The 144,179-nt window shown below is 38.3% G+C and overlaps 2 protein-coding genes across 4 annotated transcripts; one reads left to right on the forward strand and one right to left on the reverse strand.

Annotated features, from left to right (window-relative positions):
- Positions 1–10,422: 10,422 nt before the first annotated feature.
- IDH1 (isocitrate dehydrogenase (NADP(+)) 1) lies at positions 10,423–22,521 on the reverse strand (the record flags this gene model as incomplete). The annotated part of the gene is made up of 8 exons (XM_084245197.1): positions 22,337–22,521; positions 19,481–19,772; positions 17,572–17,677; positions 16,083–16,260; positions 15,044–15,195; positions 12,653–12,793; positions 11,800–11,962; positions 10,423–10,513 (listed from the first exon to the last, which is right to left on the reverse strand). Exons 1-8 carry the CDS (start codon positions 22,456–22,458, stop codon positions 10,423–10,425), a joined length of 1,245 nt encoding a protein of 414 aa, XP_084101323.1. The 5' UTR covers positions 22,459–22,521.
- Positions 22,522–35,538: 13,017 nt separating this feature from the next.
- Positions 35,539–113,948, forward strand: PIKFYVE (phosphoinositide kinase, FYVE-type zinc finger containing; the record flags this gene model as incomplete). 3 transcript variants are annotated; one of them, XM_084252185.1, is made up of 41 exons in its annotated part: positions 35,539–35,710; positions 38,043–38,195; positions 38,461–38,493; positions 41,117–41,235; positions 42,012–42,183; positions 47,358–47,565; positions 49,914–50,003; positions 54,906–55,044; positions 56,462–56,619; positions 57,802–57,913; positions 58,866–59,013; positions 66,296–66,355; positions 67,941–68,070; positions 68,465–68,645; positions 69,639–69,713; positions 71,785–71,892; positions 77,047–77,187; positions 77,815–77,941; positions 78,186–79,342; positions 80,926–81,026; positions 82,173–82,244; positions 83,103–83,274; positions 83,547–83,725; positions 85,553–85,666; positions 93,425–93,533; positions 93,638–93,792; positions 95,037–95,127; positions 97,594–97,654; positions 98,484–98,621; positions 99,455–99,575; positions 100,859–100,954; positions 105,117–105,200; positions 106,070–106,173; positions 106,487–106,651; positions 108,123–108,182; positions 108,985–109,161; positions 110,274–110,377; positions 110,988–111,116; positions 112,332–112,593; positions 113,332–113,406; positions 113,833–113,948. In XM_084252185.1, the coding sequence occupies 41 exons, from the start codon at positions 35,539–35,541 to the stop codon at positions 113,946–113,948; spliced, it is 6,168 nt and encodes a 2,055-aa protein (XP_084108311.1). The 3 variants fall into 3 exon arrangements, with proteins under 3 accessions (XP_084108311.1, XP_084108310.1, XP_084108312.1); XM_084252184.1 differs by lacking the exon at positions 38,461–38,493 and adding an exon at positions 59,543–59,710; XM_084252186.1 differs by lacking the exons at positions 38,461–38,493; positions 41,117–41,235; positions 42,012–42,183; ... (28 more) ...; positions 113,332–113,406; positions 113,833–113,948 and adding an exon at positions 59,543–59,721 and having other exon boundaries at positions 38,043–38,188; positions 47,354–47,565.
- Between the last annotated feature and the right edge of the window lie 30,231 nt (positions 113,949–144,179).

Here is a 144,179-nt window from a genome sequence, read left to right on the forward strand (position 1 = left end):
TACTTTTTGGGGCAAGGAGGCCTTTTTCTAAATCACACAAAAATCTCCTTATGTCTAGCATCGCCTGAGGCTGCATTTATGTGACGACTGCCCACATCCAGATCATTGCTTGGCATGTCTTTCTTTTTACCTCTTGTTCCATTGGTTAAGTCCTGTTTGCCAAAGTCCAGCTCAGGAAACTCACCCTTTGGGTTTTTTCCAGTGAAAAATTGACATCTGTGGAGTCATTTTAAAATGGAGCCAGGGAGGGAGCCATTACAGAAAAGATGCATTTGAAAGAGATTTTGATGAGGCAGAAAGGAATTGTTTTAAGAAAACTTCAAGCCAACCCGTTGTTTGAAAATTGTTGATTATGGGCTTTTAGCTGGAGAACAGAATCAGTTTTCTCTTCATCCTTGCTAGAGAATCAGTAACCAATTATGTGTAGCCAGGAACAGTTTTAGCGTGTGAACACTAATCAACTCTTTAACCATTTACTGCACCTTCTTTTCCTCTCTGGGAACCTCCCAAATTTCTCCCTCCTGAGGATATACTCTGGGTTTTCTGCTTCAGTCTCTATACCCCCAAATTGCAATTCTTTGATCCCAAATAAGTGTGCTTTGCAGCTCTTATCTGTCCTCTCAGGAGGCTTGTTGTTGGACCCCCCGCTATGATGCAGCAAGTGTGTCCAGGCCACATGGAAAGGTCCTGTGTGGATGAGTGCCCCACCTGGGGTCCCAGCCAGCAGACATGAGTGAGAAACATTCAAGACAACTCCAGTCACAGCCACTATCTGACTGCAGCTGCTTCGGGGCCCCCCAAGGGAGAATCGCTAGGTGAGAACTGCCTCTCCCAACCAAGTCAACCTCTGGAACGAACCATGAGCAATATTTATTGTTTTAAGCAGTAAATTTTGGGATAATTTATTCTGCAACAAAAGATGACCAGAACACCATCAATGTGACCTGGGTGCCTTTGTGCCTCTATTTATGAAATGAGGAAAATAATAGAACCACACGGTTATTGCAAGCATGAAATGAGTATTAATCAAACTTCTAGGAGGTTAATAAATGTTGGCTGCAGTTATTGGATCTAAATGATAACAATGCTCTACTGTGTATCTAAATGATAACAAAAGGACAAGCAAGCTAAAGAGGATGATAGCCCAGTTAACTCTGGGTCAATTCCAAAATGACATTAAATGTCTTGACCCTCTTATCCTCAGTGAAGACTGAAAGCCAATCACAAGAACTTGGCAATAGAGTGACTTCTATCTTAAGCACATCCTCAGATGACCTCTATCCTCAGGTTTGTCTGTGGAGTAAATGTACGTTCTAAATATAAATTATGGTTCCATTTAGTATCCTCTACCTCTCAGCTCTAGAGGGGGTAACTTTTTCTTTTATGTGGTCTTCAGAGCTTAAAGTATTTGTGGGTGCTAATCTGTTTTTGCAAGTCAAAGGATACTCTTTTATGGAAAATGCTACTTGAAGATACTTGAGCTATTTAGAAGCTCATTCTATAATACACAGCATTAGAAAAGGCTTTACTTCTCTCTTTTTCCAATCTGGGCACAGAGTGAGCTAAATCAAAGTATCTTGAAGACCTCCACTGCCCTTTTTAGTACACCACTAATTAAAAAAATTCTATAATTCCCACCGTACTTGTATATCCTTATTACATAGTTATTGTCAGTGTCCCCAGTGAGACCAGCAGACAACCATTGGAAGAAAGGCTTAGCAGAAGTTTAGACAGAGTTGATTAGAAGGATCTGGGGTCCTGAGACCACCCCCAGGGAGTTGGGGTTTCTCTCAAGGGATAGAAACCAAGAGGGACATTTTACCCCCAGCTGCCTGGCAGGGCAAGGATGCGCAGATGCCACGGGAGTCCTCAGAGAGCATTTGGAAAAATACTTAGAACTTTAGACCTTGGAAAATGCCAAATCATTAACCCATAAGTTCTGCTTCTTGCCCTGATCTCTATGTTTTTTTGGAGGTTCCTTTGAAATCTGGATTCACTGGCTAATTCAACTTTGTAATAATTAATCCCTAGGCAGAAAAAAAAAAAAAACAAAAGAGAAAATTGATGTGTAGGGTAGGGGGAGGTCGAGAGGGAGGTTGGGAAGAGTGGAGGTGAAGATGCACGCGTGCAAACACACACACACACACAGAGACACTCGGATGATGGAACAGTGTCAGCATCATTTTGGACTCTATCTGAAAACACTGTATCACAGCTGTGATAGTTTATTCCTGACATATCTGTGATTAATGAACTATATCATTAAGGTTTCCACATCCAAAGTAGCTATAACGCAAATATGCATTTTATCCAGGGGATACTGGGGAACTGTTACAGAGTTACGTGAGAAGTAGGACAAATATCCTGATATTGCAGACCCCTAAAGCATGAGGTGGTGAGACAAGGAGAATGTCAAGGTTGTGACTGGAAGACTGGTCAACATGGGCTGGAAGACTGGCCCGTGTCCAGTCCAAGATGTCCTTTCTTGTGTCAGCAAAGCTAAGCCTGAGAAACAGGCAAGATTAGAAAGGGAGTAGAATATACCTGATAACGCAGAACCTTGGCGTTGAATGTGTGTCTGGACAAGGCTAAATACTAAGAAAATGATTTATTGTCTAATAACTAGCATACATGGGGAGGGTTGCTGTTTGTATCACTAAAAATGAGCTGCACTGGGCATTCAGGACGCTTGAGCACGGAATGAGAGGCCTTGCGCATGTCCCCTGGGTCCCACTTCTCTTAAACTCTATTTTGTATCTGTCATTTCTTTGTTCCTCAGTTCTTTCTGATTCCTCTCTCAACCTTGCTCACAGGAGCTGGACTCTGGCATCCCAGGACCTAAAGAATCAAGAACTGCTGACTCACAAATGACCGTGTTTTATAAGGGGCCACAGCTGGCCCTGCCACTCTTCTGACCCCACCAGAGGGAGTTCCAGAAGGAATGACAAGACACCAAACCCAGGTTACTATTTGAAGGTGTCTGGGGGTTCAGAAGTGGAAGGCAGTAAGGAAGCTAAAAACAACTGGTTGGATAGTGGATCTCAGAGAAAGTCTCCTACAAATAAAAAATCTACCCAGGAGGGGGCATAAAATGTACAATACACCTTAAATTGTACCCATTTGTGATTACAGTTAATCATTCTTATCCTCTTTTTAAAATGGCTGATATTAGGTAATCAGACTGTTGTGTAAATATACTTGCTGTTTCTGGTAGCTTTTGCCTCTCTTCCTTTCCTGGTTGTCAACTCTTAGCATTCATTAGAGTTACCTTGAAGTTTGCTAACCTGGCGGTCCCTGGGACTCTACCTTCAGAGTCTGATTCTGTAGAACAGTCCAGGAATCTGCATTTGAGTGTCTAACTGAGTGTTCTGCCCATTTGCTCACATTTTGCTGCATGGCGGCCTTGATTCATATTTTTAGAAACATTTTATCTAGGTGTACTGAGAAAATTCTTGCTTTTTCTCTATCCTGTTACTTACTAGCTGAGCCTAGGCAAGTCACGTTTATTCTCTGGGCCTTGGTTTCCTCCTCTGCAAAATACAGTGGCAATTGTGCTGGGGATTAAATGAAATGTATGTATAGGATCACATGCACAAATGTGAACTCTGTCAACCTCTAGTGAGAAACTGAATACTTACTACAATGCTTCTGCAAGAAATTGTGTTTCAGTGCCAAACAAATGATTTCTTCAAACTTTGGAAACATGGCCTATTTGCAAGCTTGTAACTTGAACCTGGATAAAGTTATGTCATGTACAAAAAAATTTAGTCATTTCCTCCAGAAAACAACTTACTATCTGATGCCACACACTATGAGCTGAATTGGCAAGTCATTAATTTTGCATATAACTGTCTATACACTGCTTTTCCATAGTTCTAATTTACATGGTATATTTCCACTTTTATATCCCAGTTACTCAATCATGTGTCTCGAATCTGTCACCCTCCCACATCTCAGTATTCTATAAGGATTCATTCTTCTCTCTTCTTTGTATTTCTTTCCCAGTCTGCCCTATCACTACAGAATGTTATTAGCTGATTTTCCATAAGGTTAATACACATCAGAATGACAAAACCATGTTTAAGAAGATTATGCCAATTGAGACTAAAACTTGAAAAGTTGAGTAAACCAAACTGGATCTTCCACGAGCAATCGATGTAATGATAAATAAATAAATAATAAGTGGATTTATATTTGCTTGACAAAAGTTGCCTGTATAATATATATATATGTGGACCCTAAGTGCCAATTCAGAATTCTATATAATCTTGCCAGGCCACTCTATTTTTTGATCTTGGGGGAAGGATCAAGACTGATTTACCACAGTGAGGCCATGGCCTAGGCCAGTGTCTGGCACAGTAGGCCCTCAAAAATAAATTGTTGAATGTATGTACAGGTTTGGATTTCAGTAAGAGTTGAATTTCTCACAGATCTTTTTTTTTTTTAAAGATTTATTTATTTATGTATACAAGAGCTGGGGAACAGGCCAGAGATGTGGGGTGTGTGTATGTGTGTGTGTGTGTGTGTGTGTGTGTGTGTGTGTGTGTGAGAGAGAGGGAGGATTCACCAGAGACAGAGTGGGGAACAGAACAGGCAGTATGACCAAAGTACACTGCTGAGGGGAGCAGCGGGCGAGTCAGGAGAGGTGTGCTGTGCGGAGTGGGTTACTCCCTGGCTGGCTGGGGATTGAACTCATGCTGCAGTGGCTGTGGATAGCTTCATGGTGCTGTGCTTAACCCCTTGCGCCACCAGGGAGGCCCAGAATTTCTCTTAGATCTTGATTCAGTTGTTTATGTAATGCCTTTTATTTTGTTCTCTTATATTTTTACTGCCTTTCTTCAAATGATTCCTACTCATAGATGGTAGTGTATCAGTCCACAAGATGGGGATGAGATAAACCTCACATAGAGGAGAAACATTTATTTAAAAATCTTACTGCAGGGCCTCCCCTGGTGGCGCAGCGGTTGAGCGCTGTGCTGTGAGGCTGCCCACAGCCTCTGCAGCGCCAGTTCGTTCCCCGGCCGCCGGCGAGGGTCCCACCAAAAAAAAAAAAATCTTACTGCAACTTGTGCATGGCTGACTGGTGTGCCACAGCCCAGGCCCTCATTGACCAGACAAAGCCATTTCACTTTAGCAGCCTTTGTTGGACCCTGTGGACACTATTTTGGACACTTTGTGGACACTATTGGGGTGAGACAACTGGCCACTGTGGCCTTAGAAACTCTTTCCCCAATCTCCTGTTTGTTAAATAAACCCCGCTGCTGTTGGGCCCTGAATGCATTTGTGAGAACCCACAGCCAGTGGCCTATCCCTTAGCACTGTTTGAAGTACTATTTTAGGTACTGTTTTATTAGCATGCCTTTAAAAGTGTGATTGTCAAGAGTTGCCAGTGTCTCTCTCAGTCTTAATGCCTAACCCTTTCTCTAATAATTAGCTTCTCCTTTGATTTCCTATGACACTGACTTTCCCAGTATTTGAGATCGATCCTTCTTTGTACTTTCTGGCCCTTCTTTGTCTTTCTCTGATTCTTCTTCCTGCTTCTTTTTTTTTTTTTTTTTTAAAAAATGATTTACTTATGCATACAAGAACTGGAGTACAGGCCAGAGGTGTGGGGGGTGAGAAGATTCACCAGAGACAGAGTGGGGAACAGAACAGGCAGATGGACTGAAATAAACTGAGGGGAGCAGTGGGCGAGTCAGGAGAGGTCTGCTGTGCCATGTGGGTCACCTCCCTGGCCAGGGATTGAACTTGTGCTGCAGTGGCTGCGGATTGCTTCAGAGGCTGCATCTTAACCCCTAGCGCCACCAGGGAAGTCCCTTCCTGCTTCTTAACTGTGGCCAAATCAGTGACCATTTATTGTTCTTGCCTTTTTTTCTTCTTAGAGCATCTTTATTTTTAAGGCTACAACTACTGTCTACATCTCTGGCCCTAATTTCAATTCTTTGCCTTCAGATGCTGCTTGGAACTCTCCCATTGGGTTTTTTGCCTGTCTCAGATTCACTGTACCTATAATTGAACTCATCTTTGGCTTGGAACCAACAATCTTCTAGGGACTTGTCTATTTTTGACAGTGGTCCCTTAAGTGATTCAGTCATTCAGAATCAAGAAAAGAACGATTTTTAAGATAAATTTTTTTCATTCAGTTTTTAAGATTATCATTGAAATCTGACTATTGAGTGGATAATGTGACTTAATATATTTTAATTCCAAGACATATAAAGCAGTTATTTCCACTATAAAAAAATGTACTGAATGTTCTATCAGTTAATCCTAAAAACCAAGTTGGTAATGAAATCAAACAAAATAAATAGAACAGCCCTTAACTGTATTTCTTCCAAATGTTTACTATAAACTAAGTATAATAAATAATGTTTACATAGCAGATAATAGATGTTTATATAAACTAAGTATAATAGATACACATATGTGATAAATTACATAAATTTATAATAAATTATGAAGACTTTTTAGAGATTGGTAGAAGTACAAACTTTTAATGCAAAAGAAAAAGGAAGGTTAGGAAAAAATGTTTGGGTGATAGCAGTAACATGCTGGTTATTTCCTTGGGTCACACCCATTATTGTTGCAAAGATCCTTGTAATAAGAAAGGAGGTTCAAAGGTGACCAAACTCTCTTCAGAAATCATTCCAACCCTAGACCACTTAAGAGTACCTGGCAAATTTTCCCCCCAGGACTTTGAATATATCATCCCACTGTTTTCTGGATCCCATAGCTTATAATGAGAAATCAACTGTTTACTTTTATTGAGGAGTCTGTGGACATACTGAGTAGCCCCTCTCTTGTTCTCAAGTTTTCTCAGCATTGGCAGATTTTTTTTTAATGAAGTATGATAACACCTATTCTAAGGTCAGGTTACCTCAGAGTTAGAGCGAGGCTTTTTCTTTTTAATCTAAGATTTTTAACCCTATGTTTATAGCAAAGAAAACACAAGGTGTTAGCTACATAAAAAATAAATCCATTGACATGATTCCTGCTATATTACTATTTATAGGCAAAATAGTGGCCTGATATACTTCAAGAGTGACAGGTAGGGCCTCCCCGGTGGCACAGCGGGTTGAGCACCGCACTGTGAAGCTGTCTACAGGCTCTGCAGTGCGGGTTCAATCCCTGCCGGCCTGCAAGAATCCCACATGGCGCGGCAGACCTCTCCTGTCGTGCCTGCTGCATCTGCCTGTTCTGCTCTCTGCTCTGCCTCTGGTGAATCCTCTCACCCTCCTGCGCCTCTGGCCTGTACCCTAGCTCTTGTATAAAAATAAATAAATCTTTAAAAAAAAGTGACGGGTAATCTATATAATTAAAAAAAATTTGCAAAATATTTTAGGTGAAAAGGCTCGTCTTCTTGATTCTGATGTGTCATCTGCTCATGTGTCCTTGTTATGGGAAGCTTCAAAGATGTAGCCTAGAATCCAAATGGGTAATTGCACATATAAAGCAAGTGATAAGGTTCAAATACCACTATTGTATACAAAGCCATAATGAGCTTATTGCTGGAGATTTTGAGAAAGATTTGTTTGAACCACTTCCCAAAATGGAGAATTGGAATAGGAATAATTGTTGAGTAGGAAAATTCCATCCTTTTGTGTCTATCAAGTGCCCCTGCTTCCTTAGTCTTAGTCCCCCACCTTAGTCTTTCAATTACTCGTAAATTGTTTAGGAGATATAAGTACGTGTGTGTGTATGAAAGAATAAGAGAATGTATAAGTGTACCAAAGTAAACTGGCAAAGATTCTGGGATTTCCTTGTACTATTCTTTGCATTTTTTTGTAAGTTTGAAATATTGTCAAAATTAATTAGCATGTCGGGGCCTGCCCGGTGGCGCAGCGGTTGAGCGCTGGGTTGCGAAGCTGCCGGCGGCCTCTGCGGTGCCGGTTTGATCCCCGGCTGCTCCCCGGCCACTGGAGGAAGGTCCCACATGGCACGCAGACCTCTCCTGGCGCCCGCTGCTCCCCTCAGCAGTGTACTTCGCTCCTTCTGCCTGCTCTGCTCCCCGCTCTGGCTCTGGTGAATTCTCTCACCCTCCCGTGCTTCTGACTGTACCCAGTGCATGTATAAACAAAACAAACAAACAAATAAATAAATAAAGCATGCCTCTATAAAAAAAAAAAATTAATTAGCATATCACAATGTCTGCAAGACACCTCTTTCAGAGTCTGAGATACCATTTAAATTCAGTTGATCAAGTTTCTTGTTTAAGAGAAATTAGGAGTTTGAATGATACATTTTCCAAAATATTAAAAATAAAAAACTATGAAATAAAATCTCTACTAGGATAAAAGTACAAAATTTATACAAAGTCTTCCTTAATATTTTTTGTTACCTTCTAATCTTAACAGGAAGAGACAAGATCCTTAATTTGGAAGAAATTTTATTGTATTAATATTCAAATGGAGAAAGGAAATCACTTGTTAGGCCATGTCTTGGGAGGATTTTATATTATCAGGCAAGAATACAGGGGAGCTGTGATTCTCATTAAGATTATATTTGAAATGTTTTCAGTTAAAGAGTCCACCTAAGAAACTACTTATATTTTAGAGATTTTCAGTCCGAAGTTCTCATGTTCTCTGTCCCTGAATCCTGCTGCTTTCATTGTTGTGCTAAACAGCAGGCATTTTCCAGGTCAACAATTCTGATCCTGATGTTGTTAAACAGAATAAACCATTAGCCTCTGGATGGATTGGTCAGCATCTGTTGATCTGCTGATTATTTTAGAACATTAACTGGTTCATGGTTTTGTCGCCATGAATGCTCATATGATCAACTCCCAGGATGCCTGTGAGTGCAGGAAGGGCTACTTAAGATGCTTCAATTCTACACCATCCTTTTGTTCCACGTGATGCTTTCTTCTTTCATTCAAAATTAAAAATGTGCAGGCACAGCACAGTAGAAAGAGTCCTAGCTCACTATAAGGACTCCTGGGTGCGACGCTAAAATGGCCATCAACGTACTCTGAAACTTGATTAAAGCTCTGCTTGATGCTTCAAATTCAGTCCCCTTTAGTGATAACTCTGGGGCGCAGACCAACTTTTTGCCAGACGTGAAGTCAGAAAGTTGGAACCCTCCCCCCACATCTCCTGGGGCCCATCAATCCCCAATTTTCTTTTCTCAGGGTCGCTCCTGATCTCCCCATTCCCTGTGCCATTGTCTCAGAGTTCAGATCTTCATCATTTCCCACCTGAAGCTGAATATCTTTCTAACTGGTCTTCCTTCATTTGTCCACACCACTCCCTCTTCCCTGACTACCATTTACTCTTTACAAAAGCTGCCAAGAGACTATTTTTTAAATAAAGATATGATCCTATTTCTCCCTTCTAAAGTTTTCACTAACTCCCTATCACCTTCCACAATCCCTAAATTCTTCAGCAGTCTTTAGCACATAATAGTCATAATATTCCATGGCTACCCCTTTTGTTTTGTCTTTGGTCCTCTCTCTTGTACTATAGGATCCACATCTGCCTGTTTACTTACTCAATGAAGGCAGAGACTTCTAAAAATCAAATTCCTATGGCTAAGTCCTGGGATAGCACCTGACAACAAAAGGACGCTTGGTAAATAAAAACACAGGGGAAGAGTCATTAGTACTTAATTTTAATCGACAGTTAGATGAGAACAGTTCTAGTGTTTTAAATCAACTTCTGAAAAAAATCACATTTATATAAAAGAAATAAACTGGGCCAGCAAAAGTCCATAAAAGGTATAGCTATATTATTGCACTTGGGTGAAATATTCTGCCTAGGGTAGCACAATACTTAGGCCACACCTGTCCAGGAGGAGAAGACAAACACAGAGGACATCCCCGATGCCCTGGAGATTGATTCTGGATTCTAAATACTTCAGTGGCCTCAAAAATATGTAACATTTTCAAAACATTCAAGGAGAGCTCTTTACAAAATGACTGCTGTGTCTTCAATGTGTTTCAGTTACACCCACACTCTTCATTTCAAATCATGTACAAGTTCAAGGGGTAGCTCTACCTCACATCAAGGGACATCTGCTGCCAAAACCACCCAGCATCCTGGCCAGGGAGGTGGTAGAGGGAGGGGGTCTCTGCTTTCCACATAGTTAGGGAGCAATCTTGTGACTCTAGTTAAACCTTTCAAGCACTCTTCATTTTGGTCATTTGTATCAGAACATGAGAAAAAGTGACAGTGAGTATGAATGAGCACTAAAGTAACTCCTAGGCTACTAATAGAAAATAAAAATTTAAAAACTTGCTGCCACTTTCAAGTAGGTGGCATAACTATGTATAAGAAAAAGGCTGTAAACTTATAGAAAAGATAAACTCTGGTTTCCAAACAAATTACAAAGTTGGTTTTGCTTTATCCTTGAGTGTTATAGAGAAAAATGTAAACCAGTGAGCCGAGTTACCAGAAAACATATATCCTCCTTAGCTGAGGAATGATCTTAAAGTTTGGCCTGAGCTAGTTTTATTTTCAAGTTTTCTCCGAGTTTGTCCATGAACTCAAATGTATTCAAGTAGTCAGAACGTTGCACACTAATGGGAAAGAAAAAAAGGAAAGAAGGAAATTGAGTTTGTCTCTGATCTGGTATCAAAGAGAGTCATAATCCTAGAAATGCTACTTACCTTTGATTAATGTTAACAAGCTACAAATTTACGGTAAGTGGCTGACCTGGGTTCCAGGCAGGTTCCGCTGCAGTGGCAGCGGCCTGGCCACAGATACATTCATGCAGGTTTCTCATCATGAAGCTCTGAGGGTGAAACTATCACAGAGCTTCAGTTCAGACCAATATCTGGGAGCTGGAAACCACCCCACTTCTTATTCCTCATTCTTACAAAAACAAACGTCACTACACTACAGTTATGCTTTACCCACATTCCCACACACTGTCACAGGTGCTTACGAAAAAGTTAATGCTCTCAGCTCTATCAATGTCTTAAGGAAAAACAAAAGACAATGGATTGGCTAACATGATACTGCTGACAGGTGTCTATTCATATAGGCTACAAAGATTCCACACTGCTAAAAAGATTGCAAACACTATATAGCTTCATGCTGAAAGTTTAAGCTAAGACAGATGTAATGATGGGGTATATCTCTACTATGGTGATGTACCAGATCTCTGAGGACACACGAATGGGACATGAGATTGGTGTTCAACTTTAGCAGTGTTTCTTGAGGTGAGTCACTGTAACCAACTCTGACTTTGAGGGAGGAGTCTTGATTAGCAGCTAATTCAGCTGGATATGGGTTGCCATGTTCTCAGAAAACTGGTCAATTCCCGTACCCTACATACCTAACAGCTGGTTACAGATACTTAAGGGACAGACTGTGCCCAACAGGACATCTGATCCTGGTGCTGCTTACTTTTCCTATCTGTAAACTGCAGAAAATAAAGGGATGGAAAAATACAGGGAACCCTTTGTTTCTGTCTACAATTTTCTAATTAAACGGAACCCTGTCACCCATGACTGTCAACTAGATCAGGGGTCAGCAAACTGTAGCTTGGGCCACAGGCCCAATCTAGGCAGCAGCTGGTTGTGACATAGAGTTTGACTGGAAAGCAGCCACATCCTTTCACTTCTCTGTCACCTTTGACTGCTTTCCTGCCACAGAGACAAAGTTAAATAGTGGCGTGTTTCAGAGGATCTTATGTTCTATCAAATTTAAAATGTTTCTCATTAACAATTTACAAAGAGTGTTTACTGACCCCTGAACTAGATGAGTAATCATTTGGGTATTTTCAAAAAGCACTGATATATTTTGAGACTAAGCAACGATAAGTAATCTGACCAGAGAGTTCGGGGCATCTTAGACTTACTTGGGTAAACCTTTAATACAAGCAGCCAAGTCCTTGGTCATGAAGCCAGCTTCGATGGTCTCAACACAGACATCTTCCAAAGCCTTTGCAAATATGCCAAGCTCTTTATTATTATCAAGTTGAGCTCTGTGAGCTAACCCTCTTGTCCAGGCAAAAATGGAAGCTAAAAAGAAAAAAAAAGAAGCACTCTTCAATCGTACCAGTTAGAAAGATTCCTAAAACAAGTCACAGTTTCTAGACATAGAAGTTTTTTGTTTAGGTAACTGACTTCATTAGATGCTGTCCACACGGGACAAGACTTTTTGGAAAATTATAAATATTTAACCAAATAGAGACTAAAAAAAAAAAAAAATCTGCATTTTTGTGGAGGAAATATTTTGGGTTTCTTTAGTTTTAAGAAAGCACATTTTCACAGTGTAGCACTAGAAACTGAAGCTTAAGGCATTTGCTAATTTGGAAAAGGTCACAGTCTCTTCTACCTCTTGTCTATATTGGTCTCTTTCCAAGTTGCAATCTCTTTTTAAAGTGCTGTCCTTGAATCCTGGTTAGAAGGCTCTATCTCTGTGGCTTTTTGATTCTTAGCCAGATGTGACATTTTACTGCACTAGACGAAAAGAAACATGCTTGCAACAGCATTCTTCTCAGTAATTTATATTCTCCCACAAAATGGAAAAGCATATATCATGTATATTTCAGGAAGCATATTAAAGCAGCTCTTATCAGTAGAATGTTATCAGCTGGGTAATAATTTTACACACAAAGCATTAAATGGCAGAGGAAGGTGCCTGAGGCCTCTGCAGAGCAGCACTGACCAGTCAGTTAGAAGTCAGTGCAGCAGTAAACCCCTTCTTACCAATGGGATTGGTGGATGTCTCCTGCCCTTTCTGGTACATGCGGTAGTGACGTGTCACGGTCCCATGGGCAGCTTCTGCTTCTACTGTCTTGCCATCTGGACAAATCAGCACGCTGGTCATCATGCCAAGGGAGCCATAACCTACACGAGACACATGAGAGCAGGAAGTATTTGGTTCCACTACACGCAGAGCACTGGGTCTCAGAGAAGAGAGCAAAGGACTGAACCTTCTTGGTGAACACAACAAACAGGAGCACCTGCAGTTATCACTACATCTGCCTTTCAGAAAGCAGCGATTCCCCCTTCTGATCTCAGGCACAGTCTGCACAGGCTGCACTTTTTCCTCATTATGTCACTTGATCCGTGAGGAGGGCTCAGAGTCCAACCACCTGAACTACACCCTAGCTGTGTCACTGCTTAGCTTCTGTGGCCCAGCTTCCTTACTCATAAAATGGGCACAATGAAAGCACCTACTTCATTGGTGGATGTGAGAATTAGATTAATATGCACATATTCATGAACATACGTGAAAAGCATATATACTCCTATTCCTTAGTATATTACTATTCTTATGGGCAGATGTTCTGCTGCTGCAGAAAAGAGATCAATGGGATTTGTCTCTTGTCATCCAGCTGCACACACTCACCGTACTGGGAAGAAAAGACTGGTTAAAACAGGACGGGATGGACCCAACAACATACCTCTTGCCTTCCTTACCCTCTTTAATGGCCCCCATAAAACAACTCTATTCTGTGGTTTCCTATTCAGAGAACCACATGACAACTTTTACATCCATCTCATTGATTTTTCTTTTATTTATTCTTCTATACTGAATTGAAAGAACACTTTTCTCTGTTTTGCTACCTCCCAATAATAGCTGTGGAATTAATAATGCAACTTTATATTAGTCTGCTATGCTATTTTTCTTTTTTTGGTCTGAGAGTAAAGAAATAAACATTATTTGTTTTACTCATCTTTAAGTCCAAGTATAAAATTTCTGTGTGAGATTACTAGCTCCTTTCATCTCATTGTGCTAGAGAACTTTGGGACCACACCTAGGGTGAGTTTGTCTATTAATATTGAGACACTAGTTAGCAGCACTGTCAAAATAGAGGACAAAAATGAAGTATTTGTGTTGAGTCCAAAGCAGTTTATGCCTCTAGGGAAGGAAGGTAAGGACTGATCTCCTGCCTTTTAACCTGTTAAGTGGCTTTGAGGTGACATTTATCCACAGCCTGGCCCAGAGAGAGTCTTGGTTCCAGGCATCTTATGCACTGTTGGACACCACACTTATGCGCTATTTCACAGTCATTCGTACCTCCATAACTTGAAATTTACATTTGTTCTCTCCAGACTCTTCTTATTGCCATGAGGACTAGTAGAAACACTGGCATGATTTGGGTCACTTTCCAAGAACTCCGATGACAAGGAGGAGTTTTCACTACCCACCAGAAGTTATCACAAAGCAATACTCCTTCCTCTACTGCACCCAGAACAGACAATTGTGCAGATACAGAGAAGCAGAGGAGGGGAAAGAGAGTTGTGCAACTACCTATGTTACATCAGGTGATCTTTAACCAGTGAATCTATGGGTGGAGGTTCAATCTAATAGAGTTGGAGATAGAGATAGATTAACATTCCATAAAAGAAGGGAAAAGCAGTGTTTCTTGAGAAAAAGCATCATAATTAAAGTCAATGCAAACAGTCATCAGGAGCAATTCAAGTTAATGACACTGAACTGGAAGGGCAACTTGGTGCTGAGGACACCAGGAATGGGAACATTTCTGTTGGTTTGGTCTTTACTCTGGCATGAAGTCCCTGGTTCCTGGAACTTTTGTGAACAGCCTTGGCCTCCATTCTTTTGTATTTACAGTTAAACATAGTATCAGAATAACTATCAAGACTGGGCAGATGGGGCATGATGCCCAGGTACCTTTTGCCATAAGAATGAGCTCCTGGAAAATCTTGATTACTAGACAACCCAATCCCCTCATTTTACCCCTCCTTTCCTGAGGACATGCATTTTTTTTTATATCCTCATCAGAGGAAAATATGGGAGTGGAGAGGAGGTGATTTTCAGATCATGCAGTTGGGCTATCTCTTGCAGACTTTAAAACTTCAAGTGGAGAAAAAGGTTGAGAGATAAACTCTTGCTAACATATAAACCCAATGAGTTATGTCCTGGGTGGCCTTGCATGAAGTCACCTCTCTGGACTGAGCCTAATTTCCTCCTGTGTCAGCTGAGAAGAGGGACCTCAGTGCCTTGTGATGCTGCAATTTCATGATTTTACAAAGAGCTATATAACCCCCTTCCCAAACTGGAGCACCACTGTGGCTCGCCCTGCCTGCCATGGGCCATGTGCACCGCTCCACGGTCCTTCAGTGCCTTACCTTGGGCCACGGAGTCCGACTGCACGTCGCCATCGTAGTTCTTACAGGCCCAAATGAAGCCTCCCTCTGATTTCATAGCTTGAGCCACCATGTCATCAATGAGCCGGTGCTCGTACCAGATGTTTTTGGCTTCAAACTTGGATTTGTACTGCCTAAGAAATAAGCGAATGAAAAAAGAAAACTAGTTTTGTTAGGGACTTTATCTGCTTCTCCAAAGGGGGTGAGAATGGAAATAGCATTTTTTACTAGATGTAGCACAAACTTGGGAATCTGACAGATAAGAGCTTGAATCTCTGCCCAATCATTTTCTAGTGGTGAAACCCTATCTGTAAGGGTGATTTAACCCATTTTGTAGAAGTGCTAGAAACAATTGAGACAGTAGAGTGTCCCACGTACTACTGTATAGTGTCAACTTACTGCTGATCAGATGTGTGAGAGTTTAACAATGTCAAAAGGGGGAAAAGACTACTGTATTGTGTGGTATTGGTAAAGAAACTAGGACAGCTTCTATACTTTTTATAGATGGGGAGTGGAAAGAGGAATTAAAATACCTGATAAAAATTACCTAAAATCTGTGTCCCAGATTGAACACTTACACCTAAAATGGAGTTACACCATTTTAAAAGTTAACACATGCTCACTGTCATGGAACCCAAAGTTATAACAAATGTTGACTGAAGTTCAAGTGCCTACACTAAAGCAGAGTTTTAAATCACACCCATGGGTTTAAGAGAGAAGGGACATGGATCCAATCAAAAGTCATATACTTCAAAAATTAGAACTCTCTGTCACTAACAGGAACCTTGATTCAAACAAACAATTCTGGCTCTGAAATAAATAAAAGTGGGATCCTCCTTGAGAACACATTTACTCTAAAAAAAATTCGAGTGATTTTGTTTCACTCTTGCTAAATCTCAGTATGCCTTCATCTTTAAAAAGCCAGCAACAATTTTCACTTAATGTGTCTCACACACGGGTAAGGAAATAAATTCTACACTTTAAATACTAGCTTACTTAAGAAAAAAAGAACTATAGTTACTTGTCATATATGTCTTGAAAGATATCTTTAAAACGTCCATCATATTTCTTCAGAATAGTGTTCTTGGTGCTCAAATACAATGGCCAACTCTTAGACAGAGCCATCTGGAAAGAACTGTGTGCAAAATCTTCAATTGACTTATCTTGATTGTACATCCCCATGGCAACACCACCACCATCTGGACAGCACCAATGACAGAAAAAGGAGAAAAGGCAAGTGGGGTTTAGCTGCAACAAGTCTATATCCACATGGCACCAAAACCCAACCCCAGCTCCCACATCTGAGCCCAGGTTTCCAAAAGATCCAGCCAATCTTTCCACCTGGAAAATCCCATGAGTTCCTGAGGCACAAAACAGGAGGCAAGTCAGCTCTAAATAAGGACATTCTTGCTTGTTTTGAAAGGGCCAGAGAAATGGAAAAACAGGGTCTGATGGGTCCTGAAGATAGTGCAACACCTAAAAGTACCAATATGACCAGAACTACACTGGAGTGAATCATTTTTAAACTGTCTTTTCATACTTTTAAAATTTCAGACATGTATTTTCTATCCTAAATGTGTATTCCATCCTCAGCTACTGTGAAAAATTTGCATTTTGGTTATTGAATGGAAATTCTTATAATTTTCTGGAGGATATGGAAAGTTCCTACTGCCATTAGTAGAAATAATTACATTACATGAAATCACTGGCATTTCATAACTCTATTAGTTGAATTCTGTTATTACTCAGAGTCAGATCTTGAATTCATGCCACGGCCCAGGGCCAATGTGAGCTTAGCCAGTGAATAAAGCTGAAACCGGCAGAACTAGATTTTATTAAAATGATGTGACATAGAAGAAGCAAAGAAAACAAAAGCCAGGTAAGTTTCAAGAGTTTGTTTGGGTCATTACTTTAAACAACTTCGGCAGAGAACAGAGGGTCCTCTGTTCTTTCAACAATGTTTGGGTGGGATTTGCCATAACAGGCCTTTGAAGCAGCAGGACAGTGGGAAAGAAAAGGCAAAGAACAAACATTACACTGTCACAAAATAAATACTCAGAAGGGCAGAAGAAAATGTCAGCAAATAGACAACACAAGCATTTCAAATACACACCTTACTAGAGCAAAAAGCAAGATTACAAGACAGGTGACTTGTAGCTATTAATGTTGAATTTATATGTCATATAATTATTTAATTTATATAATTCTGCACCACAGATTCCTGCCAACCTTCCCTCATGTTTTGAGAGAAGTATATAATTATCTACTTTTTTGGTCTATATTCATTGCCAGTGAAGTGTTCTGTCCCATTTGTGTTTTATCCATGCTATAGGGAGACATGAAAACCAACTATCTTCTTATGTTAGATTTTGGGTCCCTCAGAAATGTTGTAGATTCACGTCATACTTTTCGGCAATCACACAACTAATTTTAAAGTCATTAATAATGTTATTTAATTGACCTGTGGGGGAAAAAATCAAAGACGTAGCACACGATGGACTTATACATACCTTCAAAGTTATGTACTATGTATGTCTGTTTTGGGGATCCATCACTTGGTGTGTAGGTTATCTCCACTTTACCAGGCCCAGGAACAACAAAATCAGTTGCTCTGTACTGAGGTGGGGGGAGGGGAAAAACAATGAAACAAAGCTATCCTAGCAGGAATTATAAGGATGTAGAGAAGATCACAGAATATAGAGATGAAAGACACATAGACAAACAGGGCTGTGTGGTTTGATCTTCAAGATGGGAATGAAGAGATTGAGAGTTTCCAAAACTGGAAATTAAAAAATCAGTTTACTGGGTGTCTACCACGTACAGGACAGTATTATGAGCACTGATAGGGAGAAGCAGTAACATATCTTCCCTTAGGAAGTTTACAACCTGAAAAAGACATACATAAGTGAGAAGCAGCAATATAAAATCTTTCAACTGTAAAGGGAGCATAGGTTAAAAATGCTCTAGGATTCCAGGGAAAGAGTGACTTTGGAGGTCAAGAAGTCTTCGTATAGGGGGATGATAATATACTAGTTGCGGCATTGCAGATGATTATGAGAGAACTAAGGCTTTGTCTTTGTTATACGAGACACATGCTATAAGCAATTCACTTGCATCATCTCATTATCTCACTTGACTTTTAGGTAAATCTTAAAAGGGAGGGACTGTGATGTAGAGGAAATCATGCATCAATGTTAGAAGATCTGGGATCTGGTCCTTGGATCTTCAGGGTTCAGTGTCTTCTTGGTTATCATCACTATTAACTTCAGGCTCAGGATGCGTCAACATAAGCAATCGTTCGTTCTCAAACAGCTATGACAGGCTGATGACCTTGAAGATAGGGTCATCCAAGGACAGCCACTTATCCCATGGGCATGGGCTACTCTAGTGGAAATGTGTGCCTGGCCCACAACAGGGCATCTGTAAATCTTTGCTGCATTGTACTTCTTCAATGACTTAGATTAGAATGCTTTCAGAGTCAGGTACTAGTAAATGCCAGCCACATCATTTCTTTATATTTGTGTGAAGTAGTATTAATGACAGCTGGCAAGCATTGTCAGAGAATGGGAAGATTAAATATTCTATGCAGTACATATCTGACATATGAATTCCTTCACAATGGGTGGCAATTTATTCCCATATCTCAAGAGAAGAAAGAAGGCGGCAAAGCACCATAAATGCTTCTCAGTTACAATATGGAATTTTTTGTTTAGTTGCCAACTTGATGCTTAATTTGACAACGAGAGTATTTAGACAGAAACACAAAACTATACTTTTTAGTTTTTCAAGCAGAAAAGGAATGTTTTAAATGAACTACTTTCAACTATTGAGTCAATTTTTCTTTTTTTATGCATGAAGTTATGATGCTTAATATAATCTTTGGTGGTTCTCAGTGCTGTCTGCACACTAGGATCACCTGGGGAGATTTAAAATGCCTACATATCACGGAATTCAGATTCAATTAGTGTAGGAGGGAGTTAGGCAATGGAATTAAAACAAAGAAACATTTTTTTTTTTTAAAGCAAATCAAACACACACACACACACAAACCCATAATGTATCCTATTGTACAGCTGGGGCTGAGAACCACTGATTTGGCTGAATAAACCACCTGAAATTACCTACACAAAAAACAGCAATAGCAGCTGACTTACCCTAATAAGATGATGAAGGAAGAAAAAAATATGCCTGAAAAAATTCCTTGGTGTTTAGACAGGGGCTTATTTGTGAGCTTATCTATATTTACTTTTATCAAAATTTATGCAAATATACCGACATACAAACATGCATTTCTCCATTTTGCACCTTGCTTAATCAGAGTAGATACCAGAAGAAGAAAACCCATATAAATCAGATGTGCTGGGCAGCCAAGACAATGAAAAAGAATATGGCACATCAAATTTTGCCCACACAACTTACTTGGTCCCCATAAGCATGTCGGCCTATGATGATGGGTTTTACCCATCCGCTCACAAGCCGGGGGATATTTTTGCAGATAATGGCCTCCCTGAAGACAGTGCCACCCAGAATATTTCGGATGGTGCCATTTGGTGATTTCCACATTTGCTTCAATTTGAACTCCTCAACTCTCTTCTCATCGGGGGTGATGGTAGCACACTTGACACCAACGTTATACTTCTTGATAGCTTCTGCAGCATCCTTGGTGACCTGGTCATTGGTGGCATCACGATTCTCTATTCCTAAATCATAGCTGGAAGGGAAACATTGCAAGCATGACTCTCCAGGTGCAAGCTGATAGGTGACTGAGCGTGCTGCATTCTATCACCATGTATCATCCTGTGAATGGTGATGGCATGCAGAGCGTGCACTGCAAAAGTAAAAGCTCCATATGCCTAAATCTAGCCTTGGTGCACACTGGACAAGGAAGGTGGCTGCCAATTAAAAACTGCCGAAGAGAGGCTGCAGTGCCGTGGGAAGCTGTTGGGAAGGTCACTGAAAGGCAACCATTGTGCACTGCTCCTTTACTGATTCTTCATCACAGAGGCCTAACAGCACATGAACAACTCCCCTGCAAACTTCCTTCCATATAATTAGTGTAGAATGTAAGACTAAACACCAATATATTTTTCCCTTAGTAAATATTGTGCTCTAAAAATAAAGGGATCAGAGGATTTAAAGGACTTTGTATTTTGGCATTAAAGTGGTGGGAGTTATAGATGGGACAGACATGTTAGTTTGACAGTGCCAGAAATGCTAACGACTCCTCCATGAATGCTAGTTAGCCATCTGATGAATCTTTTCTTCATTCTTGGGCAAGTCTATTTGTCGTGGAATGAAGCCCACAGTTTACTTTAAGTAAAAAAGCAGGAAAAACAAACCAGTAATATACTACTTTGATTTGTTAAAAAGTTTTTCGCCATCAAAATCTGCTAAGCTATTAAGTCTCTACATTTACTTTTTATTCTTGTATATTCCTTTCTTTAGATATCCTAAATCAGGATGCAAATATAAGGATAGCAATCTTGATGATTTTCCAAATAAATAATTCCATACTGCTTCAACCTAGCTAATTCCTATCAATTAAATAAAGCCATTGACTCTCTTTTCTTCTGGCATAGGAAATGTTGAATACCGACAACTGCCCAATCCAATAAGCGGTGTGATCAACAATTTTCACTTCATAGGAATCAATTTTTATCAGAAGAACCTATCAGCAAAAGAGTGGATTTTTTACTTCTCTTTTTAACATTTCTAAGAAAATAGAACAGATAAATAGCTTGGGGTACTATCTGCAGGAACAAAACAAAGGACTCACTTTACATCCCTCAAAAACAATCAGTCATGTAATAACAACAATTTAAAGCTTGTTTGAGCCTCCAAACAGTCTTTGGGCTGTACCCAGTGCTTTTCCTTCTGGCCTGATGATTGTCCTTTAGAATTCCCTAGACTTGTAGGTGAAGGACTCCCAAAGCATCTCTGCTGCTATTAAACTGTCAAGAACTCCGTAAACTCATTATTGTCCTGTAGACAAATGACACAGGAGGATATTTGTAAAATGCACCTTTAACCCACCTGAATGATGTTCTGATGTTTTGTTTCCTATATGTCTGGTTAATCTCTGTAGGTATTTGCTTCTCATGGTTGCAATAGTTATTATTAATGGCTTCAGTTTAGAATAATTACAGAGTGTCTAATGAGACTATGTGAATTAAAAGTCTACACCCAAGCTAATGCTAAGTCCTCAGCACACAGCCTGACCAATAATTCTGGGTTAAGGCAAACACACTTAGAATTGCCAATAATTTGCCTGGAGTATGTTGTTCAACATTTTACCATGCCAGTCTTCAGCCACTTCACCCTTGCAAAAATCCTGTCCCTATCTAGTTCAAATATATAAAAAGCATGAGCAAATTTATGAAAAACACAGGACTGAAAGATGAAAGAATTCCATTGGAAGTTTGTATCTGTCTCCAAACACTTTAAATATGAGGCAATCGTTCAAGTCTCTAGGATAAAAATGGTTTAAAGGAACTTCTACTGAAACGTGGGCATTGGATTAAATAACTCTAAGGTTTTTTTCTGTTATGATTGGAGAAAAAAGGCAAAGGCAAGGAATGAAAAGGGGGTAAGGTCCATTGATTAGTTAAGCAGAGTGCTAGAAAGTAGACCTTGAAAAGACGAATTATGTTTATATATTTACTTCACTGATTTAATAGAGGATGTACCTCCACTATTTTCACTTTAACAAATGCTTTGTGTTACTCCTGGCTACTGATTTATCACATGAAAACCTTCACAGGAAACAGAGGCTTGGACAGAAGTGAGAATTACTTTGTTTTCATCATAATTCTCTTCTGAACAACAAAAAGTCCAGTTTTCCTAACAAAATTAAAATAGACCATTTATTTAGGCATCCCTCCACAAAAGCTCTATTCATAAAATACAGCAATGTCTATATAAAAATCCAGTGTAGGGCCTTCCCTAGTGGTGCAGCGGTTGAGTGCTGGGCTATGAAGCTGCTCGCAGCCTCTGCAGCACCGGTTCCATCTCCGGCTGCCAGCGAGGGTCCCACATGGTGCGACAGACCTCTCCTGCCTGGCCCGCTGCTCCCCTCAGCAGTGTATTTCGTCAGTCTGCCTGTTCTGTTCCCCGCTCTGGTGAATTCTCTTACTCTCCTGCGCTTCTGACTGTACCCAGTGCTTGTATAAATAAATAAATAAAATCTTAAAAAAAAAAAAAAATCCAGCGTATTACCCTAAAATCCGTTAAGACTATAATTTTTGATTTGGCTACTTGAAGGAGTAGTTCATTCACCTGTGCAGGTCCAATTCCACATAGGGGAAAATGAGTTTTTCCTTAATTAATTCCCAAATGATTCTTGTCATTTCATCTCCTTGCATCTCTACCACAGAACCACCACGGATTTTTTGAGACATTTTGACTTCAATAAACCTTTAAAAAGAAAAAAGATAAGACACAAGTTTTATTTCATTATAGTGTAAAAACAAAATACAAACTATTCTGTGAAATAATTCATGTAACATGACTACATAAAAAGCTAATCATAGGGCCTCCCCGGTGGCGCAGCGGTTGAGCGCTGGGTTGCGAAGCTGTTCGCGGCCTCTGCGGCGCCGGTTCCATCCCCGGCTGCTCCCCGGCCAACGGAGGAGGGTCCCGCATGGCGCGCAGACCTCTCCTGCCGCCCGCTGCTCCCCTCAGCAGTGTGCTTCGGTCCTTCTGCCTGTTCTGCAACCCACTCTGGCTCTGGTGAATTCTCTCACCCTCCCGCGCTTCTGACTGTACCCGGTGCATGTATAAACAAAACAAACAAACAAACAAATAAATAAATAAAACATGCCTCTATTAAAAAAAAAAATCTTAAAAAAAAAAAAAAGCTAATCATAACAATTACATTTACCATTAGAATTGAGCATGTTCTTTATATACAGCATTGTACATGCTTTGTATGTGGTTTCTGAGTCAGTGTTCATAAGTCTTGAAAAATGGAAATCATTTTTCCATTTCATTTGATTAAAAAGATAACTTTCTTAAGGCCATTCTGCTAAAGTATGGGGTTAAAATGTCCTTAATAACGTAATTACTATTCTTTTTTTTTTTTAAGTTTTATTTTATTTATATTTTTCATTTATTTATGCAAGCACTGGGTACAGTCAGAAGCGCGGGAGGGCGAGAGAATTCACCAGAGCCAGAGCGGGGGGCAGAGCAGGCAGAAGGACCGAAGTACACCGCTGAGGGGAGCAGCGGGCGGCAGGAGAGGTCTGCGCGCCATGTGGGAGCCTCGTCCAGCAGCCCGGGATCGAACCGGTGCTGCAGAGGCTGCAGGCAGTCTCACAACCCAGCGCTCAACCGCTGCGCCACCGGGGAGGCCCATAATTACTATTCTTGACTGCTGATCTGTCTCACAAAATGAGATATTTCTACAATATCATTTTATTTGAATACTTCTACTTAACTGGAAGAGAAACAGAATGACAAAAACTAGTATTTTTTTTCTTTGAAGAGGTTGTTTTGGTTAAAATAACTATCCGTAGGAGATTCAACAAGTTCTCATGACCCACGTTTAAGGGAACTTAAGGCTATGGTGAAAGATAAAGAAATCATGGTGAATTTCCTAGAGGCAATAATGTATATCGGGGATGTAAAGCTAAATACAAAAGTGATTTCTTAATTACAGAAATCTGTATATAAACGGGTCACTTTCCAAGACCCAAGCATGTCCCTGTCCTCTTCCTCAGTATCCCAATTCCTAGACTGTTCTTCTGGTTGTTGGTTTGGCAAAGAAAAGCTGTCAGTGGGTGGGACAGGTTGTCATTTTGAGGAGTGGTGTATAGGGCAGCAAACAGAAATCAGTCTGATTCCCAGAAAGGGGAGGGGTTTATCCTTTGGAAGAAGTGAAACTATGAGGCCGAAAGGAAACCCATGTTCTATGTTTGCTCCCTGAGAGGTAGAGGAGGCCCTGAGACTGCTAAAGTTTCCGTTCTCTCTAATGGAAACTTTTTCAGCAACACAACTACAAACTGCCTCCATTCCCTTAAATCATAGCTGAGGCCTGGAAAAGCTGAGGCTGAAAAAATTATTATGTAAGAATCCTGTAAACTATCCCTTTTGAAAAAATTTGAGCTACAGTAATTTGGCCTTGATATGAAAAAAATGATTAGTAAACTACGAACCTCACTCAGTTCCTTGTGACAAACCAGGATATATTCCTAATCCCCTAATTCTAGAATTTGGCATTAGGAAGTTCTCTAGACCATTACTGGGGAACCATCTGGAACTAAACTAGAAAGAAAGAAGTAAATAAACTGGTGTGAATGAGTCAATTACTTCCCATTCGTAATTTCAAATATAATTTACAGTACAGCTGAAAGCATATGACTCAGTTATGCAGATGCCACTGCCACATCTTATGTATTTAAAACAAATAAAGCAGCAGCAAACTTAACTTGGTCTCGAATACTACATTTCCGAGGCCCATATTCCTACATAGTGTTATGCAAGAATTATGACTTGGCTATTTTTTCTTGATAGCAAATATACTCAATTGGGGGTCACGTGCCATACTTGAAATTTCAATACTGAATGACTATATTTTTTTGGTTATTTCCTTCTCAGTTGGAGCAAACATATTACCTGCAGTAAGATAAATGAAATATTTCAGGTTTTCCTCACAACTTATCCATTAACATTTTACCACCTTTTAAACAAAACGAAGTTTCATTGACTACCCTTGCTAAGTTCTTCTAGATTTGAATTCTGTGGGATGGGCTTTCGGCCCCAGTGGATTCACTTCTGTAACTTTGTCCCTCTGATTTTCTGTTTCCACCCCAACCCTAACTTCAGAAAGAAGGACTTTTCCAACAGGGCCGTTCATTTAGTCTGAAATCAGCTGAATTCCAATTTCCTGACACACTCGTGCAATTCCAGAAAACAAATCTGGACTAAGAAAATGGAGCTGCTGATCCTAGTTAATTTTTATCAACCAAATTTTAAGCCACTTTTGTTGTTGTTGTTGTTAGTGAGTTCCCGAACTACAATAATTTCTGGGCAAAAAATTGTCTCCCGCCAGTAAGACAATGAACTGAAAGAAACAAGGCACCAGTTGCAAATTATTCTGAAAATATATCTGACCTACTCCCTTCCTCTAAGACTTCCAAGGCCAACTAAAAGCAGTATTGCCACATCAAAGAAAGAACAGAAAGGGAGAAATTGCTAATTCTCACTTTTGCAGAGAATCAACTTCTAATCACTCCAACTCTTCTTAATCTTGCAGACTCAGCTGAGTGCAGTTTATCGCCTAAAGACAAAACAAACAAGGAACAGAAAGATAACACATAAAACACCCTCAGGAGAATGCACATGTTTTTAAGACCGGCCAGACAGCCCGATTTATCTGGTTTAAAATACAGCGGTGAGCGTGCCCAGAGGGTCAAAGTGCAGTATTAGGTCCGAAGTCAAGTTCCAAATAAAGGTCACTGGAGCACAAATATCTCTGCTTGCACACACAGGAGGGTGCGTCTGTGGGCGCATCCCCAGTTGTTCGTCCGTTAGCTGGTCTTGGGGTTTGCACGCCCTTAGGTCGCAGTGACCAGCAGGCTGCTGGCCCGCAGCCGTCCTTGGGTTGCAAGAGGGCTGCAACCCAAGCTGGCCCCGTCCAGTCCTAATGCAAAACCTTATGCAAGACCTAATGCGGACCCTCCTTCCAGGTCTGCAGGCCCGCCCCATGATGTCGCATGCCGGGACCTTTAAACCCCGACTCCCACAGGCGGCAGGGGAACGCCTCCCCCAGAACTGGAGATCCGGACGGCGGAGAGATAGTGGGCGGAGGCGCTCCTCCACCGCCCGCCCCTCGCGCCGGCCACCCGGAGGCCGGGTCCACACCCTCAGGCCAGCCCCGAGGCCCGCCCCTGAGGGCCCCCCCGCCCCGGCGGCCGCGTCCCCCCTGCAGGCCGAGCTCGTGAGCTGCATTCGCCCAAGTCCTGGGCGTCCACCTTTCCCTGCCTCCAGCGCCCGCTGCCACAGGTCCCCGTCCCGTCCACGCAGGCCCGTCTGCTGCGAGCCCCGCAGCGCCCGCAGCTCCTCTCTCTGCGCGGACGGGGCTTCCAGGGCTCGCTGCCTGCAGCTCCCCCCGCCGGGGTCACCCCGCGAGTCCAGCGCGGGCCGTCCACCCCCATGCTCTGGCCCCCTCCTTTTGCCTTCCCACACCCCTCTTCCCAGACGCCCCAATAGAGCCCCTAAGTTCCCCTCTGCACACCCGAGACCGGGCGTCCCTCCTCTTCCCCAGCCCCGCCTCGCCCCCCTGAGGGCCCCCCTAAAAGCCAGGAGCCGGAGACGCCGTGTGGAGCCGCAGCTACCTGCAGGGGAAGGTGCGCCGGTGAAGACCCGCGCGCCGCAGCCGCACACACGCTCACGCTCAGGCTCCCCAGCGCCGTCGCCCGCAGCCGCAGCGGGGCCAGAGCGGTTGCAGCGGCTCTGACTACGCCGCTCCCGGAATCCAGGGGCCGGCGCGGGGCGGGGCCTCGCGGCCTCCCAGCTTTTGTCCCCTCCCGGGCCCAGCCCCCTCAGCCCACCTCCCAGGGCCCCGCCCCCGCCGCGCCGCCAATCGCTGCGCGCCAAGGTCTTCGAGGTGGGCGTGGTCGGGTTGAGGGGCGTGTCCCGAACCGGGGCGGAGTCCGTGCGCAGGGGCAGGAGGAAGGGGCTGGGCGCTGCCGGTCTCTGCCCCGGGTCCGCGGCGGAGGGACGCGGATGCCCCCTGCAGGCCGGGCCTGGGACACGCCCTGCGGGGGCGCCGGGGGCCTCGAAACAACCTGGGACCCTGCGGGATATAAGGTTCCAGGTCGCAGCAAAGGCAAACGGGAGTCGAACGCCCCGGACTCACCCCTCCAGGGCGTGCCCCGAATGTGGGGTAGACTGGGGCGCGCTTCCTGCGGGTGGACGAGGGCTCGGGGCGAGCGAGGCCGCCCCCCCCCGGACTGCCCCCTGCAGCTCCGAGCTCGGGGTGGCGGTGTCAGAACAGGCGAGCGGCAGTGAATAAATTCCACCACCTCTAATGACTAGGTTTTGAAAGCTTCTGTACCTTTCATTGCAATCACTGCTGCATTCTATAAATAAACACCATCGGCCCTTGCATTAAAAGATAAATATAATGAGGAAATAATTATCTGGGTTCCTGGGAAGCTGCACTTAAGAGATGGAGTCTTATAAAACAGCGATTTAAAAAGATAAGACACCTGCCGGATTTTTTTTTTTTTGTACATTCCTTGCTCTTGGTGCGGGGAACGGCGAGGATTTTCGTTTGTGATTTGTAGGATAGTGGCATGCTTTTATATTGCTGTTCAGGATTCACTGCCCCCAAATTTATTTTTAAAATTTATCCGTAGCTTCGGGTCGCTACAATTGCTTTTTAACGATAAAAGCAAGGTGCATGTTGGACTCTAGGGGGCACTAGTATTTTGCTGGAGAGACTTGTTGATTTTTTGAGGTGGAATAACGGAAAGTAGCAGTCACCTCTATTATTTCTGTAGAAATGATAATAGAGGTCCGTGAGCTTTTATTTTCTTCTGTAATCTGAGACTCAAAGTCAGCTGAGATGGTAAAATTGGGCTCACATTGCTTATTACTCCTTCCACTACTAGATGTAGTTATATTCATTCTTGTTCCAGTAAGGATTTAGGGCAGCCTATCATGATAAAAGATGTTAAATATAGGTGAGGAAAAAGAATAAATACAGTAAAATATACATACAGGACTAATATGCATTTAGCCACAAAATGTATTCCATCAAGTCCTCAAGACCACTAGAGATGGGCTACAAATCTGCCTGAAGGCTGATGTGGGAGAAAAGATGTTTATGGAAGTCTCAGTATCGAAAACAAGGTTTCCTGAGTCAGTAACATAGGCATACCCTTTTCATCAAAAAAAAAAAAAAAAAGGGGTATTCCTAGAATTGATGTACTATTACTGTTGAAGTGGCCCAATGCACCTAAGCCCTGCATTCCCCAGCCCTGGGAGTGCCTGGCTGGGCCTCCCAGATTGGACATAAAGTAAGCCTGCCAGATGAGCAAACTCTGCCCCCAGACGTCCTAACAACATTACAGAGGGCCCTACTTTGCACAGTGCCTTGGTCTGAACTCCACCTGGGAAGTCCTGAGCGAAGGGTGGAGCAGACTGACTAGTTTTGTAGGAGGCTTGAATAGGGACTTGGGCACTTGGGGTCCACAACTTCTCCTTTGAGCTGTGGACCGCAATTATCCCGGAGGCCAGACTGCACACTGTGGGAGGCTTGCACTGCACAATGCCCCCCAGTGGTGGGTGGTGGCAGGACTTGGTAAGATTTTGTGCCCTGAGTGCCACTGGCCCTGGATCCAGAGGCAGCAGACCTTGCTGCACCCTGCCAGATCCTGTAACAGCAATGGAATAGAACTGAGAACCCAGAAATAAACACACAGGTATATGGACAGTTAATCTACAACAAAGGAGCCAGTAGTATACAGTGGAGAAAGGAAAATCTCTTCAACAAATGGTGCTGGGAGAACTGACAGCCTCATGCAGAAAAATGAAACAACCACTCACACCACAGATAAAAATTAACTCAAAATGAATTAAAAATTTGGATGTAAGACCAGAAACAGGCCCTCCCTGGTGGCGCAGGCGGTTGAGTGCAGCCTGGTGAAGCTGTCCGCAGCCTCTGCAGCACGGGTTCCATCCCGGCCATCGCAGATATCGGCATGGCACCGCAGACCTCTCCTGCCTCGCCCGCTGCTCCCCTCAGCAGTGTATTTCAGTCAGTCTGCCTGTTCTGTTCCCTGCTCTGTCTCTGGTGAATACTCTCACCCTCCTGCACAAATGGCCTGTGACCAGCTCTTGTATGCATAAATAAATCTTAAAAAAAATAAATAAAATAAAAAGACCAGAAACCATAAAGTACATAGACAAAAACATAGGCAAAACATTAATGCCACGATCTTGACTTCAGGGATGTGTTTGGTGACCCAACACCAACTATAAGGAAAACAAAAGCAAAAATAAATGAAGGGTACGCCAGCAAGTTAAAAAGCTTTTATGCAGTGAAAGAAACTATCATTAAAAGGAAAAGAGACCATATTGAACACAAAACATAACATCTGACAAGAGGCTAATGTCTAAGATCTACAAAGAACTTATAATAACTCAACAAAAAGAAAGCAAAGAACACAATGAAAAAACTGCATTGAAGAGCTAAATCGACACTTCTCAAAAAAAAAAAAAAAAGACAATCAGCCAACAGACACATGAAAAAATGCTCAATATCACCTATCAGGGAAGTACAAACTATTACCACAATGAGATACCATCCCACTCTGGTGAGAATGGCCCATGTCAAAAACAAAGAAAACCCAGAAGCAACAAATGCTGATGAGAAAGTGGAGAAAAACGAACTCTCACATACTGTTGGTGGGAATGTAGACTGATTTAGTCCCTATAGGAAATAGTATGGAATTTCCTTGAAATATTAAAAGTAGATATACCACATGATCCAGCAATTCCACGCCCAGGTGTCTCTACTAAAGAATAAAAAATCACTAATTCAAAAGGAAATATGCACTCTTATGTTCATTGCAGCACCATTTACAATAGCCAAATTATGGAAACCAAATGCCCATGGACAGAACAGTGGATTAAGAAGATATGGTACATAGATGTGCCCTAAATCGTTAATGGAATACTACTCAGCTAAAAAAAAAAAAACAAAACAAACAAACAAACAAACAAAAAAACTCTTGCCATTTGTGACAACATGGATGGAATTAGAGTGAATAAGTGAATAAGTCAGAAGGAGAAAGACAAAATCTGGGTTCTTTCAATTATATATATAAAAAAAAACACCAAAAGGTACTGATAAAGCTAAATAAAAAGAAACTGTCAATATGACTACATAAGTTGTAAGTTATGCTGCTTGAGGGGGCAGGAAGCTGGGAATGGGAACAAAGGGAGGAGAGGGCTTAAGGGCGTTGGGTAAAGCACTCTGGGTACTTTGACCTACGGGTGGTTTGGTAACATACATCCCAGGAGTGATGTATGTGACTCTAGTCCCCTACATCATGTATAATTTTGTAAACAAATGTTACCTCAAATAGAGTCTTAAGATTTTTAGCATATCGCAGATGATCTTTTAAGACCATCTATGGAGTTTCTACATCCACTAGGGTTTTGGCTGAGCTATCCTGTTCCTATGATCTCCAGGTCTAATTTGTACTTTACAGTACTTTGTTGTAGGTTGATGAAACCATGTTGGGCTAATTACAGGCAGGAACATTTTGTGATTGCTTTTTTTTTTTTTTAAAAGGAAGAGCAGGTACTTGAGCAAGGTTTTAGGCTGAGGGGGAAGATAAGGAGCCAGAGGGAAGAGTCAATAGAAAAGGAGAGTTGAGGATCAGGCATAAGCATCCAGGGGAAACAGGGGAGGGTGGGCAGGGGCCTGGGAGGGTTGAGCTGTGAAGAAGAGGCTGCTTTCTCCCTAGTTGAGAGTAGGAGGGAGGTCAAGGGTAGATGTGGATGAAACGAAATGTTGCTCAGCACCTCTTCACTCAGGTAGATGAGCTCCCACAAGAATGACAGTGGGGAATGGTGTCTGCGCGGGAGCTGTGGTGAGGAATGGGAGAGAAACCGACTGAACTGGGTGGTGTCAGGGATTTGTACGGGTACCAACCTGCAGGAATTGCTATTCCACTGCAACTGCGGAAAGGACCAGCTCAAGAAGAACCATAGGGATTTCCTCAGAACGCTCGAGCAAAAGGGGATGCAGAATTTAATGAAGACAACGTGCAGAATTTAATTAAAAGAACATCTCACTTTAGGGTTTATCTCCTTCCAACTGCTCCTGTCAAGTCGCACAATTGCTGTGGGCAGGTCTTGACATATTTTCTTCAGTTAACAGCACCAGGCTCACAAGGGGGGGAACAGTTGATGGTTGATGCTCCAACCAGATGGGACTTGGTAACTCTATATGCATCAGTCTTTGCAACACAAAACGGAGATGAGAAGACTAGCTGTAGAGCTAACATCACTCCATCTGGGTGAGACACCGTGCAAATGCCTTAGTGTAATGTTTCACTTCATCTTCAAAAGATGATCTGTGAAGTGGGGACTATTAGCCCCATATTATTAACCTCATATTATAGGTGTCTGGGACCTTAATAAGTCAGTAACTGGTTTGAGGTCATTTGTCTGGTTATTGGTGGAGTCACCCGTCTGGGTAAGTCTTCACTCTTCTAGCAGGTGTTCCAGCTCCTGTCACTGCCAGTCCGTGAGAACGCTGAGCGCGGTAACAAATTCCGAGTGCCCACACCATCGAACACTTACGGTAACCGCTGTCCAGCCAGCACCCGCCCAGTGACCACGCACGCGTGATGCTCACGCGCGCAGTCGCTTTAGCTGCTTCAGGAAGATTGAGGCGGCCTCATCTCGGCCATATAGTCCAGGTCGACTCTATCTGGGCTGGACTCTTTCTGTCTGAGCATCTGATCCGAACGTCCGGGGGGCGGGGAGGGGAGGGCGGAGCCTCGCTCAGGAAAGTTGAGGATTGGAGGGGAGGATCAACAGGGGGCGGGGCCTTGGGGGGAAGCAAGAAGTCGTATCAACCATGTAAGCAGCTTTGCTTCCTGCCTCAACCGCCGGTGGCCCGAGCAGCCCGGTGCTGCGCTCCGAGGTCGGCTCCCTGCGCCTGCACCGGTGAAGCGGCGACTGGGCTGGACCCAGGCCGGCGGGGCCGGGCGGGAGGCGCAGGTAAAGGTGGGCGCCCGGTGCGCGGCGGACCAGGGCTCGGAGCGGGAAGAAGATCGGTTTGGGGAGCCCCGGCGCTGGAGCGGGGGGACGGCTGTGGAGAAGACGGGCGCCCGGACTTCACAACCGCGGCTGAAGGCCGGGCTGCGGCCGAGGCTGGCCAGGCAGGGCAGGGCACCTGTGCCCACGGTCAGCCGGCCCCCCGGAGCCCCCCGATTGCTCCCTGTGTGGCGAATGGGGAAGGGGTCGGGCGGAAGGTTCTGGGAGAGGTTTTGTGGGAAACCTTTGAAGTTCCCTTGCTTCTCTCTCGTGCCTGGTACCTGAACTTGTTTCGAAGTGCACAGTCCAGTTTCTGTTCCCTCCGAGGGATCAGGTCCCAAGCCTGAGCGTCAGAGGTGCACACGTAGGCTGGAAAAGAAAGTTCAGGAGCTGCAGAATCAGCACTGGCAGTGGCGTTTGAAATCTGCACACCCCCCCCTTTCAATTCTTGCTTCTGCTCTTGGTGACAATTGCATTTCTACCTGTGCTCCAAAGTTTCACGAAGAGGAGACCGGATTTCACAATTATTATCTTACATTTGCTTGGAAGGTGCCCAGCAAATAGGACGAGAGTGCAATGTGATGGATATTTTTAGGAATGAAGGGTCTTCTTCTGCCCAGTGTAGAGGTTATGATTCTTCAGGCCCTGAAGAAATAGGAGAAATGTTAGAATGTGTGGTTTTGTTAAATGATGTATCGAGCCATCCTGTTGTAAAATTAGTGATATGGCCGACTTGTGCAAAAGTCGTTTGGTATGTTGCGCCAGGTATTTATGATTTATTTGAACTTGAACTTCATTTTTGGCTCTCCAGATCTCCCACTCTATTAGGGTTCATGCAGAATATGTGATTGGTCTCTATTAGTTGGGTTTGGGTTTGTGACAGATTGGTCAGGTTAGTCCTTTCTGTGGAGTAGGACTCCTTCCCCATCTCCTCCCATTTTCTTCTTTCTGGGAAGCGCAACATGAATCATTGTGTTTTTCCTTTAGTGTATCTGTTGGCATGTCAATCAAAAATTGAACAAAAAAATCTTTGTTGATCGAAACATTTCTAGTATTCATCTATCCTGCATTATTAGTATGGTCTGCATATTTTTAAAAACGCTGTACTTAGAATTGATTGGACTTACTGGATTTTTTCATCTGCTTAATTTTTTTTTTTTTTTTTTTTTTAGTGGCAGATCAGGCTTGTTTTCTAAGTTTTAAAACCTGATTAGCTCTCTGACTGGCTTGGTCAACAAATTAATAGGCAGTGGGTTTATATACTGTGGCCTTCAAATGAGACAGTACTGGTGATAGATACATCAGAAGTCTTTGAATGAGTTGCTTACTATTTGATTACGTATTGGTTAGGAAAGAATTTTAGTTTATATGCTAGTTATCAAGCTGTCATAGATTATACGACAATTATTCGGCTACCAGAGAATGAATTGTAAGGTTGTGTTTTCAGGATCCTGATGTCATGTAATGTTTAAGATTATGTATTTTTATGGAAGCAAAATACATTGTGTATTTTTATGGAAGTAACATAATAATGTATAAATATCAGGTATGCACATTCAAAATCAACATCTAGGGCCTCCCTGGTGGCGCAAGAGCACAGCGCTGTGAAGCCTCTGCAGCGTGGGTTCGATCCCAGCTGGCCAGCAAGAATCCCACATGGCGCAGCAGACCTCTCCTGTCTTGCCGGCTGCTCCCCTCAGCAGTGTATTTCAGTCAGTCTGCCTGTTCTGCTCCCCTCTCTGTCTCTGGTGAATCCTCTCATACTCCTGCGCCTCTGGCCTGTACCCCGGTTCTCGTATAAAAATAAATAAATCTTAAAAAAAAATCAACATCTATATATATGTCAATTAAGTTCACCACTAAAGGTCCAATTCTGTCCTTTGCTATACAATTGGCCCCTTTTACCTGATTTACCCATCTCCTTCTCCCTTCCCTTCTGGTGAGTATTGGTCTTATAGTCTAAAATTTTATTTTTGTTTTATTCTGTGTGATTATATTTGTATTTCAGAGATTACTTTTGCTTGAGTTTTCATGGTAGTTTTTATCTTCTCACCTCCAAAGTCTAATAAAAGTTGTGTGTGTGTGACAGAAGTAAAAACTAAAATTCTTAAGGCAGATTGCTTACTGCTTCTGATGTTACTTGTGTCAAAGTAGAACAGGTTCTTTTCTGAGAACTGAAGATGGTTGATGCCATCACATGATGCTTTTCTCTTCAGTCTTTACTCTTTGCCCTCTTTTGGATTTACCACCTAATTTCCTAACCCTATATGCTGTGGTATTGAGGGGTGTCATGATATTTGAAACTTTAAACTTCTTGTTTAGCTTCCTCTGTAGGAAATGATAGAGACCTTCCTTCCTTCTCTGCTTCTACTTGCTCTTCCCCTACTTCTCTTTTTCCCTCCTCCTTTCTTCTCCCTCTTCTATTCCAAATAACATTATTTGCCAAAATTCTTTTCAAGTGAGTGGTTTCATTTTTGCTTTGCTTAATTTTCTATTAACCACTTAAATTTTTAATCAGATAACATCTTGTGAGGATAAAGAATTTAGGTAGGCTGAAATGGGAAGACTTGAAAAGGTACAAAGATAATCTTGATATAATGGAGAATTCTGGAGTGAAATTCAAGGTTTAGTTAGAACTCCACTACTGACTACTATGTGATCTTAAGAAAGTTCTGTTAGGTTCAATGAATGTTGATTTTTCTCAAAGGTAAAATAAGGCCAGCTCTGTGCACCTTTCAGGATTTTTGTAAGAATAATAATAAAATGAGATGGTAGATATGATTTTGAAAGTGAAAAGTATTTTATAAGAGTGTAATATCCTCTTTGTAAAGTGTCAATTGAATTATAAAAGACAGCATTTTAGTCACTGGAATTATGCATAGTTCATTATTCTTTTAGATGAAATATTAGTACAGCAGAAAATAGATATTAATGCTTTTCTATAACCTCCATCTGGTGATGTGGTTAGCCTTATTGCTTTGGTAAAATTATAATTTTTGGTTTTCTTTTTTAAAAATGTCCTTTAAGATCTCAATTTTAATGTATATGAATTTAGGTTAAGGGAGAAAAACCAGATTCTTGCACTTATGAGGAAAGATGGTGGGGGAGCAGCTTGTTGATTTAAGTAATTCTCATAGGTGATGAAACATTGAGGTAATTTTTGAGGCTATATAGAAATGTCATTAAAGGATGACTATTTCTTTTCCTTCTTGTAAAAATATTTTTTAAAACATAAAGTTGAAATAAGTGAAATAAAATTTTGAAGAATTTATGTTTGTGTAAAACCAGTTTTCCTCCATAACTAAAAAAAAAATCATTTTTTTCAAAAAAGATCTTAAAATGAGAAAGATATAGATGATATGAAAATGCTTATTTTTGCTTTTTCTTCACATTTTTGCCTTACCTCCAGATTTTTAATAATTTTGGTATTTTTTTGTAACTTGAATAAGTAACATAGAGAATTACTGCATAGTTATACGCAGGTAATTGAAACTCTTGTAATCTGTATCACAGTAATTGTAAGCCTTAATATGGAGTTTATATGAACTGGATTACTTTTTGGTTTTCATACATATGAATTTTTAGTTTTATTTTTAGATATTTGGATTCTGTTTGGAATTACTTTTTGGGACACCGAGAAACTATAATTTTGGCTTAATTTTTTCCTTTCCTTTTTTTTTTTTTTTAAGACTCATGAAATGGCCACAGATGATAAGACTTCCCCAACACTGGACTCTGCTAATGATTTGCCTCGATCTCCTACTAGTCCTTCTCATCTCACACACTTTAAGCCTTTGACTCCTGATCAGGACGAACCTCCTTTTAAATCAGCCTATAGTTCTTTTGTAAATCTCTTTCGATTTAACAAAGGTAAGACTTACTCTTAAAGATCAGAGAACCCACAATTTTGATTCTCTGAAATTCTTTTGTTCAACTTTCATGCCATGTCTCTGTAGGAAAGTAAAATATTAACAAAGAGATAGCTTCAATCATATATCACTAGAGTTTACTGCTTAAGAGAAAGCTAGAATTTTCACTGTAATCTTATTCATTATTGGTAATTAAAGATCTGAATTGAAAACTAAATGTTAAGTTTCCTTTTAAAAGGGAATTAGGGGCCTTCCTAGTGGTGCAAGGGCTTAAGTATTGCATTATGAAGCAATCCACAGCCTCTGCAGCATGAGTTTGATCCCCTGCTGCCAGGGAGCAACCCACATGGTGCAGCAGACCTTTCCTGGCTCGCCCACTGCTTCCCCCAGCAGTGTACTTTGGTCAATCTGCCTGTTCTGTTCCCTATTCTGTTTCTGGTGAATCCTCTCACCCCCTGCATTTCTGGTCTGTACCCAGCTCTTGTATGCGTAAATAAATAAATATTTATTTTATTTTATTTTTTAAGATTTATTTATTTATTTATACAAGAACTGGGGTATAGGCCAGATGCACGGGAGGGTGAGAGGATTCACCGGAGACCGAGAGGGGAACAGAAAGGCAGACTGACGAAATACACCGCTGAGGGGAGCAGTGGGCATGACAGGAGAGGTCTACGGTGCCATGTGGGACCCTCACTGGCCGGCCAGGATTCAACCGGCGCTGACAGCTCCCATCACCACCAGGGGAGGCCCTAAATACATCTTTAAAAAAAAAAAGGAATTAGCATTCTTTTTCCCTCTCCTTAGTGTTTCAATTTTATTAAGTTGGTGGTATGAACTTTTTTCTTTTAGGGGTTGATAGTCAAAAGATTTGAATTAAAGCAATAAAACTAAAAGGATGAGCACGTAGGAGAAAAGATTCATATTTTTAAAAAATGGAAAGCTACCAGTGGACTTGTTGACTTAAACCCATTAGATTAAGATGTACATGTAATGACATAAAATGGAAAGAGTGTTTAAATGAGTTCTTTTAAAGTAATCATTTTTTTTACCCTTTTACCTAAAAAAATATTTAAAAACATAATCTATATCTTTTGCATTTTATTTGGTCATATTATTCAAACTGCATTAGAAACTAACCTCTCTTGTTGAGGTTTATTTTAATATGTTAAGTTATAGGGTCTATCTTTTGCAGTGGATATCCCAGTAGATAATAAGTACTTAATAAACATTTGCTATATAAACTACTATCTTATGATAACTAAATATAATGTGGTATCCTGGATGGGCTATTAGTTTTAATTAACTTAGTAGAAAATTTAATAGCATTGACTGACTTTTATTAGTGGTCATGTTTAAAACTGTATAAAAACTCCTGTTGATTTTTTTAGGGCAGTGATTCATTTTCTTAAAGAAACTTATTGTTTTGAATAATTTTAGATTTATAGGAAAATTAGAAAAATAATACAGAGTTCTCATAGACTCCCACATCCACTTGCCCCTATTATTAACACCTTAAATTAGAATGGTACATATTTTGTAAATAGGAAACCATTATTGATACATTATTTTTTAGTATGTAATTTATTCATATTTCTTCAGGTTTTCACCTATTTTTTTTTTCTGTTCTAGGATACCACTTTATATTTAATGGTCATAGACAGAAGTTTATATAGCAAATGTTTGTTTAGCAAATGTTTATTGAGCACTTACTGTCGACTGGGATACTCACTGCAAGAGATTGACCCCATAACCAAAACAAATTAAAAAACTCTCCAATCTGGGCCTCCCCTGGTGGTGCAGCGGTTGAGTGCTGGGCTGCGAAGCTGCCCGCAGCCTCTGTAGCGCTGGTTCGATCCTCGGCCACCGGCGAGGGTCCCACATGGCGCGCAGACGTCTCCTGCTGCCCGCTGCTCCCCTCAGCAGTGTGCTTCAGTCCTTCTGCCTGTTCTGCTCCCCGCTCTGGTGAATTCTCTCACCCTCCTGCACTTCTGACTGTACCCAGTGCTTGTATAAATAAATAAATAAATCTTAAAAAAAAAAAAAACAACAAAACTCTCCATTCTGCCTTCATGTTAAGTTTACATTCTATTTCTTTTTATATGCTCAAGATATTTCTGATGAACAGTAAAGCAAACCGAATATCACATGTACCAAGGATGTGGTTATTGACCTGTAATTTTGCCACTTTCTTTGTATTTAAAAAAAACATTTTAAATTATGCATGCGATACATATATGCATGCTTTTCTGATAAATTTCATCTATTTCCTTCTCTTTGCTAAACTCTGAGTATTAGTATTTCAAACATTACCAAGCTTTCTTTTGCTGCAGAGAGAGCAGAAGGGGGCCAGGGAGAACAGCAGTCTGTGAGTGGAAGTTGGACCAGCCCGCAGCTCCCTTCACGGACACAGTCTGTGAGGTCGCCTATACCTTATAAAAAACAGCTTAATGAGGAACTCCAACGGCGATCTTCAGCAGTATTAGGTAAAAGAATGTTGTTGTTTCAGTCTTCTCTGTGTAGTAGATTTTTCCACAGTAATTGTGTTTCCCAGGTTGTTTATTAATTTAACTTTTATGCTATTTGTAATGGTTAAGTTACCCTTCAGAATTCAGCTGTTACCTTTAGGTAGTGAAAGAATGTGTGGATACCTAATAAAAATACTCAAACATTTCATGTTAAGCTTTACTTTAGGCCAGGCAGATACATCTTGACTATGTTTTGATTAATTACTTACTTGGGTTTCAACAGAGAGCAGTTTGCAACATCCCCAGGAGAACACAGGTTAGTTCCAGCTCTGTGAATGGATTCTGCTGCTATTCTTGCTATGGCTAGTGTAATGTCATGTGCATGCCCAGGTCTGGCTGAGCACTCTCAACTCCATTAGTGGGCTGCCAGTTGCTCTTTGCCTTCTGTCCTTGTTGAGATACAAACTGTCACCGTGGCTGGGTAAGCTGAGCTCCTCTTGCCTGTTTGTTCTCCATCCTGATTGACTACACAGCCATTCCCTTCATTTTCATGCTTTTTTTGATGAGTTAGACTGGGGATCAGTGCCTGAATTGAGAGATTAGAGAAAATGAGTTATTTTATGTTTTATTTATTACATTAATAAGCTCCGCAGTGCCTTGCCCATCTCGAGGTGATAGAAGGAAGGCAGTGAGCAGTGGCATCCTAGAGGGGAAGGGGTGCAGTACTGGAAATCAGGTGTTTCTCTTGAGCTTCAGGTCCCATTTGTCTGGTCAGTATTCCCCATGAGATCCTTAAGTGAAAAATAGACAGGCATGGGTGATGGTGGTTGGTAGAAGGATATTTCATTGCTACTTGGAACTTGACTTAACGGTCAGAAGGAGGAGGAGAAACTAAGCAGAAAAATTTCTCCTTGTGGACTAGAGCAGAGCTGGCTATATCTCCCCTGCAGGCCTCCTAGAGCAGTGAGCCTTAGCTGTTTAGAACAATCAGAAGGTAGGGAGAAGGAGAGAGAAGGTCTGTTTTTACTACAATGTGTGGAAGGACAAGACCATCCCCACTTTAGCCTTTAACCTTAATAAACACTTAGCTCTTGAACCTGACCTGTGGCAACACTCCTGTTCCTCTTGAGGGAGCTCTTCTGACTAGATCTTATGTTGAATTAAGCATAAGATTTTTCATTTGTAAAACTGAGTTGTTGAATCTTTTAGGGATTGTAAACTGTCACCCTGCCAAACCCATTTGCCTAGTATATGGATAAACTTGGAATTTCTATCACTAGAGGGAGCTTGTAATGTCTAGTTTGCTGCAGTGCCCACCATTCCTGTTGCCTTTTCTTTTTTTCAATCACATCCACGTGATTCTTTGATTCTAACTTAGCTCCTATGGACATTTGAGCTTCAGAAGCTTGAGACTATTTGACCCATCAATTTCTTTTTCTACTAAAAGGCAGTATAAATTTTACCATTTTACTAGCTCTGTGACCTTTGGAAAAATCCTTTAAATTGTCTAATATCCACTTTCAAAAAGCAGCTAAGGTTATTTACCTAAGGGTAGAGTGCTACACCAGATTTTCTCAAGTCTCTTCCATTTTCATCCAGGATCTGTGATTGTATTGTTCTAGAAAGTCTCACTCTTGCATTTCTAATGAATGGATCTGTTAGAATTCATGATCCTAAGTGACTAAATTTGGAGGGGTCACAATTAATTGTTGCTCATGCATGGCAATGTAGCCATTATGATCCTAACAGCTTTGTCTACCTCCTTCTTCAACTCATACATCAGGGGAGTTACTTTATGTTGTGAGACTCAAGAAAATTTAGTTCTTCTAGTACTTATGTTTTATTCTAGGAATATATATCAGATATCTGCTGAAATTAAGATTTTACTATTGATAGATAAAGTTTCCAGTTTTTTATCAAGTGCAGTTTAGGTAACTATTTCTGTGGCTATCTTGGGAAGTTCTTACTTAGTTTAGATATCAACCAGTCGTTTCTTTGTAACCCATTCTTTTCCATCTAACCAAAATAAAGAACACCTAAAACAAATCTAGCAAACAAGCAAATTGAGAGATATGTAGGTGGGGTGTTTTCTATCCTGCTTTGCCACAGAATATTAGGTAGTGAGTTTATTTAGGAATGTTTATCCTTTTATTAAGCCACCTATTGCTAAAGCCAGGAATAGGTAGAAACTTCAGTTGTAAAGTAAGGAAATTATATGACAGCTTTGGTGGGCACACCTCATTCTGGCCCCCAAAGTTGGAATGTGGGCTGGCTTCTGTATTGCTATTTTAAGTGTAAGTTTGGAACTGCAGGGGGTAGGGCTGGGAGGTGGGATTCTAGCTATTTTTGGCAATTTTAATCCCTTAGACATTGGGTGGAAGAAAGTCTCTGAAAAAATCACCATCCTGCATGTTCTGAAGTTTGTCAGACTCTGAGTTCTGGGCCGTTACATTCCGTTCTCATGATCTGCTTCACAGGACTTTATGTACATGGTCTGTAGACTGAACTTACTGTTCGACTCTAGAGACTGAGCTCCGTTAACTGACTGGGTTGCTTTTTCTACTAAATTTCTAGCAAGGACTTTTTATAGCTTGGGACCCAAAGGCCCAAAAAATCATGAATGACTTGGGACATTTCATCATCTCAGGCGTCAAAACTACTTATGGTCTCAGACAACACTTGTTCTTATGTAGCCCTTACATGCCAGTGAAGGAGTGTATTACATAGTAATAAGAAGCACTTTCTACAGTATCTATCTTCATAAAGACTGTTTTTAATCTTCATCTGTATCACTGACTGGGAGAACAAACGTATATGCTAATAGTAATTAGGCAACTTGTACCACATATATTCTTTGTGCATAGATAGATCCTGGAGACTATTAACATGGTTTATTAATTTGTCATTTATTTATTTGTTTATTTGTAAATCTGCCTCAGACACAAGAAGGAAAGCAGAACCTACTTTTGGAGGTCATGATCCTCGTACAGCTGTTCAGCTTCGAAGCCTCAGCACAGTGTTAAAACGTCTCAAGGAAATCATGGAGGGGAAAAGCCAGGTACTGTTTAGAGGGTTAGGAGATTACTTATTAAGTCTTTATATGGGGTTCATGCTGTACTCACTGGAAATGGCATCCTGCCCCTTGAACGAAAGTTCAATCAGTACTAACTCCAGCTAGGACCTTAATCGTTTTACAAGTATGTTCTTACTTTTAATTTGTCATTTCCCCTCCTTTATGGTTAGTACTTTTTGTTCTGTTTGAGAAGTGTTTATCGAGCCCATCAACCTTAAATATTCCCCCATGGTTTCAGGAAGAAGCTTTATTATTTGTGTGAAATATGGGGTCAAGCTTCAATTTTTTTTTTTTTTTTATAGATCTCTAGTTGGACCCAGCACCAGTAAATCTGGACATAAGTGTGTATGTGTGAAAGTGTGCTCGGGCCCTTTTCTAGTCCATAGTGTGAGCAGGCTCTCTCTCTCTCTCTCTCTCTCTCTCTCTCACTCTCTCTCTCTCTATATATATAGCTTATATATATATAGTATATATATATATATAGTATATATATAAGCTATATATATAGTTTTCTCTCTAATACACTGTCTAAAATTGTTGTATCTTTAGAATAGGTCTTGATGGCTGGTAATGTTAATCCTTTAACTTTGTTCTTCAAGATTTTCTTAGCTATTTTGACCCTTTTCATTCCCACATGAATTTTAGAAATAGTTTGTCACTTTCTGCAAAAGAAACCTAGGATTTTGATTAGCATTGCATTTGCCATTGCATCTTAGTAATCAGAATTTTCAAGAAGTCTTCACACATTTTTATTATTACAGGATAGTGACCTGAAGCAATATTGGATGCCAGATAGCCAGTGCAAAGAGTGCTATGACTGTAGTGAGAAATTTACCACCTTTAGGCGCAGACACCATTGTCGGCTGTGTGGGCAGATTTTCTGCAGTCGTTGCTGTAATCAAGAAATCCCTGGGAAATTTATGGGCTATACAGGTAAATGCATTTTATTGACAGCTTTACAATTTTACAGACTATAATTATAAAACAGTTATGATACTGGGCCTCCCCGGTGGCGCAGCGGTTGAGCGATGGGTTGCGAAGCTGCCCGCAGCCTCTGCGGCGCTGGTTCGATCCCCGGCTGCTCCCCGGCCACTGGAGGAGGGTCCCACATGGCACGCAGACCTCTCCTGCCGCCTGCTGCTCCCCTCAGCAGTGTACTTCGGTCCTTCTGCCTGCTCTGCTCCCCGCTCTAGCTCTGGTGAATTCTCTCACCCTCCCACGCTTCTAGTGCATGTATAAACAAAACAAACAAACAAACAAATAAATAAATTAAAAAAAAACATGCCTCTATAAAAAAAAAAAAAGTTATGATACTGGACCAATGTTAGTTTTCATTTTGGGCTTTACTTGTGAGACATGGGGACAGAAAGGTGAGGGAGCAACATCTTTGCTTTTAAGGACTTCAGAGTCAAGTAATAAAGTAAATGGGGAGGTTTATTAATAACTAGAGGAAAAGATGGCTTATCATACATGTTAGCAAAAAACCATAAGAGAATTAAAATTTACTAACAAGAAGGTTAGAATTGATTATCAGTTAATATTACTTAGTGAATTTGCATTTTATAAAACACTGTGCTTTGGTAGATTGCATCTTACTCATATTCTTCCATAAATTTTAGTAATGCAGATGTTTTAACTTATTCTTGAATCAGAAAAAACTAGTTGGTGTGTGGATTTATGCAGTAAATTGGAAATGGAAGGTGGAAAGAGGTTACCAAAAAGTCTTCTTATCTCTTTGATGTTATTTGTATTATCATGTGGGTCTTCCTCTTGGCTTTATTCTCTTTTTTTTTTCTTTTTCATTATAACTGTTACAGAGTTCAGATCCAGATTATCTATTACCTATATTATGCTTTATCTTTGTTTTTTTCCTACTTCTAATTCATTGTTCATACTCTAGTTAGTATTCTTTGTTAAATGATAATTTGACTTATCTGCATAAAGCAGATATATTCCCCTCCTGACCCCTTTTCAGAACTTCTATTACCTTTTTTTTTTTTAAAGATTTGTTTACTTATTTATACAAGAACTTGGTTACAGGCTAGATGTGCACGAGGGTGAGAGGATTCACCAGAGACAGAGCAGGGAACAGAACAGGCAGACTGTTGAAATACACTGCTGAGGGAAGTAGCAGGTGGGACAGGAGAGGTCTGCAGCACCATGTGGGACCCTTGCCGCTGGCGGAGATCGAACCGGCGCTGCAGAGGCTGCGGACAGCTTCAAAGCATGGCGCTCAACTGCCTGCGCCACCAGGGGAGGCCCAGAATTTCTATTACTCTTCAGATGAAATCCTGTCTTGTTAGTTTTAGCTTCCTAAGGCTGTCATAGCAAAATACTATGAACTAGTGGTTTAGAATAGCAAAAATTTATTGTCTCATACTTCTACAGGCCACAACTACCACAGTAGTCCTCACTGCACAGGTCAGGGAACTAATATTGGGATTCTGCCATTTCTTGAGTGTGTCTATTTCAGTGATTTTAGAAGTGGAAATAACAATAGAATGGCTTTGGGGACCCACTGAACCTTGGACTAAAACTCTACTGATAACTTGAACTCTGTAAGCCCCTACTCTGATTGATAGACCACAGTGACATTTTGGGTATTGGGTCTCCTGGAATTAGTGACAGTTCATGTCAACAATTCCCCAAAAGTTTGACTGTTTCCTTTTTCTAATGTCATCACCCTGGTGAACACCCTTTGGCAAAGGGTATTGTGAAGATTAACAGTATAAGTTTTTGGCAGTGTAATGGGGCTCTTCCTCAAGGAACTCAGCCTCCCCTTTGTTCAAGAAATTTTGGGTCTATTAATGATTCAAGTTGGAGAATTGATTGAGAGGTAAAGATTTTGTTTTGGAAGGCGGCTGTGCTCACCACTATACCACCAACACACACCGTGATTCTGTTTTGTAATAGACATTTTCCTCTTAGTCTAAAATTTAGTAGGTTGCCTATTTGTTACACTTCTGTGAACACCATGATCAATGTGCTAGGTCTGTATGAGTCAGACTCCTCTGATTACTGCTTTGCTTTGCTGTCTATTATGGCAACTGTGCCCCTCTTGTCATTGGTGATTAAGTTTCACCACTTTGTGCTTGCTAGGTTGCAATTATTTCCACTGCAGTGGCAGAAGTTCCTGTTGTAATTTCTGACTTATAGAGAAGAGTGACTACAAAGCTCTACAAGGATGCTGAGACATCCCTAACAAATTTGTTTCTCATTGTAGTGGTGAAAGATAGTCCCTCTAAATTCTCCCAGGCTGAGTGAGCAGGTCTTGCTTGGTAAATCTGCTTTTGTTGTTACAATCTCCCTAAGCCTTTTGGATCTCTTTCTTTATCATATACTAGGGCAACTCTGCATTTCAGCTTCATTAGTGTAGGCCACCTTGGGTCCATGTTTCAGCCAGCCAGTCAACTAGTTAGACTGCTAGAGCTTTTTTAAATCTCATGAGTTGCTGCATTAAATCCAGGAGCTCTGCTTAGTTGGTCTATATCAATAAATTCAGTTTTATTCAACTATATGTTCTTTTCACTGTAATCCCACAACCTTCCATTCCCACACATATTCCCTAGATTTCTAGTCTATATAAATTAAAAAAATTTATATTCCCTAGTCTATATAAATTTAAAAAAATCATGTAGTTTTTGGGAGTGTAGTACACCTCTTCATGGTTCATACTTTATGAATCTCTATTTAGGACCTACTGGGACTTGAGATTTATTAGAGGGCTGGCAATAAAGAGGGTAGTGGGAATGGGTCTTGGGAAGAATGAGCTGTGTCTTCCAAGGCAGCTAACTCAGGAGAGGCCGTTATGGATTTCTCAGACAAAGCAGAGTTTTGGGATAGGGTGGAATGGATATTTCTACTGGCAAAGAGACTCAGTAGAATTTTGGGATTCAGTAGCCCCAGCTTTCATCAGGCTCTTTTCATAAATCCTTGTTCCAGTATTCAGGATCCTGTTCCTTTCTAATCAGTGCCAGTCACTTGCAGGATAAAATTCTTGGTTTGATTTTCAGCAACTCAGCTCTTCAACTATAGGGGAAAATGGTTCTTGGAATCTATCATGCAGCTTTTTAATTTTATATGTGTCTTACCTCCAGTGGACCGAGTTCTCTGATGGCAGAGCTGTATCTCATCAGTTTGCACCCTTTCACGTAACATTGGCATGTGCTCAGTAGTCCAACTGATGAGGGTTCTTTATAGAATGAAAACTTTCCTGGGCTGGCACGCATGGCTCAGTCTTTTTATTGATCTGATCTACTCATCTTCTTTATAATAGCTGCCTGGTTAAGGAGATTTTCTTAAGTATAAGAAACAACTCAAGCTTTTGTTGTGGCAACTTAAAGATCTTTCTGCAGGAAGTAATTTCACGTCCTTACTGTCTTTCTACTTTGGCTAGCTGGTATTGGTATGTCCTAGCACTCTCATTGATCCTGGACTGGAGTTCCCTTTTTTTTGACTGGATTAGTTTTCTCTAGAGTTTGAATTGACTTCATCTGTTGATTTGTGCTGTGAGGAATGAGAGATGCAAAGAGCTATATGTAATTTTGCTTAAAATACATGCATAGTTTAATAAAATTGAATACTATTAATAGTATTCTTGATATGAAAAAAATAAAGTGTCATTTATTATACTTGGTAGTAATCATAATTAAAACATAGTATAGTTGAGTTTTAGAAGTCTGTTTCATGTTATTCAGTTTTCTAATGTTAATGGGTAAAAAAATTAAGGTAGAATTGTTAAATAGCTTTCACTAGTAATGTTTAGTTATCTTACCTCCTTTTTTGGTACACTTAAATGTTATTTATTTATTTATTTATTTTTTAATTAATAAATTTTATTTTTATATTCCCCATACAATTGCAATCCCCCCATTCTGACCCCAATCCCTCCCCTCCCACCGCCCACCCCCCAGTAAGTGTCTCTGGTTCATAGTTTTTTGTTGATTTTGATTTTCACTTTCTTATAGTTATTCATTTTCCTGGTCCCTTATTTACGTTTTCTAGGTTCCTGCTATGAGTGAGACCATCCGGTATTTTTCTTTTTCTTTTTGGCTTATTTCACTGAGCATGATCCCTTCCAGCGCCATCCATGTTGCTGCAAATTGCATGTGGTACACTTAAATGTTAATCAAAAATGGTAGAAAGTGCTACTCCAAAACAGGATAAATACAACATTTAAAAGTATTAAAAAACGTTATTATTTGTCCTTCCAAGATTATTTGATTTCCAGTCTATCTTTCACTAAGAATTTTTAATTCATCCATGTTATCTATCGTCTGTCAGCTCATTTTCTATGTTTGTTTTTAAAAACTGCCCTCTTGTGGCGGCCACTCTTCAGGGGACCAAAAATAGCATTTTTCTTCCATGTTTCCTATGGAAAATGTTTCTATTTGTTTTGGTTTCCTTATTAAAATTTTTCTTCTTGCACCTACTCTCTTAGATAGATCCCTTATTTCACTTTTAGAATCTTGAAAAATACTTTTTAATTTTTTTTAATTTAAAAAAAAATTTTTTTTTAATAGAGGCATGTTTTATTTATTTATTTGTTTGTTTGTTTTGTTTATACAAGCACTGGGTATAGTCAGAAGCGCGGGAGGGTGAGAGAATTCACCAGAGCCAGAGCGGGGAGCAGAGCAGGCAGAAGGACCGAAGTACACTGCTGAGGGGAGCAGCGGGCGGCAGGAGAGGTCTGCGCGCCATGTGGGACCCTCCTCTGGTGGCCGGGGAGCAGCCGGGGATCGAACCGGCCCTGCAGAGGCTGCGGTCAGCTTCGCAACCCAGCGCTCAATCGCTGCACCACCAGGGAGGCCCTGAAAAATACTCTTTTAAGCAGAAATTTCCCAGTATCATGAGTCCTATTTTCCTAACTCATAAATATTGGAAGTAATTTGGATGCCTAGGTGAATTTATTATAATGATATTCTTTAAGTATGTAACAGAAATAACAAAATTATTTCACATTTAAAAAACTGTCTTTTTTGGCAGTGTTTACTTGAAGATATTTCCTTGTTATTAGATTAACTCAACCTAATGATTGAAAGATGTTCTGTTAAGTAATCTATTACTATTACCTTTAATGTAGTTAATTTTTTCCCTCCTCCTTCTAGGTGACCTCCGAGCTTGTACATATTGCAGAAAAATAGCCTTAAGTTATGCTCATTCGACAGATAGTAATTCCATTGGGGAAGACTTGAATGCTCTTTCAGATTCTGCTTCCTCTGTGTCTGTACTTGATCCAAGTGAACCCCGAACACCTGTGGGGAGCAGAAAAGCCAGCCGCAACATTTTTTTAGAGGATGATTTTGCCTGGCAAAGGTACTGTTGCTTAAATATAATCTTACTTAAATTTGAGAAATATTGATAGTCTTGTGACCTTTGAGTGCTTTTAATTAACATTTACCCTCTTTCCATTGTTTCCTGCACATTGGTTATTTTTTCCTTTTCCTTGGTTTGTCTCCAGTAGGATCACCAAAGATCTTTATAGATTGTGGTGATATTGACTGATGAGAATGTTAACTCCAATAAAGGAAAGACTTTAGCTCTTTCTTTTTTTTTTTTATACTAGTTTTTTTTTTTTTTTAAAGATTTATTTATATATATAAGAACTGGGGTACAGGCCAGATTCGGGGGAGGGTGAGAGGATTCACCAGAGACAGAGTGGGGAACAGAACAGGCAGACTGATGAAATACACTGCTGAGGGGAGCAGTGGACCCGGCAGGAGAGGTCTATCGCGCCATGTGGGACCCTCGCTGGCTGGCCAGGATCGAACTGGTGCTGCAAAGGCTGTGGACAGCTTCACAGCGTGGCACTTAACTGCCTGTGCCACCCGAGGAGGCCCTTTAGCTCTTTCTTGCTCACTGTTATATTTCTGGCACCAGGATCTTATGAATATTTTTGAATAGGCAGGAAAAGTTATTGAGATTAATAATTTCTGATGTTATCTCCTTTGAGAAGCAGGCTGCTTCTAAGATTTTATGTATAAACAAATCTAGAATTTTTTCCTTCCTAAGGGGTTTCCGGTATGTCTAAATATGCCACACTGCCCACTAGTGGAGTATGTTACTATCTTTCTTGGAAGTTACTTGCAATTGTTTGAATTAGAATCCTAGGTTCCTCAGTTTCTGAATATTTTCTTTAGCTAAATGATTTTTTTATGAGTAATAGTGAATCTGGCTATGTCAAAGTGCTTAGAGTTTTAACTAACCTCTTCCTGGTTAAGTTGTTTCTCAGTTACCCCTTAAGGGAGTGAAGAGTTAGTATGGAACCAGTGAATTTAGACAGAAGTAAAAAATGAATGAATTGCCAGTAGATTAGACATATTATTACTCTTAAGGATGTAGTATGGAGTAGAAAAGAAAGTCACATATAGAGCTAGTGTTATTTATATAAAATTGAAAAATATACCAATTGAATATACTGTCTAGGGATACAAACATGGTAAACTTAATGAAGAGAATAATATAACAAAACGGTTTCATTGAGGGCAGGGCAAGAATGGATTTGGGTGGGGGAACACAGGCACATCAGAGTCACTGGTAATATTTTTCTTAAATTGCTTGCTGGGTTCATTGATGTATGTGGCATCTTCATTCTTTTTACCTTACGTATATTTTAAAGATCATTTCTACTTAAATAAAACAAAAAGTACAGATGACTCATGGACAAGATATGTTTGAACTGTTGGGATCCTCTTAACATACAGATTGTTTTTAACCCTTCTCCCTCCTCTTCCTTAGTCTACTCAAGGTGACGACAATGAGGACAAAAACCTTGATGCACCTAAGATTTTAATAACATTTTCTGTTCTCTAACTAATTATAATATGCATAACATACACATTATGTGTTGACTGTTTATGTTATTGATAAAGCTAGTCAACAGCGGCTGTTGTTAAGTAGTTAAGTTTTTTGGGGAGCCAGAAATTACATGCAGATTTTTGTCTCTTTGGGGAGGATCTGTGTTTTCCAAAGGTCAGCTGTGTACATTTTTGCTTACTTTACTACGCAGTGTCTTTTAGTTGTACCAGGCCCTGTTGTATGAGTTCAGAATTAGCAAGTATGATTTAATAAAACAAATGAGATTTGAAAGCTCCTTGAAGGAGATGTAGGTTAGATGTCAAAGGTAGAATAATATTAGGTTCTATGCTAATTGTTTAATATTTACTCTCTTCAAAAGTCATCATATTTCTGCTGTAGGCACTATTGTCTCCTTTTGACAGATAAGGATGCTGAAGTTCGAGAGATTAACTAATGTACCCTCAATCTCATAGTAGGAGGTAGCGCCTATGCTTGGGCCTGCCTCTGTGGTGCTGTTAGTGAATTATGGGAACTGATAATAAAATATTTGAACTTAAGATCCTTCCTTTCTCCCAGGTCACTGTAGCCTTGTATGTATGATTCGTGGATTTTTGTAAACCAACCATTAAACCAATTTTTTAATTTTATTGGCATTCTATATATTATTAGTTTTTTGCTATTTGATATACTTAAGACAAATACCATCCTGTTTCCACCTTAATTAAAGGAAGAAAACAAAAATGAACCACACTGTTGTTACTGCAGGGATAAATAGTTTACTCTTAAATGTTAAAAGTACTTCATTGAAATTGGATTTGCCTATTACTGTCCCAAATTATCTCAGTATTTTCCTGTTTTTTTTGTAGTTTGATTCATCCAGACTCCTCAAATACAGCTATTTCAACAAGACTTGTATCTGTTCAAGAGGATGCTGGAAAATCTCCTGCTCGGAATAGGTAAACTGTGAAATGAAAATACTGTATTCTGTGTCTGATTTCCTTTTCATAGTAATGAGAAGAGCAAACTGACAAAAGTGGATGGAATTGATTGTTATATACTTTATTTCTAAAAGCTAAACTGTTACTCCCTTTTTATTAGTTTTCTCTCACTTGCATTCTCTCAGTGGCTTTTTTCCAGTATATTCCATTGGCTTCAAACTTGTGAATCTTCAAAACTTTCTTCTAGTTTAGTAGATGACCACACTTTCTATTACAAGGTGAAGTGGAGATAACAGATGGGGACTTCTCAACTCTTATCATCACTTGCCAACTTGCTTGTATTTGGAGTTCATCTTTTTTCTCTTTTCCATTTCATAACCAGGGCTGATTTTCCATTTGCATTCTGCATCTAATCCCTTTCCATTTTTCTCTAGTCACCCAGTTGATATTTCATGTCTTCTACCTGTCTGTTAGCCTCTTACCATCAGTTTTAAACAAACTTGATTTTACCTTTATTAAAAATAAGCAAATAAAAACTCCTTATTTATGTTTTCACCTCTAGTTACCCATATCCTCAGTTATTTTCTTTTTGGCCAAATTCTTTGAGATAGTGGCCTATAATCATTGGATACTTCCTTCTTTTTTTCAACTTACTATCAATAGAATCTTGATAGCATTCATACCTCCCCAACAGAAGATGTTTTCCTTATTATCTAGTGGTGAATAGGTGGCTATATTCAGACATCTGAATCACCATGATTTAACATACTTTCAATTTATTTTTTCATTAAATAATTAATGTATCCACAAGCAAGATACTCAGAATATAGCAGTTAATCAAACAGACAAAAATTTAAAGCACAAAAAAGCTTAGGGAGTAGGAGTAGAGATTGGAGTTTGAAATAGTGTGGTCATTGAAAATTTTACTGAGAAAGTGACATTTAAGCAAAGATCTGAGGTTGTGAAGGAATGAGCCACATGGATATCATAGAGGTTACCCGCAAAACAGGAAAGAGCAAAACAAGCTTGACAAAAAGTAGCAAATTGTCCTCTACATCCAGAGTAGAGTGTTCTCACAATTAATTACAAGACCTTTGTCATTTGCCGTGATTGAAATGGGAAGTTATGGAGAGTTTTACTTGGTATTTTAAAGTTTTTGTACTGGCAGAAAAATTGAAAGAAAAGTGCGCTTACGTTTTACCCATTTGCTTTGTTACTATTTTTATAATACTGGTTTTTTGTTCTTAATCATTTGAGAGCTATAGATATCATCCTTTAGTGTTTTTCAAAAATAATAAATTTCATTTAATAGAGCATTTTTAAGTTCTCAGCAAAATTGACTGAAAAGTACAGAGTTCCTACATAGCCCCCACAACCAATAGTCTACACCATAGTGGTATATTTTTTACAATTGATGAACCTACACTAACAAATCATTATTACCCAAAGTCCATAGTATATATCAGGATGCACTCTTGGTGTTGTACAGTCTATGGGTTTGAATACGCAACGACATATTTACCATCGTAGTGCAGTATAGTTTCACTGTTTAAAAATCCTCTGTGTTCTGTTTCTTCATCTCTTCCTCTCTCTAACCCTTGGCAACTACTGATCTTTTTACTGTTTCCACTGTTCGGTCTTTTTCAGAATATCATATAGTTGGAGTCATATAGTTTCTTTAGATTCGTTTCTTCCACTTATAATATACACTTTAATTTTTCTTTGGCTTTCCACAACTTGATAACCTACTGCTTTTTAGAACTAAGTAATATTCCAGTGTCTGGATATAATTCAGTTTATCTACTCACCTACTGAAGGACATTTTTGATTGCTTCTAGATTTGGCTGTTATGAATACGTAAATATCTGTGTGCAGGTTTTCACATAGATATTTTCAGTTCATTTGGGTAAATACCAGGGATTGTATTTACTAGATCATATTGTTAAGAGTACTTTTTAGTTTTTTAAGCAATTGCCAAATTGTCTTCCAAAGCTGCATTTTGCATCCCCACCAAACAATGAATAAGAGTTCTATTGTTTCACTTCCCCCAAATGAATGGCAGTTCTGTTGTTACACATCCACGCCAGGATTTGATGATGTTGATACTCTGAATTTTGGCCATTCTGATAGCTGTTTAATGGTATCTCATTGTTTAAATTTCGATCAAATTCTTTATCAGAGGTATCTTTTGCAAATATTTTCTCCCAGTCTGGTCTGTAATTAGTCTTCTGATTCTCTTTATGTTATCTTTCTCTGAGCAGTTTTTAATTTTAGTGAAGTCCAACTTACACTTTCATGAATGGTTTATGGTCATGATTTGGTGTTATAACTAAAAAGTCACTGTCATACCTAAGATCATATCGATTTTCTCTTATGTCATCTGGGAATTTTATATTTTTATATTTTACATTTAGATCTGCTAAATAGACTGCAAGGGAGAAAAGGAGAAACAGGAGGGCCACTTAAAAAGCTGGTACATTAGTGCATGTATAAACAAAACAAACAAACAAACCAGCAAACAAATAAATAAAGCATGCCTCTATAAAAAAAAAAAAAAAAAAGCTGGTACATTAATCCAGACAAGAGAATAAACTTAGATCACAGAAAGAAAAATGTAGCAAATGAGGAAAATGGTCAAATTCTAGGCATATTTGGATTATAAAGCTAACAGGATTTGCTAAGCAATTGGATATCAGAGATGACTCAAAAGGATGGAACTGTTGCTGAGATGGGCAAAATGGGTTTTAGACATGTTGGATTTGAAATATCTTTCTAGACACTCAAGTGAGCTATCACATAGTTGCTAATATGAGTGAATTTGGGAGAGAGGTACAAGCAGGAGATGCAAAATTGGGTCATCAAGTGACTGGTATTTAAAGCCATGAACCTGGAAGGAGATCATCAAAAGAATGAATGTGAAAAGTGAGGAAATGAGGACGATGGTCCGGGGTGGGGAAGATGGAGAGGAACTAGAAAGACAACGGAGGAGAAACCAATGATAAGGGAGAAGAAAAACAGGAGAGTATGTTTCCTTAGTAGCCAATAGAAGAGAGATTTTCAATGCTGGGGAGTTATCCTGCTGATATTTCAAGTAAGAAGAAAAGGGATAACTGACCGTTGTATATAGCAATACTGGTAACCTTGATAAACAAGTTCAGTGAGTTGTTTGGGGTTCAAGAAAGAATGGAAGAAGAATTGGAGATAAGAGTTTTGCTATCAAGTGGAGGAGGGAAAAGACTCAGAGGATGTGGAGTCAAGAGATAATTTTTAAAAACATGTAACAAATTATGGTATTCCTGTTGTCATGAGATGCAGAGATAGCTTGCTAATTTACAGAAGATCTTGTTTTTGAATTAATGCTACTGAGAGTGATGTAAGTCTTTAGGAAATATATAACTTTTTTGTCCGTGACTGCTATCTTTCTAAATAAGATTTTAGTCAGCATTCTTACCCTAGCCAACTCATCTCAACATTTGCAACAAAATTGACTCATTTTCATTTATTCTTGTTACCACTCTTAGAATATATGCGGGGATAATTAGAATATTAGACAGGGAAGTAGAATGCATATGTAATGCACACATTGGAAAATAGATTTTAATTAGTTGAATAAGTAGTGTATACTTTTCATTAAAAGTATATGCCAAGAAATAAATATCTTATCATTTAAAAAATTTTGCTTATGGGGCCTCCCCTGGTGGCACAGCGGTTGAGTGCTGGGCTGTGAAGCTGCCCGCAGCCTCTGCAGCGCCTGTTCGATCCCTGGCCGCCAGCGAGGGTCCCACATGGCGCGCAGACCTCTCCTGCTGCCCGCTGCTCCCCTCAGCAGTGTACTTTGGTCCTTCTGCCTGTTCTGTTCCCCGCTCTGGCTCTGGTGAATTCTCTCACCCTCCCGCGCTTCTGACTGTACCCAGTGCATGTATAAATAAATAAATAAATAAATATTTAAAAAAAATAAATAAAAAAGTTTGCTTATGGACTATATTTATTTGATAGTAGTGGCTTCTTATTAAGAATGACTTTTTGCTAACCTTAAAAACCTGAAATAATGTTATTTTTAAAGCATCTATATCTTCATGCTGGAGAAATCATGGTTTTTCATTTGAGACCTGGCTTTGACTGGTAGCCCTGTTATTTTTTAGTTGAGTTACATAAATAAATCACTTAATCTGATTCTTGATTCATCTGTAAAATGAAAATGGAAGTACCTACTCCAAAGGTTACTATAAGGATTAGACAAGGATATAGCTCTAACAATAAAATGAATGAGTTATGTAGTGTTTAACATATAGTAGATGTTTTTGCCTTTTCACTGATTTTTTTTTTTTATTGAGCAAACTCAAAATATAATAATTGAGGATAATATTTTAAATAGGTCTAACAATAGAAGGAAATTATTTTTTGGAGGATAGTATGTTGCTTACTTGGATTTCTAAGTATTCACTGTTGTCACTACATCATAGATATTCAACTGTACAATTCATTCTTGGTTTATTGATTATGCAAAAACTATTTGGCTTAGGGATCATCGTTTGCTGCTCCTTATCTGCAAGATTGCTCCTGCATTTAGACTGATTTTTAATATTTGTAAATTTAACATTTTAACAAGAAGATTTTTATCTCTTATTTCCTTTGAAAAATTACTAATATGTGATTGTATTCCTGTGGCCTTCCCATAATGATGTTTCTTTAAACTTATTTTGAAATAATTTTAGAACTAAAGTAGAAGTTGCAAATACAGTGCAGAAACATGCTAGCTCCTCCCAGTGACACCTCATATATAACCATTATAACTACCTTTAAAATAATCCTTAACATTGGCAAGTAAGCATTTATTTAAACATAAATACTTATTGTACTTCTGTGTATTGATGAAATTTATGTCTGTGTTTTCACTTTTGTTTTTATTTTTATTTTCAGGTCAGCCAGCATTACTAACCTGTCACTGGATCGATCTGCTTCTCCTATGGTACCTTCATATGAGACATCTGTCAGTCCCCAAGCTAACCGAACATATGTTAGGACAGAGACTACTGAGGATGAACGCAAAATTCTTCTGGTACGAGTCTAGTGTCTTTGACCACATTGCTTGTTTTGAGCATGTGAAATATTTATTTCACTGAATTTTTTTTTTTTGTGGGACCCTCGCCGGCGGCCAGGGAATGAACCTGTGCTGCAGAAGAGGGTGCAGGCAGCCTCGCAGCCCAGCACTCAACTGCTGCACCACCAGGGGAGGCCCTCATTGAAATTTTTTTTTTTTTTTTAAAGATTTATTTATACAAGCACTGGGTACAGTCAGAAGCGCAGGAGGGTGAGAGAATTCACCAGAGCCAGAGCGGGGAACAGAATAGGCAGAGTGATGAAATACACTGCTGAGGGGAGCAGTGGGCAGCAGGAGAGGTCTGCGTGCCATGTGGAACCCTCGCTGGTGGCCAGGGATCGAACCAGTGCTGCAGAGGCTACGGGCAGCTTCACAGCCCAGCGCTCAACCTCTGCGCCACCAGGGGAGGCCCCCTCACTGAATTTTTAAAAAGGAAACATACAAATGAAATAGCCAGTCTATAATTAAAGAGAGGAAATAGCATAACTTTTTATTAGGTTCATTTGAAAGATCGTTCACACATTCAGTACTCATATATGGCATTAACATTTTCTTGGCCCCTTTCATCTGGCAAGATCAGAATATAACTGCTTACCAGAGAGCTTAACTTTTATTAGATCCTGTTTGCTATTTAAACTTTGAAACATGCTTTTCATACACATGTACTACTCTTCAGACATTTAATATTATATATTTATATGAAGTGGTAATCAGCTGTTTGTTGAATTTATCTGTGTGTAAAATACTATGTTCAATCCTAAGAGTGATTCAGTAAAATAGAAAACAATGACTTTTGTACTAAAGCTTACATTTTAAAAGGTAGAAGTACAGTCTGTGAGCAGGTCCTTAGTAGGACTTTGTACTAGACCTTGAAGAATGGAATGGATTTGAATAGGCAGTGAGAAAGCAAATCTTATTTTAAGGTGTGAAGAAGGGTATATAGGTGAGAATTATCATGACATTTTCCATGGACTGAAGCATTATTAAACCGGGAGAAGTTTAATTTGGAGTCTATGGCAATGAGATTGGAGAGTTATTTGGGACTACCTTGTGGAAGGTGTAGATTCAGTCTTCGTAAGCATGGAGTTAAACCTCCTGGTACTGAGCAACATTGGAACTTAGATATCTAATAGCAGACTCAATACTATGTCCCCAGTTACCTAAAAAAAGAATTATTTGAGATGGTTGGTTTTCAAGAGAAAAAGTTGTGTTTGGAATTCACTGTTCTACATGCACATACCATTTCTATAAAATTGTTTAACTCTGACAAATCTGAATTGAATTTCCTTTTATGAATCTGAAAATCACAGGAAAGAATCTGAGAAATATATGGCATCCTTTACAGGAGTAATTCTTGTTTGTAATGTGATTGCAGGACAGCGCTCAGTTAAAGGACCTGTGGAAAAAAATCTGCCATCACAGTAGTGGAATGGAGTTTCAGGATCACCGCTACTGGCTGAGAACACATCCCAACTGCATTGTGGGAAAGGAATTGGTCAACTGGTTAATCCGAAATGGACACATTGCTACAAGGTAATGTGATTGTATGGAAGACTTGTTGATGTTATTTTATTAATTAATGTTTAATGAATTCTATTTTGTCTGTGTATTTTTAATAGCTGTAATTATAAAAGGAACAAATTTTCTTTGTGAGTGGGTTGCTATTTGTTTTATGTATTTGGTGTTGGGGTGTGCTTATTTGACCTTCCTCCCAACTGGATTTTAATCAGTGGAATACAAATGTAGGGAGCCAAATGGGGTCACACTTTACCATATTTATTAAAAGCAGATGTGTGCAGTAATTGTCCAAATACAGCTCTCTAGTTAAGCAAGATTGGAGAATGTAGCTAGAGTGAATGCCACAGTGGATTCTCCTGTCACTGTCCTGTAATCTGACACTACAACCTGACTTGAGAATTGGGTCCGTAAGCTAGATCTGGAGTGCCTGGGCCTGCCTCATAAATCACTTGTTAAAATGAGACAGAGAATTCCTGTTACCTTGTAAGTTCACATGTCCCTTAGCTTTTCTCCTTGCTTAGATTAGCTATTACTCTTTCAGGGAGAATGAAAAACAGTTTTATACAGTGAAACCCTGGGTTCTAGTTTTGACTATACTCTGTCTCCTGTTAACTTTATAGTTTCAGTCAAGTTATTCAATCTCTTTGAGACTTGAACCTCCAAAGTTCAAGGAAAACATGGTTTTGTAAGGAAGCCAGGAAGATCAAATGAAATATTATGGACTAAAGTGCTTTATAAACTGTGAAATGCCATGTAAATGCAATATGTTAATAACTATTTCATATATATGTATATGCATTTTTATACCTATGTTTATAATACTTGCTATTGTCTTCCCATTAAGACTGTAAGCTCCTTGATGGTAGGAGCCATGCTAGTGTCAGCACTTATTCACTCCTCTAGTAAGTATAGGAGTATATATGCTTTGGATGCCTGATAAACCCTTGTTGTAAGTGAAGTTTTGGTTTTGTTAGGACTGCTTTATCAGTGGTTTTTCTTTTACCATAGTGCCAGGGAAAATCTTGAAATTTGACTTCAAGTCTTTCTTGTTTTATCCTTCCCCTATTCAAAAAAAAATTTTGACTTTCCAATTCTGTTTAGAGCAGAGTAGAAGATTCGGTTTGTGTCTTTTCTTGTACCTATAAAATTCTTCTGACTGATTTTTAAAAGTTTTCATTTTTGTTATTTTTGATTCAGGGCTCAAGCTATAGCAATTGGCCAAGCAATGGTTGATGGACGTTGGCTGGACTGTGTCAGTCATCACGACCAGCTGTTCAGGGATGAATATGCTCTGTACAGGCCCCTGCAGGTAGTTTCGCGTTGTCGTTAATGAGAATATGGCAAGGCTGCTGTGAAGTCTTTCTTCAGTAGTCTGAGTAAAATGTAATTGAGTTGCCCAAGGGTACACTTTTATATCATGTTATGCTTGCTGTTTGAGAAAAGTTAAAACGTGTTTAAATGGTAAATAGCAGATGAAAACTCTATCAGTATCAAACACTACTAAGTTGGTGTGGTTTTTCTTCAGCTTGATCTTGTTGTTTTGCCTGTCATTTAACTTTAATGGTATTCAGTTTTACTATGTTTGTGTTCTTACTCCTCAGAGGGAATATGCATAATAAAATGATTGTGATGTAATGTCATGTCATTATTGACATGAATTTTGACTCCTTAGCAGTATTAAATTGTATAATCAGTAGTAAAACACTGATTAGTCTGTTTTCTTTTTTATTTAGGGAAGTGGAAATTTTTTAAAGATAGAACTTTTAACAAAGAAATACTTTCACTTTTGGTTTATGATAATTTGATATAATGTTTAATAACACTTTGTGACCTAAAACTGGAAGCTCAATGGTTAGAAAGATTAATGACCCAAAAGATTGGTGTGGTGTTTTTGTTAAAATCTAACCGTTGTTTTCCAGGATGTGTTTTAGTGTTGGCACGGGGTTACAATATATTCTACATCATCTTCGCTCTCATGAATTAGGCATGAGAGTAAATTGAAACGCTGTGAAATCTGTTTATTGTATTTTGTTAATAATATGCGGCCTAAGCCTACTGATTAACAAAAATTATAATTTTAAGAGTAGAATTGTGAGCATGATGTTGCTTTACAGTGTAGTTTCTATTAATTTGCTTATTATGTAAATTTATCCAGTGATTAGCTATATGGAAATACCAGGTTCGAATTTATTTGTCATGTGGTAGCCTCAGGTTTGTTGCTGTTGGGGGCCAATTGCTTGGATCTTGTGTTATTCTTTCAGAGTACAGAATTTTCTGAGACTCCTTCTCCAGACAGTGACTCGGTGAACTCTGTGGAGGGACACTCTGAGCCATCTTGGTTTAAGGACATAAAGTTTGATGACAGCGACACAGAACAGATAGCTGAAGAAGGTGACGATAATTTGACTAGTGAGTTAACTTTCTAACATTTTAGTTTTTATGAATCTCTATGTATGATAAAATGAGTGTTTTGTTCATCTAGTTGAAACAATCACACTTTAAGATTTATGGCTCCAAGTAAAAGTAAACATCTGATAGCAATCCCTGCCCTAGATACAGTATTTTCTTAAGCCAACTTGTTAGGCTAATGGTGTTTGCAGATTTTGCTGTAGTCTCTAGTTTGCAGCAGCTTAAAAATAACTCTTGAGCTAATAATATCGCAGCATACAACTTTCTCACCTCTTCACTGTGATATCAGACTTCCTTTCTGCAGAACCTCCAATATATTTCTTCTTTTTAAAATTTCATTTTATGTTTAACTTGTTCAAACTTTTTAAGTCTACACAGAAGTACATGAAAATACTGTATCCATTTTGGTATTGCACATTGGGCTTGTATATTAAAAAAACATTTTTCTCCTTTCCTCCAATACCCCGATGAAACCCATTTTTACTCCCCTCCTCTCCCTGTATTTCTCCCCCCTCCCTCACACTAAAAGATTCTGCCAGTCCTAGCAAGCGCACGTCAGTCAGCAGTTTCCAGTCCACAGTGGACAGTGACTCAGCTGCTTCTATCAGCCTGAACGTGGAGCTGGACAACGTGAACTTCCATATCAAGAAGCCCTCCAAGTACCCACATGTGCCCCCTCACCCTGCCGACCAAAAAGGTAGGAGGTAGTCACCCTCTGAAATCCAGATACAGGCTGGAGAGCTGGGCACAGGGTCTCATGCCAGCCTGTCCTTCTGGCTTCCTCTGTCCCATATGGCCGAGGGGACTGGGTGTGGGTTTGTTGCACCCTTTCTCATTCTCCCACACCTCCTTGCCACACCTTTTTTTGGTTGGTTCTTTTTATTTCTTGTTTTCTCCCTTAGTACCACCCCACCCAGTTTTATGATTGCAGTCTTTAAACAGAACTACATCAGACTGCTCTTCCCTTGGCATAATGTGCAACTTCCAAGGTGGCGTTTCTTTGCTTTTATAACATGGATGTTCTGCTCTATTCATCTTTCTTTCTTCATTTAACATTTTAAAGCCTATTTGCTCATGCGGTTACCAAGTAGCATAGTATTTCACTAAACCTTTTGATGCTTGAACTAAATTGAGGCAAAATGTTCACACATTCCAAAACATCTTTCCACTGTGATTTAAAATGCTTATTTGTGTGTTTGCTGTATTTATCATAGTTTTCTGTAATAAACACAAAACATTCATTATTTTTAGGTATCTTATTTGCGGCTTAGCCTGCTGATTCAAAAATGATAATAGTCATATTCAAAGGACATTTGGTGGGCCTCCCCAGTGGTGCAGCGGTTGAGCGTAGGGTTGCGAAGCTGCCCGCGGCGTCTGCGGCGCTGGTTCGATTCCTGGCTGCTCCCCGGCCACCGGAGGAGGGTCCCACATGGCGCGCAGACCTCTCCTGCCACCCGCTGCTCCCCTCAGCAGTGTACTTGGGTCCTTCTGCCTGCTCTGCTCCCCATTTTGGTTCTGGTGAATTCTCTCACCCTCCTGTGCCTCTGACTGTACCCAGTGCATATATAAACAAAACAAACAAACAAACAAACAAACAAATAAAACATGCCTCTATATAAAAAAAAACTTTAAAAAAAACAAAAAACAAACAAACAAAGGACATTTGGTATAAAAGAAAAAGTAAGGCAAACCATTAATAAACCTAACATAGCAAAACATAAGAAGTAAAATGCTTTTTAAAAATTGATGATGAAATTTACTCTGCTGGATGTAATTGAAAACCAGTATAAATTTTGGCCCTAAAATGGCATAATGTAAAATAAAGAACATGTAAGTGAAAAATAACTCTGGGATTTTGATATGTTATAATCACTGAAAAATTATTATTACTAGAAAAATTAAATAATTCTGTGTTTTTACCTGGAGTTGAATTTTTAACATTTAGCTCTCTAAAGTTGAATTGTTCTCCTCACTCAAATGCTTACCCAATTATTTGTGACTCCCTATTTTGTGCCTAAAATATCAGAAAAGAGAAGCTTTTGAACTTAAACATCAATATTAAAAATAATTGGAAACATTCAAATTTCTACAGGTTTCATTAATTGGCAATGTTAGCTATTGCCATCAAGATATGCTAAAATGGCACTTGAAACTTACAGTAATTGGGCCTCCACGGTGGCACAGCGGTTGAGCGCTGGGTTGTGAAGCTGCCTGCAGCCTCTGCAGCACCGGTTCGATCCCCGGCTGCTCCCCGGCCACCGGAGGAGGGTCCCACATGGCGCGCAGACCTCTCCTGCCGACCACTGCTCCCCTCAGCAGTGTACTTCGGTCCTTCTGCCTGCTCTGCTCCCCGCTTTGGTTCTGGTGAATTCTCTCACCCTCCTGTGCCTCTGACTGTACCCAGTGCTTGTATAAATAAATAAATAAATATTAAAAATAAATAAATAAAAACTTACTTTTTAAAAAAAAAAAAGAAACTTACAGTAATAAAAAGATGTATCTTTCTTCAAAATGGAGTTTAGAGAGGGCATGGAAAGAGGAGACTTGACTAGCATGAATATAAGTAAAATACATGTGTATATGGAAATACTGAAAACTGAAATTGAAAAAAATGGTGGAGAACATTTGGGTAAGTGTGACAGGATGGTGAGGCAGACAGTACTTTGAGAATTAGCTGTAGACAGAGTCACATGGAGGGTTTGGATGATGCTTTTGTAATATAAGTGAGAGTTGTGGTTCAGAGGTGGAACTCATGGAGGGTGTCTGCTTTCTAGACACATTTGTTGGCAATTTCATTTTGCTGAAATTAAAGTGCTAAATAATTTTTGACTTGCCAATGATTTAACCTCTTGGAAAGTCAAGGGAATTCTGAAAATCATGAAGAAAGTGCCCTGTCATAGAATTCATAGTAACAAAAGGTGGACCAATTGAGCACGCGCAGATATTTACTTTAGGACATCTGACTTCATAGTGTTGTGAGAGGAATGTAATCAAGAATTTCAATAGTGGTATTTTTATAGTACAACCTCAAGTTGTATCTCTAAGGAAATTAAAAGGAAGCACCTGTAGTTGAAAAAACCATCAATACTACTGTGGACCTTCTCTGAACTTAACCCTTTAAAGAGAGTATCTAAAATTTGTGAAAGGTAGCCTTCATATGAGGGTGAAGTTCGGATTCCATTGAAGATTGAAGTAAATGCCAAAGATAGTTTGAAAAAGGTATCTTGAAATTGTGATGCAAAGAAAGGAAAATCAGTTATTGGAGAAAGTTGATGTCATATTAATTGAAACATTTTTCCCTGCTGTCAAGATAATCTTCTTAGGAAAACCCACTCATGGTTAAGAGGAAGGGCAAGTTCAAAAGAATGAAGAAATAGAGAATGCCTGGTTATATTAAAAAAAGTATGTTGCCAAGTACAGGCAAACAACATACCAGGTTACTGAGATAATTTGAAGCTATAATCATGCAACCATCGTTTATTATCTTTGAAGGACTATGGAGAATAAAGAGGGTCTAGATGATGTAGTGATTGACACATTAAATTCTTTTATTTTTTGATATGATAGTGGAAGTTGGCAAAATTGTAGAAGGATTTAATGAACAGTATGTACAGTGGTATTTAGAAAAGGAATTCTTGGTGGTGGGGGAGGTGAGGGTAGGGCAGGGGTACTAGTTAACTAAAGTAAGTTATTCCTAGACAACCTCATATCCATCTTTTATAGTGATGTGAGATTGGTAAATTGGAGCATATGTGAGATGATTCTGTCACCTTTGATGTTGATAAAGCATTAATGGTCTGTTAACAGCTCTGTTGACAAAGGACAATTTTGCACTTTACATCTGTTAAAGAAGTAGTTACAGGCAGTGGTCATATGTCTTAAAATCATAAGTTCTGAAGTCTCTATTACCTTTATATAAAAAATACACGTAAAAAGCTCAGTGTGTTTGGCAAATGTAAGAACACAGTAATGCCACTGTTAATATAACGTGGATTTGTAGTTTATTTTAATGGTTGTGTCAGATACTGAAAGTAACATCTTGATGTCATTAGGAAGGAGATACTTCTAGATTATGCTTTAAGGCTTTCTCTTTTTTTAGTTATGTATCAACAACTTTTGGTCAGCAGTCTTCCATGTTTTTCAAAAGATTCACAAATCATTACAATCTGGAAAAAATATCTGGTATGTTGGATAGCACAATTGGAATTTAAAAATCTTTATTTTCTTAAGCAATAGACAAACTAACAATATGGAATGTGACACAAACATAATGTAATAAGCCTTTAAAAGTTTACTACTAGGGCCTCCCTCGTGGCGCAGCAGTTGAGCGCTGGGTTGCAAAGCTGCCTGCAGCCTCTGCAGCGCCGGTTTGATCCCCGGCCGCCGGGCGAGGGTCCCATATGGCGCGCAGACCTCTCCTGCCTCCCGCTGCTCCCCTCAGCAGTGTACTTCAGTCCTTCTGCCTGTTCTGCATCCCGCTCTGGCTCTGGTGAATTCTCTCACCCTTCCACGCTTCTGACTGTACCCAGTGCTTGTATAAATAAATAAATAAAATCTTTAAAAAAAAAAAAAGTTTACTACTAATACTCTGGAGAAAGCCATTCTTACTAGCTCATGGTGTTGCCTTTTGGTATCTGAAAGAAATTACATTTATTTTGTATTTTACTGAAGGAAAAAGTGTTCAGTAGTTTGGAATAGTGAACTGTGTACTGGGAGTGTCCAGATGGCAAATGTCCATCTTTCAGTGTTATTGAGGATCGAGGCCTATTTTGTGTAAGAGGTTAGGTAGACTTGGTGACTTACTTGTTTAGGTAGATTTGGTGGTAGAGGTTAGGTAGAGGTTAGGTAGAAATTGGTGACTTACTTCCCTTTAATTCTGAATCTCAAATGAAAAACCTAGGTGTAGAATTCTTAAGAAAATAGAAATATAAGGAGTGTAAGGAAGCCTTTGGCCTACTCAGTAAGGGCAAAATAGAGGAGGTTCCAGCACTGGAAAGAAGGTAATTATAAGACTGACCTCTTAGGTCATTTGCAACCTTGAGAATCTCTAATTTGAGGGCTTTATAATTCCCTTAAGAAACATTTCTTGTATTCACAATTATTAATTTTTATCATTAAAAAATGATTCTTTTCCCATTTTTCTTGTGAAGTTGAAATGTAGTGAATTGTTTTTTCTGCTTTGTAGTAAGATGAATACTAATTATCAGAAATTAAAGATTGTCAGAATGATTTAGTAGTAAAGTGAAAGAATAAGAAACTTCTCTGTCCCTTGGTTTTTATTCTTCTTATATACAAATAAATGCAAGTAGGTTTTTTAAAATTTTTCCATTGAATTAAAGTTAATACTACTGTATTTTAAGGGATTATCCTATATCATCTGAGGAAATCTGGGGTATAAATTGGTTGATACATTATCTGTAATTAAAAAAATTGTTCGTATTTTTGTAATCTTATGCGAACCTCTCATTTCTAAAATTTGTAAGACTGCGATTGATAATCAAGCCTTTTTGATTAATTTTTCCTGTTGGTTGTGGAGAGTCGTACAGTGGGAATGTTTATTGCTATGTATACAAGCAGGATTGTGAGCCATTCTTGGAGAGTTAGCAGGAAGAACATGAAAATCATGACTTTCATAAGCCCTTAGACCTCACTTCACAATTTAGGAAAATGTGGGATATGGGTGCAAGTTAAACAGCACCATGAGGGGTCAATCCATCAAATCCAGAATGTGGGACATTCCGTAGGATATTTGTCCTGAGCTCTTTCAAAAATCAGTATCATGGAAAAGAAAAAAAATGAAAAGAGAGTGAAGAAAGTGCACTGTATGAGCCTTATTGGATGCAGGGTTGAAGAGAAAAAAACATTTATTAAAACATTTTGGCAACAGATAAATTTGAATGTAGACTGTAATTCAGAGATATTAAGACATTGTCACTTTCCTTAAGTCTGTAAAGGCCATCATGATCACAGAGAAGAGTGTCTTTATTTTTAAAAGATGCAGGTTGAAGTATTGGTGGTGAAGTGCTCTGATGCGTGTAACTTCAGATGGTCAGGGCAAAAGGTGAGCCTATGTATAGAAAGAGATCAGTTATGGCAAGTTGTTAACAGTTGATTAATCTAGATGTAGGTGGAGGATATACAGGTTTATATATATTTGACATTTTTTCATATAAAATGGAGCAGTCCAGCCCTTTGTGAATTTTGTATATGTAAATATGTTTAAGCTTTAGTTTGAAAAGTAAAACTTGTAAAGCAATAACTTAATGGACTGAACAGGCGTTAGCATTTTTCACTCCTATGATGAACGGGGGTTCACATTTTTCACTTCTGTGAAGGAGATATAAAAATATAACAGCTGTTTTTACTCAATTTTATTATATTTGACATATTTGATTTTTTAAAATCATTTTTTTCCTCTACTTGTTAGAAGGATGAGCATATTGGCTTATAGACATTGCCTTTTGAAGCCCATTTTTAATAACTGAGAGCTACTTGGAAAGAATTTTGTGGAGAATTATTACCCTGAAGACTTGAAATACACTGTGGTTTAATTTGCATGGTGGAAGGAACCCTATTTGAGCTATGCTTGGTTACAGATCTAGAGAAAATTTCATGGGGAAGTAAAGGCTAAGTCTCACTTGTAAGAAAAATATTCAGTATTCAAAAAGTTCTAAAAGAACACATTGAGAGTTGCCCAGCAATTTTGGCAACCATTTGCCTGTGTTTGGTTGGAATTTTTGAAAAACTGAAATTTTAGTTATGATACTAATAAAAAGGTATCAGTTATGTCTTTATTCCCTGTCAGCATCACTATTGATTTGTTTTCTAGCTTAATTCTGAAATTTAAAAAATACCATATATTGTGTTTGTCAGGTAGCCTCTATTTGTGAACTTTTTTGTTTATAAAGTCTTTGTTAAATAATACAGATATGAGAAAACTAGTGTAGCTTTTTAGGCTTGTCTTACAAATTATCGATCTTAATTTTCATAAAGTGGTTCAGATTTGAAAAGGGAAAAACAATTTTTTAGAGGTTGTCTGTCATTACTATTTCAAGGTTCTCTTGAATTATTAATTCAAGCCATAACTGTTTTTTTAGTATGAAATATGCAGAACCAGTGTAAAGATGCATTTTAACCTGAAGCTTTCTAGAATTGGCCCCACAGGGATGGGTTTAGTATGAGTAATACTTTGTGTGTGGGTGTGTTCTCTGTATAATTATGCTGGCATGTTGTAGTCATAGTCTCTCCTTCCTCCTCTCTCTGCTCTCTCCCTGGTATGCAGAATATTTGATGTCTGACAGTGGAGGACAACAACTCTCCATAAGTGATGCCTTCATCAAAGGTAATTTTATCAAATATGTACATGGGATGGTGTCTCTTTTGTTCATGGGGATATCTGTAAGGCCTAGCCCATTGATTGGTACAGAGTAGATAATGAAAATATGTTTGATTATTTTAGTGTCATAGAAAATATGTTTGATTATTTTTAGTTTGTACAATGACTTTGAGAATGATGAAACTAAAAATATAAACTTCAACTTGGTTTGAGAGATCTTTCACCTGAAAATTTATTGTTTAAAAGCTTATAAATAAAATTTGAATTTTTTTAGGCATAGTTTATACTTTCCATTACCATGAATATAATATAGAATATTACCATACATATCATTAAGGATTGTCAAACTCATCAAAAAAGTCCACAGGCAGATCTCATCCAGTTGAGCATACTGCTTCCCTTAAGGAGCTGGGTAGAGAAATGGCAAGCGATAGAGAACTTCCTCTGTTGATGACTTTTGTGGAGACAAAACAAAGTGTAAAATACAAACCTCCTCTTATCCCATTCCAATATAGTTTACGGTGGAGTAAAGACATACTTAATTGGTCCTTAACACACCACAGGTTATGCTGTAGATAATGGGAGGGTGTCAAGTGAAAGAGAGAAGGTAGGGCAAGGGAGGTACTAGGGAGGCCACTTGCAGCTGGCCTCATCACATACCAGCCTTTTCTAAATTTCCTCTGAGCATCTGGTTCAACTAGAAGTTTGTAACCAGCCGTACATAATTCAAATGTACAGTTTTTGCACCTCACCTTTCATGGACACATGCTGTATAGTGTGGTCTGCTGGACTTAAGTTTTCTTGTTTGGTTTGCTTTAAAAGGGGGGGGGGTTAGAGAGTTTGGAAAGCATTCCTCACCTCTTTTCTTTACATTTATTCAATTTATATTATTCAACAGCTTAATAAGCATCTTTTTTTGCAAAGAATCTAATATCTATTAATTTTTTATCTTGATTCTTAAGGATTTGTGAAATTTACACAATTTCACCTAAATTGTTACTTGTCAGTTCGGCATATTTCTTTATAGTTTATTTTTGGATTCAACTTGTAAAACTTTGCTAAAAAAGCCTTTATTGCAATATTGAGAAACAACCTAAACATTGTTTGGACAGCCTTTCTACACTATGCTGTGCTGTTTCAGACACATCAGAACTGAGCTTCTCTCCTTAAAATTTGGCACCTGCTTGATCACACATTGTTCTGCTAGCATTCAGATTCTGTTGAATGTAGTTTTCAATTTGTGATTTTTATGGGAAAAATTGACCCCCTTCCTTTTTTAATGTACTTGAATAAAGAACAGTGTAAAAATTTCATGTTATTTGTTTTCAGAAACTGTATTTATAATTACTGGTTTGAGAGCCCTACTTGCTTATGTAAATTTACTTTTCACAGATCTATCTCTGATTTTGACTCTCATGAATATGGATGATCGAACTCAGGCTTAATTTTATTTATGTATTTATACATATACTTTCCCTTTCATGCCAGTTGGCCAAGTTAAGACATTTAAAAAGAGAAATTGCGAATTTCTAAATCTGAGTAGATGATATGAACCACCACAGTGAAATGTAATTTCTTATTTTACACTTAGAATCCTTATTTAATCGTCGAGTAGAGGAAAAATCCAAAGAGCTTCCTTTCACACCTTTGGGCTGGCATCATAACAACCTGGAGCTGCTGAGGGAGGAGAATGGAGAGAAACAAGCCATGGAGAGGCTGCTGTAAGGCTTTTAAATTTTAGTTTTCCATTTTTAATAATTTCAACCACTTTAAAGGCATATGCACAGTTCTTTTTTCCTTATAAAGTCCTAAGATTACTTACGAATAAAATCTGTTCTGATGAAATTTTAGTGAGCAAGAATCCCCAAAGTGTGTTTGTCTGTCCCCATTGTAATTTAAGTGTAAACTTTTATTGAATTAAAGGGATCATCTTAATTGAAGATTTAATCACAGATTGCATTTATATGCAGAATCATGAAGGTGCAGCTACATTGAAAAAATAAAGTTGACCTAGCTGATTTATCTATGGACATAATATGCTTGTTTCATTTTCAATGTTCTTGTTTCTGGCAGTATTCACTATATATGGTCTTCTTTCTTGTGATATTTTTATAGTTCAGCGAATCATAATCACATGATGGCACTACTCCAACAGTTGCTCCATAGTGAGTCATTGTCACCATCTTGGAGGGACATCATTGTGTCACTAGTCTGCCAGGTCGTTCAGACGGTCCGGCCTGATGTCAAGAACCGTGATGATGACATGGATATCCGTCAGTTTGTCCACATCAAAAAAGTGAGCTCTGTGAACGTTTTCCTAATGCTAGGCAACTGGTGAGGTGGGCCTGGTTGTTATGTATCTCTTAATGGCAATTTTAAGAGGATCATTGCCTTGGGGAGTGGTAGGTGGGAGGAGGAAGTTTTTCTTGTCTGCTGTGTTTGTCAGCAGTGCACTTTAGTGGTCATGGAAGCCACTTGTGGAAAGTGAGTGGTGGTCAGAAGGGATGAGTTGCTTATAGGAGTTGAAACAAATAATTGCTTCTTTTTTACTTCTTCTCAACATATTATCTGTGAGAAGTCCTATTCCCACACCACACTGTCACTTTTTCTGAAGAAAAACGATGGGTAATTGCTTTATTTAGGCTGTAATGGGCTCCTCTGTGTATTTTTTTTGCCTATGATATTTAATTTTACAGTGACTTTAATTGACATATGGTACAAATTTGATTGGTCCAACTGGTTTTTAGAGTATCTCATAATATGTTAGAGAGTGAGAGGAGGAAAAATAGACAGTTGTGCTAGGATGCCATTAATTAATTATTGCTTGAAAGGAAGAACTACAGGGCCTCCCCGGTGGCACAGCGGTTGAGCGCTGGGTTGCGAAGCTGCCCACAGCCTCTGCAGCGCCGGTTCGATCCCCGGCTGCTCCCCGGCCACCGGAGGAGGGTCCCACATGGCACGCAGACCTCTCCTGCTGCCCGCTGCTCCCCTCAGCAGTGTATTTCGTCAGTCTGCCTGTTCTGTTCCCCGCTCTGGCTCTGGTGAATTCTCTCACCCCTCTGCGCTTCTGACTGTGCCCAGTGCTTGTATAAATAAATAAATCTTTAAAAATATAAAAAAAAAAAAGAAAGGAAGAACTATACCTTGAAACTTTCTGTGCTTATTTGATGACAGTATAGTTAAAATGAGAAATGGAAATGAGTAAGAGTATCTATCTGACTGGTTCATCTAAGGGTATCTAACTAAGACTATCATTGAATTTTTTTTGTTTCTTTCATTCTTTTATTAGATCCCAGGTGGGAAGAAGTTTGACTCTGTGGTTGTCAATGGATTTGTTTGTACCAAGAATATTGCCCATAAAAAGGTAATGTGATTCCGTTCAACAGTAATGTTCAATAAACTACGACAGAGCAAAGCTAACAAGCTGGGTAACCATAATCATGGACGAAAAGGAGAATGGCCATTGAGAAGCAATAGCAATGTCTGCAATAGGGGTGAAATTTTGGAGGTTCCTGGAAGGTCTTCCAGAGCTGCTGACCACTGGGACATGGGTAATGGGAGATCATTAGACAGAAGGAAGGGGGGAGGAGAATGGGTCAGACTTTCACACCAATTGAATAATGATACTGGTATCATTTGTCCCCTGACCCTGACACATCTCAGGAAGACAAGGCTTCTGTAACAGACTGGACTCATTCCATAGGCATACCATTTTAAAACTCTGTTCTTTCTTCCAGAGCTAAGCTGCAGAACTGTCACTAGTACTCTGTTATCTTTCTCACTATGTACCTCTACCTTCAGCCTTGAGGTCTCTTTCTAGCACTAGCACCATGAGTGAGGTGAAATAGGAAATTCCTTGATTGTAACATACAAGAGGGGGAATGGCAGGAGAAGAGGTTGGAGGAGGTAGGCAAGGGCTTTGTATCCCACCAAGGGTCTTGAACTGTATTCTGTAGTTCTCCGATTTTTCAAAGTATATATATCAGGATTCTTGTTAAAAGTGGAGTGTCCTAAAACTGCCTTCTTGATGTTCTCATTCAGTAGGCTTAGGAGAGTGAGAGAGTGGAGGTAGAGAGGGGAAATTTGGGATTCCTTTTAAAATAGACACTGTAGGTATTTCCACTGTCATTTGTATGTCCTTGCATTTCAAGCATCGATTGGCCTATATGATGCTGTTCTCAAACCTTGCTGAGCTTCAGAATCACTAAGGGAACTTATTCAAAATGAGATACCATATTCTACCTCTGGGGATACTTATTTGCTTACAGTGAGTGCTCTGACTGATTTCTAGCCTAAGTTGTCTAGTTGGATGAACTATAATCCCGTTTTAACTCTTTTCTAAGCAAAGACTAGTAATTTACTTTTTGTATTCATCGCGTGTCCTGAACATTGTTAGTAACTGTAGGCAAATGAAAGTATGCTTGGATTTGGTATTATTTCTTTGCAGTGACTCAAAGTTAGTGTCTTCATAGTCTTACTAAAATAGCACATTATATCCACTGAAGTAGTACTTTAAGCAAAATGAATTGTGCTCTTCTCCAGAATTAGAAATTGTATGTGGGCCTAGTGTAACTACATGCATGAATGACTGTCTGACCATATTTAGAGAGTCTTTAATTTATACTTGCTGAAAGCATCCTGAATGTAGTTTCCCAATTGGTGAGTCACTGTTTTCAGTGCCTTTTGCTAGTGTGGATTGTAGAAGCTTGGTCAGTCTGAAACCTCGAGTGCAGGACTAAGGCTGTTCTGTCTGTGCTTGCCTTGTGTGGTTAGGGTAGATTGTCTCTGCTTCTGGAGTTGCTTGCAGTCTTCTCTTGTAACTTCTTGTTCCCAATCTGCTTGCTAATATATGACTGCTTGGAAATTTATTCTATTAGAAATACATTCTTGAGGCATTTTACTTCTTTCCTCCCTCCTCTATCCTTCTTGAGTTGCAGAAAGATTAATTTGCTGATCTCTTGGAGTTTGTGAATACCCTGGTTTTTTTTTTTTTTTTTTGTTTTGTTTTTTACTTTTTAAAAGGATAGGTTTATTAGGAAAAGGAAAGGAGAAGATACCACTTGCATAGACACAGCAGGCACAGGGGCTGCCAAATAGCCCATCTTTAAATTCCTTCCCTTCCCCCAATCCAGAACTTAATTATCTCTTCTTGCAACTGCAGAAATAAAAAATAGTTAAGACTATACAGAATGAGATTAAAATAACATTAGAAATAAAGCCAATTTTTGAAGGATTTTGCATTGTTTTGAACTAATTTATTTGCTTTGAATATGTGAATACCATGAAATAATTAAATGAGAGTATAATATTAATATTAATAAAATGAAGTCATCCTTAATTTAAGAGGGATTATGAACAGTGTGAATTTAAAATTATGGTGAAAGGAAATCTCTAAATAGCAGACTTTAAAAGCTTTAACAAATTGTTTTTTATAGATGAATTCATGTATTAAAAATCCTAAAATCCTTCTGTTGAGGTGTTCCATTGAGTATCTCTACAGAGAAGAGACTAAATTTACTTGCATTGATCCGATTGTGCTTCAGGTAAGAACTTTTTGTTCGACCAGTAATTTAGAGGGATATTGTGTGCTGTGATGCTTGCAAACTCTTACTTATTACCACTCATTCCAGTTGATTTGACAGGCAGGGAAACGTGATTGCTTGTTTCATTTAAACAATTTCTCATAAGACATTTTTATGTGTTACACTTGAGAAGTTTACTATAACCTCATTTACTCCTTGTTTTAGTGTCCAAATGAACATTTGACATTTTGGGAATATATGGAAGAAAAGTGAAAATCCAATTCTTTTATCTCTTCCTACTTGTATACATTGATTTACTTCAAGAATTTCTCTAACTTGCCAGGTTCCCAGTGATAATATCTAGTTTTTAAGACAGTTTATTCTACTAAAACAAATGTTTCTAGAATAACAATTAGCTTATAGTTTATTTTTTAATTTTTAAAAAAGATTTATTCATTTATGCATGCAAAAACTGGGGTACAGGCCAGAGGTGTGTGTGTGGGGGCAAGAGGATTCACCAGAGACAGAGTGGGGAACAGAACAGGCAGATTGACTGCTGAGGGGAGCAGCGGGCAAGACAAGAGAGGTCTGCTGCGCCATGTGGGCTGCCTCCCCGGCCGGCCGGAGATTGAACTTGTGCTTGCAGGGACTGCAGATGGCTTCATAGGTTGCGTTTCAACCCCCTGTGCCACCAGGGAGCCCCTTAAAAATAGTTTAGTAGAAATAATGTCTGGTGGAAGTTGTGTTGGTTTCTATGTGGCTTTCCTTAAGAGGGTCTAAAATAGCTGCAGTAGGGGTGTAACCCTCAGCAGTCTAACTCAGCTGCTACTCATGCAGGAAACCTTTTGGCTCCTACGTAAAGGCATTAAAAGTCAGCGCCTGGCCCAAGAACTTTCTCCTAAGAGAGGCACACCCACAGCCTTGGATGTCCCTTAAGAGCCCCACTGCTCAGAGCTCAATTGCCAATTGTACTGTTGCTTTTGCACATTTTAGATTACCCTAGAGGCAGTCTCCAGCTGTGCTGAGTTGCCTGTCTGGGCTGTCCAAATTCTCTCTCAACGTACCAGTTAGTTTGTTAGTGCTCTGGATATGAAGTTGCATAGGTTTTAAGTTTTCTGCCCCAGCCCCTTTTTCCATAAACACTAAATTTTAATTTCTAGTTGGTCAAAATGAGAGGTTTTCAGGAATGTGTATGTCATACAAAAGCACTTTATATTGGGTTCCAGAAACATTTGGCCAAAACATTACTTGAAAATTCATAGGTGATAGGCACATTTTCCCTGGAGTGATAGGGGCAGTCACTTTGTACTGAATTCATAGACAACAACAGAAGAAACTGAGGTAGTGAAAGACACAATGCCCCATGAAATTTTGCTGTATTGTTTAATGAACTGTGTTATGTGGGGTTTTTTCCTCTTTGGAATTCAGCTGTGTACCAGTAAATACGAGGAGTTTCGATCAGATATTTACCAACCCTTCCAGTTTAATTTACTATGCCTTTTCAGTGAAGAACTCAAATAAGGGATAAGGGAAAACAGTTATCATCCATGGAATCTAAGAGATTTGATCCTGGAGGTGTTCTGGATCTCACAGAGGTGTCAGTGGAAAACTTTCAGGGGATTAGATCATAACCATGTTGATTGTAAGATGCACCCTGATTGCATAAAGGTTAAAATGTGTAAGACTATATGTCTTGAATTGATCAGCTAGGTAGCTGGAATCCAGACTTTTTAATAAACAAGTTATAGTAAACTTACTTTCCCCCCTATATTTTTTCTTTTATTAATTTTTTCATTTTTTTACATTGATGCTCATTTTTGTGCAGTATTTAATTTCTCCCATCAGGTGTAGTCCTTGTAAATAACCCACTACCACATCAACTGTTAACCATCACCATGGTCCCTTGTGCTTGTCCCAACCCTATTTTGATCCCTTTCCCTTCCCCTCCCCTGCTGTATGCCTTGGATCTATAGTTGCCTACAAGTTTTATCTTTTTCTTTTTTTTTTTTTTAACCTTTTGCTTGGTTTTCCTATATTTCTCCTAAAGTGATATCATTTGATATTTTTCTTTTTCCTTCTGATTTATTTTACTGAACATAATCCCTTCCAGCTCCATCCATGTTGCTGCAAATGGCATGAGTTTATCTTTTTTTTTTTTTTTTTGGTGGGACTCTCGCCAGTGGCCGGGGAACGAACCGGTGCTACAGAGGCTGCGGGCAGCCTCGCAGCCCAGTGCTCAACCGCTGCGCCACCAGGGGAGGACCGAGTTTATCTTTTTTGATGGCGGAGTAGTATTCCATTGTGTATATACCACATCTTCCTGATCCAGTCATCTATTTTTGGACATTTAGGTTGTTTCCATATCTTAGCGATTTTAAATAGTGCTGCAGTAAACCTAGGAGTGCAGGTTTCTTTTCAAATTAATGTTTTTGTGTCCTTTGGGTAGATTCCTAGGATTGGAATTGCTGGGTCATAAGGTGGATCCATTTTTAGTTATCTGAGCATCCTCCACACAGCTTTCCATAGTGCTTGGACCAGTTTGCATTCCCACCAGAAATGTAAGAAGGTTCCTTTTTCTTCATATCCTTACCAACATTTGTTGTTGCCAATTTTTTTTTTTAAGATTTATTTTTATTTATTTATACAAGCACTGGGTATAGTCAGAAGCGCGGGAGCGTGAGAGAATTCACCAGAGCCAGAGCGGGGAACAGAATAGGCAGAAGGACCGAGGCACACTGCTGAGGGGAGCAGCGGGCGGCAGGAGAGGTCTGCAAGCCATGCGGGACCCGCCTCCGGTGGCCGGGGAGCAGCCGGGGATCGAACTGGCGCTGCAGAGGCTGTGGGTAGCTTCGCAACCCAGTGCTCAACTGCTGCGCCACTGGGGAGGCCCTGCCAGTGTTTTTTTGAATGTGGACCATTTGATTTGCACTTCCCTTATTATAAGTGATGTTGAACATTTTTTCATATACCTGTCGGCTATTTGCATTTCCTCTTTGGAGAAGTGTCTGTTTAGCTCTTCTGCCCAGTTTTTGACTGGGTTGGCTACTTTGTTTTTGTTGAGTTTACTCACTTTATCGCCATTCTTGCAATCAGGTTAACAGACTAAAGTCATTTTATAGTAGATATATGCTCTGGGCAGATACGTACTTAAGAAAGCAAGTCTTAATTCATATAACCCAAAGTGTTCGTCAGTGCTCTAAAACATAGTTTTAGCACACCTTTAACTTCTGCCATTCACACTTTTCAGTTTGAAATGATAGAATTATCAGCTGATTTTTTTCCCCCTTTCTCTTTGGTCCATCTCATGTAGAATAACTGATTAAAGGAGAAACTGATAGGTTAGTCAGAAAAAGGAGGCTAAGAAACAAAGGGCAAGGAAATAATTAGCATACGGCTCCATATTGTCTTAACAAGGCCCTGGTGGGAATGCTGCTGCTTCAGTCTGTGCTCAAGGCCTTCTTCCTGGTACTGTTTCCAGGCCTCCTTTTTACCAGGCTGCTTCATGTTCAATCACAGTAGTTGGCTGGAGTTGAAAATGAGAGGAAATGCATTTGCCATCCTTGCACTGGAGGCCAGAAACTTTTTAAAACCAATTTATTAGTTAAACTTTATTGGCACTGCATAGATAAAATCATGTTAATGGCAGTAAATTATGACTTAGTAAGCAGAGTAGGAAATGGACACATTTCAGGGAAAAAAAAATTCTATTTTGCTAATAATGGGGAAATTTGAAAATTTATAATTTCTGACACCAACAGAGAAAGATAAGAAATGTACTCCATAAAAGGATAGTTTAATTGCAGAGATTAAGTGCATTCATTATTGGTGGCAGTGACTGTCAGTACAGTCTTTTTTTTTTTGCTGTCATTGTTTTTTTTTTTAATAAATTTTATTTTTATATTCCCCATACAATTGCAACTCCCTTATTTTGACCCCAATCCCTCCCCTCCCCACTCCACACCCCCCATAGAGTGTCTCTGGTTCATAGTTTTTTGTTGATTTTGATTTTCACTTTCTTATAGTTATTCATTTTCCTGGTCCCTTATTTAAGTTTTCTAGATTCCTGCTATGAGTGAGACCATCCGGTATTTTTCTTTTTCTTTCTGGCTTATTTCTCTGAGCATGATCCCAAACTCTTGCCACATATGGAGTATTAAGTGACAACATACTCATAGATTCAATTGTCTCCTGACTGCAACCCAAGAATTTTATGAAACAATTAATTGTATTGTTTTAACTCTGATTATTATTTACAATATTCATTTGCTTTGACAATAAACCTTTGTCATGAAATTGTACTAAACCTTCTGCTTTAGATCTTTATAGCTGTTCTGGATGGATCTATTGGGAGGTTGAAATTAGGAAGTAAATGAAATAGCATGTATTAAAGAGTTCTTTATCAGATATTCAAAGGAAGAGACAGTCTGGCTAGTTTCAGAATGTTAAAGGGGGAGTCCCTTATTGTATTAAAAAATTAGGAATTGCTCTCATTTGCGGAGTTGCAAGATTAGGTTTTTTGTTCTTGTTTTATTTTAACCTCTCAGAACTAACTAATAAGATCATTGGGTTTTATATTATAGGTCAGTAAGAACTGAAAATCCTTCAAAGTAAAGTTAGTGAGTCAGAGTCAGAGAATGGAATTTCTCCTAAAAGTCTTTCAATATTCCAGTGCCAAGCCAGGCTAGGCAGACAGGCTCGGCAGGACGGCACAAATCTCTGGCCTCTCTGGTGTTTACCCTGGTGTTCTCAGTTTTGTGTTGTCTCGTGGTCTTGCCTCAGTGTGGTCCTCTTCAGAGTGGTCTTCGAGGTGACACTGCTCTTTTATCCCTGATCTCGTCATAGGTGCCTGCATTGCTCACACCCATGTTCCCTGGACCCAGGTGTCCATAATCATGGCAGGCGTGCCCGTGCCCACGCCTCGCAGCCTCGGGCATCCACACTGGCAGCGGGAGAGCATAAAAAGCCTGATTTTTAACTTCATTTACCCTACAAGTATAATCAGCAGTTTAGAATTATGAATAATATTCCTACTTGTATTTGTATTAATTTGCATGTATACTTATATGTGGATAAAAAACTTAGACTGAGGTTAATATTAATAAAGTATCTCGATATTTTAATATGTCTAGAAGTTGAATTGTACCAACTATAATAGTTCTGATTTTTCTTCCTTAGGAAAGGGAATTCTTAAAGAATTATGTTCAGCGAATAGTTGATGTTCGACCAACGTTGGTTTTAGTTGAGAAAACAGTGTCTCGGATTGCCCAGGATATGTTACTGGAACATGGCATTACATTGGTTATTAATGTAAAATCAGTGAGTTTTCTTATTTTTTCTACTTTCACATCATTTTAAAAAAGTTACAGTGTTTATATGCATGTGCATTTGATATTCATGGATCTTTGTTTATTTGTTTGCTGTGCCATACATATAGAAAGTAGGACAGAAGGCATGACAGCTATTTTATTATTTAAAGAGTGGAGAATCACTCAGAAAGTGATTTATTATATTACTGTATTGTTAGCACTCATGATAGGTGTCTTCAAAACCAGAGGTGTAATAGACATTAGTTATTAAGAAATATTTGTTGAGCCTTCATTTTGCTTGGAGAGTTGTACAAGCAGACAATGTTCTCTCCTAAGAAAAGTTAGCCTCTTGAAAGTAGAGGCCAATTAATTCCTCCCCCACAAACCTCACCCCCATTCCTTAGCCCCTGCCAATGCATATGCATAATTGCCTTCTGAGAATGTTATTAGCATGAGTATAGTTTGTTACTGGGCACATATTGATTTCAAAACAACAACGATGTAATCTAGAATGTAGTAATTTTTCATAATATGAGGGTTATTTAAAATTTTTTCCTATTCCTCATTCAGATTAAATCTACTAAGACTTTTATTCTCACCTTTCTAATTTTATAATATAATGTTTTTCTGTTTTTAGCAAGTTTTAGACCGAATCAGTCGAATGACTCAAGGTGACTTAGTAATGTCAATGGACCAGCTGCTTACAAAACCACACCTGGGCACCTGTCATAAATTTTATATGCAGATGTTTCAGTTACCTAATGGTGAGTGATCTTTGGCATAGAGTCACCTGAGAGTGGGCACTTGAGGAAATGAATAAACTTATCAGCACCACAAGGTTTACTTAATAGGAAGTCTCTGTTAGTAGTGATTCAATGAGAGGATAAGCAACTGTTGCCTTTTTTATTAAGGGTTTTTCTTTTATAGATGTTTAGATGTTGATTCATTCTGTCTGATCATCTGAATTGCCACATAACCTTCTTTTAATTTTTGTTTGTATCTTTATAGATCAAGTCAAAACACTGATGTTTTTTGAAGGCTGTCCACAACATCTTGGCTGTACCATTAAGCTTAGAGGAGGTTCTGATTATGAGTTGGCTCGAGTTAAGGAGATCCTAATATTTATGATCTGTGTAGCTTATCATTCTCAACTAGAAATCTCTTTCCTCATGGATGAATTTGCTATGCCTCCTACATTAGCACAGAACCCTTCCTTCCATTCTCTGATTGAGGGACAGGAGGATGAAAGGCCTGCCCAAGAGCAGTTCAGCGGAAGTCCCCTTCCCTTGGAGCCTGACTTCCCTCCAGAATGTCTACCTTCTGATGATAGCAGTTTGTTGGAATCAAAGATTGTGCTTGAGAAGGGTGACCAAGAAAATAAAAGCATTCCACAGGAGGCTTCTTCTTTGAAACATCAGGAGTGTGCCCCAACAGCTTGCGCGGCAGGTGTCCCCTGCGCTCTCTTTCCATCAGTCCCAGAGTCATTGTTGCCCCTCCCCGTGGATGACCAGCAGGATGCCTTAGGCGGTGAGCAGCCAGAGACTTTGCAGCAAGCAGATGAGCTCCAGGATCCCAAAAGCCAGATGAGAGCCTTCAGAGACCCTTTACAGGATGACACTGGATTGTATATTACTGAGGAAGTTACTTCTGAAGATAAACGAAAGACTTATTCTTTGACATTTAAACAGGAATTAAAAGATGTGATCCTCTGTATTTCCCCAGTAATCACCTTCCGGGAACCCTTCCTTTTAACTGAAAAGGGGATGAGATGCTCTACCCGAGATTATTTTGCAGAACAGGTTTACTGGTCTCCTCTCCTCAATAAGGAGTTCAAGGAAATGGAGGGCAGAAGGAAGAAACAGCTGCTCAGGGATCTCCCTGGCCTGCAGGGCATGAATGGGAGTATTCAGGCCAAGTCTATTCAAGTCTTACCCTCGCATGAGCTAGTGAACACAAGAATCGCCGAACATCTGGGTGATAGCCAGAGCTTGGGTAGAATGCTGGCCGATTATCGGGCCAGAGGAGGAAGAATTCAGCAGAGAAATTCAGACCCATTTGCCCATTCAAAGGATGCATCTTGCACCTCAAGTGGCAAGTCAGGAAGCAAAACTGAAGGTGATGAAGAGAAAGGATTGATTCCTAATGATGCAGTTTGGTCGACAAAGGTGAGACCACTTGGGTACTTGTGTAAATTTAGAATATGTTGAAAGCCCTTCTCTGGCAGCCTGAAAAAAAAAAAAATCAAATATAAAAATCACATTCAAAATTGTTAAATATTTTTTATATATGTATACATATATATATTTTGTCTTGAGTTTGTTGACTTATGTTTTGCTTCAGAATGTATGAAATAGCAATATAATGTCATGAAGCTGGGTTTTGAGACTTTGTAGCTGAGTTCACGGTTAACTAGGAAAAGCACTGAAGTAGGCGGAGCTGCTTAAAATTTCTAGGAGGTTGACTTGGCCATGGGTGATGTATCCTTGATCCTTTCAAGGTAATTAGGAGGAGCGGGAAGTTTATTATAGGAAATGGATCTTAGATTTGTTTATTAACATAAAACACTTTGCATTATTATTTAGCTGTAATAGTGTCCTTTTTTTCTTTTTAAGTAGAAATTGAGGGCAAATAAAGGGAGATTTGTTCATGGACTTATTAATGGCAGTGGTAATGAAACTCACAAACAAATCCCATCTCTGAATGAGGAGATACAATTGTTTAATAAAACAAAAAGATGTTCAGTTTTATTGGTAGTCAGGGAGGTGCTGATAATAATGGTCCACTGTTTTTGTGAGATTGGTGAAAAGCAAAGTGAAAAGAACCATGGTTAATGAGGCTGTACCTGTAATATTTAAGTTTATGTAATAAATTTTATGTAAACTTACATAAATGTATACAAATTTGTTGTATACATTTATACAGAAAGTGAATTAGTTTTTATGTACATACATGTTCTTTGATCTGGGATACTTATCTTTTATAATCTATTCCTGTAAAAATAAGCAAATCTTCTTCATAAGGTTGCTTACATTTTGTAAGAATATATATATACAAAGTTGTTTGCTGAATCATTGTTTCTTGTTTGCAGTAAAAAAAAATGAGCTGCATCTCATTAATAATCTCTATAGAGCCCATTATATATTTTCAAGTGTTAAAAAAGCAAATTTTGTTTTAATAGATGATCAACTCATTTTTCATAAAAACAGAATCACCTATAAATACTTGGGGTGGATGTTCTTGTGTGTTGTGTGTGAGCTGGCAAAAAGAATGTGTGGTTTTCAATCATACAGTGACTTTAAAAGACTTGATGTACTTCCTGAATTTCATGTACTTCTGGACTATTTGAATTTCAGCAAAAAGCAGTGGTTACCTTTCTTAGAGTGAAAAACAGATATAAAGTGCAAGTAGTAAGTACCTTAGAATTTAAATTTTTGGTTGTTGCAGATTGATTTCATAGCCAGTCATCGTTTGTATATGCATCTATTTAGTTAACTATTTACTTCCAAAATAAATTAATAGTTTTGTAAAAATAAAGAATAATTTAGAAAACTAGACATTTAGACATCTGTTTGTATTTTTAAGGTTACCTTAAACTTTTTTGATTGTTTCACCCCCAAAACTAACTTCTTCTCTTCTTTAAGTTTAGTTTCTTGTAGTTTTAATTGAAGACTGGGGTGGATGTTAGAAGCTTGCATTGGGCGTGGAGAGTGTTGTGACCTTCAAGTGCTCATCGTTCCTTCTCTTGCAGGTGGATTGTCTGAATCCTGTTAACCACCAGAGACTGTGTGTGCTCTTCAGCAGCTCTTCTGCCCAATCCAACAATGCTCCCAGCGCCTGTGTTAGTCCTTGGTAGGATTCGTTCCCCCTTGTGCTCTTGCATTTCGCTTAAGAACAAACTAAGGGAACTTAAAATTCAGCCATTAGAATTTTTTTTTTTAGGTATATAACATGCTGCTGGTCATGTATGAATTAATAGAACTTTTAAATCTATGAATTAAGTGTAAAGCTTGTATTTGGTTATGGATAGAAATAAAAGAGAGTACCTCAAATAAGAGGTATGAGTGATGGAAGATAAATTTGTGCGACTAAAAGCAAAAAATTTGATAACATAAAAACTAGTTTTTAAGCATTTTGATAGTGTTTATTAGGCAAATTTTCCATTAGGCATAATTTTTATAAAAGCATTTGGTCTTTTGCCTTACTAATGGGTTTTGTTCTAAAGCTTAAGTCTAAGTAAACTATGGACTGAAATGTTAAAAATTATTTGTTTTAAATTATAGTCACAAAAGCCTAGTTACTACATAGTTTACCTGTAGTTTTAAAAATACTGTGGAATATAATTGCTTGTTTTTGGAGCATTGTTTCCACGGTAAAATGTGTTCTGTATTTTAATTTTGAACACCAGAAACACTTATTTCTACCGAGATCAGCTTGTTTTTTATTTTTTTTTTTCTGGTAGTGATATAGTCCTAGAGGGCAGACTTGGAGCTGGGAGCCCCCATGGGAGTTTTCTCTGGGAATTTATGGACCCCTTAGGTCAAGGCTTGAAAATGATGTAGGTTTCAACAGAGGTGCAGCCAACTTTTCTTATTTGTGGACATTTAAATTAAGTATAAAGTTACAACTTTGTTCTCCTAAAGTAATAGGAGTTCCATTTTATGTTGGCAGAGAGAGCTTCAGCTTTGTAAAGGAAACTTGTATCTCTTCCTAACTCAAACTAGTTTTTCATGTAATACTATGGTTTATGCATCCTCATTAAATAGTTTCATAAGATAGTTAATGGATTAGGAGTGGATTAAGCTAAACTGCTGTAGTGTGACTAGTTCAAATCCATTTTACCAGATGAAGGAAAACCTGTTCCATAACAACAAAGAACATTGCTTGCTTTAATGTTGTGTGATCAGCATGTACAACAGCAAATCAGTTTATCGTTTCATGAGCTGTTTTTGCTGTGTGCTAATTCTTACATTTCTAAGATATGATCTCTTCTTTCAGGATTGTAACAATGGAATTTTACGGGAAGAATGACCTTACATTAGGAATCTTTTTAGAGAGATACTGTTTCAGGTGAGAACACATTTTCCACTTATGTTTTTGTTTTTTTTTTTTTTAAATGTAACACAATTGATAACTTTTTTTTTTTAAAGATTATTTATTTATTCATTTATACAAGCACTGGGTACAGTCAGAAGCGCGGGAGGGTGAGAGAATTCACCAGAGCCAGAGCGGGGAGCAGAGCAGGCAGAAGGACCAAAGTACACTTAATTTTGCTTTTTTGATACCCAGGATTTCAGATTCAAACAGATACATAAGTTGAGTGTCAGGTATTGCTGTCTGGCCTTCACTTTTATACCATTAGTCAGAGTATACTATCTAAAGAAGTAATCTATTTCACATTCAACCTGGGGAGATCTTACCTAGTTCAAATCTTTGGCCTCCTGATTACCCTGTGATTGTGATCCCTAAGATGTTTTCTGGGGTGGGGGGAGAAAAAAGGGGAGAACATTTGTTTTTACAGTAATTCAAGTGAGAGGCAGGAGGAGCTTAGGAATCAGCTCGACCTCAAGTCTCATGCTATCACCTGCCACTTATATGGAATAACAAGTAATTTAATCTTCTTTGCGGGGGCCCCCTTAGTGGGAAATAGCAGATTCCAGAAACGGCAGGGATTTTAATAGGTAAAATAAAATGTTTTAAAAATGTTCAGCAAATAGAAGGTGCTTAACACCTTAACTGCTGTGCTTTAGTTGGAGACAGGTATTCAGGTTCAGACTGAGTGACGTGAGTGGTACATGACCCTGCACACATCGACTCCCAGTTGTTACTCGAGAGAGGATGCTCTGCTTTCTCAACATTGTTTCTGGTTGACCACTGTACATTGCTCTTGATTTTATGGTTAATGTGAGGATTTTCTTTTTGTCAAAGACCCTCTTATCAGTGCCCTAGCATGTTCTGTGATACCCCCATGGTACATCACATCCGGCGCTTTGTCCATGGCCAAGGTTGTGTGCAGATAATCCTGAAGGAGCTGGATTCTCCAGTACCTGGGTATCAACATACAATTCTCACCTACTCATGGTGCAGAATCTGCAAGCAGGTAAATGTACCTATTACTATAATATTGCATATTAATATCATTTCTTTATTCATGTGGTTCTTTTCAGGGGAGTGGTCTATAATATTTTGTTATTTGTGATTGGGCTCTTATTTATTTTACCTACCAATGCTGTGTATTTTACCTTCCAGTATATGTATTGAATGTTTTTTTTTTTTAAGATTCTAGAAAAGAAAATACTTTTTTTTTTTTTTTTTTTGAGAAGAGATTCTCAATATGTAATTAGATAACAAGTGATTTGTGCTGAATTTCAGGTAACACCAGTTGTTGCGCTTTCCAATGAGTCCTGGTCCATGTCATTTGCAAAATACCTTGAACTTAGGTTTTATGGGCATCAGTACACTCGTCGAGCCAATGCTGAGCCATGCGGTCACTCCATCCATCATGACTATCACCAGTATTTCTCCTATAACCAGATGGTGGCATCTTTCAGGTGAGAAGCCAGAGTGACCTTGTGCACAATCACATTCTCCCAGGAAGGCTTTATAACATTCCACTGCTACTAAATTGAATTAATGAGTGGAAGAGTGGTGTTCCTCCTTCACTGCAAATGCAGAAGACCATAGTTTGTGCTAAGATATTTAATGTTACTATTTTATTTAATTCTTAACATGAGAAATAGGTATTATTATTATTATTATCCTCACTTCCAGAGCTAGCAAGTGATGGAATCATGCTCAACTCTGGTAGATCTGCAACTATAGTCACTTTTAACCACTATTTGGGAGTTGTCAGAAATTTTATTAAGATATTAACTAGCATAAGGTTAATTGGGTATTCCAGATAGTGCAAAGGATGGGTAGTTATCACTGTGGTATTAAATGATTTGAGAAAGTTTCAAGATCTGCGTTCAAAATATATCCAGGGTCTAAATATTTCTCACTATTACTACTCTGGGCAGAGCCTGTTTATCTTTTACTAAATTTTTACAGGCGTCTCAAAGCCAGTTTCCCTTTGTCCCTACCCTTTGCCTGTCCTCAGCACTGCAGCTAGAAAGATCTTGTTAAATGAAAATCAGCTCCTTTGCCCTAGATTTCTCACTGGGTGTCTGTTTCACCCTGAGTGATACAATCTTACTGGCCTTTAAACTCCATCCTCAGGCTTCCTAAGATCTCTCTCTTCCCTCTTCCTCCTACTTTCCCATCTTGGCCCTTTCCACCCTTGCTGGCTTCCTTGCTGGGTCTCAGTTAGGTGAGGTATTATTATCCTCACTACCTGGGAGCCCTTTCTTGTCCGCCTATCAACTGCCAGGTATCTGCCTGCTTTTTCTTACTTCCTGGAGGCCTTTGCTCACGTTTATTCTGCCCTGACTCCATCTTACCCCTACCACTCTCTGGTTCCCTTTCCAGCTTTATTTTAATATATATCATCTGACATATATTTTAAGTGTTTGTTTTGTTTATTGCCGAAATCTCATTCCTGAATCACGAGGACAGGAATTTGCCCCCTTGTTGAGTGCTATATCCTCATCACAGAAAACCATATCTGACACATAATAGACGCCCAGGAAATATTTGTATTGGATCCTATTTTCTTTTTTTTTTTTAAAGAGTTATTTATTTATTTATTTATTTATTTATTTATTTATTTATTTATTTATACAAGCACTGGGTACAGTCAGAAGTGTGGGAGGGTGAGAAAATTCACCAGAGCCAGAGCGGGGAGCAGAGCAGGCAGAAGGACTCGAGTACACTGCTGAGGGGAGCAGCGGGCGGCAGGAGAGGTCTGCGCGCCATGTGGGACCCTCCGTCGGTGGCCGGGGAGCAGCCGGGGATCGAACCGGCGCTGCAGAGGCTGCGGGCACTTCGCAACCCAGCGCTCAACTGCTGTGCCACTGGGGAGGCCCTATTTTCTTTTTTAAAAGCAAGTTTTATACATATATAACATTTATTAGACAACTTAAGTCAGGTGGGAAGGTGATGAATACCTCACTTTAAGCTATAATTGTATGAAGGAAAAAGTCCCTTTCCTCACCCATGGCTTTTTGTCCAGTTCATTTTTGTTTTTAAAGCACACGAAGGGATAAATGATGACATAGTACAGTCAACAAAACAAAACAAAATCTTTCTAAAATTCAGGAGGATTTTTATAATGGCTGAAAGTTGTGTCCGATATTTTTATGATTGTTTTAAAATGCCATTTTGTAGAAAGTTTATATTCTCTTATGCCTCATTGGATTTAGCTCTGACCATCTTGATACATCTCTGATTTTATATTAAAACATTTTTCACTTTTGTTCTATTGTATTTTCTCCTCTTAGTTATTCTCCTATTCGGCTTCTTGAAGTATGTGTTCCACTTCCCAAAATATTCATTAAACGTCAAGCCCCATTAAAAGTGTCCCTTCTTCAGGATCTGAAAGACTTCTTTCAAAAGTAAGTTTTACCTTCTTTGATCATTTTGTTTTCTTTAGTACTGTCTGTAATCTAAAATATCAAATGTGTTCATTCAGTTTTCTTTGAAAATGTAAAATAACTTTTTGTATTTATATCTTATAAATAGACACTACACATATAGTGACACTATATAAAAGCATTAGAGGCCAAACTCAGATATGACAGTTGTTGAAATTTTGATGTATATAATTTCAGGGTTTTTTTTTTTGTTCTACAAAATCATATGTGATTCTTTTTGTAAAATATTTTATTGAAGTAACTTTGCTTTTTAGCATTATATAGTATCAGTTGTGCATCATTATAAATCTTTGTCTATATATAGTACATTAAATTTACCATTAACAGTCCAATTCTTGCTTACTCCATGCAATTGACCTCTTTTACCTGAATTACTCATCTCCCTTTTCCCTCCTTTCTGGCAACCAGTAATTTGAACTTATAATCTAAAAGTTTATTTTCATTATATTTAGTTCGTTTTTTTTGTTTCTTCATATACCACATATGGGTCAAATTCTATGTTTTTGTCTTTCTCCATCTGACTTATTTCACGAAACGTAATACTTTTAGGTCCCTCCATGTTGTTGCAAATGGCAGGACTTCATTTTTATTCTTTTTTCTTTTTTTTTTTTTTTTTTTTTTTTTTCCATTCTACTCTGTCCCTGCAAAATTTGACTACTATAGGTGCTTCATATAAATGGAATCATATTGTATTTGTCTTGTTGTGTCTGGCTTATTTTTCTTTTTTTTTTTTTTTTTTTTTTTTTTTATAAATTTTATTGTTATATTCCCCATACAATTGCAGCCCCCCATTCTGACCCCAATCCCTCCCCTCCCGCCCCCGCCCCCCTAAAAGTGTCTCTGGTTCATAGTTTTTTGTTGATGTTGATTTTCACTTTCTTATAGTTATTCATTTTCCTGGTCCCTTATTTAAGTTTTCTAGATTCCTGCTATGAGTGAGACCATCCGGTATTTTTCTTTTTCTTTTTGGCTTATTTCGCTGAGCATGATCCCTTCCAGCGCCATCCATGTTGCAGCAAATTGCATGTGTTTATCATTTTTGAATGCTGAGTAATATTCCATGGTATATATGTACCACATCTTCTTGATCCAGTCATCTATTTTTGGGCATTTGGGTTGTTTCCAAAGCTTAGCTATTGTAAACAGTGCTGCTATAAACATAGGGGTGCAGGTGTTCTTTGGAATTGATGTTTCTGTGTCCTTTGGGTAAATACCTAGGAGTGGAATTGCTGGGTCATATGGAAGCTCTATGTTTAGTAGGTCCAGAAATCTCCACACAGCTTTCCACAGTGGTTGGACCAGTTTGCACTCCCACCAACAGTGCAGAAGAGTTCCTTTTTCTCCACACCCTCGCCAACATTTGTTGTTGCTAGTTTTTTTAATATGTGCCATTCTCACTGGTGTAAGATGGTATCTCATGGTAGTTTTGATTTGCATTTCCCTGATGACAAGTGATGTTGAACATTTTTTCATATGCCTGTTGGCCATTTGCATTTCCTCTTCAGAGAAGTTTCTTTTAAGCTCTTCTGCCCATTTTTTGACTGGATTATTTTCTTTGTTGTTGTTGAGACTCATCAGCTCTTTGCAGATTTTTGTGATCAGTCCTTTATCATTAGTGTTGGGTGCAAAAATGTTCTCCCAGTTGGTGGGGTTTCTCTTTGTTTTTGTTATTGTCTCTTTTGCTGTGCAAAAGCTCTTTAATTTGATATAGTCCCAGTTGTTTATCTTTGCCTTCACTATCACTGCTTTGGGTGATGTGTCTGTAAAGATGTCTTTGATGTGCAAATCACGTAGTGTTTCGCCTATATTTCCTTCTATATATTTTATGGTTTCAGGTCTTATGTCTAGTTCTTTAATCCATTTTGAGTTGATTTTTGTGTATGGTGTGAGGTGGTGGTCAAGCTTCATTCTTTTGCATGTAGCGACCCAGTTTTCCCAGCACCATTTATTGAACAAACTTTCTTTGCTCCAATGCATAGTCTTTGCTCCTTTGTCAAAGATTAGTTGACCATAAACCTGTGGGTTTATTTCTGGATTTTCTATTCGATTCCATTGGTCTGTATGTCTGTTCTTGTTCCAATACCATGCAGTTTTGATGATTATGGCTTTGTAGTATAGTTTGAAGTCTGGGAGTCTGATGCCTCCATTCCCTTCTTTTTTTTTCAGGAGAGCTTTGGCTATTCGGGGTTTTTTGTGATTCCATATGAATTTCATCAATAATTGTTCTATTTCTTTGAAGAATGACATTGAAATTTTGATTGGAATAGCATTGAATCTGTATATTGCTTTTGGAAGGATGGCCATTTTAATAATGTTTATTCTTCCAATCCATGAGCAGGGGATGTCTCTCCATTTCTTTGTGTCTTCTTCTATTTCTTTTAACAGTGTTTTATAGTTTTCTTTGTATAGGTCCTTTACCTCTTTTGTTAGATTTATTCCCAAATATTTGATTTTTTTTGTTTCAATAACAAAAGGGATGGTCTTTTTGATTTCTTCTTCTTCAGATTTATTGTTTGTGTATAGGAAGGCTACTGACTTTTGCGTGTTGATTTTGTATCCTGCCACTTTACTGAACTGATTGATGAGTTGAATTAGCTTTTCTGTGGAGTTTTTGGGGTTCTCTATGTATAATATCATATCGTCTGCAAATAGTGATAGTTTGACTTCTTCTTTTCCTATTTGGATTCCTTGGATGTCTTTCTCTTGTCTTATTGCCCTGGCTAGGACTTCCAGTATTATATTGAAAAGCAATGGTGAGAGTGGACATCCTTGTCTTGTTCCAGATCTTAATGGAATTGCTTTCAGCTTTTCACCATTGAGAATGATACTGGCTGTTGGCTTGTCATAGATGGCCTTTATGATGTTGAGGTATGTTCCTTGTATCCCAAGAATTTCAAGGGCTTTTATCATGAATGGGTGTTGCACTTTGTCGAAAGCTTTCTCAGCATCTATTGATATTATCATATGGTTTTTATATTTCTTTTTGTTGATGTGTTGGATAACGTTGATTGATTTTCGGATGTTAAACCATCCTTGTGCCCCTGGAATGAATCCAACTTGGTCGTGGTGAATTATCTTATGGATACATTGTTGGATTCTGATAGCTAAAATTTTATTGAGGATTTTTGCATCAGTGTTCATTAGGGAGATTGGCCTGTAGTTTTCCTTTTTTGTGTTGTCCTTGTTCGGTTTTGGAATTAGTGTAATGTTGGCTTCATAGAACGTGTTTGGTATTGTCCCTTCCTTCTCAATTTTTTGGAAGAGTTTGTGAAGGATAGGCACTAATTCGTCTCTGAATGTTTGGTAGAATTCATTTGTAAATCCATCAGGTCCTGGGCTTTTGTTTTTGGGGAGGTTTTTGATTACCATTTCAATTTCGCTAATTGTAATTGGTCTGTTTAGGTGTTCTATTTCTTCTTTATCTAGCTTTGGGTGATTGTAGAGTTGTAGGAATTTGTCCATCTCCTCTAGATTGTTAAACTTGTTTCCATATAACTGTTCATAGTAGTTACTGATTATTCTTTTGATTTCTGCTGTGTCCGTTGTGATTTCTCCTCTTTCATTGATGATCCTGTTTATTTGTGCTTTCTCCCTTTTTTCCTTTGTGAGCCTGGCTAGGGGTTTGTCTATTTTATTGATTTTTTCAAAGAACCAGCTCTTGGTTTCATTGATCTTTTGGATTGTTTTTTTAGTTTCAATTTCATTTATTTCTGCTTTGGTTTTTATTATTTCTTTTCTTCTACTGGTTTTGGGGTTTTTTTGTTGTTCTTTTTCTAGATCTTTGAGCTTCGAGATTAGGTTGTTTCTTTGCGTTCTTTCTTGTTTCTTGATGTGAGCTTCTATTGCTATATATTTTCCTCTTATTACTGCTTTTGCTGCATCCCATACATTTAGGATATTGGTGTCCTCCTTGTCGTTCAATTCAAAAAATTTTTTAATTTCTTCTTTGATCTCCTCATTAGTCCAGTGGTCTTCCAGTAGTGTGGTTTTTAATCTCCATGGGGTAGGAAAGTTCCTTGCCTTCTTTTTATGGTTTATTTCTAGTTTGATGCCTTCATGGTCAGAAAAGATGGTTGATATGATTTCAATCTTGGTGTATCTGTTGATGTTTGTCTTGTGCCCCAGTATGTGATCGATCCTGGAGAATGATCCGTGTGCGCTTGAGAAAAATGTGTACTCCATTTTTTTGGGGTTTAGTGTTCTATAGATGTCTGTTAAGCCCAATTGCTCTAGGTCTTTATTTAGAGCTTTGGTTTCTTTACTTATTTTTTGTCTTGTTGATCTATCCATTGTTGATAGTGGTGTGTTGAAGTCTCCCACTACGTATGTGTTTTCTCTGATGTCTGTTTTCAGAGAGGACAACAGTTGTCTGATATATTTTGGTGCTCCTTCGTTTGGTGAGTATATGTTAATGAGTGTTATTTCTTCTTGAAGTATTGTCCCCTTGATCATAATGTAGTGACCATTGGGGTCTCTTTTTATCTTTTTGAGTTTGAAATCTGTTTTATCTGATATAATTATAGCTGTTCCTGCTTTCTTTTTTGGTCCATTTGCTTGTAGGATTGTTTTCCATCCTTTAACTTTGAGCCTATTTTTATCTTTTGTAGCTAAATGTGTTTCCTGGAGACAGCAAAAGGTTGGGTTTTGTTTCTTAATCCAGGCTGCAACTCTGTGTCTTTTTATTGAAGAGTTTAGTCCATTTACATTTAGAGTTAATATTGATATGTTAACATCTGTATTTGCCATTGTGTTTGTCTTTCCTTTGATTTTATTTATTTATTCTTTTAATAACTTTTTTTTTTTTTTTTGGCCTTCTTTCATTGTTATTCGTCGCTCTGAGGTTCTGGCTTTAGGACTCCTTGTAGTATTTTTTGGAGTGGGGGTTTAGTTGCAATGAAATTCCGGAGTTTCTGTTTGTCTGGGAAGGTCCATATTCTTTCTTCAAAGAGGAAGGAGAGCTTTGCGGGATAGAGTATTCTTGGTTGGCATCTGTTTTCTTGGAGTCTGTTGACTATGTCCCTCCACTCTCTCCTTGCCCGTAGTGTTTCTTCGGAGAAGTCTGATGTCAGCCTGATTGGTTTTCCTTTGAATGTTATCTGTTTCTTCCCTCTTGCCAGCTTCATTATTTTTTCCTTGTCCTGGATTCTTGGGAGCTTTACTATTATGTGTCTTGCTGTATTTTTCCTTTCGTCGTGGAAGTTTGGTGTTCTTCTTGCTTCTTGTATATCAATTTTCAGCTCCTTCTTCACATTTGGGAAGTTCTCTTCAATTATCTCTTTGAATATTTTCTCTGTTCCTACATCTCTCTCCTCTCCTTCTGGTGTTCCTATAACTCTTATATTTCCTTTCCTCATGGAGTCAGATAGTTCCCGAAGTCTTTCTTCGTTCTTTTTCCTTCGTACTTCTCTTTCCTTTTCTGTTTTGGTTCTTTTTATTTCTGTGTCTTCAAGAGTACTTATTCGTTCTTCCATTTCATCTATTCTGCTTTCATTGCTTTTCCCAGAATTCTTTAGTTCTTCCATTAATTCTTTGATCTCCTGCATTTCTTTTACTTCCCTCTTTAGGGACTCAATTTCTTTCTTCTGACCATTGTTTTCCCTCTCTAGGGACTCAATTGCATTCTTCTGATCGTTGATTATTTTTCCCTTATCATTGTTTTCCTTTATGACTTCTGTCAGTTTTTTAATCACGGCAATTTTAAATTCTCTTTCTGGAAGGCTCAGAAATTCTTCCAAGTTATTGTCGTTGCAATCTGGGGGCTGGCTTTCTTTTTGTGGTGTGCTTTTTCTCTGGAGAGTTGCTAGGTTGCGTGTGGTTCTTCTCCTCCCTACTGTCTGTTTTCTAATTTGCCGTATGCGTTGGGACACTGTGTTGTTGGGACTTGCCGGCATCTTGGGTGGGCTTCTCTGTTCCCCTCTGGTTCTTCCAGGAGTCATCTGTCAGCTTCAAGCAGCCTTTACTGGAGAAAGGTCCCTGTTCTAAAATGCCGATGTGGGGACACACTCCCCTGTGCGCCTGGTCTGCCCCGGCGGTGGGTTCCTGCTCCCCTCTGGGCTTGGACTGCAGGCCAGAGGGGGTCTGGCGTGGGCGAACTTCCCCCGCTCACCTCTGGCTCCTGAGGAAGCCTTCTGCAGGTAGTCTTTACTGAAGAAATGTCCCTGTTCTAAAATGGTGATGTGGGACACACTCCCTGCGCTTCTGGTCTCAGGCACACTCTTCTGCGCGCCTGGTCTGCCCCGGCTGTGGGTGCTCGCTCTCCCTGTGGGCTCAGACTACTTGTTCAGAAGGGGCCTGGTGTGGGCTAACTCCCCAGCTGGCCACTAGCTCCTTCAGTAGCCTGTGCTGGGGTCAAGTCGCTAGGTGGCACCAGAGATCTCTCCTAGAGCCCTTGGGGAGCTGATTTTCCACCCCGTGGGACAGGGAGCAGAGCGGGGATGGTAGGGTACACCTCAACGGCTTTGGGGTGCTGTGTCTGCCTTGTGCCCCACCGTCGTGGGGAACCCACGCCCCTAATTTCGTGCCCCGGGTCTCAGTTCCAAAGCCCTCAGTTCCAGGACGCGGGCTTGTAGCCCAGATCAGTGGCGCGGGAATGGCGCCTTTTGAATCCCGCTCCCCTGCCTGGGCGCCTTGTTCCTGCTCACTCAGGATGGGCCTCCGCAGTCTCCCCCTAATTTCGTGCCCCGGGTCTCAGTTCCAAAGCCCTCAGTTCCAGGATGCGGGCTGTAGCCCAGATCAGTGGCGCGGGAATGGCGCCTTTTGAATCCCGTTCCCCTGCCTGGGCGCCTTGTTCCTGCTCTCTCAGGGAGGGCCTCCGCCCGGGTCTCAGTTCCAAAGCCCTCAGTTCCAGGACGCGGGCTGTAGCCCGGATCAGTGGCGCGGGAATGGCGCCTTTTGAATCCCGCTCCCCTGCCTGGGCACCTTGTTCCTGCTCACTCAGGGAGGGCCTCCGCCGTCTCCCCGCAAGCCTAGGTCGCAGGCGCAGGGCCCTGGGCAGCTGCAATCCGAGCGCCGCTTTCGCGCAAGCTTACCGGGCGGCGGGGCTGTGTGCTGGTGCTGGTCTCCTCCTGGTGGGCGGGGCTCTCTTTAATGGCGCGTGGAGCTCACCTCCGCGGCGGATCCTGCAGGGTTCGCCTCAGCTCCTGTTCACGGGGTGTGGTGGCTGAAATAGTTCCTTTCCACTCACAGTCCCGCTTGCTGCATCCGTTTTTCTTGTTGGGCGTCTCTGCTGGTTGGAGAGTGCCGCCTCTGTGGGCGGGGGAGGGGAGCAGGGTTCTGCGCTTCCCTCCCTTCTCGTCCTCTTTTATGGCAACTTTCTTCTTCGGGCAGTTTGCTGGAGTCGTCCGTTTATCTTCCGTGTCCCAGTTCTCACTGGGACCTGCCGCTTTTCCTCCCTATTAACTTTTTTTAATGGGAGATCTTACTCGCAGTGTCTCCTCGCCGCCATGTTGCTCCGCCCCCTCCATTTTTATTCTTAATAATTTAGAAGTGCCCTATTGTGTATGGACCATATTTTTTTTTACCTAGTCATATGTTGAGGGCACTTAGGTTGTTTCCAATTCTTAGCTATTGTAAATAATGCAACAGTGAACATGGGTATATGATTATTAAATAGCTAAAATATAAAGTTTTGTGTTTGTGACATGTTTTCTGTTTACGTGAGGTTAGAAAATTTGGTTCCAAGTTTTCTGAAGTGTTTCATATTTATGTTCTTATTGTTAGAGTTTCACAGGTATATCTTGCTGTTGATGAGAGACTTGCATCATTAAAAACTGATACATTTAGCAAAACAAGGGAAGAAAAAATGGAAGATATTTTTGCTCAAAAAGAGGTAACTCATTTCTTTGACAGAAACCCACAAGGTGACTATTAACTTTTTAGAAATTGCTTCTGCGTTGTGTCTTAGTTTGCTGAAGTTGTTTCTGTTCCTTGTAGATGGAAGAAGGTGAGTTCAAGAACTGGATTGAGAAGATGCAGGCAAGGCTAATGTCTTCCTCTGTAGATACCCCTCAGCAGCTACAGTCAATCTTTGAGTCCCTCATTGCCAAGAAACAAAGTCTTTGTGAAGTGCTGCAAGCCTGGAATAACAGGTATGACTTTGAAGTCTGGTGTTTCTTTACTATTACTGCAAATCTGCCAAGATATTTTCAATTTAAATATCCTTATTAATTATGTATTTATTTTACTCTCAAGTTGTGGAAGCTTTTATTTTCTGTCACCACATTTCCTTTAACATATATATACTGATCTTTAGGTAGTTTTTGTGAAAATAAAAAGACAAAGATGAGAACAGCTTTTAATGTTGCTTCAGATACTTAAGAGTGTGTGTCTGTTGAATTTCATAGAACTGAACTAGTATTAACCATAAAAGATTATTGACTTTTAGAGGGAGGGAGGAAGGGAGGGAGGGAGGGAGAACAGGAGACTATGGTGATGGTCACGGGTGCCTTGGGGAAGGAAATTCTATGGGGACTCAACCTGAGGGGATGGGGGGAAGCAAATATCTTAAAAAATTTTTTTGAAAAAAAATATTATTGACTTTTGGGCCAAGGATTTCAAATATATTATTATGAGTTCTCATACCATTATTTAAATATTTATTTTAGGTTATATTTCCTCTTAATACTTATTTAACTGTTCAGTTGGTTCACAGCATTTATTTATTTGAAGATTTATTTATTTATTTATACAAGCACTGGGTACAGTCAGAGGCGCAGTAGGGTGAGAGAATTCACCAGAGCCAGAGCGGAGAGTAGAATAGGCAGAGTGATGAAATACATTGCTGAGGGGAGCAGCGGGTGGCAGGAGAGGTCTGTGCGCCACGTGGGACCCTTGCCTGGAGGCCGGGGATCGAACTGGCACTGCAGAGGCTGTGGGCAGCTTCGCAACCCAGCGCTCAACTGCTGCGCCACTGGGGAGGCCCCTACAGCATTTATTTATTAAGCACTTGGATTATGCTAGGCACTAAGTGCATATTTGGTCTTATAAGTCTACAGTATACATACTGTTTCCATTTTACTAGGGAGAAACTGTTACTCTTAGAAACTAAGAAATTTATTAAGGTATAGGCTATTATCAGATGAGCCCATGTTATTTACATTATGTATTGCTGTCTCTTATAATAACTTGCTGTTCCCTTTAACTATGCTCATATCAGTAGCAACTCTTGATTAGCTGATTAGAAATGACAAAACTTAGTTACATATAACTTTAAAATCTATTGTAATCTAAATAGGAAAATCAGTTATTATTGTTTCAAAGCGGTGAATAGAAAATTTGTGAACATTATTCAGGATATTAGAAACCAATTCATATTCTTCTGCTTTAACTGTAGGCTGCAGGACCTTTTCCAGCAGGAAAAAGGTAGAAAGCGACTGTCAGTTCCTCCAAGTCCTGGAAGACTAAGACAAGGGGAAGAAAGCAAGGTAGTAAAATGTAGTCTTGTCTTTGGTCTTTTTTTGTTACAAATATTATAATTTCATTTATGACACTTCAAAGTAGTAGTTTAATACATAGATATTAATAATACTGAATAGGATTTTTCATTTTGAAGTTGTGAGGTTTCAAGGAGACATCACCTGGATTAATTTTTTGTCTTGGCCTTAAATAAAATATATTAGAATTCATCTATTTGAAACATTTATCAGAAGCTACTGTTACAGGCATCATTGGGGATATTATAGTCACAGAAGGTACTATCAAGGAATCTTTGTGGATGCTCTGAATGTATAATAGAGTCCTAATTCACTTTACTATGTGATTTTGGGTGTTTTTTAATTCTATTTAAGTGAGAAGCTTTTCTTAAGGAATTTACACTGGGTTAGTTCTACACATTGGTTTAATTAATCATCCTTAGTGGGATTGGCTTCTTGGCTGCATAACAAATTACCAAAGCTTAGTGGCCTAAAGCACAAATTTATCATGTTACAGTGGGTCAGCATTCTATCATGGTGTGACTGGGTCCTCTACTCAGTCTCACATCACTAAAATCAAGATTTCAGTGAGGGCTGTCTGTTATTTGAGGCTCAGGATCATCTTCCACTCTCACTCAGGTTGTTGTGATAGAATTTTACTTGTAGTGCTCATAGGGCTGAAGTCCCTCTTCAGTTGCTGGCAGAAATGATTTTTATCTCATTGAGGCTGCTTGCCACGTGGCCCCTCCCATTTCAGACACCGTAGAAATCCATCAAATACTTTTCATGCTTCAAATTCAGATTTCCTCTGTCTCTGACCTTTAGATACAGATTGAAGTCCTCATGTAGTTAAGCCAGACCTACCTGATCTCTTTATTTTAAGGTAAACTGATTGGAACCTTAAGTATATCTGGAAAATGCCTTCATGCAACATCCACATTAGTGTTTGGTTGAATAGCTGGGAGGCGTGTGTATTGATAGCAGGGCTTGGGGATCTTGGGGAGGATCTTAGAATTCCGCCTGTCACACTGACCATCTTTCAGATCAGTTAATGTCAGTATATGATATTCTGATATGAGGACTTTGGGAGAATATTTTCTCTGTCTACAAATGTGTAATATCTGTTGAGGAGTGTATGCATGGAATGTATGTCTTAAGTGCCTTAGGTCTTTGTGTTATTTAGTATCAATGCATTTTTCCTTTTTGTCTCAAACAACTGTGTAGTAATTACTTTTCCTTAAAGTTTAGATGAGAGTAAGAATAAGGATTACTGAAGATGACTTTTACATTAGTATTTGCCAAGTAGTCTATCAATAGATCTGATAATAACTAGCCTTTATTGCTAGTGGTTTTTCCATTTGCCCACTTAAGAAACTGAAGAGCTAATGGTATAAGACTTTTATAATGTTTAGACATTGAAAATACAAAGTCATTCAAGAGATGATCATCTTTCGAAGGTTGAAAATTGACTGGAAGCTACAGTATTGCTTTTATATTCATTTGATAAACAATTGTTGATTGCCTTTGGCTCTGTTCTCGGTACAAGGCATATAGTTGTGAACAAAAACTATAGTTTCTATCCCCATGGAACATTTGTCTAAGAGAAGTAGCCTGACAAATGCATGGGGGAAAAGATATAAGAGAAAAATAAGGGTGTCGGAGAGTATTGTCGAGGGAGTGGGTGGTGGTAGGTTGATGTAGGATGGCCAGGAGATATCCCTGAGATGGTGAGCAAATATAAGAACGTTCTAAGTAGTAGGAAGTGATTTATAATCAAATTGTATGCCCAGCTTATAGCCATTCTAATTGTATCATAAGTATGGATAATAGAACTTGATAAAATCCAGTGGTTAGTTAAAGATTACTTGGCTTAATGTTTAATCATTAAGTATTTCCTAGATACTTTAATGCTAAGAAGTGAGCTTTTGTTCACAGCAATGTTCTCCAAACATGACTCAAGGGGTTAAGACCCTTTTAGTGACAGCTTTACATTGATTGAAAAAGAAATTAATTAAAAAGAAAGATTTCCCTTTTTTCAACTATGTGAGGCTAGAATTTCTTTATATACTTCAGTCATAGTTATATATCTCAATAGATTAAATGCAGAAGCTAGACAAAAATCTAGATGTCTTCTGTTAAGCTAGACATAAAGTATTTGTAAAAGTGTAAATCAATACCACAGTTTCAATAATTTTTGAGGAAAATAGCTGTTTTTTAATTTAGAAAGTATTTTTAACACATAGTAGGTTTATTGCTATTTTTAAATGAATAAACATTCTAAAACTTTCTCAGTTTTAATTTCTAAAAAGGCAAAAATTGGAAAATATAATCCACATAAGCAAAAGCTACCTCAATGTCTTAATAATTCTTAAGGTTGAAGATTCCTGAGACTAAGAAGTTTAAGATTTGCTAATTCAGAAAATTTTGAAAATGTGATTTTATTTTTTTCTTAAAATCAAAATATTTACTATTCTACAGATAAGTGCAATGGATGCATCTCCACGCAATGTTTCTCCAGGACTTCAAAATGGAGAAAAAGGTTGGTCCTTGAGTGCCTACATGTTGAACTTAAAGAAATAACTTAATGTATAATTTTTTAAACTGCTTATTTTGAGACTTTTTCCTGATGCATTTGTTCATAGCTGCCTTTTTCCCTCCTTCTTGTAGAGCATTTGTAATACTGTTAGCTTAAGATTATGCTCAAGTATATTGCAAAAAGATAAGATGTAGAAGTACATGATAGAGGAGGCTTCTGTTAGAGGAAGAACAGAAAAAAGGATATTGATCATTACAAAGTCAAATGATCAATTTTACTAAAATCTTAGAACATTTATGTTTAATTTATGTTTTCATGTCACTAAAACCTTTTCCAAACTTAAACTGTCTTCCATGGGATTTCTTTGGGTAACTTGGCACCGTCCTAGAAAATTTGTAGGAATGTTTGGCTAGACTTGTTGTAGAACAAGAGCTCAACTCATAATTCTATTATAATTAAATGAATTTTTCCCCTGAAAATGAACATGTGATTTTTCTCTACTGTCTTTTACTCCCTCTTAAGTTGAAAGAACTAATATTTAGATAAGTGTTATGGTCCGGTGGAAAGAATATATTGACTAGGAGTCAGACTTGGGTCTCAGTCACAGAGCTGTCATTGTCGCTAAAAATTGATTGTAATTACCCTGTCCATTTCTGAAATATGTGCTAAAATGGCATAAATAATGTTTAGGATGCTAAAGTTCTTTGGCTTAGGAAGTAGAAATATGAGCTGACATTTTTATTTCTTTAGAATTAGCATTTTTAAAACTCTATTAGGTAGGAATGGACTTAATGTTTTAAAAGATCTCATTTCAGTGTGTGCTTTTCTTTAGAGGACCGCTTCTTAACTACCCTGTCCAGTCAGAGCTCCACCAGCTCCACCCATCTCCAACTGCCTACTCCCCCTGAAGTCATGCCTGAGCAGTCAGCAGGGGTGCCCCCTGAACTTGATACAGCCAGCAATTCCGAAGGTACAGTGAGTCATCTGCACTGTACGACATCCCATTAAGAGAAATGCTACTAATGCTTTGACAGAATGCTCTTTTAGCCCTTGGCTTTTTACAGTTCTGTACTTACTGAAAGTGTTCTTTTAGGTAGAGCATTTCACCATATCACTTCTTCCGTCACACTACTTGACAAGACAGTATCTCACTAACAAAGTATTATTCAGCTTCATTTACTTTTTGGACATATTATTTTCTTTTCCTTCAGTCCCATTAAGCTCATGGTTTTTGCCTTGTACAAAAATAACAGCAATTTACAACCATTTCCCCACCAATAGATACTTGTTTTACTGTTAGCAAATGTATGCTGTCTTTATTTATTATTTTTGCTTTTATGTTAAGTAGAAACTACTTAATTTTAGTGTAAGCTTAAAAACTTAAGTTTTTAATTAAACAATTAAACTCAGATGTAATGGCCACAGTGCATTTTATTCAATTGATGTGGCAGTATAGAATAGGTGTGTCTTGAGTTCCTACATACTCAGGCAGTAGTTCCATTGTGACTCCTGCCTGACCAGTCCCTGTGATGTTGATAAACAATCGATTGTAGGATGATCTCATTTTCAGAGATGTTAAGGTGTTAAAAAAAAGTGCCCCTTGGAGTAAATGCTGTTACCCTTGACTATTGCTTTCTGCTTTAGCCCGCAAAACCATTATTCCTAGATCAGAAATGTTACACCATAATTGACAGTTGTGGTTTGCATGTGTGTGTGTTCCCAAAAAGAAAAGAAAGTTCATATTTTATCCTTTTTTTTCTCTTCTTGAACATTAAAATTTAATCAGAACATTTTTCATCCTAGATGTGTTTGATGGACATTTGTTGGGATCCACAGACAGTCAGGTGAAGGAAAAATCAACTATGAAAGCTATCTTTGCAAATTTGCTTCCAGGAAACAGCTATAACCCTATTCCGTTTCCTTTGTAAGTATTATAAAAGCCGGTGGTTGTTGAGGTTTTTTTTTAACTTAGTTAAAAAAACTCTATAGATTTACTCTACATATTTAAATATTATTTGAGTGTATATATGTATTTTTCAGTACTGAATTACACTTGATCATAGTAGAAGAGGTAACCTTCAGTGTAATGTAATTTGTAAAATGTAATCCTTATATAGTAGATAAGTGAAAGAGAAAACATTAACTAATATTACTAATATTACTTAATTCTTAATATTACTGGACAGAAAGTAATTGTTTATATATATATATGATACACTGCTACATCTATTGATCTCATAATCTGAATGTCATATTGCTAATGGCATTTGAGAGTGATATTACTGACCCAGTAATTTGCTGGTAGTGATGAATTCCAGTGACCTGTACAAGTTTTCATGTGATCTTCTTTGTACGGGACTTACTCACTGTAGGAAAGAATATAGACTATGAGAATTTGTCTTTATTCCATTTGTTGGCCTTTGTGGCTGTAAGATGTTGCTCTTTGCAGTAGCATTACTGTATCTAAAGGGTGAACATTTGTTAATAAGAACCTTTGTTTTTAGGTGACTTATTTATTTATTTATTCAGTCAATATTTAAGTTCTCAATGAGTGCCTAGTCCCGCAGGATGTACAAAAAGATTAATAAGGAAAAATTGCTGATCTCAGGAGTTGAATCTGGGAAGAGACAAGTAGCACATCTCACACTGTAGTTTTCTGTACATTCTATGCTAGTAATATGAAGGTCCCTGGTTTCGCTGCTTCAGACTTAAATAACTTAGTTTCTTGACTGAGTTATGGCTCCTCCGATTTTATGGCCTTTGCCAATGACCTTACTTTCCTTTTAGTCATTAACTCCCATGCATCCTTCCTCACCTTAACTCCCATGATTCCCTCATGGCACTAAACACAAAAGATGATTATATTTATTTGTAGGGTTATTTGTTTCTTTACCTCACTATACTATATTATAAGCTCTACCATGTCCATCTGTATATAGTAGTAGTGTATTCTATACTACTAGGTGCTCCCAAATCAACTCTGATTTGAAAACCAATTCTGATAATTTTCTCAATAGTGTTCAATAACTTTCTGTTTATAACTTTTATGTGACTTTTTTGGTGCAAGTTTTGCAAAATTTTGGCTTACTTACATTTTTATAATTATGTAGTATTTTGTTAGCTGAAAGTTGCCCTGGCATTTACTTGTATGTAGTTTCTACTTGTATGTAGTTTCTCATTTATTCTGAATTTAAAATTTTTGAACAGTGATCCAGATAAACACTACTTAATGTACGAACACGAACGGGTACCCATTGCTGTCTGTGAGAAGGAACCCAGCTCCATCATTGCCTTTGCTCTCAGGTATTATTCATGGGACTTTCTCACCTGTAATTATATGTTTGTAATTTATGTATATTTGCTAATTACCTTATTGTTGAGATCTTTTGCATACAGTAGAACAAAATGATTAAATAAAAGCAAAAGTCTATCTTTGGGCATGATAACTTGTTCTCTTTATGTCTGAAAATGGATTCTTTACCCAAATGATAGGGTGCAGGATGAGTTATAAGCAAGCTCCTAAAGCTAAATTAATTAGGCAAGTTATTTACTGTCCATATGTCCTATAACCATGTTCTATCATAATTATCCTATTTTTCGATTTATTTATTGACATAATACTTGGAATATATCTGCCTTATATCTTCTAAATATCTTTTTGTATTCTTCATTTATTTTTTTCCTGCTTCCCACACCAGGTAAAATTTCCTTACTTGAGTAATGCTGTTCCTGTGTTTTAATGCATAGACTTTTTTGATGTTCAGTGTATATGACTGTAGCTATTATGTGTCTTAAAGGAGCATTTCTCTTTAAAAATATATATTATGTCTAAAAGAACATAGCTTTTTAATACTGACATCTTGGGAGGTATTGACCTTTTAGTTTAAGTAGAATCTAAGGTGTTTTAAAAAAATTTTTTTTCTGTTGCAAGTATTAAAATTTTAATTTTCCTTTTTATATATTGGGGATGAAGAGTCTACCTAACCAGCAAATATTTGAATGTCTGTACCATGTGGCATACCAGATATTGTATATATAAGGAGTGAATGAGATAGGTTTATATGCCTCAGCATTTATGGAGTTCAGAAGTTACTGTTTGAATACTGAGAAATTTTTCTTTTCAATTCCACATGATAAATTTTTTACTGTGCTTTTGGGCCTTTTTAATGTTTGTTCTTTACTTTATTGCTTAGTCTTACTGCTTTAAGAGTTAAAGAAAGGTAGGAAAATCAACAAAATTTAAAATACCTTTTGTACTATGAGGAAGCAAGTATTCTAGTTGAGATCACCTATTTCTAATGTCTTAGAAAAAATAACACAAGCATTTCTTAGAAATGCTGTGGGGTTGGTTCCAGACAACTGCAAGAAAAGGGCTATTAGAGTCATGAAAGACACATGAATTTTGGTTTCTCAGGGCACATAAAAATTACGTTTACATTATACTATATAGTCTGTTAAGTATTTTATAGCATTATATTTTAAAGAAAATGTGCTCAATATAATAATACTTCATTGCTAGAAAATGCTTACTGTCATCTGAACCTTTGGTGGCTTATAATAGCTTTGCTGGTGAAGGGTCTTGCCTTCATGTGATCACTGCTGATGGTTCAGGATGGTGATAGCTGAAGTTTAAGGTGGCTATGGAGGTTTCTTAAAATAAGACATCAATGAAATTTACTTCCTCGACTGACTCTTTCTTTAATGAAAGGTTTCTCTGTAGTGCACGATGCTATTTGATAATAATTTACCCACTCTAGAACTTCTTTCCAAGTTGGAGCCAGTTTCTCAAACCCTACTGCTGATTTATCAACTAAATTTATGTAATATTCTAAAGGGCTAGGTCCTTTGTTGTCATTTCAACATTACTGTATCTTCAGCAATCAAGTCCATCTCAAGAAACTACTTACTTTGCTTATCCATAAGAAACAACTCCTTATTTCAAATTTTGTGAAATTGCAACGATTCAGTCATATCCTTAGATTCTACTTTTTTTTTAATTATTGAAGTAGTGTTGGTTTACAGCCCTGTCTATGATTTAGAGGTATAGGATCATGCCTTTTCCAAGGCTCCACTTTCAATTCTGGTTCTATTCTATTTCTATCACATATGAAGTTTCTTTCTCCGCTGAAATCTTGAACTCCACCCTCATGTCATCTATAAGGTTTGGATCAACTTCTTCCAAACTCCTGCTATTGTTGATTCCTTAAACTATTCCTGTGAATCACAAATGTTTTCAGGAACATCTAGTATAGCAACTCCTTTATAGAAAGTTTTTTTTTTTTCTTTGTTCGGATCCTTCAGAAGAATTATCTATGGCACCTATAACCTTGCTAAATACATTTCTTAAAAAAAACTTGAAAGACAAAGTCACTCCTTGGTCCAAGGACTGCAGAATGGATGTTGTGTTAGCAGGCATGAAAACAACATTCGTCTCCCTGTACATCTCCATCAGACTCTGGATGACCGGGTGCACTGTCAAGGAGCAGTAATGTTTTAAAGGAATATTTTGTTCTGAGCAATAGGTCTTGAAAGTACACTTAAGATATTTAGTGAACCATGTTGTAAACAGGTATGCTGTCATCATCCTGGTTTTGTTGTTCTTTTTATGGAGCAGAGGCAGACTAAGCGTAGTATTTATGGACTCTAGTGTTTTTAGAATGGTAAAACAGCATTGGTTTCAGCTTCTAGTCACTAGATGCATTAGCCCCTAACAGGAAAGTCAGCTGGTCCTTTGAAGCCAAGCATTGATTCTCCTCTCTAGCTATGAGAGTCCTAGATGGAATCTTCCAGTAGAAAGCTGTCTTGTCTACATTGAAAATCTGTTTATTTTAGCCACCTTTCATCAGTTATCTGAACTAGATCTTCTGGATAACTTGCTGCAATTTCTTCATTAGCACCTCTTGCTTTGCTTGCACTTTTATGTTACAGAGACAGTTTTTTCGCATAAGTCTTGATCTCTGCAAACCTCAGTCTTTTCTCCTGCAGCTTCCTCATCTCTGTATTCATAGAATTGAAAAAAGGTAGAATCTTGTTCTGGATTAGGCTTTGGCTTAAGAAATGTTGGTGACTGGTTTGACCCTCTGTCCAGATCACTAAAATTTCCTCCATCTCAGCAATAAGGCTTTTGCTTTTTTATCATTTGTATGTTCCCTGGGATAGCTCTGCTAATTTTCTTCAAGATCTTTTCCTTTTCGAGTGATAAAGAGAGCTTACCTCTACCTTGCGACCCTTTTCATTTTACCATTTTTACTCTGTGACTTCTTTTTCTGCTAGCCTTTATCTTATTCAATACCTCATCCTTCTTTTTCCCTGTGTAAAACCCTTAAACTTCGCACAACACATATTGGATTTCTAACCTGAACCTGAGTTACAATTTTCCAGTATTCCCAAATAAATGCTTTTTGACTTACTGCTAAAACAACAGCAATAAAACTTTTCCTTCACATTCGCAATTTGGCTCTTTGGCAAAAGAGGCCTAACTTTCAACCTGTCTTGGCTTTCAACATGCTTTCCTCACTAATCTTAATTATTTCTGCTTTTAGATAACTTGAAAGATGTGATTCTTACATGTCAACACTTAGAGGCCTTTGTAGGATTATTAATTTGCCTTAATTTCAATATTGTTCTGACTCAGGGAATAAGGAGTCTGCTGGGGCAATGGCCAGTTGATGGAGCAGTCAGAAAAAACCTTTATTAAGTTCGTAGTCCTGTATGGTGTGGTTCATAGCATCCCAAAACAATTGCAATAGTAACATCAAAGATTACTGATCACAAATTAGCATAACAGGCATAATAGCAATGAAACTGTAACATTGTGGGAATTAGCGAAAAGTGACACAAAGGATGAAGTGAGCACATGCTGAGGGAAAATGGTGTCCATCAGCTTGCTCAACACAGGGTTGCCACAAACCTTCAAGTTATAAAAAAATACAATATCTGTGAAGTGCAATAAAGTGAAATATGCCTGTACACCCTGAGGTGCTTTTATTCCTGACATTTGCTATATATAAGTCAGGGCTGTCCCAGAGTGCTAGGCCATGAGTTGGATTTTTTTTTTTGCCAGTGCAACATTAAAAACAATTTTTTCTTTAAAATTCAATGCCATTAAGTAGAAAAGCAATTTCAAGCTCCTTTCCTCCCTATTATGTTAAACTCTTAAGTTTTATCCTTTTTAATTACCTGTTCTGCCCCTGAAGGCATTTGATCTAAATGTTAGTATATAGGCTTTCACAATCATTGTTTAGGATATTGATACTGATTTCTATGTTGGGTCATGTTTCTATTGTATTGTCTGGAAGACATTGACCTTCTTCATGAAACTTCTACTTGATAACTTTTATAGTTAACTCAAATGTATATGTTTATTTATGGACACTCTATAATGCAAAGATTATTCTAAAGCATATGCTTGATCTGAAAAGAATAGCTTAATGTTTAACATTTTTCAAACTATTTCTACCCTAAGTTGTAAAGAATACCGAAATGCCTTAGAGGAATTGTCCAAAGCGACTCTGCGGAACAGTGCTGAAGAAGGGCTTCCAACAAATAGGTGATCCTTGATTGAGTAGAATCTATTTTAATTCAGCTATGTTATCATTTTCTAAATACTTATGCTTCAGTTTTATTATAGCATAGTATTAGTATGAATGTTTATAGGATACAGACAGTAGCAAGAATGTTTTAGCTAGTAATTGATAACATTTTAAACTTACCAAAGACCTTAAACAGCCCCTGAAATATAGTTTCTGGTAATTTTCACAGACGTTCAGTGTATATTGAAGATTTAAACTCAACATTTATAATTTTCTTTATTACTTTCCTTTTAGAAATAGCAACTTGTAAAATCAGTAAACTACTGATTGGCTTTGTAATTTAAAGTGTTTGTGAATTCTTTGTAATAATTAAAGATCCTCATAGTTAAATAAAAAAAAAACAACAAACAAACCCCAAACTAGCTCTTTTAGTGTGTTCAGTGTCTTAGACATTTAGACAGAAATTGTCATAGGCTGATTATGATTCTACTGAAATAGATTTTCCGACATTACTAACATAAAATTTGGTCTAAATGATGTATTATCATGGTGGCTAGCGTGAGAAATGTGAGATTGGCATTTGCTATAATTGTTTGACTTAAAGGTGCTGATATTGCTCTAATGGACTTGATAAAAATATTATAAAAGCCTATGCTTTCATATATTTTTCAATACATTTTTATAACATTTTGTATTCTTTTTCTTAAGTCCAGTAGACATCCCAAGGCTTTTTTTTCCCCCACATTCTAATCTATTTATATACATTATGAATCAAATTTCTGATATTGTGGGTCGGGCTAGGTTGGGAGTAGTGTAGCAATCAGAGTACTTTGTATTTTCTGTCTGAATAGTATCAAACCAGCGTTTCCTTTGTTTTTCATTTTAGTGCTTTAGACAGCAGACCAAAGAGTAGCAGCCCTATTAGAATACCTGACATGGGTGGAGGACAGACAAACCGTGTAGCAGAAGCAGAACCACAACCACAACCAAGTAAGATTACAAATGGAGAAGTCACTTTTGTCAATGTTGTTCATAATTGTGGTTTGAAGAGGAAAACACATTAAATAAGAAATGCCGTCTGACAAGGATTTACTATTCCTGGTTGTTGAAATATAATACGCACTTAAAAAGTTTTGCATATCCTCTTTTGTACCTGTTCTGCACACATAACAAGTATCAGTGTTACTCATGTTTATTGCCCTGATAAAACGGTTACTGCTAACCAAGGAATGAGTTGAAAATTTTTATTTTTCCACCTGCAGTGACCTGAACATAAAATTAATATGTTACCTCTTATTTTTAGCCAAAAAGGCTTCTGGAATGTTGTCCTTCTTCCGGGGGACAGCAGGGAAAAGCCCCGATCTCTCTTCCCAGAAAAGAGAGACCTTACGTGGAGCAGATAGTGCTTACTACCAGGTTGGGCAGACGGGCAAGGAGGGCACGGAGAATCAAGGCATTGAGCCTCAAGGTGTGTTAAAGGAGACCAATGTGTATTATAGGCATTTATTTATTTATTTTAGTTGCTTCTGTTTTTTAAGCCTTAAGTAGACAATTCTTACTGCTGAGACCAGGGAGGGCATTCCCTTTCTTCTCACACTGTGGTAGAGTAAAAACAGCCTGGTGCCTGGAGAGTCTAACTGGTTTTAGGTGTCATTGCCATCACTTACTGTGTGGTTGTCTCAGAAATCCTTAGTTCCATACCTTTAAATTGACAAAAGCAATGTCCTCTTTGGTTTAATAAAGATAGAGTGACATTACACCTGTGAAGCGTGTGTCTCGCTATGTAACTCATGGTATATATTCAGTTTTCATTTCCTTTACCTCCTTAGCTATTTCTTTAATTTAAGTCTCTGTAAGTTTTATAGCTTCAACCTTAGGTGAGATGAAGGTGGTTGTCCACCTTTATTTTAATGTTTAAAAAAAATACATCTACCCGAATTATACTGACCTGTTTTTGTAAATCAAGTTGTGTTGGAATATAAGGAACAACCTTTCATTTACTTTTTATCTGACTGCTTCTGTGTTATATTGGTAAGTTATCTAGTTGCATCTAAGTTAAATACCATCTAGTCCTTTACAGAAATAGTTTGGAGATCCCTAGGTTAGATCATGAATTAATAGGTTAAAAAAATAGCAAGTGCCTAATAATTTTCATTACTAGTTAATATATGTGCTTAGTATTCTGTGGACTGTGATTGGCCTTAAGTTCTTATAATATGGTCCTTGGAAGGTGTTGGTCTTTCAAAAAAAATAGATTTTGAAAAGTGGAACTTAGAGGGGGACTTGTTCTAGATACTAAATGAATTGTAAACCTATAATACTTCAACAGAGTGGGTCTGGTAGTAGATGTGCCAAACAGATGGTCAAATACAAAAAATAAAAGTAGACACCAGTATATTCTGTATATTATATGTGTATCTTAATATATGATAAAGAAAACATCACAGACTATTGGGGGAGAATTAATGTGCATGCTGGAAAAAGTGGCCATAAATTATGATAAAGAAGCCATTAAAAACTAGCCATTTGGTAGTTATCATGATGTGGTGTGTAAAGATGTCAAATTGAATAGCTGAAGCTTATGTAATGTTGTAAACCAATATTACATCAAAAATTTACAAAATCAAAAAAAATTAGAAACTATGTGTAAAGAGCTGATTTAGTATATTGCTATCATAGGAATCATGTAAATGTGAGAAAAAATTTTCTTTACTCTGAATTCTCTGTTTTTTTTAAAGCTAAAATTTGATCTTTCCAAGGGTACATAATTTTTATTGTAATAGTCTACACAGGTTAATTGTATATCTAATGCTTGTGACTTGATTCGGGTAAGAGTTGACCTGTTAGTTTGTATTGTTATATTTCAGGGGGAAAAATAGATACAGTAAACTGATAACTATTTAAAATTTTGACTTTACTAATAATATTAAACCTTTTAGATGAGGTAGATGGAGGAGATACACAAAAGAAGCAACTCACAAATCCTCATGTGGAACTTCGTAAGTATGAAAACACCGTGGAATTTTGGGCAGGGCCTGTAATTGAGCAAACTATTATATGAGAGTTCTAACCTCATAATACTGTATTTCTTGAAATGAATAGTCTGTGCTGATTTGAGGTTTATTTCATCAGTAATTTAGTTTATTAAATATTCATCATAAAGAAATTTTATAAATTTTATCAAAACTATTCAATTTTTAAATTGAGAGCTTATGACTTGATTTAATTTCTGTTTCTTTTTTAAAATTTTTTTATTATGTCTTTTACATCATTGTGTATTTCCTGTAAAATTCTCACTACCAGTTCATCCATGAACCATCACCATAATCCCTTATGCTCTTCCCTCCTCTGTTTTGATCCCTTTTCCTCCCCTCCCTCACATAATGCCTCTTACTTATAGTTGCCTACTAGTTTTGTTGTTTTGTTTCAATAATTATTATGTGATCTAGAGTCACAGAGTCTAGGGTGTGTGTGTATGTATGTGCCAAAAATGTGCCATCCAAAAAAATACATGTAGCAAAATTTAGATGTAAAAGTACAATGATGAATATATAGAAACCAGAGTAACATTTAAAATGGACCTTACTTTGACTTTTTGGACAATATGTAAGGGTATCCTCAGGTGCTTTCTCATCATCCTGAATGTTATCTTAACAGAATTGTAGACTTACCATGAAAAAATGATACCATGAAGAAAATTAAATGGTAAAGTTTGGTGAAGGTAGGAGAGGGTAAAAAGGAATAGATACTTCTGATTCATAAAAGCCTTTTGTTTTTGTTTTTAAACACTTCTGTCTATAGAATTTTCTGATGCTAATGCCAAGTTTTACTGTCGACTCTACTATGCTGGAGAGTTTCATAAGATGCGTGAGGTGATTCTGGGCAGCAGTGAGGAAGATTTCATCCGATCCCTTTCCCACTCATCTCCTTGGCAGGCCCGAGGAGGCAAATCAGGAGCGGCCTTCTATGCCACTGAAGGTGAGTTAAGTATTATCCATCCCTTTCCTTCAGATAATTTATCAATATCTTGAGCTGGGGTAGTTTGGTGTTGTCAGTTGGCAAAGTTTTCTGTTTTACTTTGTATGTTTTGAAGATCAGGAACAAGACAAGGGTGCCCATTGTCACCACTTGTGTTTAACTTTAGCGTTAGAGGTTTTGGCCAAAGCTGTTTGAGAGGATGTAATTAAAATATTTAAAAGAATATGCATGTGTATGGTATGTACTGAGAGACAGATACTGATCAAATCCTATTAAGCTCTCTTGTCCTAAATTCTCCAAGTGTAAATAGTAACAGAGAACTTTCAGAAAATTCAAAAAGGTACAGAGTGATAAAAGAAAGATAAAAATAGAATATTTAACATGTAAGTAGAAAGGCCAAGTTCTTTTTTTTTTAAGTTATTTATTTTTGCGTAGAAGAACTGGGGTGTAGACCAGAGGTGTGGGAGGGGGGTGAGAGGATTCACTAGAGACAGTGGGGAGTGCAACAGGCAGATTGACTGAAATACACTGCTAAGGGGAGCAGCAGGCCAGACAGGAGAGGTCTACTGCACCATATATGGGTTAGCTTCCTTGCCAGTGATTGAATTTAGGCTGCAGCTGTGATAGCTCTGAGACTTAACCACCTATGCCACCAGGGAGTCCCAAAAGGCCAAGTTCTTAACCTACAGATTTTTACAAAAGATTGTGACCATTTGTATTTCACATTCCATTCTTCACATGCACTGAAAGTGAAAATTACTTGAGAAAATGCCACAGGAAAGTCTTTGCTTGATAAGAACTGTTCATAACTGTGACTTGCTGGATTATTAACAAAGTTTATAACAAAGTTTATAGTAGCTTAAAATAGTAGATCATCTAGCTATGAGTTTAGGTGTGGTACTTTGAAAAGTAGAGGTTTCTTGACTATATCCATCTCCAGAAATCCTTCAATTATTTGCTAACTTTGTTCTGATCAGTAGTTTTCTGTGATATCAAATTGGTTCCTTAAAAACATGAAGCAAACAAATCATTTTGGGTCTTTGTAATGATTATTATAGATTATCTCAGTATATATTATGATTGAATAAACCCCTGAAATTTCTGCCTTTTAGATGATAGATTCATTTTGAAGCAAATGCCTCGTCTGGAAGTCCAGTCTTTCCTTGACTTTGCACCACACTACTTCAATTATATTACAAATGCTGTTCAACAAAAGGTAGAAACTCCAAACCTTTGCTACTGATGTACTATAGAATGCAGTGATTTCAAAATCTCTTTCCTACCCTGGTCAATGAGGGACCAAGAGCCCTTGAGCAAGTTACAGTTTATGTTATCTGTAAAGTCAATTAAAAACATTAAGATTAGATGGAAATATCTACACATTTAGTACTTTGTATTTTTGCTAAGACAGTAAATTGAAATATATATTGAGAAAAGAGCATAGATCCCTTAGTGAGAAAGACAGGAAGCCAGTAGCCCATTTACCCAGTCATCATTTGGCTGTGACTCTTCCATGAAGAAGTCACATGGGTTTTTGTTTTCATATAAAGTGTAATGCATGTTACTGCAGAAATTACAGGTCATAGTAAATTTTGTGAATTTGTGTAACTGTGAGGCATATCTTTTGGGAGAATGTTAAGAATCTAATATTTTTATTGGCATCACTGCTTTACTTGCTCCTGAGATTCAAGGGTTTGAATTTCTTTCAAAGTCCTTTCACTGACCATATTACTAGAAAGATTGTTTGGAGATTACATGGGTTATCCATATATCTCTAATGAATTATAAATAATCCCTTTTGATAAGAGTCTACTTTTCTCAATTAGAGGCCAACTGCATTGGCAAAAATCCTTGGAGTCTACCGAATTGGTTATAAAAATTCTCAAAACAACACTGAGAAGAAGTTAGATCTCCTTGTTATGGAAAATCTTTTCTATGGGAGAAAGATGGCACAGGTAAGGATATTAGACTATACAAAGCATTAGCTACTAGACACCTTTGTACTACTGTTTCCTGAATATAATAAATCAGACTAGCAACTTATTTGATAATAAATATTGAACCATGGATACCAGGCCAAGTTTAACTTTTGACTTGTTGAGTATTGTGGGAAAGAATTAAGAGGAATATTGTGGACTTATTCTGAAATTTAACATGTCCATTATCCTAGAAACACGGAGATATAGATCAAAAGACAGATCTACTTCTATCATCTCCATTTTAAAGATGAAAAAGCTTGAATTCCAAGGAAATTAAGTACTTAATAATAGTTACATAGCTTTTCCTAGAGTCCAGGTTCGTCTAGATTTTAGAACAGTACTCTTGATAGTATTATTCCTTGTACTGTTTCTGGTGTATGGTAAGATAGTTTGTACTAGAATGTAATTCAGTGCACTGCTTTCTTCATTGAGAATGTCTTGTTTTGAGAAAAATGTCAGCTGAGTAAAACTTTGCACTTGATGATATGATTGATCATATATTCTGCCACTAGATCTTATGTCATCCTGAGCCAGATGACTGACTAGCACTGGTTTCTAGCATACTCACCAGTTCACACTGGTCTAGTACCCACGTCCTCTGACCTTTGAGTGTGTTGCTTTTTTTTGAGTTACACTGTTATTTCTGCATTGCCATAAGTAATTAAACAATTTTAAGTTTCTTAAGACTACTTATACCTGTTTTTTAAACTGGTTTATGATTCAACAATAAATATATATTTTAAAGTTGAAGTCACATTGCATCATAACATTACATAAATTTCAGGTGTGCATCACTGAAAATCAACACGTGCATATCCTGCATTAAGCTCACCACTAAAAGTCTGGTTTTACCCTTCACCATATAATTGTCCCTTTTCACCTGACTTTATATGCTTTTGGAGTTACTTGCTAATATTCTCAAAGTTGATAAAAAGAGTCTGTATTTCTGAATGTTTTGTTAATTGGGTACCTAGGTATGAATTTCACATGATACTTGTATCACCACAAATTTCATGTGTTATACAATTATATTACATGCAGTTAGTGACACAAGTTATGGTTACAGTTTTACATTTAAAAGTATACTATATGTAATGCTACTCAGAATCTTTCTGCCTTTTTAATTTGATTGCATTAATGAACCATTTGTAGCAAATTGCACATAAATGATAGACATTTTCTTTCTGCTAGGTTTTTGATCTGAAGGGTTCACTTAGGAATCGAAATGTAAAAACTGATACTGGAAAAGAGAGTTGTGATGTAGTCCTGCTGGATGAAAATCTCTTAAAGATGGTCCGAGATAACCCTCTGTATATCCGTTCTCATTCGAAAGCTGTACTGAAAGCCTCAATCCGCAGTGACTCCCATTTCCTTTCCAGTCATCTCATTATAGATTATTCCTTGCTGGTTGGGCGAGATGACACCAGTAACGAGCTGGTAGTTGGAATAATAGGTAAGTCGGTGAGCATCTAGTAGGCATACACAGGAAAATTTGATGACTCTACTGAACCTGGTCTCGTATGAACTTATTGAAATTTTTTATAAACTTCCACTTGGAAAAAAATAAATAAATAAATTTCCACTTGGAATATTAAAAATAATCCTTTTTAAATTCTAGTATCTTCTATTCAGATTCTTCATTTCCATTTTCATTATCTTTACCAAAAATTTCTGTATTCAAAAAGTCACTTGTAAATGAAGCCTGGTGAAGTTGCTATGAAGATTAAACTGTTTATTTATTTATTTTTTTAAAAAGATTTATTTATTTATACAAGCACTGGGTACAGTCAGAAGCGCGGGAGGGTGAGAGAATTCACCAGAGACAGAGCGGGGAGCAGAGCAGGCAGAAGGACCGAAGTGCACTGCTGAGGGGAGCAGCGGGTGGCAGGAGAGGTCTGCGCGCCATGCGGGACCCTCCTGGACCCTCCTCCGGTGGCCGGGGAGCAGCTGGGGATTGAACCAGCGCTGCAGAGGCTGCGGGCAGCTTTGCTGCCCAGCGCTCAACTGCTCTGCCACTGGGGAGGCCCCAATATCAAACTGTTTAATAGGGGAAAACCCTTAGTAGGACAGCACCTGGCATATTGTCAGCTTTCCATATAGGAAACTATTGTGAAGTAATAGTAAATTATTGCTGTCATTTGCTTGTATTTATTAATGGAAGGTCTACTGCTAATTTTGCCTCCTGAAACAGATTATATTCGAACATTCACATGGGACAAAAAGCTTGAGATGGTTGTGAAATCAACAGGGATTTTAGGAGGACAAGGTGAGTGGAATTTTCCTTTGGTTTATTACTCTTTAAACTGCACTCATGTCTTTCTTATATGTTAACATTTAAAATGTAAAGGGACTTGCTTACATGTGGAAATTTTGGGTTTCTATGTGTTAAAATGCCAAAGGTTCTCACAATTAAAGTTTAAGGAAAAAATGGCCAGAGGTTCTGATTGAGAAGTCCTCGCTTGTGCTTTCAGACTTCTCATCTCTAAGCAAAAGTTAGTCTTTTAAAATAGACCTTCTGCCAGGATGGGCCTGGAGCTTTCACATAGGGCAGCGCATGCCTGCCTCCTTTGTGAGCCCTTTGTGGTGTGGGCGTCTCTGTGGTAGTTTTCACGAAAGAACGTAGTTGTTGAAGACAGTTGCCCAATCAGTTATATAACGGCTTTCTCTTCCTTTTTCTCTTTCATAATCTTAGGTAAAATGCCAACTGTGGTCTCGCCAGAATTGTACAGAACTAGATTTTGTGAAGCCATGGACAAGTATTTCCTGATGGTACCAGACCACTGGACAGGTTTGGGTCTGAATTGTTGAAGTGAACGAAGCACGTATTTTGAAATGGACCATGAAGGAAAGGGGACTAGAACAAGGGACCAAAAATAAGCTACATGTTTTATTTCTTTATCGCATTCACCACTTTATGCAAAGGCCTTTCAGTTTTGCAACTATATAGATTGTCTATAGCTGACGAGTTAAAACTCCATAGATTTGCACTTAAGTTTTTGATATATCTGTGAACTAGCTAACCATAGCTGGGAAGTTGCACTTAAACTGAAATATTGACACATTTAAAAGAGTGAAAAATGGGCAATCATATCTGTTAACAATCCAGTTAAGAAAACAGTGTCTCACAGGTTAAGATTCTCCTGGCATCGCATTTGGCACATTCATTGCTTACACGCCTTTGGTACAACTGGTGAATTTGTTTTGTGTTTCTTATAAAACAATTTAGTGTTGCTTATTATTAGAATTTCTGAAACCTTAAAACAATTCTGAATTATATTGTTAATCGACAGTTAAACAGATTGACACAATCTGTTCTCAATTTATTGAGGAATTTGACTTGAGAATCCTGTCATGTTCTGTAATTTGCCCTGTTTTCAGTGTGTTCGATATTTTTCAAGTTCTGTCTTTGCTTCTCTGGATGACAGGAAGCTGTAGCCATTAACCTTAAGCTTTTGTCTTGCGCTCTTTTTAAAATTTGTTTACGCCATTTGTGCAATGAATATGGTAAGCTGCATTTATCTGCACATGTTCATATTCTAGGTTTTTCCCTCACCTTTAGGGAAACTTTAGTAAATGAGTCTACAGTGACTACATAGAAAATTGTTAATGGAGGACTTTTTAATGTAAAAATAAGCTAGATCCCATCCATGAAATAGGATGAAAGGGAAGCACTTGCTTGTTTTTTTGTAGACATAAAGTGTCTTCTTAAATATAGGCAGCAATTTAAGTGACATCTATAAAATTAAGATGTTTCCAGTGTAGCCATTCCTGTTTTCTGACTTTTGTGCCAGGTTTTAGGCCAGTTCTGACTATTGAGCAGTATTAAGAGATGAAATTGGAACTTCTTGTTTAATAGTTTTCATTTATTTAAAAAATAACCAGAAGTACTAAACAGTCCTTTGATGATATAATATAGCCCCACATATTTCCTCTTGGCTTCTTTCTATAACAAGGGTAATTTGGCAATTTATCAAATTTGAAGGGAGATCCATAGGCGTTTTTCTCTTTTAATCTTCTGAATTTCAGTCACTCTTTTCAGCTTTCCTGTAATAGCACATTTCTATTGTAACTTTCATAGAATAAGAAAAATAAATCTGGGTGCACTCCAGTTAGAGGATATAAGTATGTGAAGTGGGAATATTTTGGAAAGCCTACTTTAGGGAATGAAAGCATTAGTTTAGTTTAGTGTTGGTGTTGATTAGAATGGCGGTTTAAGTTATCTGATGATAAGTTTCTCCACTTTCTCCCTCCCTCAGCCCCCTGTTTTTTTAAGAAAACGTGTACCGTTTGAAAATATACAAAACACCAGTGATTTTTAGGTTTCATATCGAAGTAAAGGAGCTACACAAGGCTGGAAGGTAGTTGAAACATTATTAACTTTTCAGTATGTTCAGGAATAGTGGGTTTTACATCTCATCTTGAAGGTGAACATCGTTGTGTCTGTTTATTTCTGTCAGCACATGTAGGGTTATGTACCTGTCGATTTCCTGCAGTCCTAGTCATTGCCACTTCCAGCAGAAGGGTTTCTTCCTCTACTGTAATTAGGCTGTTTCTTTTAGTCTCATCACCAGGTCTATAGCTTGAATGTTTCATTGGAGTAGCTCCCGACAAGGTGTCATGTTAATCTTGTTCTCCTTGCCTGTGGCTTGAAGTAGCTATTTCTGCCTCTTAAGTAATATTCTGGTTAAAAAATTCCAATATGGTGCAGTCTGCAGCAGTGTTTGCTGCCTTGCAAAGGTAATCTGTCCTTTTAAAACTGTCTTAATGAAGGGGACATATGAAATTTAATATTTTGTGGGAGTGATAGAACATTAGCCACAGCACCTTGCTCTTGTTTTGACCACTCACATATTTACAAGGTGTTTCAAATATTCTCCTACTCTGTGCTAAGCATTGAATGACTATGGATCTCTCTTAAATTCCGTTTTGAGGCCTGGAGAACATTAATATTGAAGTTAGGAATGAGGAAATCTTAATTAGTAATTTATAGTAAAACGTGAATCCTGAGAATAATTTGTAATAGTGTAATAAAACAATGTGAACATGTTGCATTGTGTAAAAATCTTACTTCTAAATGTGCAGTTTTTTGATGCCATGAAAACTTTATTAAGAAATAAAAAGGAGTTAATTTTTCTTACCCAAGCCTAAGGAAATAGGGAAATAAGCTGTTGTAAGCTCTTTTGTAGTCTATTTAATATTTTAAATTTATAGATATTCAAACTTTCCTACAAAATATCCTACTTAAACTTTTATTGGGTATTGTAAATGGGGTTATATGTTTTTTGTGGCATCAGCTTCTCCTTGGCTTTTTACCCATCCGTTGTAATGAGCTTGCATAACTTCCAAGGAAAGTAATCTACCCAGAGAATGTGGGTTTAGGTTACAGAGTGAAAACTCCTGTGAAAGAGCCTGATGGGAAACAGATCAGGCCATTCATATTTCTTCAAGTGTTAACATACTGATGTATGCAGTATTCAGACCATCTTGTGCAATGTGGTTTTTTTTTTTGTTTGTTTTTGTAACACAGATGCAGTGTATTATAGAAAAATAAGAATTACTATCATGAGAAGTTTTATTAATGCTGTGTTGGTTTTGTAAAACATGTACATTATGTCTTTGGACAGGTTTAATTTTAACTAGAGAAATGACATTGTAAATCATAATAGCCTCTTTTAATTTAATATGAAAAATTCAATTAACAATATTGAAAAGAATGTATTATATTGTATATATTTCTTTACTTTGGTTCTAGCCATTTTATATGACCGACATGTTATTTAAGAGATAACTGCCTTGACATTTTGGAAACTTATACTGTAAATAAAGAAGACTTACAATAAACTGAGACTCTACTTCACTTAGATTTGATTCTGCTTGAGGAAATTTGCAACAAGGCGAGAGGGAGTTTGGTGAGCAAGCCTAGCAGTGTTGCCCTCTGTGGGTATTCTCTTCCCGCTGTTTTCCAACTGGACAACTTGAGTCTTTCTTCTTGTAAGTAACCCTTCTCTTTAAGTCCCAGAAAGGGAGTCTTACTCCCACTTCCTTCCAGTATTTGTGCTCTCCCAATAAAGCACACAAGAATCCTGCGCTTTCCTAGCCTGAAATGGTTGAATTCCCCTGGGAGTGACTCTCTATTACTTGATTCTTGTTGAGAGTGACCCTTTCCTTGTGCTAATTAAAATGTCTCTGCCTCTGCAGCTGTAGGCACCCACCCACATGGTGTCCACCATAGCATCCTTTTCTGAGGGTTAAGGGAGTTGCTGGGCAAAGTGGGGATGACGCCTGTGCCCAGGGATGTCCTGGGGCACTGTTTGCTTTTCTCCTGCAGTGGCAGGAAAAGCTGATACGTAGTAGGTACTGGACATTGAGTTCCTGTCCCCCATCCACCTGGAAGTCTTTTGTGTAGGAATTTCTTTGCTTAATGAAACCTAAGTTTTTAATCCTAATTTTAAAAATTTTGATTGAAAAGTAAGATTTTTTATTTTAACCATTTTTGAGGGTGTAGTTAAGTAGTATTAGCTATATTTACATTGCAAAATACCTCTCTAGAACTTTTTCACCTTGCAAAACTAAAATTATACCCATTATTCCACTCTTCTTTTGTCCTTTTCCCCCAGTCCCATTCTATTTTGTTTCAATGAATTTGACTACTTTCGATTCTTTCTTATAAGTGGAATGATACTGCATTTGTCTTTTTGTGACTAGTTTATTTCATTTAGCATATTGCCCTCCAGGTTAAGCCACATAGCACACAACAGGATTCCCTTTTAAAAGGCTAAATAATATTCCTCTGTGTGTGTGTGTGTGTGTGTGTGCACCTTTTCCATTCCTTAATAAGCTTACAGTTTAGTGAGGGCTATGGATAATACAGTAAATAGCCGTATGATGTAAGATAAAGATTGATAATGCTTTATTTTGTTGGAGGAGGTAAAACACCATTGTCTTATTGAGAGTGTTTATTCAATTAGCAACATGGCAAATTTGCTGACTTGAAAAATGCTATGTTTGAGTGAATTTGGAAAAGAGAGTTGTTTTGGGTGTTTAGTGTTTAGAGACCTACATTAATTACAATTTCTTTTTTATTTCCCAAGATGCAAACTTAATGCAGTCTTTGTAAAGTGATCCTTCTCCTCTCATCCCTCTCCCTAAGAATTTCAAGGAAAAGTTTAATTTGAGCATCTAATTCAAGTATCTCTTTGGAACATTCTAAATAGCTCAGGAAGGGAGGTTTTATAAGTTAAGGTAAAAGATAACTCAGAACCCTAGTGAAGACACCTACATAAAAACTTAGCTAAAAACCTATTAATAGTTTGAAACTGCTCTATGAAGTCAGTAACTTTTCCTTGTTCATTTTTGTTTCTTCCAATGACAGTTTTTTTTCTGTGTAGCTGAAGGCCTGGCACTCTGGGGACTGAGTGCTATTACTGTTAAGTAGCCACAAGCAGTCCTTCTGTATAAGTCCCCATGGCTTATAATGTCACATGGTTATCATGACCATTACTATTGATACCAGCCTTTTTAGGCCCAAGCCAACTCTCCACAAAGGCTAGATGTATGGAGCCCACCAGCCTATGAGGTGTTTTGGTTTGTGAACTCTGTCCAGTATAAAGGCTCCATGTTGGGTGGTGCCTTTTGGATCCCATCAAATGGTCTCGGTAGCTTTGATTTCCAGAGTAGGCAGAAAAAGCAGGCATGGCGTGGATAAAGTGAGGTAGCAGAGGTAAAAATGAGGCTGAACTTAAGTGTAGTGGGCTCAATAGAATAGCAGGTGAAAGCTTAGCATGGCTATGCTCATGTCTCCAGCACTGAGCATTCAGTTGCTGAGTTGCCACTCTGTCAGCAATAAAAATGACTTTTCTAGTTTCCCATGAAACCAAGCAGGATTTCCTTTCTTTCTGGCATATAGAAATTAATGCCTATAGATGACCTGGGCATAGCCTTCTCCTTACAGTCTGTGAGAATCTGGTAATATTCAGGTGCTAATAATGCCAAAAGGCTTTTTTGTTGGTGGTGGTTTGTTATCTTTTATTTATTTATTTTAGATTGTATGATTTTTACTGGGATACTTTTGCTCTACAGCAGTGTGCAGGAACACCTCATCAGATATACTTGGTGTTTCCATGGGGCTCTGCAGTGAAAAGAGGCCCAAGCTGGCTCAGCTATCACAAGTCTGTGTGTGTGTGTGGGGGGGGAGGGAGCATGGGGTTTTCTCTTTGCATTTGTCAATGTCTACACCTCCATCTCTTCCTGGCATCTTCCTCTCACCTAGCTGAGGTGAGGAATCCCACCCCTACTACCAAAGCATCCGTAATCCTCCACCATAGTCCATTGAGCCTCATCCCCACTCTGCTCCCCAGTCCCTAAACTTTCCCTCTAGTAACCTCAATTCTACAGTCAGATTTCTAGGGTTTGTTTTGGTTTATTTGTCTGTTTCTTTGTTTCTTCATATTCCCCATATGAGTGAAATCACCCAGTATTTGTCTTTCTCTTTCTGACTTAATTTCTCAGAGCATAATCACCCTACATGGAGTTTTTAATTCTCCATTGCCATATCATACATTATAATAACATTCCAATCTCACCATATTATTAACATTTAGCCTTATGTTGTTTCTGTGTTTTCCAGTCAGCAATAATTGCATTTGTGCCAAGATAATATAGTAATAAATGGTATTGTTGGAAATCCAGTGTTTTTCAGTATAAACCAACAGTTTATAAAGTATTACAAAGAACACCAACCAGGTAAATTTGAAAGGAAATTTTATTACTCATATTACTTTATAATGTTCTTATTTAAATGGAAATGCCTACTGTTGTATTTTAATATATTTCATACATATAATAAAATCAGGGCTGGCAAACAGGTGATTTTCATCAGATAGGCTTTGTTTGGTTGAAGTTGCAAAGTTTTTGTAAAATTTGTCCTTGTTTGAAGTTAAAATTTCATGTCACCACCACAACAATTGATCTGCAGAAGCTCATTTACAATCTTGAAACTGATTTGTACGAGTACCCACAGGGCTTTAGTATTATTTTTGGACTTTCTCCCCAACCCACATAAGCAATTAAGTAAGAGTAAGAAAAAGAAATACTCCTCTGAGTCATCTATTAAAACCCAGGTTCCACTCAGTGACAAGTTGTTTCATCTCTTGAGCTTATAATACTTGGCACTTGCCTTGGTCATGTTCAGCTCTAAGGACTCTATTGTCTGCAGCACTCCAGTCCATCTGCCCTACTATGTGTTCCCACTTTACCCCTTTCAGGTATCTAAGCCTCGGAACCTAATGCCTTCCATGTCTCTAGGGATTAGAAAACAGGTACTTCTCCCGTTTGTTTTAATGTGTTGTCTAAGTGTATAAAACCAGGAATTCAAATTAATAGGGGGGGAAACTCATTCAGGCGTGTTTGGCTGCAGAGATAGAGCTAGCATCCTTCCTTAGTCCCTAAGACTGACTTGAACTCTCATGGAATATGCTCGTTTAAATAAATTACAAAGGCAGCTCAGTGGCCATGTCATTCCAGGGTTTCCAAACAAACTGACTTGACAGAGGGTCTGACAGTGTGTATGTTTTTCCTAGTTCCTACTGCACTGTGAATTTAAAAGATTTTAGCAAATATTCTTTATAAGTAATCAACCCAGGCCATTCATACAAATATTATAATGAGCAAAAAGTAAATATGTGTTTTGGAAATATAATGGCCTTTTCATGAGAGTTCAAGAATTCCGGAAGGATGTGGAAAAATACAGGCAGGCAAAAAGTAGCCCAATTATTTAAGGATTGCTTAGGATTTGTACTAGGTTGCTACTAATTTAATTCAGGTCCTGAATTTACAGGCAAAGATTGATTGTTGAGTTTAGATTATAAAAGTTCTAAATAGAGTCTTATCTGTGATTGTAAAAATTTTGCTAGTTTTTCCTTTTGTTTTCTTTTTTAACCTGGGTTGTTGGTGGCTCTTCACTTACTGAAAATAATGACATAGAAAGAAGATGCTCTTCTCCAGGGAAAAGTTATTCTGTTTCAATACAACAATAAGAGCATTTCCTCTCAAACAGGACTGATGTCAGGAGTACCTTATAGGGATACCTGTTCTCAGCTATTCTCTTTGAATTCTAACCAGTTGTTACTACAAAGGATGTGAGAAGTTCTTTTGGTGCAGTCAAGGTTTTTACTCTAACAGACTGTCAGCCCTCACAAGCCATGTGTGGTTTCTATCTGAAGTTAGGGAGAAATTCCTGTATGAATCAAAGTGTATAATAGTTTGGGGTTTTGCCCAGAATACAATTTTGCATTCATTTCCAATTTGTTTGCTGGAATAATGTTATAGCTCCTTAGAACCTATCTTAAGTAATTTCTCTATTCTCAGGATTATGTTTATGTCTAGAGAATAAAGAAATTACTAAATATAGGTTCTACCTATAATATTACACCAGCAAACCGAATAAAAATGAATGTAGAGATCTCTGGCGCCACCTCGTGACCAGGAAAAAAAAAGTCACTAACACCCCATAGAACAGGAAATTTCTTAAGACTGCTTGAAAAGGGCAGAAGCCTCCCGGAGGAGACAGTGGCCAGCTGGGAAGTTAGCCCACGCCAGGCCCCTTCCGACCAGCAGTCTGAGCCCACAGAGGGAACAGGCACCCACGGCCGGGGCAGACCGGGCGCGCAGAAGAGTGTGCCTGAGACCGGAAGCGGAGGGACTGAGTCCCATGTCGCCATTTTAGAACAGGGACATTTCTTCAGTAAAGACTGCCTGAAACCAGCAGAAAGCTCCCTCAGAAGCCAGAGATGGCTCCTGGAGGAGCCAGAGGGGAGCGGAGAAGTTCACCCAAGATGCCGGCCAGTCCGAGCAACACAGTGTCCCAATGCATACGACAAATTAGAAAACAGACAGTAGGGAGTAGAAGAACCACACGCAACCTAACAACTCCTCAGGAAAAAAGCACACCACAAAAAGAAAACCACCCTCCAGATTACAACGACAGTAACTTGGAAGAACTTCTGAGACTTCCAGAAAGAGAATTTAAAATTGCTGTGATTAAAAAACTGACAGACGTCATAAAGGAAAACAATGATATGAGAAAAATAATCAACGATCAGAAGAATGAAATTGAGTCCGTAAAGAGGGAAGCAAAAGAAACACAGGAGATCAAAGAATTAATGGAGGAACTAAAGAACTCTGGGAAAGCAATGAAAGCAGAATAGATGAAATGGAAGAACGAATAAGTACTCTTGAAGACACAGAAATAAAAAGAATCAAAACAGAAAAGGAAAGAGAAGTACAAAGGAAAAAGAACGAAGAAAGACTTCGGGAACTATCTGACTCCATGAGGAAAGGAAATATAAGAGTTATAGGAATTCCAGAAGGAGAGGAGAGAGATGTAGGAACAGAGAAAATATTCCAGGAGATAATTGAAGAGAACTTCCCAAATGTGAAGAAGGAGCTGAAAATTGATATACAAGAAGCAAGAAGAACACCAAACTTCCACGACGAAAGGAAAAATACAGCAAGACACATAATAGTAAAGCTCCCAAGAATCCAGGACAAGGAAAAAATAATGAAGCTGACAAGAGGGAAGAAACAGATAACATTCAAAGGAAAACCAATCAGGCTGACATCGGACTTCTCTGAAGAAACACTACGGGCAAGGAGAGAGTGGAGGGACATAGTCAACAGACTCCAAGAAAACAGATGCCAACCAAGAATAATCTATCCCGCAAAGCTCTCCTTCCTCTATGAAGAAAGAATAAGGACCTTCCCAGACAAACAGAAACTCTGGAATTTCATTAATACTAAACCCCCACTCCAAAAAATACTACAAGGAATCCTAAAGCCAGAACCTCAGAGGGACGAATAACAACGAAAGAAGGCCAAAAAAAAAAAAAGTTATTAAAAGAATAAATAAAATCAAAGGAAAGACAAACACAATGGCAAATACAGATGCTAACATATCAATATTAACTCTAAATGTAAATGGACTAAACTCTTCAATAAAAAGACACAGAGTTGCAGCCTGGATTAAGAAACAAAGCCCAACCTTTTGCTGTCTCCAGGAAACACATTTAGCTACAAAAGATAAAAATAGGCTCAAAGTTAAAGGATGGAAAACAATCCTACAAGAAAATGGACCAAAAAAGAAAGCAGGAACAGCTATACTTATATCAGATAAAACAGACTTCAAACTCAAAAAAATAAAAAGAGACCCCAATGGTCATTACATTATGATCAAGGGGACAATATTTCAAGAAGAAATAACACTCATTAACATATACTCACCAAACGAAGGAGCACCAAAATATATCAGACAACTGTTGTCCTCTCTGAAAACAGACATCAGAGAAAACACATACGTAGTGGGAGACTTCAACACACCACTATCAACAATGGATAGATCAACAAGACAAAAAATAATAAAGAAACTAAAGCTCTAAATAAGGACCTAGAGCAATTGGGCTTAACAGACATCTATAGAACACTAAACCCCCAAAAAACGGAGTACACATTTTTCTCAAGTGCACACGGATCATTCTCCAGGATCGATCACATACTGGGACACAAGACAAACATCAACAGATACACAAAGATTGAAATCATACCAACCATCTTTTCTGACCATGAAGGCATCAAACGAGAAATAAACCATAAAAGGAAGGCAAGGAACTTTCCTACCTCATGGAGATTAAAAACCACACTACTGGAAGACCACTGGACTAATGAGGAGATCAAAGAAGAAATTAAAAAATTCTTTGAATTGAATGACAAGGAGGACACCAATATCCTAAATGTATGGGATGCAGCAAAAGCAGTAATAAGAGGAAAATATATAGCAATAGAAGCTCACATCAAGAAACAAGAAAGAACTCAAAGAAACAACCTAATCTCGAAGCTCAAAGATCTAGAAAAAGAACAACAAAAAAACCCCAAAACCAGTAGAAGAAAAGAAATAATAAAAACCAAAGCAGAAATAAATGAAATTGAAACTAAAAATACAATCCAAAAGATCAATGAAACCAAGAGCTGGTTCTTTGAAAAAATCAATAAAATAGACAAACCCCTAGCCAGGCTCACAAAGGAAAAAAGGGAAAAAGCACAAATAAACAGGATCACAAATGAAAGAGGAGAAATCACAACGGACACAGCAGAAATCAAAAGAATAATCAGTAACTACTATGAACAGTTATATGGAAACAAGTTCAACAATCTAGAGGAGATGGACAAATTCCTACAACTCTACAATCACCCAAAGCTAGATAAAGAAGAAATAGAACACCTAAACAGACCAATTACAATTAGCGAAATTGAAATAGTAATCAAAAACCTCCCCAAAAACAAAAGCCCAGAACCTGATGGATTTACAAATGAATTCTACCAAACATTCACAGACGAATTAGTGCCTATCCTTCACAAACTCTTCCAAAAAATTGAGAAGGAAGGGACAATACCAAACACGTTCTATAAAGCCAACATTACACTAATACCAAAACCGAACAAGGACAACACAAAGAAGGAAAACTACAGGCCAATCTCCCTAATGAACACTGATGCAAAAATCCTCAATAAAATTTTAGCTATCAGAATCCAACAATGTATCCATAAGATAATTCACCACGACCAAGTAGGATTCATTCCAGGGACACAAGGATGGTTTAACATCCGAAAATCAATCAACATTATCCAACACATCAACAAAAAGAAATATAAAAACCATATGATAATATCAATAGATGCTGAGAAAGCTTTCGACAAAGTGCAACACCCATTCATGATAAAAGCCCTTGAAATTCTTGGGATACAAGGAACATACCTCAACATCATAAAGGCCATCTATGACAAGCCAACAGCCAGTATCATTCTCAATGGTGAAAAGCTGAAAGCAATTCCATTAATATCTGGAACAAGACAAGGATGCCCACTCTCACCACTGCTTTTCAATATGTTACTGGAAGTCCTAGCCAGAGCAATAAGACAAGAGAAAGACATCCAAGGAATCCAAATAGGAAAAGAAGAAGTCAAACTATCACTATTTGCAGATGATATGATAATATACATAGAGAACCCCAAAAACTCCACAGAAAAACTAATTTAACTCATCAATCAGTTCAGTAAAGTGGCAGGATACAAAATCAACACGCAAAAGTCAGTAGCCTTCCTATACACAAACAATAAATCTGAAGAAGAAGAAATCAAAAAAACCATCCCTTTTATTATTGAAACAAAAAACATCAAATATTTGGGAATAAATCTAACAAAAGAGGTAAAGGACCTATACAAAGAAAACTATAAAACACTGTTAAAAGAAATAGAAGAAGACACAAAGAAATGGAAAGACATCCCCTGCTCATGGATTGGAAGAATAAACATTATTAAAATGGCTATCCTACCAAAAGCAATATACAGATTCAATGCTATTCCAATCAAAATTTCAATGTCATTCTTCAAAGAAATAGAACAATTATTGATGAAATTCATATGGAATCACCAAAAACCCCGAATAGCCAAAGCTCTCCTGAAAAAAAAAAGAAGGGAATGGAGGCATCACACTCCCAGACTTCAAACTATACTACAAAGCCATAATCATCAAAACTGCATGGTATTGGAACAAGAACAGACATACTGATCAATGGAATCGAATAGAAAATCCAGAAATAAACCCACAGATCTATGGTCAACTAATCTTTGACAAAGGAGCAAAGACTATGCATTGGAGCAAAGAAAGTTTGTTCAATAAATGGTGCTGGGAAAACTGGGTCGCTACATGCAAAAGAATGAAGCTTGACCACTACCTCACACCATACAGGAAAATCAACTCAAAATGGATTAAAGAACTAGACATAAGACCTGAAACCATAAAATATATAGAAGGAAATATAGGCGAAACACTACGTGATTTGCACATCAAAGACATCTTTACAGACACATCACCCAAAGCAGTGATAGTGAAGGCAAAGATAAACAGCTGGGACTATATCAAATTAAAGAGCTTCTGCACAGCAAAAGAGACAATAACAAAAACAAAGAGAAACCCCACCAACTGGGAGAACATTTTTGCACCCAACACTAATTATAAAGGACTGATCACAAAAATCTGCAAAGAGCTGATGAGACTCAACAACAACAAAGAAAATAATCCCGTCAAAAAATGGGCAGAAGAGCTAAAAAGAAACTTCTCTGAAGAGGAAATGCAAATGGCCAACAGGCATATGAAAAAAATGTTCAATATCACTTGTAATCAGGGAAATGCAAATCAAAACTACCATGAGATACCATCTTACACCAGTGAGAATGGCACATATTAAAAAAACTAGCAACAACAAATGTTGGCGAGGGTGTGGAGAAAAAGGAACTCTTCTGCACTGTTGGTGGGAGTGCAAACTGGTCCAACCACTATGGAGAGCTGTATGGAGATTTCTGGACCTACTAAACATAGAGCTTCCATATGATCCAGCAATTCCACTCCTAGGTATCTACCCAAAGGACACAGAAACATCAATTCCAAAGAACACCTGCACCCCTATGTTTATAGCAGCACTGTTTACAATAGCTAAGCTTTGGAAACAGCCCAAATGCCCAAAAATAGATGACTGGATCAAGAAGATGTGGTACATATACACCATGGAATATTACTCAGCATTCAAAAAAGATAAGCACATGCAATTTGCAGCAACATGGATGGCGCTGGAAGGGATCATGCTCAGCGAAATAAGCCAAAAAGAAAAAGAAAAATACCGGATCGTCTCACTCATAGCAGGAATCTAGAAAACTTAAATAAGGGTCCAGGAAAATGAATAACTATAAGAAAGTGAAAATCAGAATCAACAAAAAACTATGAAACAGAGACACTTTTGGGGGGGGTGGGGGGCGGGAGGGGAGGGATTGGGATCAGAAAGGGGGGGTTGCAACTGTATGGGGAATATAAAAATAAAATTTATTATTAAAAAAAATGAATGTAAAATTGTTTTTTGAGAAAAACTAATGTCTTGTTTCACTTAAATTATTTAACCAAGTGACTGTGTCTTTCTTTTCCGAAATGGTCTTGAAATGAGAATTTGGTCTCCATAAAATTCTGGCAAAATATTTTCCGCAATAGTTGTGCAATATCCATTTTCATAAAGTCACTATTATATAAATTGATGAGGCATATTAAGTATTTAAATACTTCAATAAATTAAGAAATACACAAATGACATTACAATCACTATGATGAAAATATCCAGAAAAATATGTTTTACTTATTAGTGATATATTAACCGAGATGTTTCATTTAATTTTTCTAACTACTTCTTTTCAAAACTAAGCTGGAAATGAATTTTTTTTTTTATAAGGAGGTGCCATAACCTAAAGGAGAGGTAGGTTTGGAGGGTAAGGAGGGACAGTGCAATTTCTGCTACTACCGAATATTTAAGTGAGACCTTGGTCAAGTCACTTAACCCTCATGGAGCCTCAGTTTACTGGTTGATAAAGTGGGTGCAATAATAGCCCTCTGCAGGGTGGTTTTAAAGATTAATGGTAAGATGTCTACTCTGGCCACCATGGTGCTGGCCAACCCACACACACGACTTCCAGTTGAAGACCAAGTTGAAAACCAAAGATACTGAGAGAAACACCTGCTCTTTTCTGCACATCATATAGTTCCTCAGGAATTGTCCACAGTGGGAATGCAGTTCTCTCCACCACAGTTGCTAAATCTCCAGCAATTAATCATAGTTAACAACAGGCCAGGTACTTAAAAATCATAAGCTTTTTAAGTTTGGGGGATTGTTCATGCAAAGGACGTGTATGTTAATGAAGTGTAGTATTTTTTGTGCCCAGGTCATAAGTTTATAAAAGATTCTGAGTGACCGCAGAGAGGTCCATGCCATTGAAAGAAGTTTGTTACACTTGCCTTTGAAACAAGAGGCCTGGCTCCCCCTGCAGGGCACTAAGGGAACAAGTTTTGGTCAGGAGCCAGAAACAGGATCGAAGGGAGAGCCCAGTCTAGAGCTATTATTGGAGTTTCTGTGGGAAATGAAGGGCAGGGCAGAATGGACAATTTAGGATTGGTGAGTTTGAAGAATGTTGACAGGCTTTAGCTATAAGAGGGGGTCCCTGTTTGCACCTAACCCTGGAAAGATTAAGATAGAGGAACTGCCCTTGATGGGGTACCAGCCAGATGGACGAGACTTGGATTTGAGCTGGTTAGTGTGCATATAAAAGGCATACATCTCTCTGATTCGTTCATTGACTATCCCTGGGAAGGGCAGTCTCTTCGTAGGTGCAAAGGTTTTTTAAGTAGTCAGAACATTATAATACAACGGAAAATGCTAATACTATATGATTTATACACAGAAATAATGTTCTTTGTTGAAATGTTGTATATTTTGGGACACAGTGGCATAATCATGGTAAATGTACATTTGTACAATTCAAAGTCCTAGTTTTATAGTTACTTTTTTTTTTTTTAAAGATTTATTTATTTATACAAGCACTGGGTACAGTCAGAAGCGCGGGAGGGTGAGAGAATCCACCAGAGCCACAGCGGGGAGCAGAGCAGGCAGAAGGACCGAAGTACACTGCTGAGGGGAGCAGCGGGCGGCAGGAGAGGTCTGCTTTATAGTTACTTTTTTAATGATTCAGGGAAGGCTTTCTTGGAGGAGGTGAAATATTTAGTAATTAATTCAACCTGCGTTCTTCTGTAGGCAATCAACTTTAGTAATGTAAAAATGGAATTATCTTCTGCTTCTTGGAAAAATATTTGCTACATTTAAAGTCAGCAAAGAGGCAAAATGTTAAACACGTTAGATTATAATGATTAAAATTAGAACTACATTCCACATGAATTCAGAGGCCTTTGGTAACGAGTGTTCCACACAGAGCATTCCTCACCTATAATCTCCAGCACTGGAAATATTCCAAGAGCATAGAATTACTCCAGACCAATTTTCCATGCCATAGGCATTTCTCGATTTCATCCACACTTGGGGAATGTGGGCAAGTTATATGACCTTTAGGAGCCACACAGTCTCTTAACAGCTAATTTACAGATGCCCTGAGGAGTCAAGAATCTGCATGGGTTCTTTGGGTAGATCCCTAGTAGTATAATTGCCAGGTTGTATGGTAGCTCCATTTTTAGTAGACTGAGGAACCTCCACACAGCTTTCCATAGTTGTTGGACCAGTTTGCACTCCCACCAGCAATGTAGGAGAGCTCCTTTTTCACCATATCCTCGCCAACATTTGTTGTTGCTTATTTTTTTGATATGTGCCATTCTTACTGGTGTAAGGTGGTATCTCAATGTGGTTTTAATTTGCATTTCCCTGATTATAAGGGATGTTGAACATTTTTTCATATGCCTGTTGACCATTTGCATTTCCTCTTTGGAGAAATGTCTTTTAAGTTCTTCTGCCTATTTCTTGACTGGATTGTTTATTTTGTTTTTGTTGAGTCCTGTGAGTTCTTTGTATATCTTTGTGATCAGTCCCTTATCAGTTGAATGGAGTGCAAAGATTTTTTTCCCAATCAGTGGGGTGTCTCTCTGTTTTGGTTAATGTCTATTTTGCTGAGCAGAAGCTTTTCAGTTTGATGTAATCCCAGCTGTTTATCTTTTCCTTGACTTTAAAACCTGGAAACAACCCAAATGCCCAAAAATAGATGACTGGATCAAGATGTGGTGTATATATATATATACACAATGAAATATTATTCAGCAATCAGAAAAGATAAACTCATGCCATTTGCAGCAATGTGGATGGAACTAGAAGGAATTATGCTCAGTGAAATACGCCAGAAGGAAAGAGAAAAATACCGGATGGTTTCACTTAAAGCAGGAATATAGGGGAACCAAATAAGACATCAGTGTAAAAAAATAATAACAGTATACAACACAACAAAGCAAAAATGGACAATTATAAATCAGAGACATCCTGCAGGGGAGGAGGAGGGAGAGGGATCAGAGGGAGGGAGGGAGGGAGGAGCACAGGGGACTGAGATGATGGTGCACGGGTGCATTGGTGAAGGAAACTATGGGGACTGCACCTGAGGGGTGGGAGGAAGCAAATATTGTTTAAAAATGAAAAATGATGTAAAAATATAAAAAAAATTAATATAAAAAATAAACCTGAATAATCATTTCTGCAAAAAGGAAAAAAAAAAAAAAAGAGAGAGAGAGAATCTGCATGTTCCCTGACACAGAATAGCTTCCAGTAAGTGCTGCTTTCCTTAGCAAGTTCCCATTCAGTGTGATGATTTATATGAAATTTAAGAAGCCCCAGGGAGTTATGTGACAGAGGAAGCAGCCTAAAGTCATAAGATATAAACCTTAAATTCATAAGATGCTTTTATGTGAGTTATGATAGTGCCTGGTTTAATAGAATTTACAATTTAGCCATGAATTTTCTTGTCTTTATAAAACTGAGTTATCTATGATAAGTTATCTTGTCACATAAGACAATGTATTTATGATTATGAAGGAAAAATACTTTATATTTTATTAGAATTAGGATCATAGATTCTCTGTATATCATAAATTGTCTTGCTATCTTCCTTCTTGAAGAAGGACTTCTCCCTAAATATTGCTGGCCCCTTGCTCTGAGCTTCCCTGACCTTCAGTGGGTTATCTGGTTCTTGAATACAGCTCATGGTTTAAGTTTCACACATTGTTGAAACTCATCTAATAATCAAAAAATGCAGTTCTTTTTCCACTATCTTCATCCGAGTCCTATGGTGGTACCAATCTGGGGAGAAAGTGTCATTTCTATAGAGTTCGCTTTCTCTTTTGTAGATTATCTCAAAGCCTATCTTCATCAGGTAGGAACTGTTGACTGGTAGACCTAAGCCACATTCTCCAGTATTGGCTCTGTCAGTAATAAAAATGAAATTCTGTCACCATTTGTTAAACCATTGTGTATGTACTTTTATTGAATCTACACATTGGTCAGAAAAGAGATGCTCTTTTTCCCACTCAAACCCCAACACAACAAAAAATGAAGATCAAAGAGGTTGAGGTACTAATTGGTTCACTTAGTAAACCTGAATATTCAAGCACAAAATCCTGAGCTCTTTGCAATTTATCACCCCTTGCAATTAATCACATGCTGCATTTATTATCTCACTTTCATATATACATTATCATAGAACCTTCATTTGTTGTACCATCACTTGCTAGTTCTGTGATTTGGGGAAGTTACTCAACCTTTCAAATCCCAAACCATCTCAGTTAATAATGCCTATCTCACTGAGTTATTGAGAGAATTGATAGAATAGATGTAAAACAACTCTTTGTGTTCCTGATTTTCTTGTCACCTTGTCCCTAAATGTGCTAGGTCAAATTTTTAAAAATCTGTTTGGAACTTGCAGATAGTGTTTCTTTCTTTACCCTTTTAAATATTTATTAGGGAAATTAGCATCACATTATAATTAATAGAAATAAAATACATAATTTTTATCAAAGTTTTAGAATTTGTTGAGTACACAATAATTGTATTCTGCACTTAAATGTTTAATAAATCACACTTAGCAATCAATATGCTGCCACATCTAAAAGAGCAGTAGAACCCTAGATGTCTTTGGTAGTAATTACTGGTTGTGATCGCTTCTCAGCCTTTTGGCTAAGATCAAGTGTAGTAATTACTGGTTGTTGGCAGAATTTGGTGATGACTTCCAATGATCCATGCCCTTGTACAATCAATATCTTCTGTGTGATTTGCTGCGAACCAATCTAATATGACAAAGGAGGAGTGATTGTACAGATTTACTCAACATCCCCAATCATTTGATTTTGAGTTAATCAAAAGGGACATTATTCTAGGTAGGCCTGTCCTAATCAGCTAAGCCCTTAAGAGGGATGGAAGTGTGCAGTTGAAAATTCCCTCTTGGTCTTGATATAAGCTGCCGTGTTGCACAAGGACCATATGATTAGAACCTGAAGGCAACCTGCAGAGCTGAGAGTGACCCTTGAGTGACTAACAGAAAACAGAGGCTTTAGTCCCCTAGCCATAAGAAACTGAATTCTGCCAACAACCTGAGTCTTGGAAAGATCCTGAGCTCCAGACAGGAAAATCACAGACACACTAACACCTTGATTTCAGCCTGTGGAGAACCTGAGTAGAAAACCCAGCTAACCCGGACCCAAGTTCCCAGCCCACATAAGAGGTGAGATAAAAAATGGGCATTGATTTAAGCTACCCTATTTGTGAAAGCTTGCTATGCAGCAATAAAAATTAATTATTATATATAAAATCAATGGTAACTTGGCAAAGAAATGTCACAAAATGTGCTTCCATTAAAAAGCTTCCATACGGCGGGCCTCCCCGGTGGCGCAGTGGTTGGGCGCTGGGTTGCGAGGCTGCCCGCGGCCTCTGCGGCGCCGGTTCGATCCCCGGCTGCTCCCCGGCTACCGGAGGAGGGTCCCGCATGGCCGGCAGGCCTCTCCTGCCGCCCGCTCTGGCTCTGGTGAATTCTCTCACCCTCCCGCGCTTCTGACTGTACCCAGTGCATGTATAAACAAAACAAACAAACAAATAAAATAAATAAATAAAACATGCCTCTATAAAAAAAAAAAAAAAAGCTTCCATACGGGCCTCCCCGGTGGCGCAGTGGTTGGGCGCTGGGTTGCGAAGCTGCCCGCAGCCTCTGCAGCACCGGTTCGATCCCCGGCTGCTCCCCGGCCACCGGAGGAGGGTCCCACATGGCGCGCAGACCTCTCCTGCCGCCCGCTGCTCCCCTCAGCAGTGTACTTCGGTCCTTCTGCCTGCTCTGCTCCCTGCTCTGGCTCTGGTGAATTCTCTCACCCTCCCGCGCTTCTGACTGTACCCAGTGCTTGTATGAATAAATAAATAAATCTTTAAAAAAAAAAAAAAGAAAAAAAGAAAAGAAAAAAAATAAAAAGCTTCCATAAGCACGGAGATAACTTTGCAGTGAAACAGGAGAGCAGAATTAACATAAAAATTGGTAGCTGTAGAGGATGAAGATTATTGAAGAAAAAAGAAAAAAATACTAGAAACTGGCATTTTTGCAGAATTTGAAGGGATCCCCATAAAATAACAAAAAAGATTTCATAGCAGACACAATGTGTTGTTAAGACATGTAAAGTGCTCTCCCACCCTAGTTCAGTGAATGGAGTGATAAGGTAATAAACTTCAGGGACATAAAGAAATTACTTGTTCCTATATATAAGGTTGACTTGATTTTTCTCCAATTATTTAAGTATATTGCCCAGAAAGAAGAAAAGGAAAGATCTGAATCTCAAAAAAGATTGAAATCTAAACAAGAGTTGTTCAAATATTCTAATCTACCATGAAAAAGTTTTAGGGGAGTGGTTAACAATTGATTCTTTTTTGCCGATAGAATTTTAGTCAAAGGAAATGATCATTATGATGATTGTAATAGTAGCCTTTCCTTTTTTAAGAAAGACCTAGTGTCTAATTTATATACAGTAAAATTGGAACTTTTGTTATACAGTTTTATGAGTTTTGACAAATGTGTATAGTTGTGTAACCACTTTAAAAATCAAGATACGGAATGTTTCCAGTACTTCAAACTGTTCCTGTGTGCCCCTGTGTAGTCAAATCTCCTGGCCCTGGCAACCACTGATTTGCTTTCTGGTTCCTATAATTTTTTCTTTTTTTTTTCCAGAAAGTCATGCCACTTGCTCCTTAGGCCTGTGGCAGGAATATGCTAAAAAGCTTGATGAGAAATAAAGGTGTGTCTGTGATTTCTGCTCAACCACTAACATGTAACTTACACGGCAGGATGGTTGGAGCGGTGACACAGTCAAGGAGAAAGGATCTGAGGCCTTTTGAGCCTGGCTTTTTTCACTCATTATGAAGTCTTTGAAGTCAACCCAGGCTGTGGCATGCATCAGTAGTCTGTTTTTTTCATGGCTGAGTGCTATTCCTTGTATAGTTACACTACTGTATGTTTATCTGCACATATATTGATGCATACTTGGGTTGTTTCCACTTCTAGCTGTTGAATAAAACTGCCATAAGTATTCACATACAGGTCTTTATGAAAACAGGCCTTTTTTCCCCCTTGGGGTAAATACATAGTCATGAAGTTGGTGGTGATGTGGTAAATAATGTGTTTAAAATGATAAATTGTAAAACTGTCTCCAGAATGGTTTTTAATCACACTTGATTTTAAAATAAGAAATAGGCTAGCTATATTGATGCTGCATATCTGCAACTGTGGAACATGGAATAGCTTCCTAATCAAAGTAGGAATTGTCTAGGTAATGCCTGAAGAGTGTGGGTGGAGTTGGTATACAGGACACTTGGGTTGGAAATTTAGCTTGCCATTCCACCGCCTTCCTCAGTCTCTCTTTCCTACCTCTTACAAACAGATGAGTCCCTCTGCGTTTAGGCCCCTTTCTGCCCTAATTAACAAGCCATCAGACAGAGGCAGGAAGAACTTAGTGTTTCAGGGAAATTTTGATATTACTTGGTATTTATGGATCCCTGGGTGACTGGACAGGTCACTCCAGCTGCCAGTTCCACCAGGGATTTCTTAGCTCACTGCTGACCAGTGTACAATGCTCTTCTCTGAAGTTTGTTTCCTGCTGTTTGTGTGCCCTGGATCATGAAGCTGGACCTTCAGCATTGATTCCACTCCATGTTTCTTGCTCTCTTCCCTCTCTTGTTCCCTTTGGACCTCTAGTTCTGACTTACCGTTGTTATTAGTCTATTCTGCCTAAGAGCTGCACCTATGCACTAACCAGTTCACACTTTCTGTTTCACTCTAATGGGCAAACCAAGCCTTGTTACAGTAAAGCTATTATTTGTCTAGAAATTCAGCAGTGAGAAAATCATTCCAAAGGAAGATATTAGACACTATAAGCTTTCTTTCTTTGTAATTTAGATCTAAAGCAAGGATGATTTTCCTTTTATTATTTGCACAGGATAATTGATTCTTACACCCTGGGAAGAAATTTGTTAAGTAGCATGTGGGGGACATAAGGATGTATCTGATATCCCTCTTCAACAGCTCACAAGTAGCTACAAGGCAGAAATTTAGAGGACAGGCATACACAGCCGAGGAGAAACGAGAACATTGTTAAGGATCCCAAGGCACTTTACAAGATGTAAAGGATTCTTTAATTTTTCTTGTATCATTCTAAAAAGGTAGAAATGCTTACACATTTAAATAAGATTCTTGGGAAACTTATGCAGCATTCACTGAGAATTCTAACAACTCTACAGTTTGGTTTATTCTAGCCCTACACTGCATAGAAAACATGGTCATTTTTACCCTCTTTCTTCTGGCCTGTAAACAATTTAGAGATAGACCTTTTCATTGAAGTAATGAATGGGAGGCTTAGTGAGTTCCAGCACTTAAAATTAATGAATAATGAATGTGAGAGCTGGCACTGATGAAACACAATGAAAACAGTTTACTATCATTTCCCTGCTGGGACTTGGGCACAATCCCAATGCCACAGTTGTATGCCAGTGGGGCTCTGCATGCTCTGGTCAACACCAATCTCTAAGCCAAGGGTCGACTTGCCAGGATGAAGATTAGTCTCGGCACAGTAAAGGAAGGGGGAGATCAGACCTCCTATAGTTAGGTCCTTCTATGTGGGGAGTAGAGGACACAGGTTTCCACCTAATATTTTATCTGGAAGAGAAGCTATCCACATACAGAGAGCTAAAGCAAGAAGGCATATGGCCAGCAGGATGTGTGTGTCCCAGAAAGCAAGTGTAGCAGTGGGCTAGCAAAGTGGGAGGCCAGCCAGTGTAGGAGAGATTGGTTAGAGCAGGCTTCTTGGGGAAGGTGGGGCTTGACCAGACCCTTAACCACCTGGATTGGTGGAAAGAGAGTAGAATCTGCTGCTGAAAAGAGACTGTAACAATGGTTTTGATATTTGAGTGTTTCTATCTGAAACATAGGCAAAGTAGGACATGATAATAATAGAGAAATCCATGAAAGCGTGGAGATGAGCTACTCAGTTTGAAGAGTGTTGTTGACTAGGGAACCTCAAGAATTAGGGACAGACAATGAAAGCTCTTTAATCTAACTTGCTAAGCAGGATGGGCAAACCCCAAACATCTTGCCTTCTATTAGCTCTCCCACAAGGAATAGTATCCCTGATAAGAATTTAGTGTAGAAGATTGTTGGTTCATGTTGAATGCTAGTTTCTTCTTCTTTTTTTTATTGTATTATTATATTTACATTTTGTTCATTTTTGTACAATTTGATATCTCCCCTCAGGTGTATTTACCCCATAAATTTCCCACCACCAAATCACCTGTGCACCATCACGATAGTCTCTTGTGCTTCCCCTTCCCCCCCATTTTGAGCTCTTTCCCTCCGCCTCCCCTTCTGTATGTCTCAGATTTATAGTCCGCCTGCTAGTTTTGTCTTTTTTTTTCTCTGACACCTTCTTTGGATCCCCTGTTTTCCTCCTATAAGTGAAACCATCCAATATTTTTCTTTTCTCCTTCTGACTTATTTCACTGAGCATAAACCCTTCCAGCTCCATCCGTGGTGCTTAAATGCTAGTTTCTTTACAGACATCCTCCATTTGAGAATCTCTCTATGAGATACATGAATTGTTATTTTAAACTAAAAAATATATAGTGCCATAACAATGAAATATTTAGGCGATAACCCCAAAAGGAGAGATTATTGTTATGTATATATAGCATAGTCACTCTGTTTTGGATGAAAATAAGAGTATAAAAAAATAGCATGAATATTTGAAAAAAAAAATACTCATCTCCTTTGTACCATTTCCTTCTTAGAACAGAAACAAAAGCCTGTGCTTTAAAATATTGGCAGAACAATTTTATTTGTACTGGTCATTCTCTGAGTTACAATCATTACTTGATAGTGTTAATTCTTTTGTTTAGTACTTTTCTTAAAAATCACAGGAAAAACAGTCTGTTCCCAGAAATTGTGTCCTTTAATTTCATTTTACGTGTGCTGTGATTATTTTTAAAATGGCCTTTTAAATAGAGGACATGAACAGGTCATTGGAAAAAAAAAAAGAGCAGTAAAAGGGGCTAATAAAAAAAATCGTTTCCTTACTAATATTCAAAGACATGCAAATTAAAATAATAAGGTACCACTTTACTTCTCAAACTAATACTTTTTAAATTGTTATGTAAATTATATGGTTAGTATTGCAAATCAATATTCCTTTTTTGGCAATTGATGTACAGAGTAGAAACTTGAAGAATGTTCTACTTGACCCCGCATTTTCACTTTTAGATTTTGCTCCCTACAACTCTGTGGTCTTCAGGTAGAAAGTTTGACAAGGCCCAGAGGTATCAGAGCAATATGAAGTCAAGGAAACACTGAGTTCTCTCTGGACTGAAGTCATTTTCTAAATTTCAACCACATATTATCAATCGATCTTCTAAGTCAAATTTGTTAATCACAAAATGAAATAAAAGGACACAGTTTCTGTAATTTTTAAAGAAAAATATTAAACAAAAGAATCAACACTATCATGCAGTGATTGTAACTCGATTGTACCTCTGGATCTGATATTGAATCAGATTTTCAGCCATGATATGGCTTCTCCCAACTTCATAGTAAAAGACCTATGAAGATTTGGACACAAACCAAGTTTGACAGATACCTAATCACCAAGACTCCTAACTACTAGGTCTGTTGCGCTAAACCAAGAAAAAACTTAAAAGAAGGTGTTTCTTATTGAACAAAACAACCCTCCCCAGTTGAAGCACATTTGAAGGAGCTGCCTAGCACCATGCTGATTCAGAGACCAGACATCTAGGCTGTCAGAGCTTCACTGTGTTGTGTGAGTAATTACTTTGAGCAGCTAGATTACTGTTTCCCACTCTTCACTTTCCTGTCTTTTCAGATACAGAGAGTCCCAGAAAACTTTGAATCATCAAATCTTTAATTTGTTCCAAATAGTAACTGGCACAAGAAATTGTCCCAATTACTTTATTCCAGAGAAAGTCAGATATAGACTTATGCTCACCATAATATCCATCTTCTGGACATCATAGATTAAACCCTGATGAGTTATTCTCACATGGCTGTTTGTGTGTGATCAATAGATCCAGGTGTAGATACAAATGATGACACAGGCGGCTGTAGATAAGGTATTGACATAGATATTCTACAACTTTACAAGTGCACCTGTATTTCATGTACATCTGGGCTCTCTCTATCAATACCTTATTGAGCTGTAGAGTGTAAATAAGTCGATACATGTGAAACTCTTAGAACAGCACTAGACACATAACAATCAATAAGAATTAGTTGGAGAAAGAGAGATACAAGGAGAATGAGCCAGACACAGAGAGGGAACCTGCTAAAAAGCATCATTTATTTGGAAGATGTCTTGGTCAGTTTGGACTATTAGAACAAAACTCCCATAGGAGGGACTGCTTACACAACAGACATTTATTTCTCATGGTTCTAGAAGCTAGGAAGTCCAAGGTCAAGGTGCTGTGGGATCTGGTGTCTCATGAGGGCACTCTTCCTGGTTTGTGTGTTTCTGACATAGCTGAGAAATCATCTCTTTTCTGTTTCTTCTTTAAAGGGACACTAGTCCCGTTCATGACTGTTTGCCTTCACAATGTGATCACCTCTCAAAGGTTCCCCCTCCAAATACATTGGAGGTTAGGGCTTCAACATATGAATTTTGGGATGACCCATTCAGCCCATAAACAGATAAGTTATAAAATACCAAGAGTTTATATCCCATGGAAGAAAATATCATTTATAATTGACAGAATTTTAAGATTAAATGGCAATTTGTAGCCTATGGTCTTTTTAAAAAACACTTTATTTTTACTTTTCATTTCTTGAACTCCCATATACAAAGGGACACAAATTTGACTGAAAGTTTCAGTGATTTTTGGATCAGGATTGTTATTTGCATTCCTATCATGATCCTTCTAAATCTTATGTTTGCAGAGATTGCACGTTATATTATAAATAGTTTTATATGCAGCATCAGAATTGATTTGCAACTAAGATTAAACAATCTTTGAGGGAGAAAGGACATATATTCTTATTTTACAGATAAGCTTCTGGGAGAGTTCAGAGTATCTTAAGTTATATAGCTAGAACGGGGTGGAGCTAAATCCTAAATGAAGTACCCTAGATTTCCAATTGCACTTTAGCTATCCACATCAAATCACAACAGATCAATCAACAGGCACTTCCTGACTTAGCATGCATCACTATTACTATGAATGCATCACTCACAACTGGCATACTCTTCTGCAAATCTCTGCCCTACAGTGTCTTTGTTTTTACCTTGCTGCTTTGATTCCTTGAGGAAAAATTCCTGGGGCTGCAGGAATAAAGAACCACTTAGTTACATTAGAATTTAATGTCTCCTTCCCCTTTAAAAGAGTGGCTCTGTTCTTTGCAATTAGATGATCATTTTCCATAATGAAAATGACAGAGGGAAATAACATTTGGGTGATTGTGTTTCTTTACAGCACACTATTATGCCAATATGATGTCATAGCATTGTGATTTTTTATCTGGTTGTACTCTGAAGAGCACTGGCCACATCTGTCTCAACCCTTACTCGCATCATTGCAGTGACTTTTAATAGAGGCATCCCTCTTTCCTCTGTTGTACAAAGAGCAGGAAACTGGTGCTCAATGGTGAAATAACTTATTCCAGGGTCACAGATAATTCTGCAATGACGAGACCTGGGTTTGAGTCAGGCTTTCCTTAAGTCAGTCCACAAACATGCAATCAGGCTTCCTGGGAGAAAGGCGGCATAGGCGTGTTTGGAGTCATGAATGGGCTTGCAAAGACTTAAGACTTCACCCTCCAACCAATGGCTCCTCACCATGTAAGCTGTGGAATCCACACACTGTCAGGAAGGGCCCACCTTGGGTGACATTCCATGTCATCCCTTAACACGGCTATGGGGTCTCTTTCTTCTGCTGTGTCCACTCCTGAGCTCCAGTCCATGGGAACCTGTTAGGTCACATTTATCTCACGATCTAGTGCTCTGTGCTGCTACATAAACATTGTAATTCCTGAAGTCCTGTGCCTTTACATCTTAATAAACTATGTGGTTTGAAATACCAACTAATAGTAATTGTTGTATAATAGACAGGAGATAAGACGCATATCGCAGGTAAAGTAGAAGTGGTAAAATAAGCATGACTTTGAAAGAAACTGTCAAAAGACCATGGCCAAATTCAGGATATGAGACATAGCAATTCACTATCTCTCTGAATTCTGCTTCTCCTGATATTTATTTACAACTCTATCCTCAGGAACTCCAAACACAAGTTCTAGTTGACACCTATGTCAGGGGAGAGAGTGCTAACCCAAGGTTAGCTACCCAGCACTCACAAATAAGCAGCAAATATCTTGCTGCTCGTACTTCTTAGAGCACAGCAACTACTTAAGAAAGAAATGGAAGATTATTTGAAGATTATTTGATTATATGTTGAATTGAATAAAATAACCTTAGCATCAACATTTTGCCTCATTCTTAGAATCAAGAGATTCTGATTAATAATAATAGGTGTTCATAATAGGAAGATTTTTTTCATTATATCTGAATGTAAACATTAGAGAATGTTACACATTTAATACATTGGAAAAGACTAGATTTCTAGTAATTTATTTTCCATTACTATGAATGCTAGGAATATGCCATACTTCATAGAATGATACAATGAAAATAAGGACACACATACAATTTATTAGGGAAAAATCTCAAACATATTATCTACCCTTCTTGGTACAGCTCTAGGGCATTATATGCCTTTTTATTAAAATTCTTCCTTCTCATTATTTTTAGCTCTTGACAATTGTTCTGCTTAATTAACTCAATCAGTTGTGGATTACTGCCAGTTATGTTTGCAGAAACCATGGTAGTTATTAACTCTCACAAATGCCAAAATATAACAGAAGCACCCAAGGACTGATAATTAAATGCATCTTTTAATTTCAACCTATAAATGGAATTTAGCTCACGTTAGTTGCAGGTCGCTGTCAATATGTAACCTCTGGAACAGCACCTTCCTCCCGACCCAAGTCCAGGTTGTGTGTGACCCATGAGGGGAAGTCATGAATTAAAGTGAAGCTGACTCTTCCATTGCCTCTGACACAGTATTTCAAACATTGTTGTTTTTTTGTAAACCATTCAAGAGCAAAATTTTAAGATCCTGAGGGAAGAATTTTTTAACTACTCTTTTGTCATAACTAAGAAAAGCATCTGGCACATAGTAGCTGTTCAATAAATATTTATTGGAAAGATGAACAAATTCAAATTGCTTTTAGTATTGTCTTTGAGAGGATATTCATATTTTTTAGGGTCTCCAAATATCCCATATAAGGAGCTATTTATTGAAAGCAAGTATTAATTATCAAATTAATAATAATAGTAACAACAACAATAATAATAATATTTACTCAGCCAAAAATAAAACTAAATAATAGGAAATTAATATTTTGGTCTTTGATTCTTAATATTCTTTTAAATCACAGAAATCATGGAACAAAATTGAATTTATTACCAAAATATTTCCATCAGAAATATTAGTTTCTTTTTCTCTCAGAATGATGTATTCTAGTCCCAGAACACATATATTTTCATTATTCTTAATAAAATTGTAACACTTATTTTTCAATATATGGAGTTCATGTCACATATTCTTTTCAATGATCTGATGCCAGTATGGCCAAGGAAGTCAAACACATAGTTCATGCAAGAGAGGAAGTAACAAAATCACTGTGGGTTACTAGTAATGGTTGGTTGAAAGTGTTTAATATTTTTAGCAGCTGAGATCTGTGTCTGCCCACTTACAATTACTATGGAAATTTAGTGGATATGCGTTTCCTTAGACACGGAACTTGCAAAGGGAGAGAAAAAAGATAATTACACTTGTTCGCATTCAAAATGAAAACCTTCCTTAGGAACATTATATCATTATTTGTCATTTAAAACCTGTATGTAGGGTACATGGATGTGGTTTGGGAATGTAATTAGACTGTTCTGTTAAAAACATTTAAAGGAACTTCTTTCTTCATCAAAGTTGCATTGCTAATTAACCTATTTATTAATTTGATTTTGTACCATTTGATACACATCTAGAACAATTTGAGTTTAAGGTAGAGAAGAGTTGTCTCATCTACCTATGCCCCTTGTGATAACACAACAATGGTTGGGATGATCGAATGCCACTCTCTTGAATTCTGCCTCTTAACCAGCACCAAACTTGACAATGATTCAAAAGATCAGGCAAACAGGTCACAAATAAAATTACCTGTTCTTAGAGAAGCCTGAGACTACAATGGCCTAAAATGGCCCTAATGCTCATGTTGTAGGGTGAGCTTTGGCTTCTATTTAGCAATATATGTGGAGACATAGTTCAAATAAAGAGTAATTTTGGATGGAACATCTGTTCTTCACATCATGGACTAACTGATTATATTGATCATTCTACATTTTGTAGCAAATCACAGCACCCATAAATTTCTAGATTATAATAATCTTACAATAAATTTAGTTACAATAAATAACTAAAATATAATTTAGTTACACACAGAGTCAAGGTAGGTCTTCCCCCAAACATTCTATAACTATAGACTTTACCTTATCTTTCCACTCCTAGTAAATTTCTTGCACACCCCAAAGAAAGGCCATTCAGAACTGATTCTTGACTGGCTCCTGGGAGATGAGCTCTGAATCTTCTGGATATCCTGTGGGATATGAACTTTTTTGTATGCTGGGCCTTGCTGGCTTGTTTGTCCAGATAGATTATGCTAACAGTGTCATCTATGGTGAATGCCTGTTTTTTTTGAGGAGGGGGAGGTTGGAGGAGGCAATATCAATTAAAAATTCTGGACACCAAAACTTGCTCTGGTTGGGGGTGCCCCACTTGAGCTGGTCATCATTGCTGGGGGAATGGGGTGTGTCTCTGCCACTCTATGGCAACAAGACCAGAAGCTCATGCTTGATTTCTCCTGAACTTTGCCCTGTGTGCTTTCCCTTTGTGCATTTAACCTGTATCCTTTCACTTTAGCGAACCTGAAACATCAACATAACAGTTCTGAGTACTAGCAAGTCAACCAGGATGAAGATGGTGGGTTTGGGGAACCCCAATACCACAAGTTTACAGAGGGACTGGAGGATTTTCTTTTCTTTCTGATAAAGGGAGAGAAATTTCTCTTCCTACCATATAGAGTAGAGCTACAAACCTCTATGTTGCTATCCCTCTAATCCTTTTTGTTTATACTCTGTCTCTGGAGACTTAAGCCTTCATTTAAAAATCTGTTAAAATTTTATTTCAGGGCCTCCCCGGTGGCGCAGCGGTTGAGCACTGGGTTGCAAAGCTGCTCGCAGCCTCTGCAGCGCCGGTTCTATCCCCGGCTGCCGGGCGAGGGTCCCACATGGCGCGCAGACCTCTCCTGCCACCCGCTGCTCCCCTCAGCAGTGTGTTTCATCAGTCTGCCTACTCTGCTCCCTGCTCTGGCTCTGATGAATTCTCTCACCCTCCCGCACTTCTGACTGTACCCAGTGCTTGCATAAATAAATACATAAATAAATAAATAAATCTAAAAAAAAATTATTTCAATAGATGTCCAGTTAAATCACCTGGAAAGTTATATTCTTCCTTAAACTCAAGGTACTTCCTTTAGCTATTTGATCTATTTTGTTTTTTCAGATAATTCTGCTATTTTTAGCTTACTAAAATAAATAGAATAGTATTGTGGTTATATATCCAGAGGCTAGTAGGGTACTTGTTTATTGCAAACAAACTAATATATGAATTCTAAGTAGTAATGTCTAAATTTCATAAAATGTATATAGTAGAATGACTTTCATAGACTTATCTTTTGTAATATTATAATATCTTGAGAAGTATTCCTGAAAAATATGTTCAAGTATTAGTCATCAATACCTATCTTTGGGGCCACCTAAAATGAAAGGATATGTCTATTTTTCCTGCAACAAAATATTCTTATATTTTTAGAAATAGCAAGAGCTATTCGAATGAGAAGTTTTATTTCTAATGAAAAAATTATAACCTCTTTTTAAAAGGATGTCTAGTTTAACCTGATAATAGTAACATTGCCCAGATCACTAAGGGATGCTTCAGAATA

This window comes from Talpa europaea, assembly GCF_964194135.1.
Source record: "Talpa europaea genome assembly, chromosome: 1".
Classification (NCBI taxonomy): Eukaryota; Metazoa; Chordata; class Mammalia; order Eulipotyphla; family Talpidae; genus Talpa; species Talpa europaea.